General features: G+C 40.9%; 1 protein-coding gene and 1 pseudogene across 3 annotated transcripts; both read left to right on the forward strand.

The window, feature by feature from the left end:
• Positions 1–15414: 15414 nt before the first annotated feature.
• Positions 15415–18677, forward strand: LOC126949005 (FYVE, RhoGEF and PH domain-containing protein 5-like; annotated as a pseudogene).
• Positions 18678–34754: 16077 nt separating this feature from the next.
• On the forward strand, positions 34755–121683 carry LOC126949163 (putative protein TPRXL). Of its 3 annotated transcripts, XM_050781793.1 has the most exons (3): positions 42043–42244; positions 43556–43658; positions 119907–121683. In XM_050781793.1, the coding sequence occupies exon 3, from the start codon at positions 120065–120067 to the stop codon at positions 120665–120667; it is 603 nt and encodes a 200-aa protein (XP_050637750.1). In that variant the 5' UTR covers positions 42043–42244; positions 43556–43658; positions 119907–120064; the 3' UTR covers positions 120668–121683. The 3 variants fall into 3 exon arrangements, with proteins under 3 accessions (XP_050637751.1, XP_050637750.1, XP_050637749.1); XM_050781794.1 differs by lacking the exons at positions 42043–42244; positions 43556–43658 and adding an exon at positions 34755–34925; XM_050781792.1 differs by lacking the exon at positions 43556–43658.
• The last annotated feature ends 213 nt before the right edge of the window (positions 121684–121896 follow it).

A 121896-nucleotide genomic window follows, 5' to 3' on the forward strand; every position in this document is an offset into this window, starting at 1 on the left:
CTACTCAGCTGTAAAAAGGAATGAAGTAACGACATTCGCAGAAAACTGGATGGAGTTGGAGAACATTATTCTAAGCGAAGTAACTCAGGAATGGAAAACCAAATATATGTTCTCACCTATAAGTGGGGGCTAAGCTATGAGGATGTAAAGGAATAAGAATGATATAATGGACTTTGGAGACTGGGGGGAAGGGCGGAAGGTGGGTGAGGGATAAAAGACTACACATTGGGTACAATATACACTGCTAGGGTGGCAGGTGCACCAAAATCTCAGAAATCACCACTAAAGTAAGCAAAAAACCACCTGTTCCCCAAAAACTATTGAAATAAATAAATACAGAAAACTCTAGTTAGACTGATTAGGAAAAAAAAGGAAAAGCACAGATCACCAATCAGTAACGAGAGGAGACATCCTTTAATCATTAAGAGACGATTAAGGATATCCAACATGTATACCACATAATTAATTTGGAAAAAAATCTTTTTAATAAATAGTGCTGAAACAATAGTATATTCACATGCAACAGAATAAAGTTGAACTCTTTCATCATACCATAAGCAAAATGAATTCAAAATGGATCATTAATTGATACGTTAAAGCTAAAAGCACAAACCTTCTAGCAGAAACTATTGAAGTAAACCTCCACGGCTTTGGGCTAGAAAAAGCCTTCTTAGATACAATATAAAATGTATAAACAACAAAAGAAAAATAGATAAATTGAACTTCATAAAAATCAAAAGCTTTGCGCTTTAAAGAACATTATTTTTAAAAGTGAAAAGACAACCAAATATATAACTGAAAATATGTGCACACCATATATCTGATAAGGGACTTGTATCCAAGATATACAAAGAGCTCTTACAAGTCAATAATAAAAAGACAAATAACCTAGTTTTTAAAAATAGGCAAAGGATCTCATCTTAGTCTGTTTGGGATGCTATAGCAGAACGCAATAAACTGGGTGGCTTATAAACAGCAGAAATCTATTTCTTATAGTTCTGGAGACTGAAGTTCAAGATCAAGACACCAGTAGATTCAGGGACAGGTGAAGGTCTACTTCCTGGTCCCTTTCTTCTCACTGTATCTTCACATAGTGGAAGGGGTGAGGAAGCTGTCTAGGAACTCTTTACTAAGGACACTAATCCCATTCATGAGGGCTCCACTCTCACGACCTAATAACCTACTAAAGGTGCCACCTTCTAATATGATCACAGGAGTGGTTAGGATAACATATAAAATTTGGTGGGACACAAACATTCAGTCTATAATGTATCTGAGTAGACATTTCTCCAAAAAATGTATACAAATGGCCCCAAAAAAGATGCTTAGTATCATTAGCCATTAGAAAATTTCAAATCAAAGCCACGAGATACCACTTCATAACCACTAGGGTGACTATAATAAAAGTAAATGTAAGGCAACAAGTGTTGGCAAGGATATGAACAAATTGGAACTTTCATATATGAGGATGTACAATGCAACTGCTGTGAAAAGCATTCTTGAGGTTTCCCCAAAAGGTTAAACAAATGGTTACTATATGTCCCAACAATTTCACACCTAGCATATACTCATGAAAATTGAAAAGAGTTGTTCAAAAAAAAGTGCACATGAATGTTCACAGTGGCATTATTTATAGTAGTCAAAAAGTGAAACCAGGCTGGGCGCAGTGGCTCAAGCCTGTAATCCCAGTACTTTAGGAGGCCGAGACGGGTGGATCACGAGGTCAGGAGATCCAGACCATCCTGGCTAACCCGGTGAAACCCCGTCTCTACTAAAAAATACAAAAAACTAGCCGGGCATGGTGACGGGCGCCTGTAGTCCCTGCTACTTGGGAGGCTGAGGCAGGAGAATGGCGTGAACCTGGGAGGCGGAGCTTGCAGTGAGCTGAGATCCAGCCACTGCCCACAGAGCGAGACTCCGTCGCAAAAAAAAAAAAAAAAAAAAAGTGAAACCAACCCAAATAAGTAATAATTGATGAATAGAGAAATAAAATATGGCATATCTCTCTGAATCATTATTTTTCAGTAATAAAAATGAATAAAGTACATGCTACAACATAGACCTGCAAACATAACGTTATGAGAAAGAAGCCAGCCACAAAAGTCCATTTATTGTATAATTTCATTTATATGAAATGTCCAACATAGGAAAATATATAAACATGTGAAATAGATTAGTAGTTGGAGGCCTGGAGGGTTGAGGGGAAATGGGGAATGGTTGCTGAATGGTATGTGGTTTCTTTTTAAGGTTATCAAAGTGTTCTAAAATTGATTGTGGTGATGGTTGTGCAACTCTGTGAATATTTTAGGATATTGAACCCATCAATATATAAAAATATACATCACAGCCTCTTAAAATGGCATCAAAGAGACGTGTACTACTTAGGGGCACTTTAACAAAACGTAAGATATTTAGATTGAAAACTGCCAAATTTACTGATAGATATTTTATTTTCAACTTTTATTTTAGAATCAGAGGGTACATGTGCAAGTTTGCTACAAAGGTATATTGTGTGATACTGAGGCTTGGGGTATGACTGAACTGTAACCCAGGTAGAAGGCATAGTACCCAAAAGGCAGTTTTTCAGCCCTTGTCTTCTCCCTTACTCCCTCCTCTAGTGGCCCCAGTGTCTATTGTTTCCATCTTGATGTCCATATGTATTCAATGTTTAGCTCCCACCTATAAGTGAGAATATGTGGTATTTGGTTTTCTGTTTCTGCATTAGTTTGCTTAGAGTAATGGCCTCCAGTGGCACCCATGTTGATGCAAAGGATATGATTTCATTCTTGTTATGGCTGTGTAATATTCCATGGTGTATTTGTCCCATATTTTCTTTTTCCAGTCCACCACTGATGGTCACCTGGGTTGATTCCTTGTTTTTGTCAAATGGTAGTTCAACTCTTATTTCTTTGAGAAATCTCCAAATTGCTCATCACAGTGGCCAGACTTAAAATTACACTCCCACCAACAGGGTATAAATGTCCTTTTTTCTCTGCAGCCTTGCCAACATCTGTTATTATTATTTTTTTGCTTTTTAATAAAACCATTCTGGTGTGAGATGGTATCTCATTGTGGTTTTCATCTGTATTTCTCTGATTAGAGATTATGAGGATTTTTCATATGTTTGGGGGCCATTTCTATGTCTTCTTTTGAAAAGTGTCTGTTCATGTCCTTTGCCCAGTTTTTAATGGGGTTATTTGCTTTTTTGAGTGTTGATTTGTTAAAGTTCCTTATAGATTCTGTATATTAGGTTTTTTTCCAGATGCACAGTTTATGAATATTTTCTCCCATTCAGTATGTTGTCTGTTTATTCTGTTGATGGATCTTTCATTTTTCTGCAGAAGCTCTTTATTTTAATTAGGTTCCATTTGTCAATTTTTGTTTTTGTTGCAATTGCTTTTGAGGATTTAGCTATACATTGTTTGCTAAAGCTGATATCAACAAGGGTATTTAGGGTACTTCCTAGATTTTCTTCTAGGATTTTTATAGTTCGAGGTCATACATTTAAGTCTTTAATCCATCTTGAGTTGATTTTTCTATATAATAGGTAGGGGTCCAGTTTCATTCTTCTACATATGAATAGCCAGTTATTCCAGCACCATTTATTGAATAAGGAGTCCTTTTGCCATGGCTTATTTTTGTCGAATTTGTCAAAGATCAGATGGTTGTAGGTATGCAGCTTTATTTCTGGGTTCTGTATTCTGTTCCATTGGTCTATGTATCTGTTTTCTGTTTTATTATTATTTTTTTGAGATGGAGTCTTGCTCTGTTGCCCAGGCTGGAGTGCAGTGGTGCAATCTCGGCTCCCTGCAAGCTCCACCTCCCTGGTTCACGCCATTCTCCTGCCTCAGCCTCCCAAGTAGCTGGGACTGCAGTCACCCACCACCATGCCTGGCTAATTTTTTGTATTTTTTAGTAGAGACGGGGTTTCATCATGTTAGCCAGGATGATCTCGATCTCCTGACCTCATGATCCACCCACCTCGGCCTCCCAAAGTGCTGGGTTTACAGGTATGAGCCACCGCGCCCGACTGGTCTGTGTATCTGTTTTCATACTAGTCTGATGCTCTTTTGGTTACTGTAGCCTTATAGTATAGTTTGAAGTCGGGTAATGTGATGCCTCCAACTTTGTTCTTTTTGCTTAAGATTTCTTTGGCTATTCAGGCTATATTTTGGTTCCATATGAATTTTGAAATAGTTTTTTCTAGTTCTGTCAAGAATGACATTGGTAGTTTGATAGAAATACTGTTGAGTCTGTAGATTGCTTTGGACAGTATGCCCATTTTAATGATGTGGATTCTTCCAATCCATGCACATAGAATATTTTTCCATCTATTTATGTCATTTCTGATTTCTCTCAGCAGTATTTTATAGTTCTCCTTGTAGAGACCTTTCACCTCCTTGGTTAGCTGTGCTCCTAGGTATTTCTTTGTGGCTATTGAAAATAGGATTGTGTTCTTGATTTGGCTCACAGCTAGAATGTTACTGGTATATGGAAATGCTACTGATTTTTGTACACTGATTTTATATCCTGAAACTTTACTGAAATAGTTTATTGGTTCTAGAGGCCTTTTGGTGGTCTTTGGGGTTTTCTGGGTATACAATCATATCATCAGCAAAGAGAGATAGTTTGATGACTTCTGTTCCTGCTTGGATGCCTTTTATTTATTTCTCTTGCCTGATTGCTCTGACATAGTACTTCCAGAGCTATGGTTAAATAGAAGTGGAGAGAGTGGGTATCCTTGTTTTATTCCAGGTCTCAAGGAAAAAGTTTCCAGCTTCTGCCCATTCTGTATATTGGCTGTGGGTTTGTCATAGATGGCTCTTATTATTTTGAGGTGTTTTTCCATTGATGCTTAGTTTGTTGATGGTTTTTTTCATGAAGGGATGTTGGATTTTACCAAAAGCGTTTTCTCTGTCTATTGAGATGATCATATGATTTTTGTTTATAATTTTGTATATGTGGTGAATCACATTTATTGATTTGCTTATGTTGAACTGACCTTGCATCCCACGAATAAAAGCCTATTTCATCATGGTGAATCAACTTTGTGATGTGCTCTTGGATTCAGTTTGCTAATATTTTGTTGAAGATTTTTGCATCTGTGTTCATCAGGGATATTGGCCTGAAGTTTTCTTTTTTCTTTCTGTCTCTGCTAGATTTTGGTGTCAGGATGATGCTGGCTTTGTAGAATGAGTTAACAGGTCCCTTCTCTGTGATTTTTTGGAATAGTTTTAGTAAAATTGGTTCCAGTTCTTCTGAGTGATCTTTTTAAAGACCTAAATAAATAGTGAAGTATCCCATGTTCATATATAGAAAGGCATCACATTTCTGGAATTTCATTTCTCCCATATCAGTTTAAACATTCATTGCAAACCCAATCATAATCTCAGCAGCATTTTCTACAGAATTTGATAAGCTTAATATAACATGTATTGGAAATGCAAAGGATTTCATTATACAAACAATCTTGAAGAAGAATCAAGCTGGAGGACTTAAACCACCTTACTTCCAGTCTTGTTACACAGTGGCTGTAATTGCAACAGTGTGGTATTGTCAGGACAGACACATATATTAATGGAATCAAATAGATACCAAAGAAATATACCCCTGTGTGTACAGTCAGTTGACTTCTGACAAAGGTACAAACCAATCCCATGAAAAGGAAAGTTTTTCAACAAATGCTGTTGAAATAACAGGCTCCATATGAGAAAAATGAACCTTGACTAGCACCTCACAGTATACACAAAGTTTAACTCAAGACAGTTAATAAATTTAATGGCAGAAGCTAAGAATATAAAGATTTTAGCACACAATATAGGAGGATATCTTTACAATTTGCATAGGCAGAGATTTCTTCAGACAGTGGTCCCAACATTTTTTGGTACCAGGGGCCAGTTGTGTGGAACAGTTTTTCCAAGGACAGTGGTATGGGGGATGCAGGGATGGTTTTGGGATAATTCAAGCACATTACATTTATTGTGCACTTTATTTCCATTACTATTACTTACTATGATGGTTAATATTGAGTGTCAACTTGATTGGATTGAAGGATGCAAACTATTGTTTCTGGGTGTGTCTGTGAGGGTGTTGCCAAAGGAGATTAACATTTAAGTCAGCGGACTGGGAGAAGCAGACCCACCCTCAATCTGTGTGAGCACCATTAATCAGCTGCCAATGTGGCTAGGATAAAAGCAGGCAGAGGATCGTGGAGGGGCTAGACTGGTTAAGTCTTCTGGCCTTCATCTTTCTCCTGTACTGGATGATTTCTGCCCTCAAACATCAGACTCTAAGTTCTTCAGCTTTTGGACTCGTGGGCTTACACCAGTGTTTTGCCACAGGCTCTCAGGCCTTTAGCCACAGACTTTTGAGGTTTTGGGACTTGGACTGGCTTCCTGGCTCCTCAGCTTGCAGATAGCCTACTGTGGGACTTCACCTTGTGATCATGTCACTCAATTCTCCTAATAAACTCCCCTTCATATATTCCTCTATCCTATTAGTTCTGTCCTTTTAGAGAACTCTGATACACATGCTCACCATAATGTAGAATCATTGGGAACCCTGAGCTTGTTTTCCTGCAGTGGTCCCATCTAGGGGTGATGGGAGACAATGACAGATCATCAGGCATTAGATTCTCATAGAAGCACACAAGCTACATTCCTTTCATGTGCAATTCACAGTAGGGTTCGTGTCCCTATGAGAATCTAATGCCACCGCTGATCTGACAGGAGGCAGAGCTCAGCTTTACTGACTTGCCTGCCACTCACCTCTGGCTGTGTGGCCTGGTTCCTAACAGGCCACAAACCATGTCCCGGGGATTGAGAACCCCTGTCTTAAGACATAAAAGCAATAGCCATAACAGAAAAAAAAAAAAAAAAAAAGATAAATTAGGTTTCATAAAAACCACATTCATTCATCAAAAGTCACAAAAGTATTAATAAGAGGCATATGCTGAGAGAAAATATTCAGAGAGGATTTACCTGCTTTAGACTTGTATCTACATTGTAAAAAGAACCTCTTAAACTCAACTATAAAAAGATATACCCAGGCATGGTGGCTCACACCTGTAATCCCAGCACTTTGGGGGGCTGAAGCAGGTGGATCATTTAAGGTCAGGAGTTCGAGACCAGCCTGGCCAACGTGGCGAAACCCTGTCTGTACTAAAAATACAAAAATTAGCTGGGCATGGTGGCACCCACTTGTAATCCCGGCTACTTGGGAGGCCGAGGCAGGGGAATTGCCTGAACCTGGGAGGCAGAGGTTGCAGTGAGCAGAGATCGCACCACTGCACTCCAGCCTGGGTGACAGAGCAAGACTCTGTCTCACGTTAAAAAAAAGAAAAAAAAAAGAACCACGTGCCCTAAATTTAGACTGATGCTATTGATTTTCTGATGACAAATCTGTGAAAATATGTGACTGAACCAATTATGCAATGTTATGTACCTCACATTTATAAATAAGTAGATAGCTGTATTAATCATGTGAAATATTCCACAACTAGCTCTTAACAAATTTCTTAGTAGAATTTTAACACTGGGACCCCATGACTGGGAAATATCCTTGCTGACTTAAAGAAGACATGAAAGATTGAACTCCTATGGAGAACCACCTTTTATGGTAGAAGTGGAGAGATATCTTCTAATTATATCTGTAGAAAAATTACTCTAATCTTTATAAATAATGAATATATTTACCACTATTTTCATGTGCCTAAGAATGAAGAGAGAAGAAATTTTGGAATGTGGTCCTGCTAATAATTGATGACTCTACTCACTTACACTAGGTTTTTCTGGCATGAGTTTCAACTATATACATATCTTTAGGGATTCAGAGAAAAAGCTTTAAATTCCATCAATGTGCTAAGAACAGAGATTGTTGAAAGTCTACTATTTTAGCATTCATTGCTCTTTGGTCTTTTAGGCATGAACAAATCTGAAAAATTTTTAAAATAACTGCGTTATCTCAATCACATGTATGAGGAATTGTATAATAAAAATAGTAGTTGCAATTTCAGTGGAGATTATTATTTGTCAGGAACTATCTATATTTGATACGTTTACTTAATTTTTTTGCGTGCATACCATGATATGGTTTAGCTCTGTGTCCCCACCCAAATCTCACCTTGAATTTTAGTTGCCATAATCCCCATGTGTCATGGGAGTGACCTGGTGGGAGATAATTTAATCATGGGGGCAGTTACCTAATGCTGTTCTCAAGATAGTGAGCGAGTCGTCATGAGATCTGATGGTTTTATAAGGGGCTTTTAGCCCTTTTGCTCAGCACTTTGCTGCCATTATGTGAAGGACGTGTTTACTTCCTCTTCTACCATGATTGTAAGTTTCCTGAGGCTTCCCCAGCCCTGTGGAACTATGAGTCAATTAAACCTCTTTCCTTTTAAATTACCCAGTCTTGGGCAGTTCTTTATAGCAGTGTGAGAATGGACTAACACAGTAAATTGGTACCAGGTAGTGGGGTGCTGCTGTAAAGATACACAAAAATGTGGGAGCAACTTTGGAAATGGATAACAGGAAGAGGCTGGAACAGTTTGGAGGGCTCAGAAGAAGACAGGAAGATGTGGGAAAGTTTGGAACTTCCTAGAGACTTACTGAATGGCTTTGATCAAAATGTTGATAGTGACATAGACAATGAAGTCCAGGCTGAAGTGGTCTCAGATGGAGATGAGGAACTTGTTGGGAACTGGAGAAAAGGTGACTCTTGCTACATTTTAGCAAAGAGACTGGCAGCATTTTGCCCCTGTCCTGGAGATCTGTGGAAGTTTGAATGTGAGAGAGATGATTTAGGACATCTGGTGGAAGAATTTTCAAAGCAGTAAAGCGTTCAAGAGGTGACTTGGTGCTGTTAAAAGCATTCACTTTTATGTATTCACAAATATATGGTTTGGAATTGGAACTTATATTTAAAAGGGAAGCAGAGCATAAAAGTGTACATTTTGGACTGCGTTGTCACCTCCTCCTCAGGACTGGTGTGGAACAGTGATCCAGTCCGTCATTGAGTGCAGATGCTGGTGAACAATGGCTATGCCACCATCAGTCCCTCAGTGCTGCTAGTCAGTCCTGAAAAATGAATGATCAAAGTCTGAACATCCATGTGGGAGAAGGACAATAAATCCCTAATTATTCAGTAATGCATAATGTCTCATAATGAGCATATTATTTTTAAAATGATTAATCCCATCATAGGGGATATGCTTTCTAGGTTCATTTAATCATATGGGGTTATGCTTTTTCTGTTAAGCCTATTTACTTTGAAACATGTTACTAAGAAGTATACAATAGACAGTTTAACCCTATAACTACTGAGATAACACAAGGATCTAATTCAAATCAGACACATAAAACTGGAGCTTTGAATTGCAAACTTCAAACGACAAAACAGAGATGAGCGAGTGTCTGAAGGTGCACCTTGGAGCCATGAAGATGCAGGAAGCTGGGATAATGAAAGGGCACAGGGGAGCTGTGGGGTGGCTGTGGTTTCTGCCTCACATGTGGTCCACATGCTGATATTTATCAATGTGTGTGCTTTAAGTATGTATACTTTATTTTGTCACTTATAAACCAACAAAGCTGTTAATAAGATAGAAAGTCGGAACAGAAATACAACAAATAAAGAGATGCATTTAGTAATCAAAAAAATTCCCACAAGGAAACCCCAAACCAGAAGGATTCATCACTGATAAATTGTACCAAATGTTTAATGAAGAATTAACACCAATGCTTCACAGAGTCTCTACCCTCCTCTGCCCTCCGCAACAACAAATGACTACCTCTCCCCATGACTCAGATCTCTCCAGGGTTTGCAGGGCAAAGTCCCCCAGAAAAAAACACCTTTCAGAGTACCAAGTCCCTGTCACTCTGCACTAAATCCCACCAGCGCCCACGGCCAGACGGAAAACTTTCAAAATGTGTTAGAATATCAATAAAACATCAGAAAACAACAGATGCTGGGGAGGATGTGGAGAAATAGGAATGCTTTTACACTGTTAATGGCAGTTTAACCATTGTGGAAGACAGTGTGATAATTCCTCAAGGATCTAGAACCAGAAATACCATTTGACCCAGCAGTCCCATTACTGGGTATATACCCAAAGGATTATAAATCCTTCTACTATAAAGACAACACACACGTATGTTTATTGCGGCACTATTCACAATAGCACAGACTTGGAACCAACCCAAATGCTCATCAATGATAGAATGGATAAAGAAAATGTGGCACATATACACCATGGAATACTATGCAGCCATTAAAAAGGATGAGTTCGTGTCCTTTGCAGGGACATGGATAAAACTAGAAACCATCATTCTCAGCAAACTAACACAAGAACAGAAAACCAAACACTGCATGTTCTCACTGAAGTGGGAGTTGAACAATGAGAACACATGGACACAGGGAGAGGAACATCACACACCAGGGCCTGTTGGGGGGTGGGGGGCTAGGGGAGGGATAGCAGTAGGAGAAATACCTAATGTAGGTGACGGGTTGATGGGTGCAGCAAACCACCATGGCACATGTGCACCTGTGTAACAAACCTGCATGTTCTGCACATGTACCCCAGAACTTAAAGTATAATTTAAAAATAAATAAATAAATTTTTTAAAAAAAGAATCTGTCCCTCATCTGCTTTACCTCCTCTACAGCTCCATGTTGTTATGAGAATAAAATCCAAAATCCTTGTGCTGTCCACCCCTCTGAGTTCACCTCAAAGTTGCCCTTCGTCCAATGCGTATAACATCTCAACCTTGACTTTCCCTTGGAATGGTGGTGAGACTAGGGGATGTCCTTTGGGAGATGTGACTCTCCTTGTCGCCTGTACAGTGCCACGCCCAGGAGGGGTTAGTTAAGAGGCTCTCAGCCAGGCCTGCCCTCAGAAGGGTTAATGTGGCCTCTTCATCCCATGGTTGCCATGGGGACAGTTCTTGCTCTTCAGGAAACAGGGAGAGCAGTTCCCTATTTTGAAGAAAGCTTGAGGGCTGCTTTCCTCCAATCCACATGCCCAGAGAGGGGCAGGAAGCCTAGGGCCAGCTGCCCCTGCTGCTGGGTGTGTGACAGAGCTGTGCCCACATTCCGCCAGCCAGGAGGGGCTGTTTTGAAATGCAGCTTTGGGAAAAAGCCAAACAGGCCAAGACAAGGAAAAATTGGCTGCCTGAAAGAAGAGGATGTCCACTTCCTCCACAGACCTTGGAATCCCACCCAGTGATAAAAACTCTGAGCTGGCCCTGCCCAGCCTCCATATGTCATGAGATGTATGGAAAGGGTGGAGAACAGAGCAGGTGCTCCGCAGGCATCCGCTGTCAGCATTTATTACTGTCATTGCTATGACTGCCTGTTATTAGCACCACTACCTGCCTCCTCACCTGGCTGATGCACTGGATGTCCAGGTTCCTTTGATCCCAACTTCTGGGACCAAAGCTGGGCATGGGCACAGCTCTGTCACCCAGCAGGCTCTGAGGTGGACACCTGACTGATCCTTGGATGGTGATGGTCCCCTTGACCCTCACTTCCAACACTCCTGCTGGGTTTTCACTGCAAAGTTGCTGGCAGCTGCTGGCCTTCTGATCATCCAAAGTAGATAGAGGGCAGGATGGAAACAGCACAAAGAAAGGGGAAGAGAGGGAAAGCCTGCTCAGATGTCAACACTGCTGGCATCTGCCTTAGAGGTTCCTGTCCTTCACCTTCCAGGCTCCTCCAGAAAAGGGCAGAGAGGCTCTTGCTGCCAAAAGGCAAAGCCGCAGACTGCAAGCATTCACAGAGTAGTAAATGGGTGAATGAATGGGATGCGAGTCCTGACTGGGCTGTAAGGGCAAGTCACTTCCCCTCTCTGGGCCTCAGTTTTTTTTCCATCTGTGAAATGGGGATATAATAACTCCTTTATAGAATTCTTGGGATGAATACATATGTTAAAGGCTCAAGAAAGTAGCAATGGTGGTCATCACCCCCACACATCATGTCTTTTGTGAGTATTTACAGTTACTCCTCCTGAATTCAGTGAGTGGCTGTGGCTAAGTCCCATAAATAAAGCCACCAGTATTGGCAGTGGGTGTTTGTAAAGCCAACAGTGTCTCACATTTTCTCTTATTAGGAACAGCAAACAAAGGAATAAGCATTTCAACTTCACAGCCCATCACTCCACACTATTGTATGGCTTCAGCTACACAAGCTCAGACCTGTGATTTTCCCAACTGGCCTTGGTGCTATGATCTTTTTAAGTAGACTTTGCTTAGCCTGAAGCCCAAATTCAACAGTAGTGGAAAGGACTTAGCAAAGCCTTGTCCCTCTTGTCCTCCCTTCTCCTTTGCACAGGCTGATAGTGAAGAGTAACACTGGTGGTGAATTGAATTATCTGAGGCTCCCACCCTGGGGATTCTAGGGTATTTTGCTTTTATTGCTAATCTCAGAAACAAGCTCAAGTTTTAAAAACATACTTTCTTTTTCCATCAAACATTGAAGCAATTTATCCATTCATTCGTTTGTACCCACATTTAAACACAGATATACCTGCTCCACGACCTCCGTCCCCTCCCTTGACTCCATTACCTACACTACCTCCATCAACTCAATCCTTTCCACCACCTCCCTTGACTCCATCACCTATACTACCTCCATCAACTTAATCCACTCCATCACTTGTCCCACCTCCACTCGACTGCCTCTGTCACCTGCACCACCTCCCTCAACTCCATTACCTCCCTCAACTCCACCATCTCCACCACCTCCATCACTTCCCTTGGCTCCGTCATCTATACCACCTCCATCAACTCAATCCACTCCATCATCTGTTCCATGTTCACCATCTCCTTCACCTCTTCCAGTTCCACCATGTCCACGTCATCTGTCAATTCCACCACTTCCAATTCTTCCACCAAATATATTATGCCCTCCAGCTGCACCACAATTTCCACAACTACATCAATTATCCTTTCGACCATCACCACCACCACCACCTCGACCTCCTCTCCACCACCACTAGTATCTACTACCACCTCTGCCTCCTTCACTTCCAACATCACCTCCACCATCTCTGTTTCTGCTACTACCACCTTCACCACCTCTGCCACCTCCACCATCACCTCCATCTCCATCCCTGCCACACCTCCATGCATGGACCCATAAAATGTGTATCAAGAGCCTGTCTAAGTAACACCAGATTTTCTATTCGAGTCACAAGTATTTCTCCACAAAAGGCTGGAGAATTAAGAAATCTGTGGTGGCTTAGAAATGGAAAGGGCTTTAAAAGGATCAAATTCAGTTCCTAATTTTACAGCTGGAGAAATCAGATCTGCCTCCAGCACCACCTCTGGACACTCCTCCAGCAGGCCAGGCCTTGTCCCACCTCGGTGAAGTCTGCCCCAGCAATTCCTCCTACTGGGAAGGCCTCTCTTCTGGTGGAACCCTCCGCACTGGGGTCCTCCTCTGAGCTCCCACAGGCACCTGTGCGTTCCCATCCCAGCACGAGCCTCGGGTAGCAGAACTATCTGCCTGTGTCTGTGTGGACAAGCAGACTGGGAACTCCTGGGAGGTGGAGGCTTAGTCTGAGTCATCTATGTCGCCGAGCACCAGGCAGGTACCTGTGAGGGGCTGCGCGGTGTGTGCTGAGTGAATAAGGAAAGGCTCCTCATTAAAATGGTCTCCCTTACCAATGTCACCTCCTCAGGGAGGCTTTCCTTGACCACCCATTCTCTACTTCAGTGGTTCTCAAACCTGGAGGGTTTGATGAAACACGGGGTTTCTGATTAAGTGAGGCTGGGGAGGGCCCCAAGAATGCGTGGCGCCCTGAGAGCCATCGCTGAGCTCCATTGCCCCGGTTTCCCTCCCTCGCTTTGAAATGGTGTCTCCAGCGACTTCCTCCCGTCTAAGCTCCATGAGGGCAAGAATTTGGGGCTGTCTTGTTCCGTGCTCAGCGCAGAGGCTGGCGCGGCACTGAACGAATGTCCAGACTTAAAAATAAAGGGATAGATGGTCCGCTGGGCGAAGGAGCCAGGAACATCCCAGAAGTCCAACTCGGTGAGTTCTGGTCCCTCGAATCTCACGAGCCTCCAGCGGTGCCCATAGCCACCGCCCCTTTAAATGTGCTCAGGGACGCCCCGACCCTCGGTTCTTTGGATCCCTGACTCAGCAGGAAAACAAAAACAAAAACAAAATCCTTCCTTTTGGGGACGGAGGAAACGTCTAGGAGGGAACGGAGGTGCGGCTGCGGCGCAGGCAGAGGCGCAGGCGAAGGCGCGACGGCCAGAGTGCAGGGTGCTGGTGAGGAGCCCTGAACCCGGAGGGGACGCGAAGCCACGCGCTGCCCCGGCCGCCGCCCCCGCGACCTCCCGCGGCGCCGAGGCACGCGCGCCAGGGGCCCGGGCCAGGCGCTCGAAGTTGGAGCTCCCGGAGCGCCCGGGACGAGCTTCCTAGGATTCCCCGACCTTCCGGTGCTGCTCGGCCTCGGCCGAAGCATACATGGCTCCGGGGCCCCCTCGCCGAGAATCGGGGTCCACCCCTGCCAAATCGCCCCGCCTCAGGGACCCCCTCAACCTTGGCGAGGCCGTGCCCCGGCCGTGTGAGCTCGTATCCCACTCTCACGGCTGTCCGCAGAGTGAGGGTCCCCCGACAAGGGAGAAAGACATCCCTTTCTCAAAAGCGACTTGGTCAGGTCCCCAAACCCTTGGCCTCCACTCCCAGACGTCACAGACAGGCCTTGCTCCCTTCTCAGGGGCCCCACCTGACTGAGGCTTGGCTGGACACAGTCCTGAAGCATGCAGATTCCAGACATGACCCCCAGCAGAAATACACATCACTGTTTCAAACCTTTGGTGTGTCATTCGTGAAGGGATGAGACGGTGGCTATTCAGTCATAATATTCCAAGGGTCCCCGGATCTACCCTCCAGTTATTCTAACTTAACAGTGAGTTCTCAGCAGAGTCTGTCTTCTCTTGACCTTAGGAGACTTTGCCTTCTGCAGTGCTATGTGTGTAGCTAGTGGGTACCCAATGGAGTAGCTGTAGAAGGGGGCAATGTAAGCTCCATGAGGGCAGCAGGGAGGGTGATGGCAAGTTCAGCCTTTTCTTGTGGTCGCTGGCTCATAGAAAGTGTTTATCAGTAGCTGCTGGATGAATGAATGCACTGACCCGGACACTTCATTTGAGGAGCGCAGGATTTCATTTGGTTGATTTTCATTAGTTGGCTGTGTGTAGAACAAAGGTCTGTTCACCTTGTTTGCAGAATGAATCTTTAGTGGAAAATCAAGAGGTTTTAAAGATTCTGGTGGAGGGCATAAGCCTAACACGAAGCACGGGAGGTGGGCTTCACATGGGCGGATGGAACCATCTGCAATGTCCCCAGCAAGTGGTGTGTAGGAGACTCTGAATGGAAATAAAGTTAATCGTACTTTTTCTCCTTTTCTCTATTTTTGTCCTCTAGATTCGCCAAAACCACCTGTTGCTCCCAAGCCAAAGACTACCAGTCCACTGACGCCAGTGACTCTGCCCAAATTCCCTTCCTCACCCAGGCCCGATAGTCTTCACAGTCCAAACTCCATGTTCAGGGGTCCGAAGCCCCCCATTGCCCCCAAGCCCAGGCTGACTGCCCCAAACGAGTGGAGAGCCAGTGTGTAACTGAATGACAGCTTGAACAAATGCCGCAACGGGCGGCTGCTCTGTGTAGACAGGGGGCTTGATGAAGGGCCCCGGTCCATCCCGAAGTGCTCTGAGTCAGAGACTGACGAGGATTACATCGTAGTCCCCAGGGCTCTGCTGAGGGAGGATGAACCCAAGGATGGGGGCAGTGCAGGGAATGCAGCCCTGGTGTCTCCTGAGGCCTCTGGGGAAGAGGAAGAGGAGTGTGAGGAGGGAGGTGAGGCATGTGGCCTGGAGGGGACGGGAGCTGGTGAGGACTCAGCAGTGACTGCTGCCCTAGCTGCAGTATCACTGAGCAGGGAGGGTGAGGAAGGCACAGACTTCGCTCCTGAGGACCAAGGAGAGGGCTGTGGCCATAAGCTAGGGACACAGGAGCAGGTGTCCGGAAGTGAGGAGGAAGAGAAGCTGGTGCAGCCACACAGGGAGTGCAGCCTGGAGGACGGTGATTCTTGGGCTGGAGAGGCAGTCTTCCAGAGTGACCTCCTGCCTCACATCCATGGAGAGGAGCACGAGCCCCCCGAGACCCCCCAGGAGGCAGAGGAGGATGATGAGGAAGGCTGTGCCAGCACAGACCCAGCAGGGGCAGATGAGGGTTTGGGTCCTGACAGGCCCACGGAGGACATGGGACAGGATGCTGAGGAAGCCAGCAAGGAGCCTCCTGAGAAGGAGCTGGCCATGGGGGTCCAGGAGGCAGAGATGGCCACAGACTGCCCTGAGGTTCTTGAGGAGGGATGGGAAGAAGCCACAGGTGTCACAGCTGGGGAGCAGGTTTACTTCAGTGAACCACCTGACCACGAGGAGGAAACCAACTAAAAAGTGGCAGCTGCCACCCTGGAGGACCGTGCACAGGATGAGTCTGCCGAGGAGAGCTGCCAGATCATCCTTTTCCAGAACAACTGCATGGACAACTTTTTTCCCTCACAGGAAGCCCCTACGAGTTCTTCCCAACGGAGAGCACCTCTTTTTGTAGTGAGAGCTGTTCTCCTCTTTCTGAGTCAATGAAAGGCTTAGAATCAGAGCAGGCACCAAAGTTAGGGCTGTGTGCGGAGGAGGACCCTGTGGTCGGGGCTTTGTGTGGCCAGCATGGCTCCCTGCAAGATGGAGCGGCAGAGGATCCTACAGCCCCTGATGTGGTGGTCCTGCTGAAGGAGAAGGTGGGGGAGGAGTAGGGGGAGGGGGAGGAGGAGAAGGAGGAGGTCTTCGTGGATGACATGCTGGCCAACCCCTACGTGATGGGAGTGGGCCTGCCAGGAGGAGGAGGGGAGGAGGAGGAGGAGGCCATGGATGACACGCTGGCCAGCCTGTATGTGATGGGAGTGGGCCTGCCAGGAGGAGGAGGGGGAAGAGGAGGAGGAGGTCATTGATGACACACTGGCCAACCCCTATGTGATGGGAGGGGGCCTGCCAGTCTGGCAGCCCCTGGAGGAGGGCAGGCTGCATTGGACACCCTGGGTGGTTATGGCTCAAAAGAAGAAATGAACTGTGAAGCAGAAGGTAGCCTGGTCTCCGTGGACAGGAAGAACATTGGCACAAGGGCCTGGCCCCACTTTGGGAAGGGGGCCAGAAACTGCCCCCAAAGAAACCAGATCTGAGGTAGGTTCCTCAGCCCCTGGCATCAGAGGTGCTGCAGAGGAGGCAGGAAATAGCTTTTGTCACTGGAAGGGAAGCCCCTGGAAGCCAGCAGGGCCTTGCCATTGAAGCCCAGGGCCTTCACTTTATACTCTCGGTTGTTCTCCATGGAAGGCCAAGAGATTCCTGTTCCCGTCTCTGTGAACTGGGAGCCAGGAGGATCAGGGTTAGATGACCACAGGATAAAGAGGAAAGAGGAACTCTGTCCTGTCTGGGAGTTTCTCCCAGAGAAACCACCTTCTGTCCAGTGGCACCTCCACGCCTTCTTCCATGGTCGACAGCCCACCTCCTTTTGACCTGGCCTGCATCACCATTAAGCCCATCACAAAGAGTTCTCCCTTGCTCCTGATCAAGAGCGACTTCTCGGACAAGTGCAAGAAGAAGTCATCCTTTAAGCGGTTCCTGGCACTGATGTTTAAGAAGAAGATGGAGAGGCCAGGCGTGGTGGCTCACGCCTGTCATCCCAGCACTTTCGGAAGCTGAGGCGAGAAGATCACCTAATGTCAGGAGTTCAAGAGCAGTCTGGCCAACATAGTGAAACCCCATCTCTACTAAAAATACAAAAATTAGCCAGGCATGGTGGCACGCACCTGTAATTCCAGCTACTCGGGAGGCTGAAGCAGGAGAATCACTTGAACCTGGGAGGCAGAGGTTGCCGTGAGCCGAGATTGTGCCATTGCACTCTAGCCTGGGCAACAAGAGTGAGACTCCGTCTCAAAAAAAAAAAAAAAAAGAAAAAAGAAAAACAAAAGACAGAGAGTAAATTGCACGTGAAGGTGTCTTCCTCCAGGTCCTCTTCAGAATCCAGCTGCCGTGGGCCTTCCAGGATTCTGGAAGTTGACCAGAGAAACCCCAGTAACTCCCCTCAGCTTAAGTCTCGGACTGGGAAGCTCCGGGCTTCTGAATCCCCCTCCTCCCTCATCTTTTATAGAGATGGCAAGAGGAAAGGGTCCCCTTCAGCAGGACGGTGTCCAGAGTGAAGCCCTTCAAAGACCGCTCCCGGCCGCCCTTCCTGCCCTTGCCACTGGCCAAGCCACCATCTGTCTCCTTCCCCAGCACTGACACTTCAGACTATGAGAACATTCCAGCCATGAACTTGGACTACAAGAATATCCAGATTCTGCCCCGGAGGCCTGCAGGGCTGGCATGCTCAGGAAGCTGTTTGAAGATCAGAGCAGATCCCTGTCCACAGCATATGAAAACGATGGCTACATGGACATGAGCAGCTTCAGTGCCTTCGAGAGCAAACAGCAGAGCATGGGCCAGCACGCAGAAAGGTACCTGACATTCTATTTCCTTTCTTGTTTGGTAGCTGTAACTATTCAAAAGGCAGCATGGGTGTGGGGGACAGATGGACTTGCTTTCCAGCCTCAGGCTCTGTTCCCCACTAGCTGCATTGACCTGGGATGAGTGAGTGGCTTTACGTCTCTGAGCCCTAGTTACTTCATCCATGAAATAGGATTCATGCTACCTCACAGCAGATATTTAAGAATATCAGAGTAGATATTCTATATGAAAGCAGTGTATAAAATGCCAAATATGGTACACGTAAGAGCATTTTTTTTTTTTTTGAAACAGAGCCTCATTCTTGTCACCCAGGCTGGAGTGCAGTGACACCGTGTCGGCTCACTGCAAACTCCGTCTCCTGGGTTCAAGCAATTCTCCTGCCTCAGCCTCCTGAGTAGCTTGGATTACAGGTACTCATCACTATGCCCAACTAATTTTTATATTTTTAGTAGAGAAGGGGTTTCACCATGTTGGCCAGGCTGGTCTCGAACTCCTGACCTCAGGTGATCCACCCGCCTCCCAAAGAGAGCATTTTTATTTACATTATTTGGGGAACAGTTCTCATATCTCCTAGGTAGATGGCTTTGTGACTGCTCTGAGAGTGTCACCAAGAGAGAAAGTTTTAGAAACTTGCCAAACTAAATATCTTTCGCCATCAGGAAAATAGCCTAAATTGATATTGATACTTTTTATTGAGTAAATATATGCTGTACTCATTACGGAACTAGAAAAGAAATTTTATTTGAATTGCTTAAGGAGCTAATGGTGTGGCTCACCCCTGAAATCCCATCACTTTGGGAGGCCGAGGCAGGTGGATCATTTGAGTTCAGGAGTTTGAGACTAGCCTGGCCAACATGGTGAAACCCTGTCTCTACTAAAAATACAAAAATTAGCCAGGCATGGTGGCAGGCACCTGTAATCCCAGCTTCTCAGGAGGCTGAGGCACGAGAATCGCTTGAACCGGGAAGGCGGAGGTTGCAGTGAGCCAACATGGCACCACTGCACTCCAGCCTGGGTGACAGAGCGAGATGCAGTTTCAAAAAAAAACAAAGGAAAAAAAAGAGCTAATGGTGCTGTTACAGGAAATGGGTCCCAATCCAGACCCCGAGACAGTTCTTGGATCTTGTGCAAGAAAGGATTTAGGGTGAGTCTACAGTGCCAAGTAAAAGCAATTTTATTAAGAAAGTAAAGTAGTGAAAGCACAGCTACTCCACAGAAAGAGTAGGGCATTACTAAAAGAGGAGGAATGCATCCACCATAGGTACAATGCTTGTACCATGTATATATATGTGTATATATACATATATATGTCTATATATACATATATATGTGTATATATGTATATATGTATATATATGTGTGTATATACGTGTGTGTATATATATGATAAAAAAGATTCTCGGGAGATGTGCTCTGCTACAAGGGTTTGTGATAAAGGATTAATTTTCTTAATTAGTATATTTTGCAATAATTAATATTATTATTTTTAAAGCAAAATTAGGAATGCCTTTGTTCTCCAGATATCAGAATATCTGGACACTCCCAAGTCTGGGTCTGTTTAGTAAACATTATTAATTTGTTCCCTTAACTGTAAACATCTAGAGGCTAGGAATGTCTAACCTTTTGGGAACGCAGTCCAGCAAGTCTAAGCCTCATTTTCCTAGCCCTCACTCAAAATGGAGTTGCTGTGGTTTGAATGCCTCTGACATATCTCCCCCTTCCCTTTACAAAAGGACCCTTAATCCTGGGGTTTGCAGAGGGACGAAGATCTGTCTTCTGTAACTTTTTCAGGCTGAATAGGGGCGATGATATTCCTGCCTAAATTAGGGTCTCTTGCATTCAGGGTAGAGAGAAGCTCAGTTAGACAGCGTTGGTATGGTTAAGGTTGTTTATAACTCCCGAGTTCTCACAAAAGGTGATGTCTGGCAGATTAGTAAGTGTTTAATTTAAGAAAGCATTGAGTGAGCTTGTCTTGCATTTCTACACAAAGAGTGGAACCACAACAGCAAAGCAGAATAAGTAAAATTATTTCAAGTAAACTAAACAGGGTCAGGAATATCATCGCCCCTATTCAGCCTGGGTCCTGCCCCAAGAACTGGGCAGTTGTTGGAACCAAGCTGATAAAGGGTTGACTGATAGCACATTAATGGCACAGATATGAGTGTCTAAAGCTTCTATAATCTGGGTAATATTATGTGAATAGTCTGGAACATACACACAACATTCAGTTTTAATTAAAGCACAGTTCGCCCCTTGGGCTGCTGTTAAAATGTCCAAAGCCATATGGTTTTGTAAGACTACCTGCCTAATCGGAGAAGTTTCCTCAGGAGGGTAAGGGCCTAGGGTGTATTATTGAAAACTGCAGCCGTGTGCTTCACTAAGGCTTCACCTTGTAACTCGATACTGATTGTAGCTACCTGTGGGGAAAATACAGCCTTCAAATAGAACCGTTTTGTTGCCTATGGTGAGCTTTCACAATTTCCCAGTTAGATAGGATAGAGTCCAATTTGGTGAGGATAGATCTCTGGAGATAAGGATGATCCCATGTATACCTTTTAGTCCAGTTATAAGGTAAGTATGGCCAGCCATGAGTTCTGCAAGCCCATAACCATCCCAAGGAGAAGGGTAGGCACTTATTTTTGGGAAATTGTCTTGCCATCCCATCCACATTTGATCTGTTAAAAGAAGGATCTGATTACAGGTGACAGCCATCCCATATTATGGGTTCCAGTTAGGTGGTGACTGCTGTGCCTTTTAAAACATAGAGGTGCTTTGCCTGATGCCTGTACTTGAATAGCTGTCATTTGCCCAAGTTCATTATGTAGAGCATAACCTAAAGTTGGGGTGGAATTTAGCTGTTTTTTAATTAGATTAGAAGGATGCTGTTTTGTTTCTTCATAGGAGGGGAAGGGGCTAAGGCCTGTGTGGCTATGATACATGGTAAAAGAGGGGCTATGTTTATAATGTCCAATCATAATAAAATCCCCATAAACTTAAGTTGGCCAGTTGAATATGCCAGGGCCACCTGGAAATGGAGGAAAGGAGCAATTTCCCACATACCCAACAGTTTGATTTTGTAGAGAGGCTGAAGTCTGTGCCCACTCAGTAAATAAAATACTCTGTAAATAAAATACTCTCTGCGTGATTCCAACTTACACCCAGAAGTAGAATGCCAATCCATATCTTTATGTTACCCATCTCTTGTATTTTTTTTGAACAGGAGTTGGAGGTCACTGATTGGCTTACAGGAATAAACGTGATTAGTCTTCCGTGTTCCGTTGGCCTGTGGGACTTTTTACGAGAGACAGGTTTAATTTGAGGTAGGTGGCCCCAGCTGTTTATTTTCAGAAGTTTAACTGCAGTTGGGGTACTTAGGAGAACTTGATAAGGTCCCTTACATTTTGGGGAAAGTTGATCTGCTGGGGATCCTTTCTTTCATGTTTTGAATAGGACCTAATCTCCCAGCTGGTTGTAACAAAATTCTCTTCCTTAGTAGGGGAAGGGAGTCTTTGATTTCCATATTTAAGGAGTGCTTTTTGCACTTATCCTAACTTGATTACATAATTTTGTAGCCTGAAAGTATTTATGTTTATTAGGAGGTCTATAGTTAAGAAAGGCCTTTCCTACATTATTTTAAAAGGGCTGAGCTGCAGATTTCCCTTTGGGGTCACTTGAACTCTTAATAAGGCTACGGGTAATAAATACAGTCAGGTTTCTGATGTTTCTTGTCATAGTTTAGCAAGAGTTCTTTATATTTTTATCTTTCCATAAGTTATTGGGGCACAGGTGGTATTTGATTACCTAAGTTCTTCGGTGATGATTTGTGATATTTTGGTGCACCCATCACCCGAGCAGTATACACTGCACCATATTTGTAGTCTTTTATCCCCCGCCCCCTCCCACTCTTCCCCCCAAGTCTCCAAAGTCCATCATATCATTCTTTTTTTTTTTTTTTTTTTTTTTTTTTTTTTTTTTTGAGACGGAGTCTCACTCTGTCGCCCAGGCTGGAGTGCAGTGGCGCGATCTCGGCTCACTGCAAGCTCCGCCTCCCGGGTTCATGCCATTCTCCTGCCTCAGCCTCCCGAGTAGCTGGGACTACAGGCGCCCACAACCGCGCCCGGCTAATTTTTTGTATTTTTAGTAGAGACGGGGTTTCACCGTGGTCTCGATCTCCTGACCTTGTGATCCGCCCGCCTCGGCCTCCCAAAGTGCTGGGATTACAGGCGTGAGCCACCGCGCCCGGCCCATCATATCATTCTTATGCCTTTGCATCCTCATAGCTTAGCTCTCACATATCAGTGAGAATGTATGATGTTTGGTTTTCCATTCCTGAGTTACTTCACTTAGAATAATAGTCTCCAGCCTCATCCAGGTCATTGCAAATGCTGTCAATTCATTTCTTTTTATGGCTGCATAGTATTCCATCATATGTATATAAAAAATAAACAGTGATATATATATATCACAGTTTGGTAATATGGTATTATTTGGTATATATATAATATATAAACTGTGATATGTATAATAAACTGTCATATGTATATATCACAGTTTGGTAATATGGTGTTATTTGGTATTTATATTATATATAATAAACTGTGATATATATATCACAGTTTGGTATTATGGTATTATTTGGTATATATTTGGTGTATATATGTGTATATATACACACACATACATATACACACCAAATATATATATATCTCTCTCTCACAGTTTCTTTATCCACTCATTGATTGATGGGCATTTGGGTTGGTTCCACAATTTTGCAATGGTAAATTGTGCTGCTATAAACATGCGTGTGCAAGTATCTTTTTTGAATAACGACTTCTTTTCCTCTGGGTAGATACCTAGTAGTGGGATTGTTGGATCAAATGGTAGTTCTACTTAAGGAATCTCCACACTGTTTTCCATAATTACTGTACTAGTTTACATTCCCACCAGCAATGTAGAAGCGCTCCCTTTTCACTGCGTCCACACCAACATCTATTTTTTTTTTGCGGGGGGGGGGTGTTATGGCCATTCTTGCAGGAGTAAGGTGGTATCACATTGTGGTTTTGATTTGCATTTCCCTGATCATTAGTGATGTTGAACATTTCTTCATATGTTTGTTGGCCACTTGTATATCTTCTTTTGAGAACTGTCTATTCATATCCTTAGCCCACTTTTTGATGGGATTGTTTGGTTTTTCTTACTGATTTGTTGGAGTTCCTTGTAGATTCTGGATATTAGTTCTTTGTTGGATGTATAGATTGTGAAGATTTTCTCCCACACTGTGGGTTGTCTGTTTACTCTGCTGACTGTTCCTTTTGCCATGCAAAAGCTCTTTCGTTTAATTAGGTCCCAGCTATTTGTCTTTGTTTTTATTGCATTTGCTTTTGGGTTCTTGGTCATGAAATCCTTACCTAAGCCAATGTCTAGAAAGGTTTTTCCAATGTTATCTTCTAGAATTTTTACAGTTTCAAGTCTTAGGTTTAAGTCCTTAATTTATCTTGAGTTAATTTTTTGTATAAGGTGAGAGCCCAGCACCATTTGTGGAAAAGGGTGTGCTCTCCCCACTTTATGATTTTGTTTGCTTTGTTGAAGATCAGTTGGCTGTAAGTTTTGGGTTTATTTCTGGGTTCTCTATTCTGTTCCATTGATCTATGTGCCTGTTTTTGTACCAGTACCATGCCGTTTTGGTGACTATGACTTTGTAATATAGCTTGAAATCAGGTAATGTGATGCCCCCAGATTTTTTCTTTTTACTTAGTCTTGCTTTGGCTATGCAGGCTCTTTTTTGGTTCCATATGAACTTCAGAATTTTTTTTGTAACCCTGTGAAGAATGATGGTGGTATTTTGATGGGGATGGTGTTGAATCTGTAGATTGCTTTTGGCAGTATGGTCATTTTCACAATATTGATTCTACCCATCCATGAGCATGGGATATGTTTCCATTTGTTTGTGTCGTCTATGATTTCTTTCAGCAGTGTTTTGTAGTTTTCCTTATAGAGGTCTTTCGACTCCTTTGTTAGGTATATTCCAAAGTATTTTATTTATTTATCATTTTTGCAGCTACTGTAAAAGGGGTTGAGTTCTTGATTTGATTCTCCACTTGGTCGCTGTTGGTGTATAGAAGAGCTACTGATTTGTGTACATTAATCTTGTATCTGGAAACTTTGCAGGATTCTTTTATCAGCTCTAGGAGCTTTCTGGAGGAATCCTTAGGGTTTTTAAGGTAAAAAATCATATGATCCACAAACAGTGACAGTTTGACTTCCTTTTTGCCTATTTGAATGCCCTTTATTTCTTTCTCTTGTCTGATTGGTCTGGCTAGGACTTCCAGTACTGTAAAGAAGAGTGGTGAGAGTGGGCATCCTTCTCTTTTCCCATTCTCAGGGGGAATGCTTTCAACTTTTCTGTTTTCAGTATTATGTTGGCTGTGGGTTTGTCATAGATGGCTTTTATTACATTAAGGTATGTCCCTTGTATGCTGATTTTGCTGAGAGTTTTAATCATAAAGGGATGCTGGATTTTGTTGAATGGTTTTTCTGCATCGATTGAGATGATCATGTGATTTTTGTTTTTACTTCTGTTCATGTGGTGTATTACATTTATTGACTTGCATATGTTAAACCATCCTTGCATCCCTGATATGAAACCCACTTGATCATGGTAAATTATTTTTTTGATATGTTGTTGGATTCAGTTAGCTAGTATTTTGTTAAGGATTTTAGCATCGATGTTCATCAAGGATATTGGTCTGTAGTTTCCTTTCTTGGTTGTGTCCTTTCCTGGTTTTGGTATTAGGGTGATGCTGGCTTCATAGAATGAATTAGGGAGGGTTCCTTCTTTCTCTATCTTGTGGAATACTGTCAAAAAGATTGGTACCAATTCTTTGAATGTCTGGTAGAATTCTGCTGTGAATCCTTCTGGTCCTGGACCTTTTTTTTGTTGGTAATTTTAAAATTACCATTTCAATCTCGCTGCTTGTTATTGGTCTGTTCAGGGTATCTAATTCTTCCTGATTTAAGCTAGGAGTGTTGTATTTTTCCAGAAAGTCATCCATCTCTTCTAGGTTTTCTAGTTTATGTGTATTAAGGTGTTCATAGTAGCCTTGAATGATCTGTTGTATTTCAGTGGTGTCAGCTCTAATATCTCCTGTTTCATTTCTTAGTGAGGTTATTTGGATTTTCTCTCTTCTTTCCTTAATCTTACTAATGGTCTATCAATTTTATTTATCTTTTCAAAGAACCAGCTTTCTGTTTCATTTATCTTTTGTGCTTTTCTTTGTACTTTTTTGTTCCAATTTCATTTAGTTCTGCTCTGATCTTGGTTATTTCCTTTCTTTTGTTGGGTTTGGGTTTGGTTTGTTCTAGTTTCTCTATTTACTTGAGGTGTGACTTTAGATTGTCAGTGCTCTTTTAGACTTTTTCATGTAGACATTTAGGGCTATGAACTCTCCTCTTAGTACCACCTTAGCTGTATCCCAGAGGTTTTGATAGGTTGTGTCATTATTGTCATTCAGTTCGAAGAATTTTTTAATTTCCATCTTGATTTCATTTTTGGCCCAGTGCTCATTCAGGAGCAGGTTATTTAATATCCATATATTTGCATGGTTTTGAAGGTTCCTTTTGGAGTTGATTTCCAGGTTTATTCCACTGTAGTCTGAGAGAGTGCTTGATATAATTTCAAATTTCTTAAATTTATTTAGGCTCATTTTATGGCCTATAACGTGGTCCATCTTGGAGAAAGTTTCATGTGCTGTTGAATAGAATGTGTATTATGCTGTTGTTGGATGAAATGTTCTGTATGTTTGTTAAGTCCATTTGTTCTAAGGTATAGTTTAAATCCATTGTTTCTTTGTTAGATGACCTGTCTAGTGCTGTCAGTGGAGTATTAAAGTCCCCCACTATTATTGTGTTGCTGTCTATCTCATTTCTTAGGTCTATTAGTAATTGTTTTATAAATTTGGGAGCTCCAGTGTTAGGTGCATATATGGTTATGATTGTGATATTTTCCTGTTGGACAAGGCTTTTTACCATTATATAATGTCCCTCTTTGTCTCTCTTTTTTTTTTTTATTATACTTTAAGTTCTAGGGTACATGTGCACAACGTGCAGGTTTGTTACATATGTATACATGTGCCATGTTGGTATGCTGCACCCATTAACTCGTCATTTACATTAGGTATATCTCCTAATGCTATTCCTCCCTCCCCCCCAACAATAGGACCCGGTGTGTGATGTTCCCCTTACTGTGTCCAAGTGATGTCATTGTTCAGTTCCCACCTATGAGTGAGAACAGGCAGTATTTGGTTTTCTGTTCTTGCGATAGTTTGCTGAGAATGATGGTTTCCAGCTGCATCCATGTCCCTACAAAGGACACGAACTCATCCTTTTTTATGGCTGCATAGTATTCCATAATGTATATGTGCCACATTTTCTTAATCCAGTCTGTCACTGATGGACATTCGGGTTGATTCCAAGTGTTTGCTGTTGTGAATGGTGCTGCAATAAACATACGTGTGCATGTGTCTTTATAGCAACATGACTTATAATCCTTTGGGTATATCCCCAGCAATGGGATGGCTGGGTCAAATGGTATTTCTAGTTCTAGATCCTTGAGGATCGCCACACTGTTTTTCACAATGGTTGAACTAGTCTACAGTCCCACCAACAAGGTAAAAGTGTTCCTATTTCTCCACATCCTCTCCAGCACCTGTTGTTTCCTGATTTTTTAATGATTGCCATTCTAACTGGTATGAGATGGTATCTCATTGTGGTTTTGATTTGCATTTCTCTGATGGCGAGTGATGATGAGCATTTTTTCATGTGTCTGTTGGCTGTATGAATGTCTTCATTTGAGAAGTGTCTGTTCATATCCTTTGCCCACTTTTTGATGGGGTTGTCTGTTTTTTTCTTGCGAATTTGATTGAGTTCTTTATAGGTTCTGGATATTAGCCCTTCGTCAGATGAGTAGATTGCAAAAATTTTCTCCCATTCTGTAGGTTGCCTGTTCACTCTGATGGTAGTTTCTTTTGCTGTGCAGAAGCTCTTTAGTTTAATTAGATCCCATTTGTCAATTCTGGCTTTTGTTGCCATTGATTTTGGTGTTTTAGACATGAAGTCCTTGCCCATGCCTACGTCCTGAATGGTATTACCTAGGTTTTCTTCTAGAGTTTTTATGGTTTTAGGTCTAACATTTAAGTCTCTAATCCATCTTGAATTAATTTTCATATAAGGAGTAAGGAAAGGATCCAGTTTCAGCCTTCTACTTATGGCTAGCCAATTTTCCCAGCACCATTTATTAACTAGGGAATCCTTTCCCCATTTCTTGTTTTTGTCAGGTTTGTCAAAGATCAGATGGCTGTAGATGTGTGGTACTACTTCTGAGGGCTCTGTTCTGTTCCGTTGGTCTAGATCTCTGTTTTGGTACCAGTACCATGCTGTTTTGGTTACTGTAGCCTTGTAGTATAGTTTGAAGTCAGGTAGCATGATGCCTCCAGCTTTGTTCTTTTGGCTTAGGATTGTCTTGGCAATGTGGGGTCTTTTTTGGTTCCATATGAACTTTAAAGCAGTTTTTTCCAATTCTGTGAAGAAAGTCATTGGTAGCTTAATGGGGATGGCATTGAATCTATAAATTACCTTGTACAGTATGGCCATTTTCACAGTATTGATTCTTCCTATCCATGAGCATGGTATGTTCTTCCATTTGTTTGTGTCCTCTTTTATTTCACTGAGCATTGGTTTGTAGTTCTCCTTGAAGAGGTCCTTTACATCCCTTGTAAGTTGGATTCCTAGGTATTTTATTCTCTTTGAAGCTATTGTGAATGGGAGTTCATTCATGATTTGGCTCTCTGTCTGTTACTGGTGTATAAGAATGCTTGTGATTTTTGCACATTAATTTTGTATCCTGAGACTTCACAGAAGTTGCTTATCAGCTTAAGGAGATTTTGGGCTAAGATGATGGGGTTTTCTAAATATACAATCATATCACCTGCAAACAGGGACAATTTGACTTCTTTTCCTAACTGAATACCCTTGATTTCTTTCTCTTGCCTGATTGCCCTAGCCAGAACTTCCAACACTATGTTGAATAGGAGTGGTGAGAGAGGGCATCCCTGTCTTGTGCCAGTTTTCAAAGGGAATGTTTCCAGTTTTTGCCCATTCAGTATGATATTGGCTGTGGGTTTGTCACAAATAGCTCTTATTATTTTGAGATACATTCCATCAATACCGAATTTATTGAGAGTTTTTAGCATGAAGCGCTGTTGAATTTTGTCAAAGGCCTTTTCTGCATCTATTGAGATAATCATGTGGTTTTTTTCTTTGGTTCTGTTTATATGCTGGATTACGTTTATTGATTTGTAATGTTGAACCAGCCTTGCATCCCAGGGATTAAGCTCACTTGATCATGATGGATAAGCTTTTTGATGTGCTGCTGGATTCAGTGTGCCAGTATTTTATTGAGGATTTTTGCATCGATGTTAATCAGGGATATTGGTCTAAAATTCTCTTTTTTTGTTGTATCTCTGTCAGGCCTTGGTCAAGATGATGCTGGCCTCATAAAAGGGTGAGTTAGGGAGGATTCCCTCTTTTTCTATTGATTGGAATAGTTTCAGAAGGAATGGTACCAACTCCTCCTTGTACCTCTGGTAGAATTCGGCTGTGAATCTGTCTGGTCCTGGACTTTTTTTTTGGTTGGTAGACTATTAATTATTGCCTCAATTTCACAGCCTTCTATTGGTCTATTCAGGGATTCAACTTCTTCCTGGTTTAGTCTTGGGAGAGTGTAAGTGTCCAGGAAATTACCCATTTCCTCTAGGTTTTCTAGTTTATTTGCATAGAGGTGTTTGTAGTATTCTCTGATGGTAGTTTGTATTTTTGTGGGGTCGGTGGTGATATCCCTTTTATCAGTTTTTATTGCATCTATTTGATTCTTCTCTCTTTTCTGCTTTATTAGTCTTGCTAGTGGTCTATCAATTTTGTTGATCTTTCAAAAAACCAGCTCCTGGATTCATTGATTTTTTGGAGGGTTTTTTGTGTCTCTATCTCCTACAGTTCTGCTCTGATCTTAGTTATTTCTTGCCTTCTGCTAGCTTTTGAATGTGTTTGCTCTTGCTTCTCTAGTTCTTTTAATTGTGATGTTAGGGTGTCAATTTTAGATCTTTCCAGCTTTCTCTTGTGGGCATTTAGTGCTATAAATTTTCCTCTACACACTGCTTTAAATGTGTCCCAGAGATTGTGGTATGTTGTATCTTTGTTCTCATTGATTTCAAAGAACATCTTTATTTCTGCCTTCATTTTGTTATGTACCCAGTAGTCATACAGGAGCAAGTTGTTCAGTTTCCATGTAGTTGAGCGGTTTTGATTGAGTTTCTTAGTCCTGAGTTCTAGTTTGATTGCACTGTGGTCTGAGAGACAGTTTGTTGCAATTTCTGTTCTCTTACATTTGCTAAGGAGTGCTTTACTTCCAATTATGTGGTCGATTTTGGAATAAGTGCGATGTGGTGCTTAGAAGAATGTATATTCTGTTGATTTGGGGTGGAGAGTTCTGTAGATGTCTATTAGGTCCGCTTGGTGCAGAGTTGAAATCAATTCCTGGATATCCTTGTTAACTTTCTCTCTCGTTGATCTGTCTAATGTTGACAGTGGGTGTTAAAGTCTCCCATTATTATTGTATGGGAGTCTAAGTCTCTTTATAAGTCTCTAAGGACTTGCATTATGAATCTGGGTGCTCCCGTATTGGGTGCATATATATTTAGGATAGTTAGCTCTTCCTGATGAATTGATCCCTTTACCATTATGTAATGGCCTTCTTTGTCTCTTTTGATCTTTGATGGTTTAAAGTCTGTTTTATCAGAGACTAGGATTGCAACCCCTGCTTTTTTTTTGTTTTGTTTTGTTTTCCATTTGCTTGGTAGATCTTCCTTCATCCCTTTATTTTGAGCCTATGTGTGTCTCTGCAAGTGAGATGGGTCTCCTGAATACAGCAAACGGATGGGTCTTGACTCTATCCAATTTGCCAGTCTGTGTCTTTTAATTGGAGCATTTAGTCCATTTACATTTAAGGTTAATATTGTTATGTGTGAACTTGATCCTGTCATGATATTAGCTGGTTATTTTGCTCGTTAGTTGATGCAGTTTCTTCCTAGCATTGATGGTCTTTACATTTTGGCATGTTTTTGCAATGGCTAGTACCAGTTGTTCCTTTCCATGTTTAGTGCTTCCTTCAGGATCTCTTGTAGGGCAGGCCTGGTGGTGACAAAATCTCTAAGCATTTGCTTGTCTGTAAAGGATTTTATTTCTCCTTCATTTATGAAACTTAGTTTGGCTGGATATGAAATTCTGGGTTGAAAATTCTTTTCTTTAAGAATGTTGAATATTGGCCCCCACTCTCTTCTGGCTTGGAGAGTTTCTGCCGAGAGATCTGCTGTTAGTCTGATGGGCTTGCCTTTGTGGGTAACCTGACCTTTCTCTCTGGCTGCCCTTAACATTTTTTCCTTCATTTCAACTTTGGTGAATCTGACAATTATGTGCCTTGGAGTTGCTCTTCTCGAGGATTATCTTTGTGGCGTTCTCTATATTTCCTGAATTTGAATGTTGGCCTGCCTTACTAGGTTGGGGAAGTTCTCCTGGATGATATCCCGCAGAGTGTTTTCTAGCTTGGTTCCATTTTCCCCGTCACTTTCAGGCACACCAATCAGAGGTAGACTTGGTCTTTTCACATAATCCCATATTTCTTGGAGGCTTTGTTCATTTCTTTTTACTCTTTTTTTCTCTATGCTTCTCTTCTCACTTCATTTCATTCATTTGATCCTCAATCACTGATACTCTTTCTTCCAGTTGATTGAGTTGTTTACTGAAGCTTGTGCATTTGTCACATAGTTCTTGTGTTATGGTTTTCATCTCTATCAGTTCTTTTAAGGTCTTCTCTGCATTGATTATTCTAGTTATCAATTCATCCATTCCTTTTTCAAGATTTTTAGTTTCTTTGCGCTGGTTACATAGTTCCTCCTTTAGCTCTGAGAAGTTTGATCGACTGAAGCCTTCTTCCCTCAATTCATCAAAGTCATTCTCCATCCAGCTTTGTTACGTTGCTGGCGATGAGCTGCGTTCCTTTGGAGGGGGAGATGCACTCTGATTTTTTGAATTTCCAGCTTTTCTGCACTGCTTTTTCCCCATCTTTGTGGTTTTATCTGCCTTTGGTCTTTGATGATGGTGACATACTGATGGGGTTTTGGTGTGGGTGTCCTTTCTATTTGTTAGTTTTCCTTCTAACAGTCAGGACCCTCAGCTGTAGGTCTGTTGGAGTTTGCTTGAGGTCCATTCCAGACCATGTTTGCCTGGGTATCGGCAGCAGAGGCTGCAGAAGATAGAATATTGCTGAACAGCGAGCATTGCTGTCTGATCCTTGCTCTGGAAGCTTCGTCTCAGGGGTGTATCCCACTGTGTGAGGTGTGAGGTGTCAGTCTGCACCTAGTGGGGGATGTCTCCCAGTTAGGCTACTCAGGGGTCAGGGACCCACTTGAGCAGGCAGTCTGTCCATTCTCAGATCTCAGCCTCTGTGCTCGGAGATCCACTGCTCTCTTCAAAGCTGTGAGACAGGGACATTTACCTCTGCTGAGGTTTCTGCTGCTTTTTGTTTAGCTATGCCCTGTCCCCAGAGGAGGAGTCTACAGAGGCAGGCTGGCCTCCTTGAGCTGTGGTGGGCTCCACCAAGGTTGAACTTCCCGGCGGCTTTGTTTACCTCCTTAAGCCTCAGCAATGGCGGGCGCCCCTCCCCCAGCCTCACTGACCCCTTGCAATTAGATCTCAGACTGCTGTGCTAGCAATGAGGGAGGCTCCGTGGGCGTGGGACCCTCTGGGCCAGGTGTGGGATATAATCTCCTGGTGTGCCGTTTGCTAAGACCCTTGGTAAAGCGCAGTATTAGGGTGGGAGTTACCCGATTTTCCAGGTCTTTGTCTCTTTTAACTGCTGTTGCTTTAAAGTTTGTTTTGTTTGATATAAGAATAGCTATCCTGCTCGCTTTGGGTATCCATTTGCATTAAATGCCTTTTTCCACGCCTGTACTTTAAGTTTACGTGAGTCCTTGTGTGTTAGGTGAGTCTCCTGAAGGCAGTAGATGGTTGGTGAGTTCTTATCCATTCTGTGGTTCTGTATCTTTTGAGTGGAGCGTTTTGGCCATTTACATTTAATGTTAGTATTGAAATGTGATGTACCATTGCATTCATCTTGCTCTTTGTTACCTGTGTAATTTGTTTTTGTTGTTTTGTTTTTGTTTTTTTAACTTATATTTTTGTTTTATAGGTCCTGTGTGATTTATGCTTTAAAAAGGTTCTCTTTTGATGTGTTTTCAGGATTTGTTTCAAGTTTTAGAGTTCCTTTTAGCAGCTCTTGTAGTGGAGGTTTGGTAATGGCAAATTCTCTCAGCATTTGTTTGTCTGAAAGTGACTGTATCTTTCCTTCATATATGATGCTTAGTTTTGCTAGATACAAAATTCTTAGCTGGCAATTGTTTTGTTTGAGGTGACTGAAGATAGGGCCCCAATCCCTTCTAGCTTGTAGGCTTTCTGATGAGAAATCTTCTGTTAACCTGATAGGTTTTCCTTTATGGGCTACCTGGGTGCTTTTATCTCACATCTCTTAAGGTTCTCTCCTTCATCTTAACTTTGGGTAACCTGATGACAGTGTGCCTAGGTGAAGATCTTTTTGCTATGAATTTCCTGGGTTTTCTTTGTGCTTCTGGTATTTGCATGTCTAGGTCTCTAGCAAGGCTGGGGAAGTTTTCCTCGATTATTCCCCCAAATATGTTTTCCAAGCTTTTAGAATGGTCTTCTTCTTCTGGAACACCAATTATTCTTAGGTTTGGTCATTTAACATAATCCCAGACTTCTTGGAGGCTTTGTTCATATTTTCTTATTCTTTTTTCTTTGTCTTTGTTAGATTGGGTTAATTTGAACACCTTGTCTTCAAGCTCTGAATTTATTTCTTCTACTTGTTCAATTCTATGGCTGAGACTTTCCAGAGCATTTCACTTTTGTAAAAGTGTGTCCAAAATTTCCTTACTTTTTAATTTTTTTCTTCAAGCTATCTATTTCCTTGAATATTTTTCCCTTCACTTCTTGTATCATTTTTAGGATTTCCTCACATTGGGCTTCACCTTTCTCTGGTGTCTCCCTGATTAGATTAATAACTAACCTCCTGAATTCTTTTTCAGGTAAATCAGGGATTTCCTCTTGGTTTGGGTCCATTGCTGGTGAACTAGTGTGATTTTTGGGTGGTGTTGAAGAGCCTTATTTTGTCATATTACCAGGGTTGGTTTTCTGGTTCCTTCTTATTTGAGTAGGCTCTGTCAGAGGGAAGGTCTAGGGCTGAAGAGTGTTGTTCAGACTTTTTTTGTCCCATGGGGTGTTCCCTTGATGTAGGAGTCTCCCTCTTTTTCTGTGGATGTGGCTTCCTGTGAGCTGAACTGCAGTGATTGTTCTCTCTCTTCTGGGTCTAGCCACCCAGCAAGTCTACCTAGCTCTGGGCTGGTATTGGGGGTTGTCTACAAAGAGTCCTGTGATGTGAACCATCTATGGGGCTCTCAGCCATGGATACCAGTGCATGTTCTGGTGGAGGTTGCAGAGGATACAATGGACTCCATGAGGGTCCTCAGCTTTGGTGTTTTAATGCTCTATTTTTATGCTGGTTGGCCTCCTGCCAGGAGGTGCTGCTTTCCTTAAATGCCCTTTGTCTTCTGCTACCAGGGTGGATAGGAAAGGACCATCAGGTGGGGGTGGGGCTAGAGGTGTCTGAGGTCACATTCTCCTTGGGCAGGTCTTGCTGTGGCTGCTGTGGGGGATGGAAGTGAGATTCCCAGGTCACTGAAGTTGTGTACCTAGGAGGATTATGGCTGCCTCTGCTTAGTCATGCAGATTGTCAGAGAAGTGGGGGAAAGCCAGCAATGACAAGACTCGCACAGCTCCCAAGCAAACAGAAGGGCCAGTCTCACTCTCACTGTGTGTCCCCCAACGGCCCCGAGTCTGTTTCCAGGCAGAGGGCAAAACGGGCATGAAAACTGGCCAGAAGCTTTCCGCCTCCCAGCCGAGAGAGAAAGGGCTTTAGTTCTTCCCCCTGCCTGTGAAGTCTGCCAGGTTCGCGCCCTCCCCCAAGTTCTTGTCAGGAGGCTTCTTGCCCTGTTCAAATTGTTACAAAGCTCAGCTAGAGAATTCCTTCTCCCTGCGGAGTTTTAGCCCCTGCTCCTCTGGCCACCCTTCCGATGGATCCCTGTGGTGTCAGGCAGGAATGGGCTGTTTGGGGACCAGTGAGCTCCTAGGACCTTTCTGCTGCTTCCTCTACCCCTGTATTTTGCTCAGCTCTCTAACTTGACTCAGCTCCAGGTAAAGTCGGAAACTTCTCCCACAAACAGAACTTCAGCTTCTCCAGTGGGGGTGTGTGTTCGGGAGAGGGGCGTCTCCCTTTCCCACTTCTGCAGTTGGGGCACTCACAGGATTTGGGGTGTCTCCCAGGTCCTGCAGGAGCAGTGCTTCCTTCAGAGGGACTGTGGGTGCTCTCAGGATTGCTGGTTTGTTCTTGCAGTAGATCTGGAGCTAAAATTCACAATGCAAGCCTGTATGCTGCTCTGTCCAGAGCTGCAATTTAGTCCTCAAGAGTTCTTTTTAGAGTTTGATTAGCTCTTTCTACTTTCCCTGAAGACTGTGGCCTCCACTCCAAGTGAAGGTGGTATTGAATTTCTAAGGCTGAAAATATGTTTTGGGTAATTGTTGCTGTGAAAGATGGACCATTATCACTCTGTAAGCTCTTAGGCAGCCCAAGTCTAGGAATTATTTCCTTTAGCAGGAGTTTAGAAACCTCAATTGACCTTTCAGACTGGGTAGGAAAAGCCTCAATCCCACCGGTAAAAGTGTCAACAAATACTAATAAATATTTAAACCCTTTACATGGGGGCATTTGAGTATAATTTATTTGCCAGTCTTTACCAGGGTATGTTGCCCTACGCTGAACAGGCCTTACTAGAGGAGGAGATAAAGATTGGTTATTTGGGTTATTCTGGGCACAGAATTCACAGGCCTGAGTTACCTGCTTTACTATTTTAAGTAAGCCTTTTGTTATAAAAAGCTGAGACATGAATTGACACAGGGAATCTCTTCCCAAATGAGTAAAGTCATGCAAATGCTTAACTGTTTTCCACTGATTAGCACCTGATATTAACAGTTTGTTGTTATTGATAAGCCAGACAAAAGGATCTTGAAAATTAAACCCTGACCTTTAGCCCATTGTCATTCCTCTTTAGCGTATGAGTTCTGTCATTACCATGGCTGAGGGCACTAACATGCCGACAAGTTCAACTGGCTCCTTTAACACTACTGCCTTAGCAGCTGCGTCTGCAAAGGAGTTTCCCTTAGCCACACTAGAGTCTCCTTTTTGATGTCCTCTGCAATGGATTACAGCTACTTTCTTGGGCAGCAAAATAGCATTCAACAGATTCAGAATTTTTAAATGATGTTTTATAGGGGAACCCTTAGCAGTTAGGAGTCCCCGTTCCTTCCAGGTAGCAGCATGAACATGAAGTACCAGAAAGGTATACTTAGAATCAGTGTGTTAATTCTTAATTCCTTTCCCGATTGCAGGGCTCTAGTAATAGCTATTAATTCTGCATTTTGAGCTGAGGTAGAAGCTGGTAAGGCCCGGGATTCAATTACCTCATGTTGACTGACAACAGCATACCCAGCTTTCCTGTTTCCCTAGTGCACAAAGCTACTTCTATCTGTAAACCATTCTACCTCAGGATTATCTAGAGGCTCATCCTTTAAATCCAGATGGTGAAGTAAACTCTCTCCATAACTTGTATACAAGAATGATCTAGGGTAGGTGGATTCAAATAGGTAGGTGGATTCAAATAGGTAGGTGGATTCAAAGTTTGGCATACTTTAAGTATTATATTAGGAGTGCCTAGCAACGAAGCCTGATATTTTAATAAACGTCCCCCGTCATCTTCTGGTGTCCTTTAGCTTCTAGGACTCCTTGTACTTAGTGTGGGGTTAAAACATCCAGATGTTGTCCTAAAACCAGTTTATTGGCTTCATCTGCTAAAAGAGCAGTTGCTACCACTTCCCTGAGGCATCCAGGCCATCCCAAAGGGACATGGTTTAATTGCTTAGAAAAATATGCCACTGGTCAGGGAATATCTCCTAACTTCTGTACAAGGACACCTAGGGTGCTTCCTTGTTTTTTACGCACATAAAGGAAAAATGGCTTAACAAGATTAGGGATTCCTGGGCTGGAGCTGATCCCAGTTTCTCCTTGAGAGCATTAAAAGCCTGTTTACAGTTATTATCCTGTTCAAAAGGATTTACATCTGCTCCTTTTAGAGCCTCATATAAAGGTTTGGCTATATGCCCACATCCAGCCACCCATAAATGGCAGAATTCTGCCATCCCTAGGAAAGCCCACAGCTGCTTTTTAGTTTGGGGTTCTGGAATGTCCAAGGTAGCTTCCCTTCATTCTGACGCTATTGCCCAGGTGCCAGGGGTTAGGACATATCGTAAGTGTTTAACCTCTTGAGTTGAAATCTGGGCTTTATGTCTCTAAACCTTATACCCATTAGCTCCCAGAAAATTTAGCAACATGGTGGTATTTTCATTTGAGTTTCTTTTGGTTGGGCTAACAATCAGCAGATTATCTACATATTGAATAATACTGCCCTTATTTAATTGTAACATCTTTAATTCTCTAGCCAGTGCATTTCCAAATGGATGAGGATTGTCCCTAAAACCCTAAGGAAGAACTGTTCAAATTAATTGAAAAACTAAATGACTATCAGGATCAGTCCACTTAATGAATTGTGAATCAGGTGTACTGGAATGGGGAAAAAAAGGCATCCTTAAGATCTTGGCATTCCCAAGGACCTTGGCTAATGGCAGGTAGGGAGTGGGCACTATAGGATGTATGGGAATGACAGCCTCATTGACAATTTGAAGATCTTGAACAAATTTAGAGTCTCTATTTGGCTTTGACTTTATAACTGGTAAGACTGGCGTATTACAAGGAGACTTACAGGGCCTTAGCAACCCAAACTGCAAAAACTTAGCTATTAATGGTTGGACCTCTCTTTGTGCCTCTGGCTTTAAGGGGTATTGTCTCTTCCAGGGGTATGGGACACTAGGCTTAAGTTGGATGTAAACTGGGGAAACATATAATAGCGTCCCATACTGTAGGATCTACTTGGGAGATTACTCCAATAGGTAAAGTAGATACGTCCCCTATTGACTTTCCTCCCTTATCACAGGAAAGGAGGAGGAGGAGTTCCTTGTGTCTGCCTTGTGATTTCCGAAAGATACCACTGTCTGCAGCTGAGTCATCAAATCGCCTCCCAACGAAGGGGTGGGGCACTCAGGCATGATAAGAAAGGCATGTGAGAAAACCAAAGTCTCTGAAGAACAGCTTAAAGGATAGGTCAAATGGTGTCTATGGGCTTGTCCATCTACCCTGTGACCATACAGTTTTTGGGTGACAGAGGCCCATTATAATGGGCCAAAACAGAGTAAGCAGTCCAGAAGGAAGTTAATATTCTTACCTGCCACATCAAAGGTTACCGAGGCTTCTCCAGAGATTTGGCTAGTTGTCTGACAGGAACTGTGGCAGAAGGCCTTGGACCCCTGTCACTCTTGGGTTTGTCTGGCTATTTTGGCCATTATTGATTCAGGTGCCAATGGCTCCCTCTGGAGTGCTGGGCAATCCCTCTTCCAATGACCGCTTTTCTTACAGGGTGCACACTGATTTATGCACAAGGCACGGTGACTCAGACGTCCAGCTTTGGGCTTCCCACCTTTCAGCTTCCCTTGTTCAGGCCAAGAGTCAGGAGGGCAGCCCCATCAGCTCCAGCCCAGGAATCCCTAATCTGTAGCTGAAGGCTGCAGCCAAGAGCTGCACCTTGGGGGAGGTCCATTTTATTCTTTCTGCTTCCTCTGGTTTGTCCCTGTTATTAAAAACTAAAAATGCCAAATCCAAAAGCTGTTCCATAGGAGTTTGGGGACCCATAGCTGCTTTTTGTAGTTTCCTACAGATATCAGGGGCAGACTGGGTTATAAAATGTTCTCCCAAAAGGGTTTGTCCTTGCTTTGGAGCAGAATCAGTGTTAGTATATTTCCTGATTGCCTCAACTAAATGCTTTTGAAACAAAGCTGGATTCTCATCTTTACCCTGAGAAACTTCCTTAACCTTTGCATAGTTAACAGGCTTTTTCATATATTTCTTCATCCCTTCCAATAAACAAGTGACCATATGAGCTCTCTTCCCCAAGTCCTCACTGGCCCTTTGATACTTCCACTCTGGATCTTGATCTGGAACTGCTATACCTCCTGCCTGATATACATAATGGTTTGGGTTGTGAGCCAATTCCTTATCTGCCTGGGCCCTAGCTGTCCCCAAAACACGTTGTTTCTCTTCCACTGTACAACACAGAAACAACAAAACATGAAAATCCTGCCAAGTTAAACTATAGGTTGGAGTTAATTTCTCAAACTCATCTATGAATTTTCCTGGATCTTCAGAGAAAAGACCAAACTTCTCTTTATATAGAGCCACATCAGGCAGAAAAGGGGATATGTACTCTCACAGTGCCTTCTTCCCCATTCGCCACCTCGTTAAGTGGACAAAGGTTTCCTGTTGGAGGTTGATAGGAGGCTCCACTATGAGTGGTACTTGCTGGGCTAAGTTCCTCAGGGAGTGGTGGGTACAGAGTGGGACTAGACGGGTAAGAAGGATGGGATGAAGGGTTCTCAATACAGCTTTCAGGTGGACTAGAAGGAGAAATGACCAACGCATCTGAACCTTCAGAGCTGACAGAAGGAGGTTCTGCTCCACCCAAAAATGCCCACTGAATCAGGGGGGCTTGCATCAAAGGATCATCTAGTATGTCTAATTCTTTTTCTTCCTTTCCTCTCATCAAACATGATGCACATTATCCAAATAACAAATAAATGTATAACCGAGCTGTGACTCTTAGATAAACCACAACATGGACTCCAACACAAAAAAATATTGAATAAGGCAAGGAAATGAAGAGGATTTAGATGGAAATAAGCAGAGCAAGCAGATTCTGGGCAATAGCAGATGAGCAAAGCCAGTTTGCCCAAATCCAAGAAAGGAAATAAGTGTTTTGTTTTGTTTTTTTAGTGTGCAAAATGAAACAAAACAGCAAGGAGAAAAGTCCCCTGATTTCCATCCTAGTGCTTCTCAATCACATTTAGTTGGCATAGCAGCAACAAAACATAAACACATTTGCCAGGCATGGTTGCTCACATGTGTAATCCCAGCACTTTGGGAGGCCAAGTTGGGTGGATCACTCGAGGCCAGGTATTTGAGACCAGCCTGGCCAACATGGCAAAACCCTATCTCTACTAAAATACAAAACTTAGCTAGGTGTGGTAGTGGGTACCTGTAATCCCAGCTACTTGGGAGGCTGAGGTAGGAGAATTGCTTGAACCCGGGAGTTGGAGGTTGCAGTGAGCCATGCCACTGCACTCCAGCCTGGGCAACAAAGCAAGACTTCATCTCAAAAAAACAAAACAAAACAAAAAACATCTATCTAATCTTATTGCTCATAGCTATTAAATACCAAATCTCAATCAGCAATTTTTGTGCCCTTCTGTGGTCACGAGAAATATGTTATAGGAAAGGGGCCTCGATCCAGATCCCAAGAGAGGGTTCTTGGATCTCATGCAAGAAAGAATCCAAGGCAAGTCTGCAGTTTAAAGTAAAAGTAAGTTTATTAAGAAAGTAATGAAAGTACAGCTACTTCATGGATAGAGAAGGGCGTTCCTGAACATAAGAGGAGAAACGCGACCACCCTAGGTACAATGCATGCATATATATATATATATATATATATGATTAAAAAAAGATTTTCAGGAGATGTGCTCTGCTGCAAGGGTTTGTCATAAAGCATTAATTTTCTTAATTACTATATTTTGCAAGAATTAATATTATTATTTCTTTTTTGAGACAGTCTTGCACTGTCACCCAGGCTGGAGTGCAGTTGTGCCAACTTGGCTCACTGCAAGCTCCACCTCCTGGGTTCACGCCATTCTCCTGCCTCAGCCCCCCCAAGTAGCTGGGACTACAAGCTCCCGCCACCATGCCCAGCTAATTTTTTGTATTTTTAATAGAGATGGGGTTCCACCGTGTTAGCCAGGATGGTCTTGATGTCCTGACCTTGTGATCCCCCTGCCTCAGCCTCCCAAAGTGCTGGGATTACAGGTGTGAAGAATTAATACTATTTTTAAAGCAAAATAATTTTTAAAGCAAAATTAGGAATGCCTTTGTTCTCCAGACATCAGAATATCTGGAAACTCCCAAGTCTGGGTCTGTTTAGTAAACATTATTAATTTGTTCCCTTAACTATAAACATCTAGAGGCTAGGAATGTCTAACTTTTTGGGAATGCAGCACAGCAAGTTATCAGCCTCATTTTCCTAGCCCTCACTCGAAATGGAATCGCTCTGATTTGAGTGACTCTGACAGTGCCCTGAGCTAAATTTCTGATTGGAAGTCTTTAAGAGCTACATCCAAGCTGGTTTTTTAAATATTGATTCATGTTGGAAGTGAGAGCAAAACACTGAAGTGTTTTGAACAACAGTGGGGGTGTTCTGACCCCACCTTCCCAAGACTGACTGAATGCACCTCATTGATCATCCCTAGTGGATAATTGCCAAATCTTGCCATTCCTCATGGAATTGTGGTCGCAACTTAAAGGCAATGCAATTCACCCTCAACCATCTACACTGTTTGGGGTCACCTGATCTGAATTAACGAAAAAACAAATGGTTGTGATTTTAAAAGAAACCCTGTGATTCTTTTCCCTCATGTGCAGAAACTTAAACCAGTCCTACACAGCTGTTGTTGCTAGGAATTCCTAGGGGACCCGCAGTCTGGCCTAGATAAGGATGATTTGCAATTAGCATTAGCTGTTGTTGGAGTAGAGCTGCTAGAAGTGTTTGTATGGATAATTCTCTTGAGTATTTTGCATGGTTTCCCATCCTAGCTCCATCTTCTCCCTACCCCGGGTCTGGGTAAGGCTATTAATTTATTAGTTCTTTCTAGGATGAAAAGATTTGTTTGTCAGAGCAAAGGTAAACACCCGCACGGCCCGAGGGACCGAGTTTAATTTGGAGAATGTGGACTTGTGTGAGCTGCAAGAAGGGTAGAGAGGCAGAGCCGACAAGGTTATTGCATTAATAACTATCCGCAGGGGTGGACCAGACCTGGCCCCAGCTGAGTGCCTCCTAGCACTGAGGAAAGCAGAACCAAGCTTTGCAACAATAAACTCTCCGTGCTCGAAGAGACTGCCCACCTCTAACAGGTGCTTACCCAGTGTACTTGAAATCCTCCAGCCACAGGGAACCCATCACTCCCAGTGCTGCCTCATTGGGTGCTGGGTACTCTGATCATGAAGAAGAGTTTCTTTCTGACTGAGGCATATACTGTTCCTCTCTAAATCCCTCCCCAACTCATGGTTCTTCTCTCTCAAGCCAGGTGAGGGAGCTGATTTCATCTTTTGTATGACAGCCCTTCAAAAATTGAAATCTGCCTCTGTAGAATCACAGAATTTTATAGCTGGAGGAAACTTCAGACACAAGTCCTGTTACAGAAGAGGAAACTGGCACAGAGAGGAAATGGGGCTTGCATAAGATCTCTTGGTAAGTTACTGGAGAAATCAGTGTCCAAACCCAGACTTCTTGACTTCTGGATCAGGAATTTGTAGTGAATTATGTGAGGGGATACCAGGTCTGGATGTGCAGGCTGTGCATTGTACAATCACAAGAGCAACTCCTTCACCTTTTGGTCTATGTATGGTGCCACCTGGGGTGTGCAGTGCACAGGCTGCTTGGCTATATGTGAAGGACGTGTTGCCTTGGTCTGTACTTTTAAAAAAAATTTTTATATCAATAGCTTTTGAGGTACAAGTGGTTTTTTTTGTTGTTGTTGTTACATTGGTGAATTATATAGTGGTGAATTCTGAGATTTCAGTGTACCGGATACTCGGCTAGTGTACATTGTATCTAATGTGTAATTTTTTATTCCTAGCCTCTCTCCCCACCCTTCCTCCCTCCCTTCTTCCCTGCCTTCTGAGTCTCTGAAGTCCATTATATCATTCTGTGTGCCTTTATGAACTCATAGCTTATAAGTGAGAACACATGGTTTTTGGTTTTCCATTCCTGAGTTACATCACTTAGAATAATTGCCTCCACCTCCATCCAGGTTGCTGCAAAAGACATTATTTTATTCCTTTTAATGGCTGAGTAGTACCCCATGGTGTATATTTATCACATTTTCATTATTCACTCATTAGTTGATGGGCACTTAGGTTGGTTTCACATCTTTGCAATTGTGAATTGTGCTGCTGTAAACATATATGTGTGGCAAGTGTCTTTTTCATATAATGATCTTTTTTTCCTTTAGGTTAGATACCCAGTAGTGGGATTGCAGGATTGAATGGTAGACTTACTTTTAGTTCTTTAAGGAATATTCATACTATTTTCCATAGAGGTTGTACTAATTTACATTCCCATCAGCAGCGTATAAGCATTCTCTTTTCACCATACCCATGCCAACATCTATTGTTTTGAAACTTTTTAATAATGGCCATTCTAACAGGAGTAAGGTGGTATCTCATTGTGGTTTTAATTTGCATTTCCCTGATGATTAGTAATGTTGAGCATTTTTTTCATATGTGTGTTGGCCATTGTATATCTTCTTTTTAGAAATGTGTATTCATGTCCTTTGCCCACTTTTCGATGAGATTTTTTTCTTGTTTGAGTTCCTTGTAGATTCTGGATACTAGTTCTTTGTCAGATGCGTAGTTTGCAAATATTTTTACACATTCTGTGGGTTGTCTTTTTACTCTATTTCTTTTGTTGAGCAGAAGATTTTTAGTTTAATTAGGTCCCTTTTTTGTTTTTGTTGCATTTGCTTTTGGGGTCTTAGTCATGAATTCTTTCTTTGCCTAGGTTGATGTCTAGAAGAGTTTGGCAATGCTGTCTTCTAGAATTTTTATGATTTCAGATCTTATATTTACATCTTTCATCCATCTGGAGTTCATTTTTGTATAAGGTAAGAGATAGGGATCCATTTTCATTCTTCTATATGTGACTATCCAGTTTTCCCACCCCCATTTATTAAACAGGGTGTCATTTCCCAATTTAAAATGTTTTTATATGCTTTGTCAAAGATCAGTTGGCTGTACATGTTTGGGTTTATTTTTGGGTTCTCTATTCTGTTCCATTGGTCTATGTGCCTACTTTCTTTTTTTGTTTGTTTTGTTTTGTTTTGTTTTTTGAGGTGGAATTTCGCTCTTGTTGTCCAGGCTGGAGTGCAATGGCATGATCTCGGCTCACCACAACCTCTGCCTCCCAGGTTCAAGTGATTCTCCTGCCTCAGCCTCCAGAGTAGCTGGGATTACAGGCATGTGCCACTGTACCTGGCTAATTTTGTATTTTTAGTACAGACGGGGTTTCTCCATGTTGGTCAGGCTGGTCTCGAACACCTGACCTCAGGTGATCCACCCACCTCAGCCTCCCAAAGTGCTGGAATTACAAGCATGAGCCACCACACCCAGCCTATGTGCGTACTTTAATATGAGTACCATGCTGTTTGGGTAACTACAGTCTTGTAGTATAATTTGAAGTTCAGTAATGTGATGCCTCCAGATTTGTTCTTTTTGCTTAGGATTGCTTTGGGTATTTGGGATTTTTTTTTGGTTCCTTAAATTTTAGGATTTTTTTTTTTAATTCTGTGAAAAATGATGTTGATGTTTTGATGAGAATTGTATTGAATCTGTAGATTGCTTTGGGGAGGTATCATTTTCACAATATTGATTCTTCCAATCCATGAACATGGGATATGTTTCCATTTGTTTGTGTCATCTATGATGTCTTTCAGCAGTGTTTTGTAATCTGTAGAGATCTTTCACTTCCTTGGTTAAGTGTATTCCTAAATATTATAATTTTTTTGCAGCTGTTGTAAAAGGAATTGAGTTCTTGATTTGATTCTCAGTTTGGTGGTTGTTGGTGTATAGCAGTGTTACTAATTTGTGTACATTGATTTTGTAACCTGAGACTTCACTGAATTCCTTCATCAAATCTAAGAGTCTTTTGGAGGAGTCTTTAGGATTTTCTAGGTATACAGTTATATCATCTGCAAACACAGATATTTTGACTTTCTGTTTTCCAATTTGGATGCCCTTTATTTCTTTCTCTTGTCTGATTGTTCTGGCCAGGACTTCCAGAACTATGTTGGATAGGAGTGGTGAAAGTGGGAGTTCTTGTCTTGTTCCTGTTCTCAGGGATGCTTTCAACTTTTCCCCATTCAGTATGATGTTGGCTATGGGTCTGTCATAGATGGCATTTATTATTTTGAGGTAAGTCTCTTCTATGCTTAGTTTGTTGAGGGTTTTTATCATAAAGGGATGCTGGATTTTGTTGAATGCTTTTTCTGAATCTCTTGAGATGATCATATGGTTTTTGTTTTTAATTCTGTTTATGTGATATCACATTTATTGACATGTATATGTTGAACCATCCCTGCATCCCTGGGATGAAAATCACTTGATTATGATGTATTATCTTTTTAATGTGCTGTTTGATTCAGTTAGCTAGTATTTTGTTGAGGATTATTGCATCTATGTTCATCAGAGACATTGGTCTGTAGTTTTCTTTTTTTGTCATGTTCTTTCCTGGTTTTGCTGTCAGGGTAATACTGGCTTCTTAGAATGGTTTAGGGCAGATTCCTTCTTTCCCTTCTTTCTCATTTTTTTAGAATAGTTTCAGTAGGATTGGTACCAATCCTTCTGTGAGTGTCTGGTAGAATTCAGCTTTGAATCCATCATGTCCTGGGCTTTAGTTGTTGGCAATTTTTAAATTACTAATTCAGTCTCACTTTTTGTTATTGGTCTGTTCAGAGTTTCTGTTTCTTCCTGATTTAATCTAGGAGGGTCTTATGTTTCCAGGAATTTCCTCTAGGTTTTCTAGTTTGTGTGCATAAATGTGTTCATAGCAGTCTCAGATGATCTTTCGTATTTCTGTGGTATATCAGTTGAGTATCTCAAGTTTCATTTCTAATTGAGCTTATTAGTTTTACGGGGGCTGAGGTGTCAGGAAGAGACTCTATCGGATCCTTTGAAACACATTTCATTGATCCCCCACCACCTACACCTTCCCCTAAGTCTTCTTCCAAAATCTTTCACAACGAAACAGTTGTTCCACCTCCATCTAATGACAAGACCAAGGTAGCTATTGTAGAAGTTAAAGATCTAAAACAAACTTTGGCAATTGAGACAGGATATCAAGATACGAATGCCTGGTTGGAATGGATCAAATATTCCATCCACACTTTAAACAAAAGCAATTGTTATGCTTGTGCACACAGCAGGCCAGAGGACCAGGTTGTCCCATTTCCACTAGGATGGTCCTCCAGTCGACCAGGCATGGGCTGTATGGTAGCTCTTTTCCAGGATTCCACAGCCTGGGGTAACAAGTCATGCCAAGCTCTCTCTCTGCTATATCCTGAAGTTCGACACCCTGCGGGTCAGCTCCCGAGGGCCATCCAGCCTCCGTCTCCCGCATAGTCTAAGCTAATTCCAATTAGCTATTTTAAAGAGAGCAGGAGTATAAACCAGAGTGGCAGGGTGAGCAGTTTCAGCGGGAAAGATAGTTATGGAACAGGTGACTAAAAGTGACTCAGGTCAGAGCAGGTGACCAGGGGTGACTCAGGATGGAGCAGATGATCAGGGGAACAGATGTGAACTACTGATTAGAACTGGTGGAAAAGGTTGTTTACTGAAACTAGGGGCAAGGAGATGAGGAGAACAAGGAAGTTCAACTTTAAAATGGAGAACAAAGAACTGAACATACTGACATACTTATTATTTGAAGAGAAAGTTAGAACTCACTGTATTTAACAATTTTCCCCCTCTTGAATTTTACAGTTCTTTCTCTTCAAACTTCCTTAACATGTGTTGGCTTAGTTCTGCTTGATTCTCTAAATGAAGAAACTTCTCGGAATAAGGTGGAGGAGAGTTAAGGGAGGGTGTTTTGTTTTTTTCTTAGACAGAGTCTTGCTCTGTCACCCAGGCTGGAGTGCAGTGGCGTGATCTCTACTCACTGAAAGCTCCGCCTCCTGGGTTCACATCATACTCCTGCCTCAGCCTCCCAAGTAGCTGGAACTACAGGCAGCCGCCACCACATCCAGCTAATTTTTTGTATTTTTAGTAGAGACAGGGTTTCACCATGTTAGCCAGGATGGTCTCAATCTCCTGACCTGGTGATCCACCTGCCTCAGCCTCCCAAAGTGCTGGGATTACAGGTGTGAGCCACCATGCCCGGCCAAGGGAGGTTTTAGTAAGTGCTGTCTCTCTGAGTCTTTGCACCAGCCCATGGATGCATGGTATGACATAATACCTGACAAGAATGAGTACACCTACTATGGCTGTGAGAGAAGTAAGAGTTGAGGCTATGATTCCTTTCCATTTACCAAACCATTTTCCTAGCCACCATGTGAAGGGGTCATTTACTCCTGAGTTTTTGGCTAACTCATTGGACAGAGCAGTTAGACCTTGCAATGCCTTTGTTATACTTCCATCAGGGGCAGTATTGTTTGGGACGAAGGTGCAACACTGAGTTTTAATCATGACACAAACTCCTTCTCTTTCTGCTAATATCATGTCTAAGGCTGTTCTATTTTCCCAAGCTGTCTGGCTAGTAGCCACTAATTGCTCAGCTATTCCTTTAACAGCACCTCTAGTGTAGTTAATAAACCACTGTTGGTTGTAATAAATGTAATTTATCCAATCTATGTTTTTATTGTCACCTACCAAAATATTGACTCAAATCCTATTTGATCTCAAGATTTAACTTTATCTGGTACCCCTCGTGGGACTCCAATTGCATCTAAGTAAACATGAGAGTCAAAAGACCCATAAGGAGCTTCTCTTGTTTTACAGTGTTGCATTTTTCTTCTCTCTGGTTGATGAAATGCCAAGGTGAAAGGAATAGCCAATTGGACTACAGCACAAGTGCCACTCCAGTTACTTGGCAGAGTGTCCAGTAAAGGTGCACCACAATACCACCTTACATATGCTCGGGGATGAAAAAGGGCCGATTGATCGGTAAGCTCTTGAAAATTCTTAAGCTCACCTCATCCCTTCAGGTCTCCAAGGAACCCTAAGTTTCCCCCTTGTCATGAGAGACATGAAGTGAACTTAATGTCGGGAGACGGAGGTTGGATGGCCCTCGGGGGCTGACCCGCAGGGTGTCGAACTTCAGGATATAGCAGAGAGAGAGCTTGGCATGACTTGTTACCCCAGGCTGTGGAATCCTGGAAAAGAGCTACCATACAGCCCATGCCTGGTCGACTGGAGGACCATCCTAGTGGAAATGGGACAACCTGGTCCTCTGGCCTGCTGTGTGCACAAGCATAACAATTGCTTTTGTTTAAAGTGTGGATGGAATATTTGATCCATTCCAACCAGGCATTCGTATCTTGATATCCTGTCTCAATTGCCAAAGTTTGTTTTAGATCTTTAACTTCTACAATAGCTACCTTGGTCTTGTCATTAGATGGAGGTGGAACAACCATTTCGTTGTGAAAGATTTTGGAAGAAGACTTAGGGGAAGGTGTAGGTGGTGGGGGATCAATGAAACATGTTTCAAAGGATCCGATAGAGTCTCTTCCTGAAACCTCAGCCCCCATAAAACTGACTTAAAGAAGGGAACCAGCTTGGAGAAGGGGAAGAATTTTTAGGGTTTGGGATAATAACCTGTATTGGATTGCACTACAGTTAGGGGTTTAACTGACAGTTAGGGGAAGCTGTTGCTTTAGTAAAATGAATGTATGGTTTTAGGAAATTACAACTACTGGTTGGGGCAGCCCATCCTTGCTCTTTAGTGGTCTACAGAACGTTGGACCAACTATGGCATAAAAGCTCTGGATTGGGGGTGGGGGGCAAGACTCCCAGTTGACACTGGGGTCTTCATCGAAATCTTCCCAGACAAAATGATCCCAATTCACTAGTGTCCAGTCTGAGGAGAGCCTGGAAGGACAGACGTACTTTTCTGAAGTGGAGAGCTATCTTTGACTTGGCCAGTCTCCACACGGTATAACAAGGCAAGCATCAAATGTAATAGTTTGAGGCAAAATTTACTTGGTTACATTAATAGCTAGGTGGTCAGTAATAGAGTGAGGAAATAAGGAGTAATGGGATAGATGAAAGAGAGTTAAATTTTTCTTAGCTTTAGTTTGGTAGGGTTTTCCCCTGGGACTATGGCCCAGAAGCGGCAGCATTTTCTTGACTCAGGTGTGATGGGTCCATCCTCTCTCTGCTGTCCGGTCTACGGTTTCAGTACTTAGGAGCACTAGGCCAGATCCTTCCCAGGCCAGCTCCAGCTTCTCCTCTTTCCAGCTTTTGATGAGGACGTGATCCTCAGGTTGATGTTGATGCACTGGGAGCTCCGGGGGTGGTGCCTATGCTAAGAGAACTTTAGTTTTAAGAGAAGAGAAAGTAGAAGACAGGCCAAGTATATAATTTTTAAGAAATTGATCTTTTGTTTCAAAGGTAGGATTGTCAGCAGTGGAGTGTAAATAAGGCAATCCGTAGAGCATCTCATCAGGAGAAAGACCAATATCTTTCCACAGGGCAGTTCAGATTCTTAGCAGGGCTAATAGGAAGGCTCTTGGCCCATGGTAACTGAGTCTCCAGAACCAATTTTGTTAAGTGGTTCTTTAAAGTCTGATTTATTATTTCTACTCTCCCTGATGAAGGTAGATGCCAGGGAGTATGGTATTCCCACCTAATGTCTAATGTTTGGGATAGCTTTTTAATTATGTGTGCGGTGAAATGAGTTCCATTGCCTGAGTCAATATTTTCTATCAGTTCAAACCTGGGCACTATATTTTCAATTAGGGCTTTGACTACATTATTGGCTGTTGCATTTGAAAAGGGAATAGCTTTGACCCAGTGAGTGAGGTGATCTACTATCACTAGTAAGTATTTTAGACGACCTATTGGAGGCATTTCTGTGTAATCAACTTGGATACTTTGGAATGGCCTTAAGCCTGGACTCCTTCCCCCAAGGGGTAATCTTTTATAGTTTATTAGGTTTTGTGGGTTTTTTTTTTTTTTCTGTCATACTAAACAACTGTCTGTACATGTTTGGCCAGGATATAAATTCCTATGCACCCATAAACCCATAAACTCTGAGAACTGCATCACACATGCCCTGGGGCCCCCAATGGGTCCCTTGATGTGGTTGGGACAAGATTTTCCTCATAAGGGGTTTGGATAACATTTCTCTCTGGTCTGGCAATATCTATTTTCCTTCTGAATTCTCTTTAGCACCTATTTTTATTAGTTTTTAGACCAAAGAAAGCCAAACACCATTTTATATTTGACAATGCTTCCTATATGATTTTTATACCAAATAAGCTAAATTTCACCTTTATATCAGTGTGCTATTAATGTTAAACTCAATTTTAATAAAACCTGTAGACATATTTATCCAATTTTAATGTCTAACCATAAGGTAAGATTTTTATACACTCTTTTTAACCCTTTATAATTTGTTAAAGAACAGGTTAGTGCTTTAAGAAAAAAACATTGTGCTTTTATTTTAATGTTCAATTTACAGAAAAACTGGATGATACCCCTTTCACTTTAGGCAGTATGTTCACACAAAGAATTTCCTTTACAATTAACGTTTCAAAACTTGCATAAACCTTCAAAACATTTTTTTAACCTTTTAATGTAGGTAAAAATCCACATTCTTATGCCTCCTAATAATTTAAAGTATATTTTACTTTCCTTACACACCTTGCATGTAAACTGTTTCTTCAATAGTTTTACATTCAGGAGGCCTAATTTTAAATTATACGACATTTCTTGCATAGATTCCCTTTTAATACATTTTTCATGACTTTCACAGACAATCTTTGACATGCCTCAACTTTCTGACTTTTTGTAAACATCCCTTTCTTTAAACAACCCATTAATTTACTTTAGGACAAGAATTTACCGTATAAGACTCTTTTTACATCAATTCTCCTTTTTTTAATGTCAAAGATGATAATCGTTCTTTCCCAAAGCAAACTTCCTTCATGTCTGTGGACTAAACTGCCTAAGGCCACAAGATTAGAAGTGGGGATAATACATGTTATACTGTTAACTTTTACTTTTGTTGAAAACTTTGTAAGTTTGGGATTTTAATTATGTGCTAGGTGTAGAGCCTAGGACCTAGACAGAAGTGCAGATAAGTCGGGTTTATTCTGCATTTAACTCCGTGTGTCCTAGGTTTTACCTACCTGCAAAGCAGGCCAGTGGTACAGCTAAGAGATGGTCACCTGTTTGGCTATCTGGTCTGCTAGGTTATTTCCTCAACTTTCAAAAGGCTTTTCTGGTGTCCAGGGACATGGACAATAACTATTTCTTTTGGCGACTGAAGGTTATTTAATATTTGGGTGACTAATTCCTTGTGGACTACGTCTTGGCCTTTGCTATTAATAAGACCTTGTTCAGTCCAAATTTTTCCAAATGTATGAGCCACTCCACAGGTGTACTTAGAATCAGTATAGATGGTTCCTTCCTGGTTCTGTAAGTACTTTAAGGCTTGGCTGAGTGCAAACAGCTCACACGTTTGAGCAGACCAATTATTAGGCAATTTTCCTGACTCTATTTCTACAAGAGTTTCTCTATTAATTACTGAATACCCATGGTGTCATTTTCCCTAAATCACCCAGGAAGAGCCATCTATAAATAAGTGTCGTCCTGTCCTGAAGGGAGTTTCTCCTAGGTCTGGTCAGACTGCTGTATGGTAATCAATTAAATCTAAACATGTGTGATCTTTCTCTAGATTTGGATCCCCTGTTAGGAAACCTGCTGGGTTAAACGAATTATCAGTGGTTAATGTTAAATCATCTTTTTCTACCAGAATAGCCTCATACCTTAAGATTCTTGAGTCAGTAAGCTACCTTTTTGCTTTCTGACTTAGGATAGTCCTGACCTGGTGAGGTGCGCTCACAGTGATGTTTCCTCCAAAAGTTATTTTTCTACTTTCTTCTGTTAGCAAAGCAGTTGCTGCTACAGATTGAATGTATCTGGGCCATTTGCAGGTTACTGGGTTTAGGATTTTTGATAGGAAGGCTACGGGTTGCAAGTGGCCTCCATACTCTTGGGTAAGTACCTCTAAGGTTATGCCCTTGTTTACACTGACAAAAACATGGAATGGCTGCTTAAGGAAGGTAAAGCTGAGACAGGGGCAGTTACTAACAGATATTTTACCTTTCCACTTGTTGCATTTCTGGTAATTGCCAAATGAGGGGTTTGGCCCGTCTTGTGTGAGCTTTTTGTATAAGGGTATAAGAGTCTGTCCATAGATGACAGTATCTGACTAACCTTAAAATTTTCTAAGTTTTTGTTTAGTCTCTGGCAGAGGCAAGGATATGAGGCCTTTAATTCATTCAAGCTCAATTTTCTGTTTACCTTTGCTAATTAAATGACTTGTTCTAATATTTGACTAAATTTGGAGACTCCGTAAACCCCTGGGGGTAAGACTGTCCATTGGTATTGCTGTTTTCAACCAGAGTGAGGGTCTTCCCACTCAAAGATAAATAGGTCCCGGCTGCCCTCTACTAATGGACAAGCCCAGAGGCATCTTTTAAATCTATTACTGTAAACCACTGGTGACTGTATGAGATCCTACTGATAATAGTATAAGGATTGGGAACAACAGGCTGTGTAGTTTGGACTATTTGATTAATAGCTCTAAGGTCTTGCACTAACCCATCTGGCTTCTTCACAGGCAGTACTGGAGTGTTATAGGGAGACATACAGGGTTTAAGAAGCCCATCACAAAGAAGATCTTCAATTATAGGTTTTAAATTTACCCTGGCTTCTAAAAGAATAGGGTATTGCATTCGCTTTACTACTTCCCTAGGGGTTTTTAATTTAACATGAATCAGAGGAATCTAACTTTCCTCAATTCCAGTCTTTTGACCATATCTCCAGATGAATGTGTTCTTCATCTGTGGTGGTGAGCAAGATTAGGGAGGGGAGGGGAAGAATTTTCCATGATTGATTTGGAGGCCTAAGCCTAATTCTAGCATTAAATCTCTTCCTAATAGATTTGTCTCTGTGTCCAGAATTGACAGAAATTTGGTATTAGCTGATCGGTTTTTGGATTTTAGTCCTGTCTCCTCTAAGATTTTTGTTTTAAACGCTTCTCCTTTTACTCCTGAGATAAAAAATTATTGTGAACAAGTTACACTGGATGGAAGATAACAAACCGAGGAGTGAGCTGCTTCTGAGTTGATTAAAAAGGTAATAAGCTTAAGTTTAGATCCCACTTCTAAATTTATTAAGGGCTTTTGATGGGACTTAAGATAAAAAAAGATAGAGCCCCTGACTTCCATAGTCTTCTTCAAAAGCTTTAAGTGGGATGACTTTTTCTTTCTTTTCTTTCAGGACATTGTCTTTTAAAGTGACCTAATTTTCTGCATCTGAAACATTCGTTCTGTCTCTTTTTTTTTCTACCTTTGAGTCTTCTGGCTTTACTATTTCGTACCCTTTATATTGCCTGGAGAGTGGGGGTTTAGGTTCTTTATAGGTTCTGGCCCCCGGGTACTTTATTATATGGTGGAGAGCACAATTTTTGCTTTCTGCTTTTGTTTTTCCTTCATCTCTTTTTACATATACTTTTTGGGCTTCTCTTAGAAGCTCTTCTATAGGTCTATCTTTCCAGTTCTCTATCTCTTGTAATTTCTTGTTAATATCTGGCCAACTATTAGTTACAAAATAAAGCTTTAACATCCCTTATTTGAGGGGAGTCTTCTAATTCTAGACCTACATATTTCCTCATTTGCTCTTGAGTCTTCCTAGGAATTTTATAGGTCTTTCATCTTTTCCTTGTTGTATATTGAAAGCTTTTGTAATGCTTTGGATGTGGGCTACAGACTCTCGAATTCTTTCAATTATCATTTCTCTAAGGTTTTTTTCTTCTTCTAATATTTTAACATTAGGCCTAGGGGACTATTAGGGGGAATATTATTGTTGTTAACTTTATCCTTTTTATCTCTTACCTTACTCGGGCTATTTCCCATATTCGGTCCTGGTTAGGCTCAATCTCTCGTGTTACAGATGTCTTACCTATCCTTCTCTGGGGGCTTGCTAGGGCTATTAGACTCAATCTCTCATATTAGAGCTGTCTCGCCTATCCTTTAGCCCCACCTGCTGGAGGCTCCTTGCATTCACACACACTTTCATCCCCCAGAATATCCTGACCACCAAGGAAATACTTTGCTGCCCCTGTGATGTTTCTTACCTTGGTCTGTGCACAGAATTACCTGGTCGCCATGGTATGTGAGGATCCTTTCCCCCAGGTTGCCAGCCAGTTTCTTTCTGCATTGCTGAGTCCGGGTTTATTCATCACACCAGGTGGGTCTCAATTCCTTACCCCCGAGGCCGCTGCAATGAGGCAGCGGGCCATGTCTCCTCATGGGAGAGGTCTAGACCCTCCCCAGAGGAGAATGGGAATCCCAGATGGGCCCCCAAATTTGCTAGAAATAAATTTTTGGTGCCGCAAAAGAAATAGCACTCAAACACGAATTTTCTCAGCAAGGCAATTTTACTTCTATAGAAGGGTGCATCTCTTAGATGGAGCAATTGCGAGAGCACACCTGAACAAGGGAGGGGGAAGGGTTCTTATGTCTGATACAGGTAACCCCTACTGCTGTGTCTGTCGTTCCCCTATTGGCCAGGGTTGGACCACACAGACTAAGCTAATTCTGACTGGCTATTTTAAAGAGAGCAGGGGTATGAACCAGAATGGTGGGGTGAGCAGTTTTGGTGGGAAGGACAGTTATGGAACAGGTGACTAAAGGTGACTCAGAGCAGGTGACCAGGAGTGACTCAGCATGGAGCAGGTGACCAGGGGAACAGATGTGAACTACTGATTAGAACTGGTGAAAAATGTTGTTTACTGAAACTAGGGTCAAGGAGACGAGAATGAGGAAGTTCAACTTTAAAATGGAGAACAAAGAACTGAACATACAGAACTCACTGTATTTAACACTATCTTGGAGAATGTTTCACCTGCTGATGAGAAGAATGTATATTCTACAGTTCTTTGGTAGAATGTTCTATAAATATCTAAGTCCATTTATTCTAGTGCATCATTTAAGTCCATTGTTTCTTTGTTGACTTTCTGTCTCTGATTTGTCTAGTGCTATCAATGGTGCATTGAAGCCTTCCACTATTATTGTGTTGCTGTCTATCTCATTTTTTAGGTCTAGTAGTAATTGTCTTACGAATCTGGGAGTTCCAGTGTTAGGTGCATATAAATTTAGGACTGTAATATCTTCTTCTTGGAGTGATCTTTTTATCATATAATGACTTTCTTTGTCTTTTTTTTTTTTTTTATTTTTTTACTGTTGTTGCTTTGAAGTCTGTTGTCTGATATAAGAATAGCTATGCCTGCTTGCTTTTGGTTTTTATTTGTGTGGAGTATCTTTTTGCTCCCTTTACCTTGAGTTTACATGAATCCTTCTGTGTGAGGTTAGTCTCTGGAAGACAGTAGATATTTGGTTTGTAATTTTAAAAAATCCATTCTGTATCTTTTAAGTGGAGCATTTAGGCCATTTACATTCAACATTAATATTGAGATGTGAGATACTGTTCATTATGTTAATTATTATCTAGATTTTTTTTCATTGTGTTATTGTTTTTAGGCCCTGTGAGTTTTATGCTTTCAGAAAGTTCTATTCTGGTGCATTTTGAGCTTTTGTTTCAAGGTTTAGAACTCTTTTTAGAGTTTTTTATAGTGCTAGTTTGGTAGTGACGAATTCCCTCAGCATTTGTCTGAAAATGACTTGTTTTCTCTTTCATTTATAAAACTTAGTTTTGCTGGATTCAAAATTCTTAGCTGACAGTTATCCTGTTTAAGGAGGTTGAAGATCAGACCCTAATCCCTTCTGGCTTGTAAGGTTTCTGCTGTCAAGTCTGTTCTTAGTCTGACGGATTTTCCTTTATAGGTTACCTGATGCTTTTATCTGACTGCTCTTATAATTCTTTCCTTCATTTTGGCTTTAAATAGCTTGATTACTATATTCCTTGGTGAAGATCTTTTTGCAGAGAATTTCTGAGGAGTTCTTTATCTAAATCTAAATCTCTAGCCAGGCCAGGGAAGTTTTCCTTAATTGTTCCCTCAAGTAAGTTTTCCAGACTTTTTGTTTTCTCCTCTCCCTCAGTAACACTAATTATTCTTAGGTTTGGCTTTTTTTTTTTTTTTTTTTTTTTTTTTACATGATCCCATATTTCTTGAAGACTTTGTTTATTTCGTTTGATTCTTTTTTCTTTATTTTTATCTGATTGGGTTAATTCAAAAGTATATCTTCACACACTGAAATTCTTTCGTCCACTTTTTACAGTCTATTGTTAAAACTTCCCATGACATTTTGTAATTCCCTGAATGTGTCTTTCATTTCCAGAAGTTGTGATTGCTTTTCCTTTATAATATCTATTTCTCTAGAAAATTTTTCATTCGTATCTTGAACTGCTTTTAGAATTTCTTTGACAGTTTCCACTTTTCTCTGGTACCTCCTTGAATAGCTTAATAATCAACTTTCTGGCCTGGCGTGGTGGCTCACACCTGTAATCCCAGCACTTTGGGAGGCCGAGGCAGGCAGATCACGAGGTCAGGAGATCAAGACCATCCTGGCTAACATGGTGAAACCCTGTCTCTACTAAAAATACAAAAAATACAAAAAATTGGGTGTGGTGGCGGGCGCCTGTAGTCACAGCTACTCAGGAGGCTGAGGCAGGAGAATGGCGTGAACCTAGGAGGCAGAGCTTGCAGTGAGCCGAGATTGCACCACTGCACTCCAGCCTGGGCAACAGAGTGAGACTGTCTCAAAAAAAAAAAAAAAAAAAAAAAAAAAAAAAAAAAAGAAAGAAAGAAAAAGAAAAAAAAATCAACCTTGGAATTCTTTATCTGGTATTTCAAAGATTTCATCTTGGTTTGGATCCATTGCTGGAAAGCTAGTGTGATCTTTTGGGGGTGTTATAGAACCCTGTTTTGTCATATTACCAGAGTTACTTTTCTAGTTCCTTTTCATTGGGGTAGCCTATTTCTTCCAATTATTCTTGAATTTATGTTTGATTTGACTGTTTTTTAAATTTTTCCCCTTAAGGATGTGACTTTAATGCCTATAGTTAATTATAGCCTAATTTGGTTATTGGTGCTTTCAGGGGTGAAGACTCTGTAAGAGTGCCTTGGTTATAGAGATTCTTTGCATGATGACTTTCTCATATGCTAGTTGTAGTAGCAGTGTGCTCCATGTGTGAGCAAGTTCATTGTCTTCTATGGAGTTGGAATGGTAGAGGTCTCTTGACGTTTATCTCATTCCCCTCTGGCATGTACTTTTTAATTTATTTTCCTCCATTATTGTATTTACTGGTTTGATGGTCAGGCTTCAGGCCAGTAGGGGAAGTATCCCTGGGTAAGAACCCACTGTGGCTAAAGCAGGTGGGTAAGTGCAATACCCAATGATGGGCAGAAGTCCCAGCCTTGACAGAGGTGGCTGGAGGAGCTGTCAGTGAGTTGCACTGAGGTCTTATTGGGGGAAGGGTTGGAGCCACCTCAGTTATCCTGCCAGGTCAGCAGGCAAATGATCCACCTTTCACACACACTCCTGTCCCAGTGCTCCACATGATCAGGCTACAGAGTTTAGCTAAACTACTCTACGCAGGATTCAAAAAATATTTGTTTAAAATTAATGTTTTTGGATTAGTTCCTTGGAAATTACACTTAGGAAGTTTCAGATTACATTACTCACTCAGAGGAGACATTAGAAAAATGCCAAAGTGGGCATATCCACAGTTAACAGGATTTCAAACCTCAGAATAAAATGTGTAGAAGGTGATTATGCTTCCCAGCACAGGGCAGGTTCTGGGAGTGCTCCCAGGTTGCACACTCAAATACAAAATGTTAAGAGGTAGTGTCCAGGCAGATTCTTTTGTACCACAGGACTCACATGTTTTAAAATGTTCGTCATTCTTGGTGGTCAAAGGTCATACCAGGAAGAGTTCAGATAACTTTACTCAGAATCCTAGCCTGACTGAATCAGGGTGGTAGTGTTGACTGCTACCTTAAAGGACATTCAAGGATTTATATAATAGGAAATGTTGCCATCTTCCTTACCTCCCCCAGATCAGATCCACTTGCACAGATAACTTAAGCAGAGACATATTCCAAATATTTAATATACCACACTTACAAATTAGAAGTACAGAAACTTGCTCTATGCATAGAAGTGTAAGTAAAATTATATTATCCACTGTGGGGGTCTGTTCTTTCTGAGGGAGTTTCTGGGTAAGTATATGGAGCAATACAAATGTGCTGTGATAACAGAAAAAGAACATTTTCTGCTCCTGTTTTCTTACACTGAAATGACACATTAAAACCATAATAAATGGCAGAAAGAGTGGCTCAGATTCTACCAGAAAAAACCTAATTAAAGACTTTTCACGAGTTAACAATTCTCATAGGTTTCCATCAACATTGTTGGGCATTATTCCGCATTCTGGATTATGTTGTGCATCACTTTTATGCAACTCCTAGATTCCTTTCTAAATAATATGGAATTAAACATATCTGCTTAATGCTATGTGATAAAACTGCTCATTTACCATTCCAGTATATTTTCTGAGGATGCTCCAGATACCGGAGTATCTGGAAAACAAGGGAGAGGGCAAACTTGTTCTGAAAGAAAAAAAGTTCATTTTAATGCCATTGACATTGGGAAGGACAAACTGTCGTTTGTCTATTAACATGAGAGCTGCAGGCACACAGGTATTGAGACACTTTTAAAATGTTCCTCGTCATAGACAGGGCTTTAGACAGAGCCAGTCTGGGATTGCACCTGTTCACTGCTACTTTGGCCCCTGAAAAGTTTTGTAGCAAATCATCTGGCCCTGTCTTTTCAGCACTGTTCTGATCTGAAGTCAGTTCTCTCAGTCCTTTGGGTCCAGCTGTCGGACCACCTCACAGGCCTACTCTCCTTTCATGTCCTGGCACCTCTGACCCTGTCGTTAGATTCAAGGCACACCTACCATGTTCTAATACTTAAATTGTTGTATAGCTACTAAGTAATGTAAACTAAATGCCATCACAGAGCCTAGCTACAGATTTTTAAGAAATGAAATGGGAAAATGGAAACAAACTGTAAAAGCCAAAGTAAAACCCAGGCCCTGCATGGTACACTAGTACTTCCTCAAGGGCACTGAATTGAACAAAATTTGGTAACTCTGGGTACACTGGAAAACCCTTTACAAATTAGCCTAGACAGAAAAAACATCGAGGCCTCTGCAGGTGTTTGGATATAGCCAGAGGAATAGTGTCCGCTGGGGGTGGAAGGTCTGTGGCTTGAATAAGCAGCACATCAAAGCCAGGTCTGGTAGGCAGGGAGCTGGCGCCATATCTACAGATCAGAATGGCAGCATCACTGGGCATGGGGTTATGTAAGAGGTGCCCAGACCAACCTTCTAGAAAAGTTGTTAAAGTTTTCCAGTGGCCTTCTGAAATGTATCTGTATTCTGAAATATATCTGTGTAGCTAAAATATTAAAGAAAATATTTTTAAAAATTGTCTTCTAAAGAACCTCTAAATTTAATTAATTAATTAAATTAATTTGAACTGTAGAAGTTAACAAAATTTTACATTTTAAAATCAATAATATCATTTTTTAAATCCTCCATGGTAGAATTCTTTTGGTTACGTTTTCTTTTTATTTTGTAGGAACTCACACTGCCCATTTGGCAGATCTGCCATCCAGCCAATCTGTTGGATAAGCAGCTACAGATTAATCAGATTCCCCACTGTCTAAGACTATCAATCTTGGATAGTCTTAGATACCAAACGATGGATACCAGGGATAAGAATCCCTGCCATTACCTACCATTTACTTGTATAATATAGTTTTTGAGATGTATATGAACTAAATTTGCCATCTACTATCTTGGAAACATCTATCAGAAATGTAGCGTATCTAGAGAGATGTAAGCCTGAAAGCAACTTTGTGAAGATTGAATGAGGGCTGCCATTCCCCTAACAAATGCTTACATTAAATGTGTGTGTGTGTGTGTGTGTGTGTGTGTGTGTACACTACCATTCCAATTAAAGGCAAAAGTAACAAATATCTTGAAGGTATTTATTGGAGGCAGAAGATGAGAGACACCAGAGCTTTGTAATTGTTCTCAGCTTAGACATTGTCAGATGACTGCCAGCTAAAAGTCCCACTAATTTTTAGGTACAAAACTTTTTGTGGTTTTGTTAGAAAGTAATCATTTGGTGGCATTACTACAGCCAAAAATAAGAACAGATGAGAGCAACAATCAGAATTTTCAGGCTGAAAGCACAGATCAGTGATTCTTTTTCAGTGGAGTTTTTCTGAGGGTTATTAGCCTGAACTCTATGCTTCTTTTTTCCTTTCATACTGAGAGAAAACTTTTTCTTATTCTAGGGACTGGCAGTGATATGTCCTTATGTCCTGGTTACATTTTCTTTTTTTCCTTTTTTTTTTTTTTTTTTTTTTGAGACGGAGTTTCACTCTTGTTGCCCAGGCCAGAGTGCAGTGGCGTGACCTCGGCTCACCGCAACCTCCGCCTCCCAGGTTCAAGCAATTCTCCTGCCTCAGCCTTTCCGAGTAACTGGAATTACAGGCGTGTGCCACCACGCCCGGCTAATTTTGTATTTTTAGTAGAGATGGGGTTTCTCCATGTTGGTCAGGCTGGTCTCAAACTCCCGACCTCAGGTGATCCGCCCACCTCAGCCTCCCAAAGTGCTGGGATTACAGGCATAAGCCACCGCGCCCAGCCTGGTTACATTTTCAACCATACAGATGACATTATGACTATCTAGACAATACCACAATAACTGTTTTTTTAAAAATGGAAAGTCTCTTCACAGTTGTTTTGTCTGTGGGATGCAGTGGCTCTGCTTATCATCTCGCCATTATTTTTCCCTGCTACACAGCATTGTAGACAGACACCAAAGAACCAAATTAATTTATGAAGTGTGACTAACAGATGCTGTGCTTGAATCCCCCTCATTCTGAGAAGTGGAGCAAGGTCAGGAGATCACTATCCGCCAAATCATTAAATGTTATTTGGATGGAAGAAATGATATGCTATATGGGAGCTGAGCCTTCCAAATTCTCATAACTGCACAATTATACAGGTCCCCCTTATCCACCGGCTGGACGCTGAGCCTGCTTCCTGCTTCTGCTCCATGGATTGCTAGGTTAAACTCACAACACTGTTTGCTCTAGAGACCCTCTGTAAAAAAGAAAAAGATGATAAAACAAAGGTAGGCAAAATTAAGCTTCCCCTGGAACTGGCTGCCAGTTGTTTCATGCTTTCCAGGTTTGCTTCAGTTTTCATGAGACACACATGAGCTCTTCTGGGTCTCGTGTATGGGCATGTATATTTTTACTAAAATATCCTTATACTTTGTAGGAGGTTGGGGGGAGCCATTTTTTTCATGGAAGATATAAAAGAACCATGGGATGGGAACCAGAAGTACAGCACACACTCTTGCTACTGCCCAGCTGCATAACCTGGGGCAAATCTTCCAAGTCGAATCTACACAGCTACACAGTTCACCTGATTTTGGCAGCTAGCTTCTCAGTAAGAAAAATAATGCCCAGGACAATTAAAGCCGCTTGGAAATGAAGCTTCAGTTTCTTACTTATATGTCAGTTTTAAAGAATTTTTAAAAATTGTTTTTCTTTTTTTTTGGGTGTGTGTGTGTGTGTGTGTGTGTGTGTGTGTGTGTGTGTGAAAGACAGAGTTTTGCTCTTTGGCCCAGGCTGGAGTGAAGTGGTGCGATCTCAGCTCACTGCAACCTCCGCCTCCCTGGTTCAAGTGATTCTCCTGCCTCAGCCTCCCAAGTAGCTGGGATTACAGCCACCTGCCACCACACCCAGCTAATTTTTTTGTATTTTTAGTAGAGACGGGGTTTCACCATATTGGTCAGGCTGGTCTTGAACTCCTGACCTCAGTTGATCCACCTGACTTGGCTTCCCAAAGTGCTGGGATTACAAGTGTGAACCACCATGCCCGGCCCCTTGTTATTTTTATAAAGTACAAACACACTAAGATAAAAACATTTATTGTCAGTGGTGATATCATCTGCCCACTAAATTATCATCTCACTTTGTAGGAGCTCTTTGTATATTTTAGATATTTTATTCACTACCTACGTTACAGATAACTTTTTGCAACTCTAGCATTGGTCTTATGATTTTGTTTATACTACATCTTTCTGTTTATAGTGTAATTTACAGTATGATTCGCCAAATCAAATTTATTTACCTGGGAAGACATATATTTTATTATAATCTATATATGCCTATGTATAGATTTTTTGGTATTTACCCTGCATGTTGTTTTTTAAAATTCTTGGGTCTGTGGTTTGGTTTCAGACATCAATTTTGGGAAATTCTCAGTCATTATTGCTTCAAATGTTTCTTTGATCCTTTCTGTTATTCTTCTCTTTCTGGTTTTCTCATTAAGTGTATGTTACACCTTTTATAGTTGTCTCACCATTCTTGGATATTCTGGGGGTTTTTAATCTTTTTAGTTGTTGTTATTGTTTTTTGTTTGTTTGTTTTGAGATAGAGTTATGCTCTGTCACCCAGGCTGGAGTGCGGTGGCGTAATCTTGGCTCACTACAACCTCCCTGTCCCAGGTTCAAGCAATTCTCCTGCCTCAGCCTCCAAAGTATCTGGGATTACAGGCATGCGCCACCATGCCTGCCTAATTTTTTGCATTTTTAGTAGAGATGAGATTTTGCCATGTTGCCCAGGCTGGACTCAAACTCCTGACCTCAAGTAACCCGCCCACCTTGGCTTCCCAAAGTGCTGGGATTACAGGCATGAGCCACCACGCCCAGCCAAATTCTTTTTTGGTAGAGATGAGGGTCTCACTCTATTGCCCAGGCTGGTATTGAACTCTTGGTCTCAAGTGATCCTCCCACTTTGGCCTCCCAAAGTGCAGGAATTACAAGTGTGAGCCACCATTCCTGGCCCATCATTGGTTTTTACTTTAGAAGTATCTACTGACATAAACTGAGACTCACTAATTCTTTCCTTTGTCGTGTCCATTCTACTAAGTATCAAAGATATTCTTCATCTCTTTTAAAAATTTTGTATTTTTAAATATTGTGGGTACATAGTATATATTTATAGGTACATGAGATGTTTTTATGCAGATACACATGCATAATAATCACATCATGGAAAATGGGGTACCTGTCCCCTCAAGCATTTATCCTCTGTGTTATAAGCAATCCAATCATACTCTTTTAGTTATTTTTATTTTGTTTTACATTGATTGAGATGGAGTTTTGCTCTTGTTGCCCAGGCTGGAGTGTAGTGGCACTATCTTGGCTCACTACAACCTCCACCACTTAAGTTCAAATGATTCTCCTGCCTCAGCCTCTTGAATAGCTGGGGTTACAGGCATGTGCCCACCGCACCCGGCTAATTTTGTATTTTTAGTGGAAACGGGGTTACTCCATGTTGGTCAGGCTGGTCTCGAACTCCCAACCTCAGGTGATCCGCCTACCTCTGCCTCCCAAAGTGTTGGGATTACAACATGAGCCACTGCGCCTGGCTTTATTTTTGAGATAGAGTCTCACTTTGTTGCTCAGGCTAGAGTGCAGTGGTGCGGTCTTGGCTTACTGCAGCCTCCGCCTCCCAGCTTCAAGCAATTCTCCTGCTTCAGCCTCCTGAGTAGTTGGGATTACAAGTGCCTGCCACCACACCTGGCTAATTTTTGTATTTTTGTAGAGACAGGGTTTCACCATGTTGGCCAGGCTGATCTTGAACTCCTGACCTCAAGTGATCTGTCTGCCTCGGCCTCCCAAAGTGCTGAGATTACAAGTGTGAGCCCCCCTGCCTGGCCTCTTTTATTTATTTTTAAATGTACAATTAAATTATTACTAACAGTAGTCACCCTGTTATGCGATCAAATATTGAGCCTTATTCACTCTTTCTGTTAATAACTTATTTGTACCAATTAACCATCCACATCTTCTCATGCACCCATTATCCTTCTCAGCCTCTGGTAACTATCCTTCTAAGAACTCTCTGTCTCCATGAGTTCAATTGTTTTGATTTTTAGATCCCATAAATAGGTGAGAACATGTGATGTTCATCTTTCTGTGACTAGCTTATTTCACTTAACATAGTGACCTGACAGGATATCATCCTTGTTTATGGCTGAATAGTACTCAATTGTGTATAAGTACTACAGTTTACTTTATCCATTGATCTGTTGATGGACATTTAGGTTGCTTCCAAATTTTGTCTACTGTAAACAGTGCTGCAACAAACATGGAAGTGCAGATATCCCTTCAGTATACTGGTTTCCTTTCTTTTGAGTGTATACTCAGCAGTGGGATTGCTGGATCATTTGGTAGCTCTATTTTTAGTTTTTTGAGGAACTTCCAAACTGTTCTCCATAGTGGTTCCAATAATTTACATTCTCATCAACAGTGTACAAGGGTTCCCTTTACTTCACATCCTTGCCAGCATTTGTTATTGCCAGTCTTTTGCATATAAGCCATATAAGATGATATACCAGTGTAGTTTTGATTTGCATTTCTTTGCTGATCACTGATGTCAAGCATTTTTTTGTATGCAAGTTTGCCATCTGTATTTCTTCTTTTGAGAAATGCCTATTCAAATCTCTTCTCTGTTTTTAAATCAGATTATTTGATTTTTTTCTATATAGAGTTGTTTGAGCTTCTTACATATTCTGGTTATTAATTCCTTGTCAAATGGATAGTTTACAAGTATTTTATCCCATTCCATGAGTTGTCTCTTTGTTGATTGTTTCCTTTGCTGTGCTGAAGCCTTTTTTTACCTGATGTGATCTCATTTGTCCATTTTTACTTTGGTTGCCTGTGCTTGTGGGGTACTACTCAAGAAATTTTTGCCCAGACCAATGTCCTGGAGAGTCTCTGCAATTCTTTTTTTGCCGTAGTTTTCTAGTTTGAGGTCTTAGATTTAAGTCTTTAATCCATTTTGATTAGATTTTTGTGAGAGATAGTGGTGTAGTTTCATTCATCTGCATATGGATATCCAGTTTTTCCAGCACCGTTTATAGAAGGGACTCTTTTCTCCAATGTTTGTTCTTGGCACCTTTATCAAAAATGAATTTACTGTAGGCATATGAATTTGTTTAACAGTTCTCTAATCTGTTCTAATGGTCTATGTGTCTGTTTCTAGGTCAGTACCTTGCTGTTTTATTTACCATAGCTCTGTAGTATAACTTGAAGTCAGATGATGTGATTCCTGCAGTTTTGTTCTTTTTGCTCAGGATAGCTTTGGCTATTCTGGGTCTTTTGTGGTTCCAAATAAATTTTAGGATTGTTTATTCTATTACTGTGAATAATACAATTGACATTGCAATGGGAATTGCATTGAACCTGTGGATTGCTTTGGGTAGTATGGACATTTTAACCATATTAATTCTTCCATCTGTGAATATGGAATATCATTCCATATTTTTGTGGGTCCTCTCCAATTTCTATCATTAGCATTTTATAGTTTTCATTATAGAGAACTTTTATTTTCTTTAAGTTTAATTCCTAGGTATTTAATTGTATTTGTGGCCATTGTAAGTGGAGTTACTTTTTAATTTCTTTTTCAGATTGTTTACTGTTGGCATATAAAAATGCTACTGACTTCTGTATGTTGATTTTATATCCTGCAAGTTTATTGAATTTGAGTTCTAATAGATTTTTTTATGGAGTTGTTTAGGTTTTTCCAAATATAAGATTATATCATCTGCAAACATAGATAATTTGACTTCTTCCTTTTTGTATGCCTTTTAATTCTTTCTCTTGTCTGATTGTTCTAGCTAGGATTTCCAGTACTATATGTTGAATAACAGTGGTGACAGTGGGCATCTTTGTTGTGTTCCAGACCTTAGAGGAAAGGCTTTTGGTTTTTCCCCATTCACTATGATACATCAGTCTGTCATATATGACTTTTATTATGTTGAGGTATGTTCCCTCTATATCTAGTTTTTTTAGGGTTTTTATCAGGAAGGGATGTTTAATTTTATCAAGTGCTTTTTCAGCATCAATTGAAATGATCATATGGTTTTTGTCCTTCATTCTGTTGATATAATAGATCACACTGATTGATTTGCATATCTTGAACCATCCTTTGTTCCCAGGGATAAATCCCACTTGGTTATGATGAATAATATTTTATTCTATTTTTTATTTTATTTTATTTTTTTTTTTTTTGAGGCAGAGTCTCACTCTGTCGCCCAGGCTGGAATGCAGTGGTATGATCTTGGTTCACTGCAACCTCTGCCTCCTGAATTTGAGTGATTCTCATGCCTCAGTCTCCCAAGTAGCTGGGGTTACAGGTGCATGCCACCATGCCCGGTTAATTTTTGTATTTTTAGGAGAGACGGGGTTTTGACATGTTGGCCAGACTGGTCTCAAACTCCTGGCCTCAAGTAGTCTGCCCGCCTTAGCCTCCCAAAGTGCTGGGATTACAGGCATGAGCCACCACGCCCAGCCTATGAAGAATATTTTAAATGTGTTGTTGAATTTGGTTTACAAGTATTTTGTTGAGAATTTTTGCATCGATATTCATCAGAAATATTGGCCTGTAGTTTTCTTTTTTGATGTGTCTTTATCTGGTTTTGGTTTCAGAATAATACTGGCCTCATAGAATGAGTTTGGAAGTATTCCTTCTTCTCTGTTTTTTCTGAATAGTTTGAGTAGGATTGGTGTTGTTCTTTAAATGTTTGGTAGAATTCATCAGTGAAGCCATCAGGTCCTGAGCTTCTCATTGCTGGGAGACATTTTATTACAGCTTTGGTCTTTTTACTTGTTATTGATGTGTTCAGGTTTTGGATTTCCTTATAGTTGAATCTTGGTAGGTTATGTGTGTTTAGGAATTTGTCCACTTCTTCTAAATTTTCCAGTTTATTGGCATATAGTTGCTTGTGGTGGCCACTAATGATTCTTGGACTTTCTGCAATATTGGTTCTCGTATCTCATTTTTCATCTCTGATTTTATTTATCTGGGCCATCTCTTTTTTTTTTTTTTTCTTAGTTTAACTAAAGGTTTTTCAATTTTGTTTAACTTTTTTAAAAAAACAGCTTTTTGTTTCATTGATCTTTTGTATATTCTTCATTTCAAAATCATTTATTTCTGCTCTGATCTTTATTTGTTTTATTCTACTAATTTTGGGTTTATTTTGCTCTTGCCTTTCTAGTTCTTTTCTTTATTTATATACTTTACATTCTTGGGTACATGTGCAGAACATGCAGGTTTATTACATAGGTATACATGTGCCATGGTGGTTTGCTGCACCCCTAAACCCGTCATCTACATTAGGCGTTACTCCTAATGTTATCCCTTCCCCCGCCCCCCATCCCCTGACGGGCCCTGGTGTGTGATATTCCCCTTCCTGTGTCCATGTGTTCTTATTGTTCAACTCCCACTATGAGTGAAAACATGCAGTGTTTGGTTTTCTCTTCTTCTGTTAGTTTGCTGAGAATGACGGTTTCCGGCTTCATCAATGTGCCTGCAAAGGACATGAACTCACCCTTTTTTATGCTGCATAGTATTCCATGGTATATATGTGCCACATTTTCTTTATCCAGTCTATCTTTGATGGGCATTTGGATTGGTTACAAGTCTTTGCTATTGTGAACAGTGCTGCAATAAACCTATGTGTGCATGTGTCTTTATGGTAGCATGATTTATAATCCTTTGGGTATATATTCAGTAATGGGATTGCTGGGTCAAATGGTATTTCTGGTTCTAGATCCTTGAGGAATCGCCACACTGTCTTCCACAATGGTTGAACTAATTTACACTTCCACCAACAGTGTAAAAACTGTTCCTATTTCTCCACATCCTCTCCAGCATCTGTTGTTTCCTGATTTTTTAGTGATCACCATTCTAACTGGTGTGAGATGGTCTCTCATTGTGGCTTTGATTTGAATTTCTCTAATGACCAGTGAAGATGGGCTTTTTAAAATATATTTACTGGCTGTATAAAGTCATCTTTTGAGAAGTGTCTGTTCATATCCTTCACCCATTTTTTGATGGGGTTGCTTGTTTTTTTTCCTTGTAAATTTGTTTAAGTTTTTTTTTAGATTCTGGATATTAGCCCTTTGTCAGATAGACTGCAAAAATTTTCTGCCATTCTGTAGGTTGCCCATTCACTCTGATGATAGTTTGTTTTGCTGTGCAGAAGCTCTTTAGTTTAATTAGATCCTATTTGTCAATTTTGGCTTTTGTTGCCCTTGCCTTTGATGTTTTAGTCATGAAGTCTTTGCCCATGCCTATGTCGTGAATGGTACTGCTTAGGGTTTCTTCTAGAATTGTTATGGTTTTAGGTCTTATATTTAAGTCTTTAATCCATCTTGAGTTAATTTTTGTATAAGGTGTTAAGGAAGGGGTCCAGTTTCAGTTTTCTGCTTATGCCTAGCCAGTTTTCCCAACACCATTCATTAAATAGGGAATCCTTCACCGGTTGCTTGTTTTTGTCAGGTTTGTCAAAGATCAGATGGTTATAGATGTGTGGTGTTATTTCTGAGGCCTCTGTTTTGTTCCATTGGTCTATCTATATATCTGTTTTGGTACCAGTACCATTGCTGTTTTGGTTACTGTAGCCTTGTAGTATACTTTGAAGTCAGGTAGTGTGGTGCCTCCAGCTTTGTTCTTTTTGCTTAGGATTGTCTTTGCTATGGGGGCTCTTTTTTTGGTTCCATATGAAATTTAAAGTGACTTTTTCTAATTCTGTGAAGAAAATCAATGGTAGCTTGGTGGGGATAGCAATGTATCTATAAATTACTTTGGGCGGTATGGCCATTTTAACAATGTTGATTCTTTCTGTGTGCATGGAATGTTTTTCCATTTGTTTGTGTTGTCTCTGATTTCCTTGAGCAGTGGTTTGTAGTTCTCCTTGAAGAGGTCCTTCACATCCCTTGTAAGTTGTATTCCTAGGTATTTGATTCTCTTTTTAGCAGTTGTGAATGGGAGTTCACTCATGATTTGGCTATTATTCATGTATAGGAATGCTTGTGATTTTTGCACATTGATTTTGTATCCTGAGACTTTGTTGAAGTTGCTTATCAGCTTAAGGAGATTTTGGGCTGAGACGATGGGGTTTTCTAAATATACAATCATGTCATCTGCAAACAGAGACAATTTGACTTCCTCTCTTCCTATTTGAATATGGTTTATTGCTTTCTCTTGCCTGACTGCCCTGGCCAGAACTTCCAATACTATGTTGAATAGGAGTGGTGACAGAGGGCATCCTTGCCATGTGCTGATTTTCAAAGGGAATGGTTTCAGTTTTTGCCCATTATGATATTGGCTGTGGGTTTGTCATAAATAGCTCTTATTATTTTGAGATACATTCTATCAATACCTAGTTTACTGAGAGTTTTAAACATGAAGGGGTGTTTAATTTTGTTGAAGGCCTTTTCTGCATCTATTGAGATAATCATGTGGTTTTTGTTGTTGGTTCTGTTTATGTGGTTCTGTTTATGGTTTATGTTTATTGATTTGTGTATGTTGAACCAGTCTTGCATCCCAGGGATGAAGCCAATTTGATTGTGGTGGATAAGCTTTTTGATGTGCTGCTGGATTCAGTTTGCCAGTATTTTATTGAGGTTTTTGCATCGATGTTCATCAGGGATATTGGCCTGAAATTTTCTTTTTTTCTGGTGTCTCTCCCAGGTTTTGGTATCAGGATGATGCTGGCCTCAAAATGAGTTAGGGAGGATTCCCTCTTTTTCTATTGCTTGGAATAGTTTCAGAAGGAATGGTACCAGCTCCTCTTTGTACCTCTGGTAGAATTCGGCTGTGAATCCATCTAGTCCTGGACTTTTTTTGGTTGGTTGGTAGGCTATTAATTACTGCTTCAATTTCAGAACTTGTTATTGGTCTATTCAGGGATTTGACTTCTTCCTGGTTTAGACTTGGTAGGGTATATGTGTCCAGGAATTTATCCATTTCTTCTAGATTTTCTAGTTTATTTGTGTAGAGGTGTTTATAGTATTCTCTGATGGTAGTTTGTATTTCTGTGGGATCAGTGGTGATACCCCTTTATCATTTTTTATTGCATCTATTTGATTCTTCTCTCTTATTAGTCTGGCTAACGGTCTATTTATTTTGTTGATCTTTTAAGAAAAACCAGCTCCTGGATTCATTGATTTTTTTTAAAGGGTTTTTTATGTCTCTATCTCCTTCAGTTCTGCTCTGATCTTAGTTATTTCATGTCTTCTGCTAGCTTTTGATTTGTTTGCTCTTGCTTCTCTGGTTCTCTTAATTGTGATGTTAGGGTGTTGATTTTAGATCTTTCCTGCTTTCTCTACATTTAGTGCTATGAATTTCCCTCTACCCACTGCTTTAGCTGTGTCCCAGAGATTCTGGTATGTTGTATCTTTGTTCTCATTGGCTTCAAAAGACTTATTTATTTCTACCTTAAGTTTCATTATTTACCCAGTAGTCATTCAGGAGCAGGTTGTTCAGTTTCTATGTAGTTGTGCAGTTTTGAGTAAGTTTCTTAATCTTGAGTTTTAATTTGATTGCACTTGGTCTGAGAGACTGTTCGTTATGATTTCCATTTTTTGCATTTGCTGAGGAGTGTTTTACTTCCAATTATGTGGTCAATTTTAAAATAGGTGCAATGTGGTGCTGAGAAGAATGTATATTCTGTTGATTTGTAGGGGAGAATTCTGTAGCTGTCTATTAGGTCTGCTTGGTCCAGAACTGAGTTCAAGTCCTGAATATCCTTGTTAATTTTCTGTCTCATTGATCTATCTAATATTGACAGTGGGGTGTTAAAGTCTCCCACTATTATTGTGTGGGAATCTAAGTCTCTTTGTAGGTCTCTAAGAACTTGCTTTATAAATCTGGATGTTCCTGTATTGGGTGCATATATGTTTAGGATGGTTAGCTCTTCTTGTTGCATTGATCCCTTTACCATTATGTAATGTCCTTCTTTGTCTCTTTTGACCTTTGTTGGTTTCAAGTCTGTTTTATCAGAGACTAGGATTATAATCCCTGCTTTTTTTTTTTTTTTTTTTTTTTTTTTTGCTTTCTATTTGCTTAGTAAATATTCCTCCATCCCTTTATTTTGAGCCTATGTGTGTCATTGCACATGAGATGGGTCCCCTGAATGCAGCACACCGATAGGTCTTGACTCTTTATCCAATTTGCCAGTCTGTGTCTTTTAATTGGGAGCATTTATAAGGTTAATATTGTTACGTGTTAATTTGATCCTGCCCTTATGATGCTTGCTGGTTATTTTGCTTGTTACTTGATGCAGTTTCTTCATAGTGTTGATGGTCTTTACAGTTTGGTATGTTTTTGCAGTGGTTGTTATCGGTTTTTCCTTTCCATGTTTAGTGCTTCCTTTAAGAGCTTTTGTAAGGCAGATCTTGTAACAAAATCTCCTAGCATTTGGTTGTCTGTAATGGAGTTTATTTCTCCTTTGCTTATGTAGCTTAGTTTGGCTGGATATGAAATTCTGGGTTGAAAATTCTTTAAGAATGTTGAAGATAGGCCCTCACTCTTTCTGGCTTGTAGGGTTTCTGCAGACAGATCCACTGTTAGTCTGATGGGTTTCCCTTTGTGGGTAACCCAACCTTTCTCTCTGGCTGCCCTTAACATTTTTTCCTTCATTTCAATCTTGGTGAATCTGACTATTATGTGTCTTGGGGTTGCTCTTCTCGAGGAGTATCTTTGTGGTGGCCTCTGTATTTCCTGAACTTGAATGTTGGCCTGTCTTGCTAGGTTGGGGAAGTTCTCCTGGATAATATCCTGAAGATTGTTTTCTAACTTGCTTCCATTCTCCTCGTCACTTTCAGGTACGGCAATCAAATGTAGATTTGATCTTTTCACATAGTCCCATATTTCTTGGAGGGTTTGTTCATTCCTTTTCATTCTTTGTTCTCTAATCTTGTCTTCTCACTTTATTTCATTAAGTTGATCTTCAGTCTCTGATATCCTTTCTTCTGCTTGATCGATTCAGCTATTGATACTTGTGTGTGCTTCACCAAGTTCTCGTGCTGTGTTTTTCAGCTCCATCAGGTCATTTATGTTCTTCTCTAAACTGATTATTCTAGTTAGCAATTTGACTAATCTTTTTTCAAGGTTCTTAGCTTCCTTGCATTGGGTTAGAACATGTTCCTTTAGCTTGGAGGAGTTTGTTATTGCCCACCTTTTGAAGCCTACTTTTGTCAATTAGTCAAACTCATTCTCCACCTAGTTTTGTTCACTTGATGGTGAGGAGTTGTGATCCTTTGGAGGAAAAGAGGCGTTCCGGTTTTCGGAATTTTCAGCCTTTTTGTGCTGGTTTCTCCCCATTTTCGTGTATTTATCTAACTTTGGTTTTTGATGTTGGTGGCCTTTGGATGGGGTTTCTGTGTCTGGATGTCCTTTTTGTTGATGTTGATGCTATTTCTTTCTGTTTGTTAGTTTTCCTTCTAACAATCAGGCCCCTCTGCCCCAGGTCTGGTGGAGTTTTCTGGAGGTCCACTCCAGATCCTGTTTGCCTAGGTATCATCAGCAGAGGCTGCAGAACAGCAAAGATTGCTGCCTATTCCTTCCTCTGGAAGCTTCATCCCAGAGGGGCACCCGCCAGATGCCAGCTGGAGCTCTCTTGTATGTGGTGTCTGTCAGCTGCAACTGGGAGGTGGCTCCCATTCAGGTGGCACGGGGGTCAGGGAGGCACTTGAGGAGGTAGTCTGACCCTTAGCAGAGCTCCAACACTGTGCTGGGAGAGCTGCCATTCTCTTCAGAGCCATCAGGCAGGGACGTTTAAGTCTGCTGAAGCTGTGCCCACAGCCACCCCTTCCCCCAGGTACTCTCTCCCAGGGAGATGGGAGTTTTTTCTATAAGCCCCTGACTGGAGCTACTGCCTTTCTTTCAGTGATGCTCTGCCCAGAGAGGAGGAATCTAGAGAGGCAGTGTGGCTATAGTGGCTTTGCTGAGCTGCAGTGGGCTCTGCCCAGTTCAAACTTCCTGGTGACTTTGTTTACACTGTGAGGGGAAAACCACCTACTCAAGTCTCAGTAATAGTGGATATCCCTCCTTCCACCAAGCTCAAACATCCCAGGTCGACTTCAGACTGCTGTGCTGGCAGTGAGACTTTCAAGTCAGTGGATCTTAGCTTGCTGGGCTCCCCGGGGGTGGGATCCACTGAGCTAGACCACTTGGCTCCCTGGCTTCAGCCCCCTTTTCAGGGGAGTGAACGGTTCTGTCTTGCTGGCATTCCAGGTGCCACTGGGGTATGAAAAAAACAAAAAACCAAAAAAACTCCTGCATATAGCTCAGTGTCTACCCAAAGTGCCACCCAGTTTTGTGCTTGAAACCCAGGGCCCTGGTGGCGTAGGCACTGGAGGATATCTCCTTGTGTGCAGGTTGCGAAGACCATGAGAAAAGTGTAGTACCTGGCCTGAAGTACACTGTTCCTCATGGCACAGTCCCTTCCGGCTTCCCTTGGGTAGGGGAGGGAGTTCCCCAACCCCTTGTGCTTCCTGGGTGGGACCACGCACCACCCTGCTTTAGCTTGTCCTTCATGGCCTGCACCCACTGTCTAACCAGTCCCAATTGGATGAACCAGGTACCTCAGCTGGAAATGCAGAAATCACCCTCCTTCTGCATTGATCTCCCTGGGAGCTGCAGACTCAAGTTGTTCCTATTCGGTCATCTTGCCAGCTATCTTTTTTTTTTTTTTTTTTTCTCTTGAGACAGCGTTTCAGAGTTTCACCCTTGTTGCCCAGGTTGGAGTGCAATGGTGTGATCTTGACTCACTGCAACCTCCACCTCCCGGATTCAGGAGAGTCTTCTGCCTCAGCCTCCCAAGTAGCTGAGATTACAGGCATGCACCACCATGCTCAGCTAATTTTGTATTTCTAGTAGAGATGTGCTTTCTCCATGTTGGTCAGGCTGCTCTTGAACTCTCGACCTCAGGTGATCCGCCCACCTCAGCCTCCCAAAGAGCTGAGATTACGGGCATGAACCACCACACCCAGCCACCTTTCTAATTCTTTAAGATGCATCATCAGGTGTTTCATTTGAACTTTTTCTTGTTTTTTGGTATAGGCACTTATAGCTATAAACTTCTCTCTTAGTACTGCTTTTGCTGTTTCCAATCGGTTTTGGTATGCTTTGTTTCCATTATCATTTGTTTTAATAAATTTTGCAATTTCCTTCTTAACTTCTTCATTGACCCACTGGTCATTCAGAAGGATATTGCTTAATTTCCATGTATTTGTATAGTTTCCAAAATTCCTCTTGTTAATGATTTCTAGTTTTATTCTATTGTGGCCACAGAAGACGCTTGATATGATTTCAGTTTTTTGCAATGTTTTAAGAGTTGTTTGTGAGCTAACATATTGTCTCTCAGAATGAGCCATGTACTGAGGAAAAGAAGCAGTATTCTGTAGCCATTAGATGAAATGTTCTGTAAATATCTATTAAGTCCATTTGTTCTATATGTAGATTAAGTCCAGTGTTTCTTTATTGTCTGGATGATCTGTCCAGTGCTGAAAGTGGGGTGGTGAAGTCTTCAACTGCTATTATTTTGTGTTGGGGTCTGTCTTTCTCTTTAGCTGTGATAATATTTGCTTTTATATCTGTGTTCTCCATGGTATTCTCCAATTTCTGATACAATGTTTCTTATCTCTAGCATTTCCTTCTTAGAATTTCCATTTATCTTCTTATATTGCCCATATATTCTTGCTTTTTCTATTAGAACCCTTAGAATATTATAATTATTTTAAATTCACTGTCTGATAATTCCAATATTCCTACTGTATCTGAGACTGATTCTTGCTTGCTCTGTCCCTTCAAACTGTGTTTTATGCCTTGTGTTGTTGCATTGTTTTGTTTTTGAAAGCAAGGCATGATGCATATAACAAGCTTCAGTAAATAGGCCTTTGATAACATGGTGGTAAGCCTGAGCCCATGGGCTGTGACCTTCACATGTGCTTCTCAGTCCCCCCTTTAGGTGGGACAGAAAGGCTGCGGGTGACTGGAGTTGAGTATTTCCCTTCCCGAGGTTGGTTATGCTCTCACAACTCTGGCATGTTAAAATAGTTTCTCTGATAAAATAGTTTCTCTTGAGGGCAGCCTTTGTTAAGATAATAAAATGTGCTAGTCATGTTTTACAATGGCTGCTTTTTCCCTCCCCTGCCAGAACCACAAGGGGATTTTTCTATATATTCACCCTGAGACCTGGTGGAGCTCCTGGAGGTAAAAGTCTCAGAATTGTAGGGGTCCCCCTGAGATTGAGCCCTGTTGGAATTTTTAGCTCTTGGACTTATTTACACTGAGCTGCCAGCAATTTATCAATTATCACTTAGGTATTCCTACTCCAGTACTGGTTCTCACATGTGTTTCTTCTCATGGGTTTTTGCACCCCTCAGTTGTGATTCTCTATATTCTCCTTTCTGTCTTTTCAGTTTTTGAGGTAGTGGTTTGCCCTTTGACCACAGTTCCCTGATGGGTCTAAGAAGAGTTGTTTATTTTCAGTTCATTTACCTTTTTACTTGTGAGAACAGAGTGACAACTTCTAAGTTCTTTACATGCCAGAAGTCAGAAGTCTTAAATTTAAATATCTCAAAGTATACTAAGAAAAAAACATACTTTAAATAAAATATCAACTTTATAACTTATGAATAAATATAGCAAGAACATAAATCATTTCATTCATAGAAACTATATATATATAGAGAGAGAAACACATTCTCACTCTGTTACCCAAGCTGGAGTGCATTGACATGATCTCAGCTTACTGCACCTATTTTCTCACATGTCATATTGATACTGCAATCAAATTAACAAATACATTTCATATCAAACTTCCTAATACCTCTTCTCTTGGCATAAGGGGTCCCCAACTGCCTCATATATATTCAAAAAATACCCCTAGGACAAATCTCAATTCCTAGTGCAGCTCCTGTGTTGTATTGTATTTCATGAGTCATTGTCTCTGTTTCCTGTGCTACCTTTAGTAGCGAGACTCCTTTATTTGACTTACTAAGGATAACAGTCATGTCTCCCTAGCAACTTTTTAAAATTTGAGATATAATTCACATTCCATAAGATTCACCTCTTAAAGTATACTTTTCAGTGGTATTTAGTATATTCACAGGCTACCATCACTCACCATGTGTTTCTAGAACATTTCATCATCCCAAAAAGAAATCTTGCTGCTCACTATTATTCAGTTCAAAGAATTTTTAAATTTCCATCTTGATTTCATTGTTGACCCAATGATCATTCAAGAGCAGGTTATTGAATTTCCATGTATTTGTATGGTTTTGAAGGTTCCTTTTGGAATTGATTTCCAATTATATTCTGTGGTCTGAGAGAGTACTTGATATAATTTCAATTTCCTTAAATCTATTAAGACTTGTTTTGTTTTGTGGCCTATCATATGGCCTATCTCGGAGAAAGTTCCATGCACTGATGAATACAGTGTATATTCTGCAGTTTTGGGGTAGAGTGTTCTGTAAATATCTGTTAAGTCCATTTGTTCTAAAGTATAGTTTAAATCCATTGTTTCTTTGTTGACTTTCTGTCTTGATGACCTGTCTAGTGCTGTCAGTGGAGTATTGAAGTCCCTAGTATTATTGTGTTACTTTCTATCGCATTTCTTAAGTCTGTTAGTAATTGCTTTATAAATTTGGGAGCTCAGTGTTAGGTGCATATATATTTAGAATTGTGATATTTTCCTGTTGGACAAGGCCTCTTATTATATAATGTCCCTCTTTGTCTTTAATTGCTTTTGTTTTAAGCTTGTTTTCTGATAGCTACTCCTGCTCGCTGTTCATTTGCATGGAATGTCTTTTCCTACCCCTTTACCTTAAGTTTATGTGAGTCCTTATGTGTTCGGTGAGTCTCTTGAAGGCAACAGATAGTTGGTGAATTTTTATCCATTCTGCAATTCTGTATCTTATAAGTGGAGCATTTAGGCCATTTACATTCAATGTTAGTATTGAGATGTGAGCTACTGTTCCATTCATCATGCTATTCATTGCCTGTATAACTTGGTTTTTTAAATTGTATTTTTGTTTTATAGATCCTGTGAGATTTAAGCTTTAAAGAGATTCTGTTTTGATTTGTTTCCAGGACTTGTTTCAAGATTGAGAGGTTTTTGTTTTTGTTTTTTTTTCTTTTTTTCTTTCTTTTTTTTTTTTTTTTTTTTTTTTTTTTTTTTTTTTTTTTTTTTTAGCAGTTCTTGTAGCGCTGGCTTTGTACTGGTGAATTCTCTCAGCATTCGTTTGTCTGAAGAAGCCTGTATCTTTCTTTCACTCATAAAGTTTAGTTTCACTGGATACAAAAGTCCTGGCTGTGAATTGTTTTGTTTGAGGAGGCCGAAGATAGAGCCTGAATTCCATCTATGGATTCTAGGGTTTCTGCTGAGAAATCTGCTGTTAACCTGATAGGTTTTCCTTTATAGATTACCTGGTGTTTTTGCCTCACAGCTCTTAAGATTATTTTCTTCGTCTTGACTTTAGATAACCTGACGACAACATGCTTAGGCGATGATCTTTTTGTGATGAATTGCCCAGGTGTTCTTTGAGTTTCTTGTATTTGGATGTCTAGGTCTCTAGCAAGGCCAGGGAAGTTTTCCTTGATTATTCCCCCAAGTATGTTTTCCAAAAATTTAGATTTCTCTTCCTAGGAATGCCAATTAAATTTCTTAGGTTTGGTCATTTAACATAATTCCAAACTTCTTGGAGGCTTTGTTCATTTTTTTGTATTATTTTTTCCTTTGTCTTTGTTGGATTGGGTTAATTTGAAAACCTTGTCTTTGAGCTCTGAAGTTCTTTCTTCTGCTTGCTTGATTCTATTGCTGACACTTTCGAGAACATTTTGCATTTCTCTACGTGCATCCTGTATTTCCTGAAGTTGTGATTGTTTTTTATTTATGCTATCCATTTCACTGAAGATTTCTTCCCTCATATCTTGTATCACTTTTTTTACTTCCTTAAATTGGACTCCACCTTTCTCTGGTGCCTCCTTGATTACCTTAATAATCCATCTTCTGAATTCTTTTTCAGGTAAATCAGGGATTTCTTCTTGGTTTGGATCCATTCCTGGTGAGCTAGTGTGATTTTGGGTGGATGTTAAAGAACCTTGTTTTGTCATATTACCAGAATTTTTTTTTCTCATTCCTTCTCGTTTGGGTAGGCTATGTCAGAGGGAAGATCTGGGGCTCAAGGCTGCTATTCAGATTCTTTTGTCCCACAGGGAGTTCCTTGATGTAGCACTGTCCCCCTTTTCCTAGGGGTGTGGCTTTCTGAGAGCCTAACTGTAGTGATTGCTATTTCTTTTCTGGACTTAGCTACCCAGCAGGGCTTCCAGGCTCCGGGCTGGTGCTGGGGGTTGTCTACAGTGTCCTGTGATGTGAACCATCTTCAGGTCTCTCAGTCGTGGATACAGCACCTGCTGTGGTGGAGGTGGCAGGGAAGTGGAACGGACTCTGTGAGGGTCCTTGGTTTTGGTTGTTTAATGCACTATTTTGTGCTGATTGGCTGCCTGCCAGGAGGTGGCACTTTCAGGAGAGCATCAGCTGTAGTGGTACCTGGAAGGTTAGGTGATGGGTGGGGCCCTAGAGTTCCCAAGATAATATGCCCTTTGTCTTCAGCTACCAGGCTGGGTAGGGAAGGACCATGAGGTGGTGGCAGAGTTAGGCATGTCTGAGCTCAAACTCTCCTTGGGTGTGGCTTGCTGTGGTTGCTGTAGGGGATGGAGGTTCTCAGATCAATGGAGCTATGTTCCCAGGAGGAATATGGTTGCCTCTACTGTGTCATGCAGGTTGTCAGGGAAGTTGGGGAAAGCCAGCAGTTAAGGCCTCACCCAGTTCCCGCACAACCCAAAAGGCTAGTCTCAGTCCCACTGTGCCCTCTCCAATAGCAATGAGTTTGTTTCCATGCTATGTGTGAACAGGACTGAGATCTTGCCCCAGGCTACCAGCCTCCCAGCTGAGAAAGCAAGCAGGGTTTTCATGCCGCCCTGCCTGTCGAGTCTGCACACGGGTTTCACACCCTCCCCTGTGTTCTGGCCAGGAGACTTTGCGTTCAGTTGGAATTGTTACAGAGTTCAGCTGGAGGTTTCCTTCTCCCTGTGGCCTTTTCCCAGTTCCTCTGGCAGCCCTCCTCAAGGACCCCAATGAGATAAGTCAGAAGTGGCTTTCCTAGGGACCCAGAGAACCCACAGGGCTTTCCCCACTGCTTCCTGTATTTTGCTTGGCTCTCTAAATTGAATCAGTTGCAGGTAAGGTCAAATCCTTCTCCTGTGATCTGTATCTTCGGGTTCCCCAGTTAAGGTGTGTGTTTGGGGTGGATGATGCCCCTTTCCTACTTTCACAATTTGGGCACTCACAGTATTTGGCTGTCTCCTGGGCCCTGCAGAAGCAATCTGCTTCCTTCAGCAGGTCTGTGGATTCTCTCGGCTTTCCTGGTACGTTCCTGCAGAAGCGCTGGAGCAAAGGTCATGATGCGAGTTTCCACATGCTGCTCTGTCCGAGTGGAAGCTGCAATTCAGTCCTGACTCCTATCTGCCATTTTTACTTCTACTTAGTACTTTCTAAACATATAGCTGAATACTAGTTTCAGATATGTAAAAGTGTATTATTATATTGTGTTTTCTTAATTTTATGATTAAACTTTTGCATTATCTATTTTGTAAGAGAGATTTGATTTTTAAAAATCAACTTGTTTTTTAATTTCCATTGTATTTTTAGTTTTCCTTATAGTTTGTCTTAATGCTTTGTCATAACACTTTTGTTATGATATCGAATAGTTTGATATTAGTGTTCTAGAATTAGGGGTTTGATTGTATTCCTTGAAATTTGGCTTGGATTTATTTGTTTCATTTGAGAGTTTGGGAGCCTAAAGGTTTTATTAACGTTCATTATGATGTGTCTTGATGATCTGATTATGATTAATCTTATGTCATTTAATAAACTGTGTGTGAGGCCTACTCTGTCTGAGGCCTTGTCCTCTGCCTGACAGAAGCCCGTGGGTCAAGGCTCACCTCTGGAGGCCACTGCTGGCATGAGTCCCAGCCCCTCCACTCTGGTCGAGTGACCTTGGACAAGACTCTGCAATTCTTTAAACCTTGCTTCCATCCTCAGTGAGATGGGGACCCCAGTGGTACCCTGGTAGAGTTTGGCTGTTAGGATTCAGGGAGGTAATCCAGGAGGTACATACAGTGCAAAGCTCAGAGTGAGTGCCCAGTTGTTGGCTGTAATGGCAATGGCACTGTTGTGACTGCTCTTAGTCTCCTACTATTAATGTGTGGGAGTTTAAGTCTCTTTGTCTCTAAGAACTTGCTTTATTAACCTTCCTGCTTCTGTGTTGAGTGTGTGAACCTGAAAAACATTAACTGAGACAGGTCTCAGTTAATTTAGAAAGTTTGTTTTGCCAAGGTTGAGGACACACTCCTGTGACACAACCTCAAGAGGTCCTGATGACATGTGCCCAAGCTAGTAGGAGAAGAGCTTGGTTTTATATATTTTAGGGAGACATGAGACATCAATCAATATGTGTAAGATGAACACTGCTTCAGTCCTGAAAGGTGGGACAACTTGAGGTGAAGGTGGGGATGACTCAAAGTGGGGAGGGGGCTTCCAGGTCATAGGTAGATAAGAGGCAAATGATTGCATTCTTTGAGTTTCTGATTAGCCTCTCCAAATAAGGCAATCAGATATGCATTTATCTCAGTGAGCAGAGGGGTGACTTTGAATAGAATAGGAGGCAGTTTTGCCCTAAGCAGTTCCCAGTTTGACTTTTCCCTTTAGCTTAGTAATTTTGGAGCCCCAAGATTTATTTTCCTTTCACATTTCCTCCCTTTTCTTTTTAAAAATCTTTTGGAGAAAGCATTTTAGAAGAAAACAGGTCTCTGGTCTCAGGTTTCATCTGATCTCTCATGGCTAGGCTGGTTTATTCCTAGATGGGTAGGTCCTGAGTTATTAGGAAAGCTCATTTTTGCAGGTTGTGAAGTCTCATGTCCTGTGTAGAAAAAATAGGGGGAGGAAGGGAGAAAAACAGCAACAAACAGAAGAAAAATCCTGGAAAATTGATATAGGCCACATTACTCTGAAGTCCATATATCAGTAGCCAGGTATGAAAGTGGCTTATGTATGTAAATAGATTGCTGTTATTTTCTTCTGAACTTTAAGTTGTCTAGCTTCAGTTTGTAGGGCTTTACAAAAGAAGAGCTTAGTTTTCAGTGATTTCAAATTAGGAAAAATGGGGGAAAAGGAAGGGAAAAAATAAAAACATTATTTTGAAGACTTATAGCTGAGACAAATTAGAATTTGCTTCAAACTGTAGAAAATAATAAAAATTGAGAAACATTAGGCAAGACTAGGATCTAACAACAGGTATGCTATATTTTTTAAGCAATTTTTCTCTCTCCAGTTTCCTATTTTTACTAAGACAAATCATGGTAGGACTTAGTTTTACTTTATTATACTTGCCCTGATAATTTTTATACAGTGCAGCAAGAATAGTTTTTCTATATAGGCTTTTAAATTGGCTTTGATGGAACTTTGTTCCGTAGAAGGAATCCCAGATAATATTTTTTTTATAGCTGATCCCAGCCATGATTTGTATCATCAAATACCTATGAGTTGAGTGATCCTCTTCTCTTAAGGTCCCAAGATAAACTTGGGGCTACTGGGTCTGTTAGAAGGTGACATTCTTTACTTACCACAGGTCAGGAACCCTGCACAGGGACTGTATAGAAAAGATATGAGGCCAGTTTCCTAAGGGGGCTTTTATTGGCTCCATAAGTCAAGTTTGATTCCTTAAAGGAAAGCACACCATTCCAGTCAAAGCCTTGGTAAAATAACCAGTTTCTCCAATTGTGTCCTGTTACAAATGAAAACAGATTCTTATTGCACTTATGCAAGTAACTGTATTGCCATAAGCGAAGAGTACCCATGATAGTTTCCAAATTCTGAAGAAATCAGGTAGGGATAAGCAAATATGCTCCAAATTATGTTCATAGGAGTATACTAAATTGCTAAAAGCTATCAATAGCTTAGAAGAAAAGTATCCTTTACCCTGAAAAAAGGATCATCAACATTTTAAGCAAAAAGTCAAAAAGGTTACTTCAGTCTTCTATTAGTTCAGTCCATGTAGTTAATTCCTGTTCTGCTTGATATTCATAAACATTTCCATTCTCCATGAGTCCTAAAAGTTTTTCTTGTATTCCAATGTCACAATCTCCAAAGTTATTAGATACTTGTATTCAAGAGAACCTGTTAGAGTTTCATAGCTAATTATAAAATCACCTTCCAAAGAGGGCCAAAACAAGTCAACAATTGTCTGTCAAAGACAAAAAGTTTTAGGGCAGCCACAGTCAAGAATACAATTGACAAGAAAATTTGTTACCTCTTTGGCACACAATAATTTAACATAATGACTATAATTATTAAGGATAATGTACATTAAGTCATATCAGAATTATAGGCGTTTTCCATAATTTTGGAACACATACCAATAACATATTTATACAAACACAGCCCAAAGAAGACCAAACACCATTTTATATTTGACAATGCTTTCTGTAAAATTTTTATACCAAATAAGTCAAACTATGTCTTTTTTGGACTTTAGGGAACCTAGTATCCCAAAAGATTAATTAGGTCAGAAAAAGACATAATTTATAATTTGACTTTGGAAAGTTTGTCAGATATCAAAGATTTAAAACACTTGATACCACAGGTTATTGTAAAATAAGTCATTCATTTGACCAATGCGATAATGCAAGGATTTCAAAAAAAGATGAAAACCTTTATTCTTTGAGAGAGGAGACTTAATTTTTCAAACAATAAGCCCTGATAAAAACAGCATGAAGTCAATTAAATATGTTTTTAAAAATGTTTAGACAGTCTATAACATTTTAATCTTGACCTTAAGATAACTGCCATGAGCCTTTGATAAACTTTATAACCTTTTCTAAGGAGTCAGTTAATGCTTCAAGAAAACCTTGTTAATCTGACATGGAGACCTATATGCTGGTCTTGCATCAGTGTGCCTTTGGCATCAATGATTAATTTATAGAGAAACTGAATTTATTTTATCTGTCAAAATCAGCCCTTACAATCTCACATGCCCACCTCTTCTGTGATAGTCCCTGGGCCTCGAGGAGTGAAATAGCTTTAATTTCTGACCCTGTGTCTCAGGAATGCAGTTTATTTGATCAGCATCTTTTACCAGTAGATGAGGCTTTAATTGCTGTTAATGTTTGAGATTAAGCAGGACTTGGCATTCTTTTTAGACCCAGGAGCCAAAGTCCTGTAACTCAATGTCACAGGTACTTTAAAAGCACATACAGGAAGATATGCAGATGTTATAACCTTAATTTAAAAAAAAAATTTAATCTCAATTTTTTTTCCTAAGCAAACCAAAACTCAATAATAATGGCATAGGAATTGTTTCAATAAACTGTAAAATCTGTTAGACCAGTTACCAAAAGGCAAAAGAAAAGACCTTCTGCAGTGCACAGAATATTACATTGGAAGAAAACAGTTCCTTTAGGCCTTTAAGAAAGCATTATTAGCATCAGGCCACAACAAATAGAACTCAAGGAAAAATAAACTTATATGGGCTGAAGGAGAGCATTACTATTTTGCATCCTTTAAAAGAGGAGAGAGAACTGAAAATGTTGAGATGCAATAAAAGTTAAATTTTGGGTTAAAAAATTAAAATATAATTTATTAAGAGCAAATTAATTCCTTAAGAAAATTTTATTGTTCCAACCAACTATTTAGTGTATAAATGTTGTCGTTGTTGTTTTTACATCAAACCCACTGTCTAGAAAGACCATTATAATTTCCCTTTAATTAATAGTCAACTTGATCATATAAAAGTTTTTGTTTTATAAATCCTCTTATTTAACTTACATGGACCGTTCATGACATGTTTGGGCTTTCTGGTTTGTCCTGAACATCAGTCTTTCTTAAACAACCAGTTATTTTATTCTAGGACTAAATCTACCATACAAGATTCTTTCTCATATAAAATTACTTCTCTTTAAGCTTTCTTACAAAAAAAAAACTTCTATTTTATAACTTTCTTTACATCTCTTATTTTCTGGTTCCTTTTACCTTGTTTTATACAAAATCTTTAAAAAGGTCTTGAATTGGATAAAAATTGTTCACCTTTTTAAAAATGACACACTTTTTTTAAGGAAGAATGTGTTCCTACAAATATATTTTTATTGAAAAATACCCAAATAATGAAATATCTATTTAATTTAATATAAATTTAGATTCTAAATTATGATGAGTTTGACTACATGTATTTATCCCATTACATTTACCTAATTATTTTAATTGTTTAGCTAGATTATTTATGAAAACTGCAATAGTCATCATTTAAAATTATGGAACTACTGTTGTAAAATTATAACTGAGGCAGTGAAAATCTGACCTAACTGACTCCATCTTCTAACCTGCAGTCTGTCTTTATTCATTCCAGGGTGTAGGCCAGACTAGCTTTGGGAGGAACTCGGTTTATAGTTCAGCTTTGAAACAAAGATGGTAATAGTCCTTTCCCAAAACAAACCTTACACCCTGTAGACTAGAACACCTACAGCCACAAGATTAGAAGTTATGATAATCTTACTAAATTCAAGATGTAGCTATTTTTATCAAACCAATATCAATGTCTTATGTATTAAAAATTACGTAAGCCAAGATTATTCTGCCTTGGGCTGGGTTTATGGTTTTATAACACCTATGCCAAATATTGGCACCTTACAGTATTTGACAGGGATAAGTATGAAATTGCTTGATAAATAAATGCAAACAAAAATGTATGCTGGCAATTCTTGACATTTCTAATTTTACTTTACTAATAACTTTAAATCTGGCTTATTTATTACAGATTTTACTTAAGTTACACAAACTGGAAAAAGCATTTGACTAGTCTTCTCTTTTCCTGATAAAATATTTGATTCAAGCATTTTTATTTTCTTAAGCCAACTAATTAGAGCTCTTTTATATATTTTCAATAGTGAAACATGGTATACACAACCCATAAGTACATAGACATATTAGGCATGCCAATAGAACTACATCTTATAAAGACCCTTTTTTTTCCCATCCTAGACTTTCAAATTTTTGATGACTTGTTTCACAATCCTAGGCAGTTGTCAGCTAAATGGCCTTAAATTTGCATATTAAAGGAAACAACTCAGGTGAAAATCAAATAGCAAAATTTGCATTATAAGGTAGGAGAGAAAAAGTCTGGTATGCTAGAGGGAAATTAAAATGTATTTAATTGCCAATTAAACATAAAATTATAGAAATTATAAAGGCCTTTTAAATACACACACACACACACATACATACACACACACACACACACACACATACCCCCCCAAGGTCCTATAGCTTTTATTTCAGAACCTTAGCCATGAGATAAATACAAATTCACCAGCTTGCAAAAAGAACTTGTTGGATTCAAACAGTGGTTTTTATCTTAATAGAAAAATAACAGCAGATTTAAAGCAGGCAGAAAAGAAAGAGAAAAAGAGAACTTAAGAACTTTATAGTTTGTGGTTTGACCTTAGGGCTCTTTTTCCTTAATATAAATGTGTGCAAAGACCATATTACTTCCATTTTACGTAAACTCTAGCAAGTAGAATGTGCCATAAAGCCTACAGAGTCCTTGAGAGGGTGTCATTCTTCTTATTCTTAGATTCTTTGTTTTCCACATTTTTTTTTCTTAAAAGGAGGTACTGAGCTTTGGCCTAGTGTTTTTGTGTGGTGGGTCAGTGTGTTCTGCTTGTGGGCAGGACGCCACAGTGTGTTGCCAATGAGTCATTTCCGCCATCTCATGTGTCTCACTTTCTCTCTTCAGAGGTCTGTGACCTCTGAGAGGGCTCAAAACACTGGTGATCAGCCCTTATATGCATTTCTTGGATGAGATCTTTTTAAAAAATCAATTTTTGTTGGGAATTTCCCTGTGGGGCCACTGCACATTGTGGCGGGTCAGCACCCCCTTAGACACTCTCATGAGACCCCAGTCACCTAGGGGTGCTTTTTGGCTGGAAGGAGCAAAATGCCCTTTCTCTTCAGAGCTGAGAAAACTCAGTCTCTCATTTACCTATGAAAATAACAGTTCAGTTGCTCAAACAAATCTGCACAGACAAGCCAAATCAAGATTAATTTTGGGAGAAAAAGCAATAGAGAATAGACCCCTTAGAATGCATCTCTGAACTACAATTTGGATCCTTAAACAACTTTGTAGGAGAGAAAAAAAGAACAACAGCCAAGACCACTTGCTGTAAACTGTGTTCAGCCACCCCTACTTTGTAGCTCTCATCTGCCATTACACACACCATGGTCAAATCCTCTCACAGTACAAGGTAATCTCTGCTACTGACAAAGCCAAAGAGGTCAGGTTATGCAATACAGAAAAACAGAGCTTTAGACCTAAGAAGAATCTGCCCATGACTCTTGAAACTCTATAAAGAAAAAAGAAAAAAGAACACCCCAAAAGGGATGAATGGTGCCTTTGTTCTGGATTATTTAAAGGCATTCAAGTCATTAGAAGCCTTCTCTAGACTTTTGGGTACTGCAGATGGTAAAGGTGGAAGGAGGTATAGGATGGAAGAAAAGTAAACAAACATTTTTTAAAGACAGAAAACAAACACAGAAACAAAGCATATTTTTTTGTTCTTTTTTCCCCCTCTTTTGCTGCTTTGAAGAATTTTAACCAAATTAGAGAGGCTTTGTTATCCATAATTTGGAATTATAGATATATAGTTGCTCAAATCTGATGGGAGAAAGATTGGAACAAACAAAAACAACAACAACAAAAAAACACCAACAATGATTCCTGAGTGCTCTAATGGTAACGAGAAATTAAGACCAGTTGGTTGTTACTTTAGCCAAGACAAAAACCCTAATTCAGCTACTGACCTAAGGGTGGGTCTCAGGCTGAAGATGGCTTTCTACCATCCTAGAAGCAGGAAAATAAAAACCTAGAACACATTTTCCCTGCTTGGAGTGAGCTCAAACTCCATAAAGGAGTTACCTACCTTCCCTCATCATGAAAACAGAAAATCTTGCTTTACCTGTTGGAAGCAAGTAGAACTCCAAAAAAGAAAAAAAAGGGCGGGGGGAGTCTTACAGCAAAATAAACTTTAGGTCTTGACCAAATTTTGGGAGATCAGGGATTCTGTGGAGGGGGTGCTCCCAGTCCTAAGCAAATTGTCCTATCGGTTTGAGCCATAAAGTTGGCTCATGCTGGTACCAGGCACCAATAGGAGATTTGTCAAAGGCAGAGGTACCTCCACTGAGAATTTCTTTGTGATTGCCAAAATGTGAACCTCAAAAATCTGAGACATGTCTCAGTTAATTTAGACAGTTTATTTTGCCAAGGTTGGGGTGCATGCCCATGGCACAGCCTCAGGAGGTTCTGATGACATGTGCCCATGGTGGTAGGGGCACAGCTTGGTTTTATACATTTTGGTTAGACATGAGACATCAATCAAGATGTGTAAGATGTACATTGATTTAGTCCTGAAAGGTGGGACAACTTGAGGCAAAGGCAGGACAACCTGAGGCAGGAAGGGGCCTTCCTGGTCATAGGTAGATAAGAGACAAATTGTTGCATTCTTCAAGTTTCTGAATAGGCTCCCCAAATGCAACAATCAGAGATGCATTTATCTCAGTGAACAGAGGGGTGACTTTGAATTGAATGGGGGGCAGTTTTGCCCTAAGCAGTTCCCAGTTTGACATTTCCCTTTAGCTTAGTGATTTTGGGGTCCCAAGATTTATTTTCCTTTCTGAGGTACATATATATTTAGGACAGTTAGGTCTTGCTGAATTATTATGTAATGACCTTGTCTTTTTTTTTTTTTTTTCTTTTAAATCTTTGTTGGTTTAAAGTCTGTTTTGTCTGAAATTAGGGTTGCAAACCCTGCTTTCTTTTCTATTTCTATTTGCTTGGTAGACTTTCCCCTAATTTTTTATTTTGAGCCTATGGGTATCATTGTGTGTGAGATGGGTCTCTTAAAGACAGCATACCATTGGGTCTTGCTTCTTTATCCAGTTTGTCAGTCTGTGCCTGTTACATGGGGCATTTAGCTCATTTACATTTAAGGTTAGTATTGATATGTGTGGACTTGACCCTGTCATTGTGTTGCTAGCTGGTTATTATACTGGCTTGTTTGTGTGGTTGCTTTATTGTGTCATGGGTCTGTGTATTTAAGTGTGTTTTTGTATTAGCTGGTAACAGTCCTTCCTTTATATATTTAGTGCTCCTTTCAAGATCTCTTGTAAGGCAGGCTGGGTAGTAATGAACTCCCTCAGCATTTGCTTATCTGAAAAGGATCTTATTTCTTCTTTGCTGAGGAAGCTCAGTTTGGCTGGATATGAAATTCTTGGTTGAAGATGTTTTTTTTATTTAAGAATGTTGAATATAGGCCCCCAATCTCTTCTGGTTTTTAGGGTTTCAGCTGAGAGGTCCACTGTTAGCCTAATGGAGTTCCCTTTCCAGATGACCTACCCTGTCTCTCTAGCTGCCTTTAACATTCTTTCTTTTTTACCTTGGAAAATATGATGATTATGTGTCTTGGGGGTGATCATCTTGTGTAAAAGTCTTACAGGGGTTCTCTGTGTTTCCTGAATTTGACTGTTGGCCTCTCTAGCAAGGTTAGGAAGCTTTCATGGACAATATTCTGAAATATGTTTTCTAAGGTTTGTTTTCTTTTTTACAGATCTGGTCTCTTTAAATAATTCCATATTTCTCAGAGATTTTGTTCATTCCCTTTTTAAAAAAATTTTGTCTATCTTATTTCAGACAGCCAGTCTTTGAGTTTTGGGATTCTTTCCTCAGCTTGGTCTATTCTGCCGTTAACACTTGTGATTGCATTGTGGAATTCTTGCAGTGTGTTTTTCAGCTCTATCAGATCAGTTAAGTTCTTTTTTCTACTGGTTATTTTATCTGTCAACTCCTGTATCCTTTTGTTGTGATTCTTAGTTTCTTTGGATTTGGTTTGCTATTCTCCCGCATCTCAATCTTCATTCCTATCCATATTCTGAATTCTATTTCTGTCATTTCGGCCAGCTTAGCCTAATTAAGAACTCTTGCTGAAGAACTTGGGCAGTTGTTTGGAGAACAAAATACACTCTGGCCGTTGGAGTTGCCAGGGTTCTTGAATTGGTTCTTTCCCATCCTTGCATGTGGGTGCTCCTTTGAGTGCAGTGTTGATTGAGTACACTCAAGAAACTTCTATTCTGGATGTTTTTGCAGAGCTGAGGTATTGTACAGGATCTTTATTTGTAGGTGACTTTTTGTCTTTTGTTTCATAGTGTGGTACGTCAGTGAGGTATTTTGGTGTCAAAGCTTTGGGGTGTAATCCAGTAGGTTTAGGCTTCTGCTCAATCATATGCCTCCCCTATATTTCCTCACAGTTACAGCCATGCTCTTGTATCTCAATGCTCTGAAAGTATGAGCTCCTCTCCCACTTGAGTGCTGGCTATAGATTGTGGCTTTGCACTCCCAGGCTGCCCCCTACAGCTCTGGGGTGATCTCAGGGTTTATGTTTCTTCCCCAACTTGGAGGCAGCAGAGCAAGGGACCTTAGTAGTAGTTGTGGCCAAGGGTCTTTTGCTTGACTCCTGGATCCCCACCCCAGAGAGATGCAGGTTAGAAATCAGCCCAGGATCAGGGGTCTATGTTGTGGGCCTAAGCTGGGGGTTTTCCCTGTCTGATAATGAGCTGTAGGGGGAGACCTGTGGGAAATGGACCAGTCTCCTCTCCTTGGGTCAACTGCAGCTTGTTGGAGGTGTGGATAAGGCACTTTGGGTCTTTGTTCCTTCTTTGGTCCAAGGGTAGTGGGGTAATACTGCAGAAGTAGTGGCAGAAAGGCTTTTGGTTGTCCCTGGTGGCTCCACCTCCAAGAAATGTGGAGTCACTGTTACTGAGAGTATTCAGCCAGTGGGATGGTGCAGCTGCACTGCTGGCATGTGCTTAGGATGCTGCTTATTGGAGAGCATGGGGTTAAAGGCTCACTAGGAGGAGAGACTGGTCTCTTCTCTCTATGGTGACTATGGTGTGCTGTAAGCTCAGGTGTAGCCCTGAGGCTCTTTATTTCTTCCCCATACCAAGTGGCAGTGGCAGAGAGGCTGTTGGATGCCTGTGGGAACATTTCCCAGGGAAACTCTGGACCATTACCTCGTAATGCCAGCTTTTACAGCTGTAAATTGTTGAATTGATCCTTTTGTCATAATATAATGATTTCGTCTCTAGAGGCAATTTGGTGTACAGTCTATTTTGTCTGACATAAGACTAGCCACTCCTTTCTTTTTGTTACCATTTGCATCACTGTCAGCCTATGTGTTTTTGAATCTAAAGTGAGTTTCTTGACTGGGCATGGTGGCTCATGCCTGTAATCCCAGAATTTTGGGAGGCCAAGGCAGGAGGATCACTTGAGCCCAGGAATTCAAGGCTATAGTGAGCCATGATCATGTAACTGCACTTTAGCCTGGGCAACAAAGTGAGACCATCTGTAAATAAATAAATAAATAAATAAATAAATAAAGTCTCTTGTAGACAATGTATAGTTGGATCATGCTTTTTAAAAAATCTATTAAGCCACTCTGTATCTTTTTATTGGGGAGCTTAGTCCATTAACATTTAATGTAATTACTGGTGAAGAATGATTTACTGTTACCTTTGGTAACCACAAAGAAAATACTTACAAAAGTTACACAGGAAGAAAAGAGAAGGAATAAAAATGTATTGATATGTTGCAGGAATGAAAGGACCTGAGAGACCAAATGGGTGTTATAGGAGGGTTTTTATTAAGGTGTTCACTGGCTCAGTGGATCCAAGTTTTTTCGCATCTGAAAACCTGAGCCTAGAACAAAGACGGGGCTTGATTTTTATAAGCAAGCTTACAGAAGCAGAACAAAGAGAGTTAATTAAACAGTGACAGGTCTCGTAATCTCTAGCATAGCTTGTGACATTGCAGCTGCATCAAAGGAGAAACAGGAACTTACAGAACCTGCAAAATATTTACGGGGAAGGGGTAAAAGGCTAAAAGAGGCATTTTGTTTTTCTTATCCTTATGTTGGGGAATGCTGGGCGAGTCTCCAGAGCACATTCCTTTTGGGCCTTGGCTTCTTAGATAGTGTTATCAGGACCTTTCCTGGGCCTGGGCTGTGTCTGTTACTGCTTTTTGGGATGAGACAGCCCAATACAGGAAAACTTGTTTTTCTCTTTAAGTTTAATTTGATTTTCCTTTCTTTAATTTCCTGTCTCAAATATAAAAAGGAGAAAAAACACTAGGGAAGAGAGCAAGAGAGAAAAAGAGGGTCAAAAGAACTACAAGACAAATAGAAAACAGTTAACAAAATGGCAATAGTAAATACTAGATTCAAGGACACACATAGGCTGGCAGTGAAGGGTTGAAAACAGATATCCCATGTAAATAGCACTCAAAAGAAAGCAGTAGTGGCTATTCTTATATAGCACAAATTAGAATTTAAAAAAACTGTCCCTGGAGACAAAGTCATTACATAATGTTAAAAAGGTGAATTCAACAGGAAGATACAGCAATTGTAAATATATATGCACCTAATATTAGACTACCTAAGTATATAGAACAAATATCAAAATATCTGAAAGGAGAAATGGACAGCAATAGTGTAATGGTAGAATAATTCAGTACCCTACTTTCAATAAAAAACAGAAAATCCAGGTAAAAAATCAATAACAAAATAGTGGACTTGAACTAAATTGATCTAATAGGTATATACAGAATTTTTCAATTAACAGAAGAAAAATATGTAATCTTCTCAAGTGCACACAGAACATTCTCCAGGATAGATCACATCACACATCTCCAGGATAGGCCACAAAACAGGACTTAATACATTTAAGAAGATTGAAATCATATTTAGGAAGAATGGAATCAAATAATATGTCAAACACTTCCAATGGCTTTATTGTTTTCATTATTGTATCTTTATCTTCATTTCTGTTTGGTTCTTTGTTATATTTTCTATTTGTTGATATTCTTATTGTTGGAAAGAGGTGTTGGGTGCCACAAAGAAGAACCAGCACTTAGACCAAAAATTCCTCAGCAAGGCAACTTTACTTCTGCAGAAGGGTGCTACTTGCATCTGAAGCAATTGCAAGAGCACACCAAGGTGGGTAGGTCAGGGGTTTTTATCCCTAACACAGCTCATGTTGCTGTGTCCTATCCCCAACACAGCTCATGTTGCTGTGTCCTTTCCCCAGTAACTACAGTTATACCACACAATCTAAAGTAACCCAGTTGGCTATTGTTTGAAATCGAATAGAGCCAATTAGGCAGGAAGGGAGACACTGTTCCTATTACCAATTAGGTGGGAAGGGTTGTTTACCAAACCAGAAAGAACAAGGAAGTTTGAAGAGGAACTTATTGTTTCTGACAGTTTTCCCCCTCTTGTCTTTATAGTTTTTCCGCTTCAAATTTTTCTAACATAATTTGACTTTGTTGTTCCTCTTGGTGATCTAGAAGCAGGAGTTTATCTGAATAGGGTGGAGGAGAATTGAGGGAGGTTTTAGTTAAGAGCTGTTTCTATAATAAGCCGTTGCACCAACCCACGAATAGAAGGTATAATACAGCAACCTACAAGAATGAGTACACCTGTAATAACTGTTAAAGAAGTAAATGTTGAGGTCATGAGTCAATTCCATTTTCCAAAGCATTTTTCCATGAGACTTGAAAAGGGACCATTTATTCTGGAATTTGCAGCTAATTCATTTATAAGGCCCTGTAATGCTTTTGTAATTGTTCCATTAGAGGCTGTGTTAATAGGGATAAAAGTGCAACATTGGACTCCAATCATGACACAGACTCCACCTTTTTCAACCAATATCATGTCAAGGGCTACCCTGTTTCCCTAAGCCATTTGGCTGGTAGGGTCTAATTTCTCAGCTATTCCTTTAATGGCATCTCTTGTGTAACTGACAAACCACTGTTAATTATAGTAAATGTAATTTATCCAGTCTACATTTTTGTTTGTAGTTGACCACCAGAATAATACAGATTCAAATCCTGTGGTCATTTGATTTCGGGCTTTAAATTCATTGGGCACCCGTCAGGGAACTCTGATAGCATCTATAAAAACATGAGGGTCAAAAGACCCATGAGGAACACTTCTTTTTCTGCAATTGTCCTTTTTGTTTGGTTGATGAAATGCCAGGGTGAAAGGGATGGCCAATTTGATTACAGCACAAGTGCTGCTCCAGTTACTTGGCAGAGTACCCAATAGTGGTCCACCGCAATACCACCATACGTCTGCTCAGGGATGAACAAGGGCAGACTGATTGGTTAGCTCTTGAAAAGGCTTAGGTGTGCTGCACCCTGTTAAGCTTCCAAGGAATGCCAAGTTTTCCCCCTGCCATGAGAGACAGGAGGTGAAATTGACATTTGTAGTTGGAGGCCGAATGGCCCTCAGGGGTTGACCTGCAGGGCTTTTAACTTCTGGGAATAGCAGCGAGAGGGTTAGACGTGCCTTATTGCCCCCAATCTGTGGGGTTTTGGAAGAAGGCTACCGTATAGTCCATGCCCTGTTGGTCAGAGGAAAGGAGACAATTTGGGTTTCTGGTCTGCCTGTTGCACAAGTGTAACAATTGCTTTTGTTTAGTGTGCGGACAGAATATTTAAGCCATTCCAGCGAGGTATTTGCATCTTGGTACCCTGTTTCAATGGCTAAAGTTTGCTTTAAATTTTTGATTTATATTACGGTTACTTTGGTTTTGTTGTTGGGTATGAGGTGGGAAATGGTTTGAATCTGTGGGATTGAGAAGGGGGTGGGAGACGAAGGAGAAGGAATAAAGCGTAATTTAAAGAAGCCTATAGGATCCCCTCCAGCGACATCTGCTCCTAAGCCGTAAAATCACTCTAAAGCAGGTATGGGAATGGCGAAGGTAAGGGTATTAATAGAGATAAGTACTGGGTTGCAGTGGTTAGATTGGCAATTATAGGGGGTAGTCCCTTTGGTGAAGTGTAGGTATGGTTTTAGGGCAGTGCAACCCTGTCAGGAGGTTCAACCCTGATTTTTAGTAGTCCATAGAACATCTGACCACTGAGAACATAACTCCCAATTACCCGACTCTTCCTCTGAAGATTCCCACCACACACAAGACAGAATTAGTATTAATGTCTTCCTTGGAGGGACAGAAGTATTTTTCTGCAGAGGATAGCTGTCTTTGACTTTGGAGATGTCCACAAGGTAAGACTAGACAAGCATCAAATGTAACTATCTGGGGAAAGGGTGATTGAGTTACATTGATAATAAGATATCCTTGAGTAGCTAAGGAGAGAAGAAAAAGATAGATTAAACCCGCTTGAATGTTAATTTTGAAGCTGTTGTTCCTGGAGTGACAGTCAATGATTCTGGAGATAGTGACACTTTTTTGACTCTGGTATAATAGGTCCACCACTTTTCAGTGGTCTGGACTGCCGTCTCAGTCATTAGGAGTACCAAATAAGGTCCTTCCCAGGTGGGTTCGAGCTTTCCCTCTTTCCAGCTTTTGATAAATATGTGATCTCTGGGTTGGTGTTGGTGAACTGAGAATTTGAGGGGTGGAGTTTGTGCTAGGAGGCCTTCAGTCCTGAGGGAGGGTAGGGTGGAAGACAGACAAAATATATAGCTTTTAAGAAACTGATCTTTTGTTTCAAATGTGGGAAGGTCAGTTGTGGAATTTAGGGAAGGCAGCCCATAGAGCATTTCATAAGGGGACAGGCCAAGGTCTTTTCGAGGGGCAGTTCAGATTCTTAGTAAGGCAATGGGAAGGCATTTTGTCCATGGTAACCAGGTTTCCAAGATTAATTTGGTGAGGCGTTTTTTTTTTTTTCCTTTTTCTTTTTCTTTTTCTTTTTTTTTTTTTTTTTTAAGACGGAGTCTCACTCTGTCTCCCAGGCTGGAGTGCAGTGGCACGATCTTCGCTCACTGCAAGCACCGCTGCCTCCCAGGTTCACGTCATTCTCCTGCCTCAGCCTCTCGAGAAGCTGGGACTACAGGCGCCCGCCACCACGCCCGGCTAATTTTTTTTTTATATTTTTAGTAGAGATGGGGTTTCACCGTGTTTGCCAGGATGGTCTCGATCTCCTGACCTCGTGATCCGCCCGCCTCGGCCTCCCAAAGTGCTGGGATTACAGGCGTGAGCCACCGCGCCCGGCCTTTTTTTTTTTTCCTTTTTAGACTCTGGTTCATTATTTCTACCCTTCCTGATGAAGGTGGATGCCAGAGAGTATTGTATTCCCACTTTATTTCTAGTGCTTGGGTTAGCCTTTTAATTATGAGTGTAGTAAAGTGGTCCCGTTGTCTGAATCAGTATTCTCTATTATTCCAAACCTGGGTATGATATGTTTCAACAGAGCTTTAACTACATTACTGGCTGTTGCGCTTGGGAAGGGGATGGCTTCTACCCAGTGGGTAAGAGAGTCTACTATTACTAATGAATATTTGGGGTGACCTATTGGGAACATTTCAGTGTAGTCCACTTGGATACTTTGGAGTGGCCTTAGCCCTGGATTTCTTCCTCCAAAAGGTTGCTTCTTTAAGGTTTGCTTATTAGTTTCTCTGCACACTATGCAACTATCTGTAATTTGCTTAGCAAGGGTCTGGATCCCCATACACCCATAAACCCTAAGGACTGTGTCACACATAGCATGGGGACCCCAGTGGGTTCCTTGATGAAGTTGTGACAACATTTCCCTCATGAGAGGTTTAGACAACATTTCCCTTCCATCTGGTAATACCCACTTTCCCTCTGGGCTTTCCTCAGCTCCTAATTTTTTTAGTTTTTCTTGGTCTGCAGGGGAAAAGGTGGGGATTGCAGCTGGAGGGGGAAGACAGGGGGTTAGATAGAAAATGGGTGCCTTCTGGGAAGAAGCAGCTTGCTTAGCTATTTGATCTGCAAGGTTATTCCCCCGGCTTCCTGGGACATGAACAACAGCTATTTCTTCTGGCAGCTGTAGATTATCTAATACTTGTATTATTAACTCTTTGTGGACCAGGTTTTGGCCCTTACCGTTAATGACACCCCGTTCAGTTCAGATTTTTCCAAAGGTATGGACTACTCCAAAGGCATATTTGGAGTCAGCGTAGATCCTTCTTGGTTTTGTAGACATTTTAAAGCCTGATTTAGTACAAATAGCTCGCATGTTTGAGCAGACCAGTCATTTGGCAATCTTCCTGATTCTATTTCTGCGAGAGTTTCCCCATCAGCTACTGAGTATCCATTATGCCTCTTTCCTTCAACTACTCAAGAAGTACCATCTATGAAAAGATGCCTCCTTGTTTGGAAAGGGGTTTCACTTAGGTCTAACCTAATTTTTGTTTGGTAACTGATTGGATCTAAACATTTGTGTTCCAGGTTCTCTGGGTTTCGATTCTCTGTTAGGAAGGCGGTGGGGTTAAGTGAATTGTCAGTAAAGTTAAATAATCCTTCCCTGATAAGATAGCCTCATACTGTAAAATTCTTGAGTCAGTAAGCCATCTTCCTGCCTTTTGGTTAAGAATAGTTCCGACTTGGTGAGGAGTAGTCACGATGAGGTTTCCCCCAAAGGTTACTTTTTTCTGCTTTCCTCTGTTAGCAAGGCAGTTGGTGCTGTGGATTGGACACATTTGGGCCATTCATTACTGGGTCAATAATTTTTGACAGAAAAGCTATGGGCTGCCGGTGGCCCTCGTGTTTTTGAGTGAGTACCCCTAAGGCTACTCCTTTGTTTACATTGACAAAAAAATGAAATGGCTGTTCTAGGGAGGGTAAAGCTAGAACCAGGGCAGTTACTAATAAATGTTTTAATTTTTCTACTTGTTGTATTTCTGATAGGGTCCATAGAAGGAAGTCTGGCTCTTCTTGGGTGAGTTTTTGGTGTTATAAAGGTTTTGTTTCTAAAGCATATGACTCAATCCATAGGCAACAGTATCCAACCACTCCCTCAAATTTTCTAAGTTCTTGTTTCATTTCTGGTAGAGGTAGGGATATGATACCCTCAATCTGTTCAAACCCTATTTTCCATTTCCCTTTGCTAATTAAGTGCCCTAGGTACTTTACTTCAGGTTCTACAAACTGGAGTTTACTCTTCAAGACTTGTAACCCTTGTTCTCTTAGATGATTTAGGAAGCTGATTGAAAATGTTGTACTTAATCTTTGTTCTCTCCTGAAATAAACGAGTCATCCATGTTTTGGAGTAGGCAAATGGATGAGGGCAGGGAAAAGTTTTTTATCACTTGCTCTAGGAGTTGACCAAATAAGTTTGGTGATTCTGTAAATCCTTGGGGGCAAAACTGTCCATCGGTATTGCTGTTTTTGACTGGAGTAGGGGTCTTCCCATTCAAAGGCAAACGTGTCCCAGCTGTCCTCTGCTAACAGACGAGCCCAAAAGGCATCTTTTAAATCTATTACTGTGAATCATTGGTGGTTATGTGGACTTCTACCAATAATAGTGTAACAATTAAGAACAACAGGGTGGGTGTTTCAAACTATTTGATTAATAGCCTGGAGGTCTTGCACTAACCAGTATGACCCATCTGGCTTCTATACAGGCAGTATTGGAGTGTTATAAGGGGACATACAGGGTTCAAGGAGTTTGTCATGGAAAAGGCTTTCAATTACAGGTTTTAAACCTATCCTGGCTTTTAAAGGAATAAGGTATTGTTTTCTTTGTACTACTTCTCTGGGAGTTTTTAATTTGACATGCACTGGAGGAACCCGTAGCTTTCCTTAATTTCCTTCTTTTGACCATATGTCAGGATGAATATGTTCTTCATCTGTGGTGGTAAGTTTACAGATGTGAGAAATTTTCCTTGATTAATATAGAGGCCTAAGCCTAATTTTAGCATTAAATCTCTCCCTAATAAATTTGTTCCTGCCTCTGGAATGAACAGAAATTTAATACTAGCTGAGTGGTTCTTATATTTGACCTCTGTTTCCTTTAAGATTTTTGCTTTAAATTTTTCTCCTTTTACTCCTGAGATAAGAAGTTCTTGTGAACAAATTACACCAGATGGAGGATAACAAACAGAGGAACAGAGGAGTCAACTGCCTGTTAGTCGATTTAAAAAGTAATAAGCTTGGGTTTGGGTCCCACCTCTATATTTGTCAAGGGCTCTGGGTAGGACTTGAAATAAGCGACAGAGCCGCTGACTCTCTAGTCTTCCTTGAAAGCCATAAGTGGGGTGACTTTATTTTCCTTTTCCCATTCAGGGCATTCTCTTTTGAAGTGTCCTGTTCTTCCACATTTGGAACATTTATTTTGCCCTCTTTTCTCTCAGTAATTTTGAGTTCCCTAGCTTTGCTCTTTTGTACCCTTTATATGACCTGGCGAGTGGAGGCTTAAGTTCTTTACAGGTTTTGGCCCCTTAGGTGCTTTGTTGTAGGGTGGACAGCAGAAATTTTGCCTTTTGTTTCTGCTTTTTTTTTTTTTTTTTTTTTAATCCCTTCGTACATATGCTTTTTGAGCCTCCCTTAAAAACTCCTCTATAAGTCGATCTTTCCAGTTCTCTAATTTTTGTAGTATTTTTGTAATGTCCAGCCAACTATTGGTGACCAAATGGAACTTTAACATCCCTTATCCACAGGAGTCTTCTAATTCTAGGCCAGCATATTTCCTCATTTGCTCCTTAAGCCTCTCTAAGAATTCCATAGGTCCTTCATCTTTTCCCTGTTGTATATTAAAGGCTTTGGTAATATTTTGAGTTTGAGGAACTGATTCCCAAATCCCTCTAATTACCGTATCTCTGAGATCTCTGATATTTCCTTGATGGGCTATATTGTTACTATCCCACTGAGGATCTTCGGCAGGGAACTTTTGCTCAGCTGCTGGGATGCTTTGACCAGGGGAGGGGCGGGGTGCTCACGTTCCCAAACCATCATACTGGCCCTGCAGATCATGCTTCTTTCCTCCCCACCAAAAAAAAGGTGCTTAGGATGGACATTAACTTAACCCAAGTATACAACTGGGGTCCTAGGAATTGATCAATTTGATCTGCCACTCCATAGGGATCATCTAAGAGTGGGTTGAGCTCTCTTTTTAGGTTTTGGACTTCTGGTTAAGGGGGTGTTTACAAAGTCAATACCCCCTCCTCCTAGAGACACTTCCCTTAAGGAAAAGAGGGTTGGAGGAGATTCTCTGGAGGTAGTGAGGAAGGGGAAGTTTTGGATATCTTTTTTACATTGCTCTATCTCACGATGAAGTCTTCCTGGGGGAGGGCATTCAGGCTGGGGACTGCCCCAAAAGTCAGGATTATAAGGTGGGGGAGGAAACAACATGAGAAGGAGAAGGGCTTGGGGCAGTTGCATTTGCTTGACGGGGAGGGAAGTTAGATGTTTTTGGCAGGCAAGGTGGTCTAAAGTGTCCATGTGTTGGTGGACTTTTTTGGGGTTAGGGATCTCAATTTCCTGAGGGGAAGTAGTTTCTGGCTTGTCTCCTGTAGCTTTTAGGGGATAGGGGAGGACAAGCCCTTGCCACCAACACAGGGCATAGTCTTTTTCCTCCTGGGAGACAGGACTTTTGTTATTGACATATTCTATTAAAAGTTGACAAACCCAATCTTCATTGGACCCAACTTTGGCCAAAAAACTGAGGGTTTGAGGATAGGTTCTTGGGTCCAAATAAAACAATATTTTATTATTTGTCGCTTTTTCTTGTGCTTGGTCATTTCATTATCCCTCCAGTAGTTTAACATGAGACCTCAGGGGCATTAGAGGAAACTTTATTGTCTGTCTTGTCCTTTTTATTTTCTATCTTTCTGGTGGTATTTCCTATCCTGGAAGTTTTAGGTGTTTCCTGAGTTTCCCTGAGTCAGCAGAGCTCAGCCTCTCCTAATACAGATTTCTTGCACCCTTTCTCTAGAGGCTCAAGCCCCCATACTGGAGGTTTATTGCACTCCTTTGCTTTCACTTCATCCTTCTCTGGCCACTTCCCTCATGGAATTTAGGTCCCTCTTAGCAATGCCAGGTCAGTATAAATCCCATGACAGGAAGGCTGTCTTAAGCTGTATGAGGTGACCATGGAACCATGGATCCAGACTCCACACTCACTTCACACTTAATTGTGCATCTCATTTACACACTTTCACCTCCAGGATGTCCCGACCACCAAGGAAATACTTCACTGCCCCCACAGATTTTCTTACCTTGGTCTGTGCACTGTTACCTGGTTGCCACGGTATTTATTTGTAGACTTCTTTTTTTCCCATGTTGCTGAGAGTCCAGGTTTATTCATCATGCCAGGTGGGTTTCAATCCCTTACTCCTGAGGCAACTGCAACAAGGCAGCAGGATGTGTCTCCTCATGAGAGATGATCGGAGGAGACCCTTCCCTGGAGGAGAATGGGATCCCGGACAAGCCCCCAAATTGTTGGAAACAGGTATTTGGTGCCACAAATAAGAGCCAGCACTTAGACCAAAAATTCTTCAGCAAGGCAATTTTACTTCTGCAGAAGGGTGCTGCTTGCATCTGATGCAATTGCAAGAGCACACTGAGGAGGGTGGGGCAGGGGTTTTTATCCCTAATGCAGCTCCTGTTTCTGTGTCCTTTCCCCAGTAACTGGAGTCGCACTGCACAATCTAAACTAACCCGACTGGCTATTGTTTGAAATTGAATACAGACAATTAAGTGGGAAGGGAGAGGCTGTTCCTGTTACCAATTAGGTGGGAAGGGTTGTTTACAAAACCAGAAAGAACAAGGAAGTTTGATGAGAAACTTATTTCTGGCATCATTTTGTTCATATATCCTTCTTCTGATTTCTCTTAGTTTTGTTTATCTTCTCCCTTAGCTATTAGTACACCTTTAAGACAGGTGTTTTAAAGTCCTTATCTAGTAAGCCTGATTCTGGACTTTCTCAAGGATGGGTTCTTTAGCTTTTTTGTTTCTTCTTTGAAGGGGCTGTGTTATGCTGTATTTTTTGTGTGGCTTTTTAAATTAAAAATTAAGCTTTTGATTATTATGATGTGGTATCTATGTGAAGTCTGATTCTTCTACTTCCCCAGGGTTTTTTTCCTCCCTTTACAATTGTTGAATGCTGTAGTAGTCCTTTACTTTTGAGACTTTTCCTGACTACGTTTACAAAGATGATTCCTTGTCACATATTATCTGTAATGTCTGTTCCTATAGTTGATATGCATCTAGTGGTTTGACAGAGATTTTATTGAATGCTAGGAACTCTCCCAGTCTTTGCAGATTGTCTCTGTGCTGGGACAATCCTTCAGCATTTAGCTAGCCTTGCCCTGAGCCTGGGGTGAAAGCTTACGGTCTTCACAAGTCTTTTTTGAGCATGCATCTTGCCTGGGCATGCCTATGGCTTTCTAAATTCCCTTATATACTTGACTGCTTTTGAACATTCTAATTTCCCAGTGAATCACATAACAGCTGCTCCATGCTTTTGTGTGGTATATTTTGTGTCTCCATTTGTAACCTTTTGCCTCAGGCTTCTATAAGTCTGTAGTTAACTAGCCACTTTTAATGAGCATTCACTGTATTTCCTGCCTAAGTTCCAAGTTGGGCAAACCAGATAGGAACACCTTGCATAAATGCTTCAAGTATCTAACAGACAGCTTACAGTAGATATACACAGTGGTTTGCAAATAAGATCTACTCTGCTTCTTCTGGTTCAAGGAGAATAATTATCTGGATTGTTGCCACTTCAAGACCAAGACTGCTGCCATGCTAGAAAATGGATGGGGTAAGGTGAGAAAAAATGCCACAAAACTTTCTTACCATTTTCAAAATGGTTTTGTTTTTTATTGGGTATTCACCTCATTGCTGTAATCAGGTGTAGACTGTTTTCTAGAGCTCAGACAGAGTTGTTTCAGATAGTTTCTGCTTAATTTTTTCATTGCTTCCCTGGGGAATAATAGCTTGGAAATTCCTAATCCTACATTTTTCTGACATCCATTTTGATGGCATTTAATTACGTGGTACCAAATCACCAGTTGATGAAAAGCTGAACTTCGCTGGCTGCTGTGTCTGCTAGATGGGGCCTCTCTACCCCTGTGGGAAGACAAAACTTTGCTGCTGGGCATGTGTGGTTATGACCCCACAAGTCCTTCCACCTGCTGCTCAGCCTGTCTGATTGGCAGCCACAGATCAAGTGCCTTTTATTCCTGATCAGGGGCAGTGAGAGCAGACCTGGGCAGTGGATCCCACATGCCTTGGCCTGGGCCTGGGTCAGCTCACACTAATAGACAAGTGATGGCAGATGGCACTTTTTATTGAGCCAAGAGTCTCCATGGTCTGTATTTAGCCTAGCTAACTCCTTAATAATGTATTTTTCTGGGCATTTCACTTCTATTTAAACTTGTTTGAATAGACAGAAATTTTCATCTCTTTTCTCATTCCCTTCCTAATGAATTTGGTAAAATTGGGCTGTGTGCAGTGGCTCATGCTGTAATCTCAGCACTTTGGGAGGCTGAGCCAGGAGGATGGCTTGAGCTCAGGAGTTTGAGACCAGTCTGGGTAATATAGTGAGACTCCATCTCTACAGAAACTCAAAAAATTAGGTTGGCATAGTGTTGTGTTCCTGTGATCTCAGCTACTCAGGAGGCTGAGGCAAGAGGATCACTTGAGCCTGGGAAGGCAGAGTTTGGAGTAAGCCAAGATCATGCCACTGCACTCCAGCCTGCGCAACAGAGTGGACTCTGTCTCAAAAAGAAAAAAAAATGAATTTAGTAAAATATAGAAGGTTGAGAGTTGTTCAAGATCAAATTGTCTAACATTTTTGCTTTCATGGAATGATCACATTTGAAGCCTGGGTGTCCCTGTACTACCAGGGAACCCTTTGGTTACACTGCAGTGATCCATGGTGGTGTATTTCTCTTTTGTTGCCCTGGAGGGCTCAAGGATTAGATTTCTCAGTGCTTCAGTCATAGAATCCAAAAGGTTTTCAGCTCCTTGAGATGTGTGCTCCATCTTCTGCAGGGTCTAGGCCATTGACCTGCAGGTCTGCACATTTATATCACATTTAGGGACACTGTAGGAATTCTTAGAAAACGGAAAGAAATCATTTCCAACTGGATTTGCTCTCTTCACTCATGGCCATAAGAAATATTTTAATATCTTGTTTAAACTGAGAGAGAGCTGGAAACGTGAAAATGGGAGAATGGAAATCACAACATGCATGACCAATACTACCTGGAAAGCACATGCTCCAAGTGGAGAACAGACCTAAGGTTGCAGGTGCCTGTCGCACATTGCAGGGAGAGGATACGCAGAGCCACTGTGAGCTCAGGGGAGGCACTAGGAAACTTCTCGCCCCAGAGTAGAGACATTACAAAGTATGCAGTGGGCTTGGACTAATTTGATCTTGGTATCGGAAGGAAAGAACTTGGTCTTGTCTACATGATTGTGACCCTTCTGATTCTTCACACAGATGTGACAAGGGAAGTTGGAGAAAATTTTGAGCACAGCTCTCCCCAGATTACTATTATCCAGGAGAGAATAGAGTAAAATTAAGAGGCAGGTAAAATGTTCCACTGGTGACTCTATGATTCCATGCTCCCCAGTTGAATTTTGCCACCTTTCTGTAGACACTACAATTGCAGGCCTACAGAGCAATGAGCAAAGGATATCTTTCCGTAAAACCGTGCAGGTTCTTCACAGGTGAACTGAATCCCCTACTCATCCCTCTGCATAAACGCCTCTTTATTCTGCAGGTGTAGAATTAGTGGGTGAGCTGGGCCCTAGGCAGGCTGTGGATTGAGACCTGTCAGTTCTAATAGTAAGGCTTTGGTGACCTCAGATTAGCTAACCGGCTCTAACCATCACCCACGGCTCAGAGGATTGTTTTCTTGGCAGTGCAAGGGGATCTTTTTCTGTTTGATATGTTTAATCCTTTAGTGACTCATAAAATTAGTGGATGCTTTCCTTGAGAGATACTCATTTTTTGGTTTGCATTCACTTCTCAGACTAAATGACTTTTATTTACTTGCTTTATTAGTTCTCAAGGTCCATATTCTTATGTTATCTAGTTATTTTAGATCCAGACATTACTAATTTCATATTCCTATTGGTCAAGGAAGGGATAGGTTTTAACTGCAGAATTTTACTAAATATACTTGCTTTTACTTCTCTCATCTTTATCAATCAATTCAAAGTATTATCTAAGAAGTCTTCTATAGTTTGAGTAATTTTTAAAAATTATATACATAGAAATAAAATAATTTTAAATCATTTAGAAGGAAATTAGATTCTTTATTCAAAATACTGGCTTATCAAGAGAGTATAACCTTACATTCCCACAAAATATCTAACAATAATTTCTCATGAAGATACATCTTACCCCAGTTTTAATTTCACAAATTAATTAATTAATTGATTTCGGACAGGGTCTCATTTGTTGCCCAGGCTGGAGTGCAGTGGTACCATCACAGTTTACTGCAGCCTCAACCTCCTGGGCTCAAGCGATCCTCCCACCTCAGCCTCCTGAGTAGCTGGTACCACAGTCATGCTCCACCACACCTGGCTAGTTTTTTGTTTTGTTAGTAGACATGGGGTTTTGCCATGTTGTTTGGGCTGATCTGGAACTTCTGGGCTCAAGCAATCCCAGAGAGCTGGCATTACAGGCATGAGCCACCGTGCTGGGCCTGACTTCTCAAATTTAAATTAATGGTGTCAGCACATAAGCATGTACCCTAGTGGCTAGAATATTTCAAATTAGAGACAGTGACTATGAGGTTGCAGTTGCTTTAAAAAATAAAGAAAACAAAATGATTATGGTAGTGATAACCCCTTTTGTGGCTCCCAAAGGTGTAATCTCTCAAATTTATTGAGGAGAAAATTGATGATAGTCATGACAATGATGATGAAGTTGACAATGATGATAATGCAAAGCCAAAGTATGCTCTTTCACATAGCTCAGGTACCTCACTAGGTGCTGGATGTAAATCACAGTATTTGCACATCATCTCTACCCTGAGAGATATGCACGATTACACTGGTGCTGCAGATGTGACGATAGACATGCCCTCACTCCCTTCCTTCGCCCTGTAACCTGCCCACCCCCAAGGGCATAAGTGCCAAACTTGTGAGGTTGCTTCCTTTTCCACTGCTCTCCTGACCACTGGCTCAGGTGCATCGACCTTAGCATTCTTCACTAGTTTGTGGCCCATTTGATTATTCCATGTATCACAGACTGTCCATGATTTGGTAACTACAGGTTGGAAAATGTTTAAAGTGATTGCTTCCTTAATCAAGGTAGTAAAGGGAATCTTACCTATGTTACCTTTCTCCAGAAGGAAATTCAGGCTTCACTGTCTGCTTTGAGAGATTTTTATGGTGACTTTTCAAAGATATGTTCAGATTGTTCTTTGACATTTCTTGCTCTGTGTTTTCTTAATCTACGCACTTAGCTTTTCTCGTGTCTTCTGCAATGTGGCCTTTCCAAATGTGACCTATCTCAGAATTTTCTTCCATGTTATTTTTCCTGTGATTTATGTCATTATCTTCTAAATCTCAAGTCTCTCTGAGAATAGCTTGCCTTTTCCCATGTGTAAAATGCAATTTTCGGGGCTTGGCTCATTGGGCAAGCCAGGTCTCAGCATCTGACGCTCCTAAGAACCATATTTGAAGAAAGTCTCCTAGCTATCCTGCTGATGGAAAGGGTTTCTTTTCTGTCCCCTTATCTCCTAAACCATGCTGTGCAAGTCAGGTGGTGAGCATGGTGTGGCACAGTGGGAGGATTCATACTGGGAGGATTTCTTTTAGCTCGTTTTTATGCAATATTCACATGCTTCAGGATTTTTTTTAATATACTTTAAGTTCTAGGGTACATGTGCACAACATGCAGGTTTGTTACATATGTATACATGTGCCATGTTGGTGTGCTGCACCCATCAACTCGTCAGCACCCATCAACTCATCATTTACATCAGGTATAACTCCCAGTGCCATCCCCCCGCTCCCCGCTCCCCACAATAGGCTCCGGTGTGTGATGTTCCCCTTCCCATGTCCAAGTGATCTCATTGTTCAGTTCCCACCTATGAGTGAGAACAGGCAGTGTTTGGTTTTCTGTTCTTGCGATAGTTTGCTGAGAATGATGGTTTCCAGCTGCATCCATGTCCCTACAAAGGACACGAACTCATCCTTTTTTATGGCTGCATAGTATTCCATGGTGTATATGTGCCACATTTTCTTAATCCAGGCTGTCACTGATGGACATTTGGGTTGATTCCAAGTCTTTGCTATTGTGAATGGTGCTGCAATAAACATACGTGTGCATGTGTCTTTATAGCAGCATGACTTATAATCCTTTGGGTATATCCCCAGTAATGGGATGGCTGGGTCACATGGTATTTCTAGTTCTAGATCCTTGAGGAATCACCACACTGTCTTCCACAATGGTTGAACTAGTTTACAATCCCACCAACAGTGTAATAGTGTTCCTATTTCTCCACATCCTCTCCAGCACCTGTTGTTTCCTGACTTTTTAATGATTGCCATTCGAACTGGTGTGAGATGGTATCTCATTGTGATTTTGATTTGCATTTCTCTGATGGCCAGTGATGACGAGCATTTTTTCATGTGTCTGTTGGCTCTATGAATGTCTTCTTTTGAGAAATGTCTGTTCATATACTTTGCCCACTTTTTGATGGGGTTGTTTGATTTTTCTTGTGAATTTGTTTGAGTTCTTTGCAGGTTCTGGGTATTAGCCCTTTGTCAGATGAGTAGATTGCAAAAATTTTCTCCCATTCTGTAGGTTGCCTGTTCACTCTGATGGTAGTTTCTTTTGCTGTGCAGAAGCTCTTTAGTTTAATTAGATCCCATTTGTCAATTCTGGCTTTTGTTGCCATTGATTTTGGTGTTTTAGACATGAAGTCCTTGCCCATGCCTACGTCCTGAATGGTATTACCTAGGTTTTCTTCTAGAGTTTTTATGGTTTTAGGTCTAACATTTAAGTCTCTAATCCATCTTGAATTAATTTTCATATAAAGAGTAAGGAAAGGATCCAGTTTCAGCTTTCTACTTATGGCTAGCCAATTTTCCCAGCACCATTTATTAACTAGGGAATCCTTTCCCCATTTCTTGTTTTTGTCAGGTTTGTCAAAGATCAGATGGCTGTAGATGGGTGGTATTATTTCTGAGGGCTCTGTTCTGTTCCGTTGGTCTAGATCTCTGTTTTGGTACCAGTACCATGCTGTTTTGGTTACTGTAGCCTTGTAGTATAGTTTGAAGTCAGGTAGCGTGATGCCTCCAGCTTTGTTCTTTTGACTTAGGATTGTCTTGGCAATGTGGGGTCTTTTTTGGTTCCATATGAACTTTAAAGCAGTTTTTTCCAATTCTGTGAAGAAAGTCATTGGTAGCTTGATAGGGATGGCATTGAATCTATAAATTACCTTGGGCAGTATGGCCATTTTCACAATATTGATTCTTCCTATCCATGAGCATGGTATGTTCTTCCATTTGTTTGTGTCCTCTTTTATTTCACTGAGCATTGGTTTGTAGTTCTCCTTGAAGAGGTCCTTTACATCCCTTGTAAGTTGGATTCCTAGGTATTTTATTCTCTTTGAAGCTATTGTGAATGGGAGTTCATTCATGATTTGGCTCTCTGTTTGTCTGTACTGGTATATAAGAATGCTTGTGATTTTTGCACATTAATTTTGTATCCTGAGACTTTGCTGAAGTTGCTTACTAGCTTAAGGAGATTTTGGGCTGAGATGATGGGGTTTTCTAAATATACAATCGTGTCATCTGCAAACAGGGACAATTTGACTTCTTCTTTTCCTAACTGAATACCCTTGATTTCTTTCTCTTGCCTGATTGCCCTAGCCAGAACTTCCAACACTATGTTGAATAGGAGTGGTGAGAGAGGGCATCCCTGTCTTGTGCCAGTTTTCAAAGGGAATGCTTCCAGTTTTTGCCCATTCAGTATGATATTGCCTGTGGATTTGTCATAAATAGCTCTTATTATTTTGAGATACATTCCATCAATACCGAATTTATTGAGAGTTTTTAGCATGAAGGGCTGTTGAATTTTGTCAAAGGCCTTTTCTGCATCTATTGAGATAATCATGTGGTTTTTTTCTTTGGTTCTGTTTATATGCTGGATTACATTTATTGATTTGCATATGTTGAAGCAGCCTTGCATCCAGGGATGAAGCCCACTTGATCATGGTGGATAAGCTTTTTGATGTGCTGCTGGATTCGGTTTGCCAGTATTTTATTGAGGATTTTTGCATCAATGTTCATCAGGGATATTGGTCTAAAATTCTCTTTTTTTGTTGTGTCTCTGCCAGGCTTTGGTATCAGGATGATGTTGGCCTCGTGAAATGAGTTAGGGAGGATTCCCTCTTTTTCTATTGATTGGAATAGTTTCAGAAGGAATGGTACCAGCTCCTCCTTGTACCGCTGGTAGAATTCGGCTGTGAATCCGTCTGGTCCTGGACTTTTTTTGGTTGTTAGGCTATTAATTATTGCCTCAATTTCAGAGCCTGTTATTGGTTTATTCAGGGATTCAACTTCTTCCTGGTTTAGTCTTGGGAGAGTGTAAGTGTCCAGGAAATTATCCATTTCTTCTAGGTTTTCTAGTTTATTTGCATGGAGGTGTTTATAGTATTCTCTGATGGTAGTTTGTATTTCTGTGGGGTCGGTGGTGATATCCCCTTTATCATTTTTTATTGCATCTATTTGATTCTTCTCTCTTTTCTTCTTTTAGTCTTGCTAGCGGTCTATCAGTTTTGTTGATTCTTTCAAAAAACCAGCTCCTGGATTCATTGATTTTTTGGAGGGTTTTTTGTGTCTCTATCTCCTTCAGTTCCGCTCTGATCTTAGTTATTTCTTGCCTTCTGCTAGTTTTGAATGCGTTTGCTCTTGCTTCTCTAGTTCTTTTAATTGTGATGTTAGGGTGTCAATTTTAGATCTTTCCTGCTTTCTCTTGTGGGCATTTAGTGCTATAAATTTCCCTCTACACACTGCTTTAAATGTGTCCCAGAGATTCTAGTATGTTGTATCTTTATTCTCATTGGTTTCAAAGAACATCTTTATTTCTGCCTTCATTTCATTATGTACCCAGTAGTCCTTCAGGAGCAGGTTGTTCAGTTTCCATGTAGTTGAGCGGTTTTGATTGAGTTTCTTAGTCCTGAGTTCTAGTTTGATTGCACTGTGGTCTGAGAGACAGTTTGTTATAATTTCTGTTCTTTTACATTTGCTGAGGAGTGCTTTACTTCCAACTATGTGGTCAATTTTGGAATAAGTGCGATGTGGTGCTTAGAAGAATGTATATTCTGTTGATTTGGGGTGGAGAGTTCTGTAGATGTCTATGAGGTCCGCTTGGTGCAGAGTTGAAATCAATTCCTGGATATCCTTGTTAACTTTCTGTCTCGTTGATCTGTCTAATGTTGACAGTGGGGTGTTAAAGTCTCCCATTATTATTGTATGGGAGTCTAAGTCTCTTTGTAAGTCTCTAAGGACTTGCTTTATGAATCTGGGTGCTCCTGTATTGGGTGCATATATATTTAGGATAGTTAGCTCTTCCTGTTGAATTGATCCCTTTACCATTATGTAATGGCCTTCTTTGTCTCTTTTGATCTTTGATGGTTTAAAGTCTGTTTTATCAGAGACTAAGATTGCAACCCCTGCTTTTTTTTTGTTCTCCATTTGCTTGGTAGATCTTCCTCCATCCCTTTATTTTGAGCCTATGTATGTCTCTGCATGTGAGATGGGTCTGCTTCAGGATGTTTTCTAATAAAAATGATCTGTTAGCACAGAAGTAGCTATGTACCTTTTCTTATAATACATGCAAGTAGAAAGCATATAGAGATGGGATGTGCACTTCACAGATTCAGTTGTGTATGATTCACACGACGTGGAGACAGCTGGATGATTAGAGCTTAGTTTTCTGTTGTCCTGGTATTCCATGGGCACCACTCCATAAGTGGATGATCATGAATGTATCCCATGTGTCACTTTCCAATACTCTAGAAAAAGTTTTCCAACTCTACCTGGGGAAATTCTCTTATATAGAAATATAATTTCCCATCAGTTTTAAAGGAATGATCCACATAAAACATGATTTCTTAAATGTTACTGCAATTCAAGGCACCTGAAGAATTCTGCCTTTTCTGTACACATTTATATTGGCAGGACTGTACACATTTATATTGGCAGGACACACACTGAGTTCTGTGTCCTCAGTTTACAAATGATTAAAACTAATACTTAGCTGGTTTTACAATGGTATGTATTTTATTTTTAAAACTGAAATAAACTGGATTGAAGTAAAGCTTGTGTTTCCCAGAAATTATATGATAGAAGGGAATTTCATAATTATTTTGTTTTATATTTTTGCAACATCTTTTAAATGTTATATATTTAATATTTTTCTTTTTAAAGCATTTCCAGTATCAAGATATCTGTATATATCTTATTACTTACATGAAATAGAACTACAGAAATAGGTATACTCCATTTATAAGCACACAGAAGACAAGAAACCATTTAGTGCTGTGTGCTTAATAATTGGTTGGACCTATGAAGCTTGGGGACTACTGGGACGTTAGATTAATATTTTCTGGTTTTTCTCCTGGGCACATCAAGGGAGCAAATCCAAATTTTCTTAATGTGTGAATGGAGAGAACTTTTTTACTAAATTGATTAATAATTCAGAAAAGATTAACCTTTGCTAATGCTACTCTATGGAATTTATATTTTAGATAATGAAACTTTGTCATAGGTTTCAGACCAATTACCTAACTAGGCTCAGAATACATAAATTTTCATGGCTTCTTAGCATTTCTGCCCTTCCTTAGTTAGCTATAAAACCACACTGCTCTAAATAGTTGTGAAAATAATTTAGCCTTACACACTTGATTTTCGGATGATAAAATTGTAGGAATATGTTACTGGTCCCATTTTGCGTGTTATGTACCCCATATCTATACACCTTGGATTAAAACTGATTGAAAGTAAATACCTGCATACCATAGGGAAATACTCCATGAATAGGTCTCTACTAAATTCTCTAGTGTAATTGTTACAATTAGGACCCCTACTTTGGAAAAATATCATTGCTTACTCAAGGAAGACATGAAAGCCTGGATTTCTATGGGGAATCATCTCTCAGGGTGAGGGCGGATACCTGTTTTCCCATTAAAATACTAAAAAAGAGTGACCCCAAATCTATTTGAATTGTGCTTATATTTTCCACCTTGATTTTACACGCCTAACATTGGAAAGAAACATTTTGGAATGTGGTCCAGCTAATAATTGATTACTCACTTAGGCTAGGGTTTTGTGGCATGATAATAAAACATATGTAAAATGAATTTTAGAGGATTCAGAGAACTAAAATTTCATCAGAGACCTACAACCAGCGTTGTTAAATAGAGTCTGCTATTTTTTTTTTTTTTTTTTTTTTTTTTTTGAGATGGAGTCTTGCTCAGTCACCCAGGCTGGAGTGTGGTGGCGCGATCTCGGCTCACTGCAAGCTCCACCTCCCGGGTTCTTGCCATTCTCCTGCCTCAGCCTCCCAAGTAGCTGGGAGTACAGGTGCCCGCCACTACGCCCGGCTAGTTTTTTGTATTTTTATTAGAGACGGGGTTTCACCGTGTTAGCCACGATGGTCTCGATCTCCTGACCTCGTGATCTGCCCGTCTCGGCCTCCCAAAGTGCTGGGATTACAGGTGTGAGCCACCACGCCCGGCGAGTCTGCTATTTCAATGGTAACTTTTCCTCTCTCATTTAGACAGGGATCCTTGAAGAAATCTTTCAGAGACTTGCGTTAGCTTCCCAAGCCGGGTATATGAGGAACCACATAATAAAAAGAATAGCTAGCATTTCTATTAAGATCATTATGTGTCAGAAAAATTTCCATGTTGGAGAAAATTCCATGTGCTGATGCATAGAATGTATATTCGGTGGTTCAATAAAATATTCTGTATATATCTGTTAAGTTCACGTGTTCTAAGATATGGTTTAAATCCATTGTTTCTTTGTTGACTTTCCGTGTTGATGACCTGTCTAGTGCTATCAGTGGAGTACTGAAGTCCTCACTATTATTGTGTTGCTGTCTATCTCATTTCTTAGGTCTATTAGTAATTATTTTATGAATTTGGGAGCTCTAGTGTTAGGTGCATATATGTTTAGGATTGCGATATTTTCCTGTTGGACAAGGCCTCTTATTATATAATGTTCCTCTTTGTATCTTTTAACTGCTATTGTTTTAAAGTTTGTTTTGTCTGATACAAGAATAGCTATTCTGGCTCACTTTTGGTGTCAGTTTGCATGAAATGCCTTTTTCCATCCCTTTACTTTATGTGAATCCTTATGTGTTAGGTGATTCTCCTGAAGGCAGCAGATAATTGATTGGTGAGTTCTTATCCATTCTGCAGTTCTGTATCTTTTAAGTGGAGCATTTAGCCCATTTACATTCAATATTAGTATTGAGATGTGAGGTGCCATTTCATTCATTGTGCTATTTGTTGCCTGTGTACCTTAATTTTTTTGTTTGATGTTTTTGCTTTTTAAATTGTATTTTCCTTTTATAGGTGCTATGTTATTTATGGTTAAAGAGGTTCTGTTTTGATATGTTTCCAGGATTTGTTTCAAGATTTAGAGCTCCTTTTAGTAGCTCTTATAGTAGTGGTTTGGTAGTGGCAAATTCTCTCAGCATTTGTTTGTCTGAAAAAGACTGTATCTTTCCTTCATATATGGTGCTTAGTTTTGCAGGATATAAAATTCTTGGCTGATAATTGTTTTGTTTGAGGAAGCTGAAGATAGGGCCCCAGTCCCTTCTAGCTTGTAGAAGGGTTTCTGCTGATAAATCTGTTGTTAATATGGTAAGTTTTCCTTTGTAGGTTACCTGGTGCTTTTGTCTCACAGTTCTTAAGATTCTTTCCTTCATCTTAACTTTAGATAACCTGATGACAGTGTGCCCAGGCAATGATCTTTTTGCAGTGAATTTCCCAGGTGTTCTTTGTGCTTCTTGTATTTGGATGTCTAGGTCTCTAGCAAGGCTGGGGAAGATTTCCTCCGTTATTCCCCCAAATATTTTTCCCAACTTTTAAATTTCTCTTCTTCCTCAGGAACACTGATTATTCTTAGGTTTGGTCATTTAACATAATCCCAAACTTCTTGGAGACTATGTTCATATTTTCTTATTCTTTTTTGTTTGTCTTTGTTGGATTGGGTTAATTCGAAGACCTTGTCTTTGAGCTCTGAATTTCTTTCTTCTACTTGTTCAATTCTATTGCTGAGACTTTCCAGAGCATTTTGCATTTCTATAATTGTTTCAATGTTTCCTGGTCCAATGTTTCCTGAACTTTTGATTACTTTTTCTTTATGCTATCTATTTCCTTGAATATTTGTACCCCCCTCCTCTACTTCTTGTATCATATTTTTTTTTTATTTCCTTGCATTGGGCTTCACTTTTCTCTGGTGCCTCCCTGATTAGCTTAATAACTAACCTCCTGATTCTTTTTCAGGTAAATCAGGGATTTCTTCTTGGTTTGGATCCATTGCTGGTGAGCAGGTGTGATTTTTTTGGGGGGGGTGTTAAAGAGCTTTGTTTTGTCATATTGCTAGAGTTCATTTTCTTGTTCCTTCTCATCTGGGTAGGCTCTGTCAGAGGGAAGGTCTAGGGCTGAAGGCTGTTTTTCAGATTCTTCTGTCCCATGGGGTGTTCTCTTGATGTAGTACTCTTCCCCCTTTTCCTAGGGATGTGGCTTCCTGAGAGCCAAGCTCTTCTGGGTCTAGCCATCCAGCAAGTCTACCAGGCTCCAGTCTGGTACTGGGGGTTGTCCACACAGAGTCCTGTGATGTGAACCGTCTATGGGTCTCTCAGCCATGGATACCAGCACCTGTTCTGGTGGAGGTGGCAGGGGGTGAAATGGACTCTGTGAGAGTTCTTCACTTTGGTGGTTTAATGTTCTATTTTTGTGCCAGTTGGCCTCCTGCCAGGAGGTGGTGCTTTCCAGAGAGCATCAGCTATGGTAGTATGGAGAAAACCGTCAGTGGGTGGGGCTCTAGACCTCTCATGAGAATATACCCTTTGTCTTCAGCTACCAGGGTGGTTAGGGAAGGCCCATCAGGTGGGGGCAGGGCTAGGCGTGTCTGAGCTCAGACTCTCCTTGGGTGGATCTTGCTGTGGCTGCTGTGGGGGATGGGAGTGAGGTTCTCAGGTCACTGGAGTTGTGTACCTAGGAGAATTATGGCAGCCTCTGCTGAGTCATACAGGTTGTCAGGGAAGTGGGGGGAAAACCAGCAGTCACAGGCCTCACACAACTCCCACACAATCTTGAAGGGCCAGTCTCACTCCCACTGTGCCCCCTCCTAACAGCAACGAGTCTGTTTCCAGGCAGTGGCTGAGCAGGGCTTGAGCACTTGCCTCAGGCTACCCACCTCCCAGCTGGGAAAGAAAAGGGCTTTGGTTTTTCTCCCCACCTTTAGAGTCTGCCTGCTGGGTTCACACTGTCCCCTGAGTTCTGGCCAGGAGGCTTCTTGCCCAGTTCAACTTGTTACAAAGTTCAGTTGGAGATTTTCTTCTCCCTGTGGCATTTTCCACACACCTCTGGCCGCCCCGCTGAAGGATCTCTGTGGTGCCAGGCAGGAATGCCCTGCTTGGGGACCCAGCAAGCTCCCAGAGCCTTTCTTGCTGCTTCCTCTACCCCTGTATTTCACTCAGTTCTCTAAATTGACTCAGCTCCAGGTAAGGTGGGAAGCTTCTCCCACAAACTAGACCTTCAGTTTCCTCAGTGGGGGTGTGTGTTCGGGAGCGGAGGATCTCCCTTTCCCACTTCTTCAGTTTAGGCACTCATAATGTTTGGAGTGTCTCCTGGGTCCTGCAGGAGCAATCCACTTCCTCCAGAGGGTCTGTGGGTCCTCTCGGGATTCCTGGTTTGTTTTTGCAGTTGTTCTGGAGCTAAAATTCACAATGTGAGCCTCTGCACGCTGCTCTGTCCAAGTCAGAGCTGCAATCTAGTCCTGCCTGACATCTACCATGAAGATCCGCTCAGATTTTCTGTTTCTGTTTTAAAAAAAAGGTCATTGGGGCCAGGCTCAGTGACTCACACCTGTCATCCCAGCACTTTGGGAGGCTGAGGTGGTTGGATCACGAGGTCAGGAGTTTGAGACCAGCCCGGCCAACATGGTGAAACCCCCTCTCTACTAAAGATGCAAAAAATTAGCTGGGCGTGGTGGTGCACACCTGTAATCCCAGCTACTTGGGAGGCTGGGGCAGGAGAATCGCTTGAACCCAGGAGCTGGAGGTTGCAGTGAGCCGAGATCGTGCCACTGTACTCCAGCCTGGGCAACAGAGTGAGATACCATCTCAAAAAATAAATGAATGAATGAATGAATGAATGAATCCATCCACCTATTTTTTTTAAAAAAGAAAAAAATAAAAATATATTAAAAAGGTCATTGGGATTTGATAGGGATTGTATCAAATCTGTAAATCACTTTAAGTAGTGTTCTGCTCCTAACAATATTAAGTCTTTCCATTTACGATCACGGGATGTTTTCTCGTTTATTTATGTCTTTACTTTCAGCAGTGTTTTGTGTAGAAAGTCTTTTGTGCACAAGTCTTTTGCCTTTGTGGTTAAGTTTATTCCTAAACATTTCATTCTTTTTGATGCAATTGTAAAGATAATTGTTTTTGTTTCCTTTTGGGATTGTTCATTGTTGTCTTTGCCCGTTTTTTACTTTTTTAATTTAATTTAATTTTTTGAGACAGAGTCTCACTCTGTCACCCAGGCAGCAGTGCAATGGCACTATCTCAGCTCACTGCAACCTCTGCCTCCTGAGTTCAAATGATTCTCATGCCTCAGCCTCCCAAGTAGCTGGGATTACAGGCATATAACACTATTCCCAGCTAATTTTGTACTCTTAGTAAAGACAGGGTTTCACCATGTTGGTCAGTCTGATCTTGAACTCCGACCTCAAGTGATCCACTCTCCTCGGCCTCCCAAAGTGCCGGGATTACAGGCATGAGCCATCGTGCCCAGCCATCTTTGCACGTTTCTGATTGGGTTGTCTTTTTATTGTTGAGTTGTAAAAGTGCTTTATATATTCTGGGTACAAGTCAAGAGATGTGATATAAAGATTCTTACATGGTATTTTTTCCTGTTGTGGAGATGGTAGTAATTAATAATTTGCAAAAAGGCTTAAATGCAATTAAGTCTTAATAATAGCTAAAATTAATTTATCTGTGTTTTAGAAGTTGGGAATACTTCTCTTAGAATATAATGCTCATACTACTGTTGTTAATGGGAGTAGACAGCAAAAGAAATTGCTCACAATGAAGAAATCATGCTTTAAGATAAATATGGATCTTAACATAAATAGCATTTACTTTCACTATAACCAACATTCAGAATATGACTAAAAATGGCATCTGAGATACCAAAATAGAGGACAGCCAGCGAATGCACTAATGATAATGTCATTTGGAAGTCACTGATTAGTGATATAGCTATCTGTATGACAGTTTTTTTACTTAAAACTTTTGAGCTCTTAATTTATACAAGATTATGGCAAGTTTTAAAAATCTATTTTTCAGGCTGGGCACAGTGGCTCATGCCTGTGATCACAGCAGTTTGGGAGGCTGAGGTGGGAGATCACTTGAGGTCAGGAGTTCAAGACCAACCTGGTCAACATGGTGAAACCCTGTCTCTACCAAAAATACAAAAATTAGCCGGGCATGGTGGCAGCTGTCTGTAATTCCAGTCACTCAGGAGGCTGAGGCAGGAGAATTGCTTAAACCTGGGAGGTGGAGGTTGCAGTAAGCTGAGCTCGTGCCACTGCACTCCAGCCTGTGCAAGAGTGAGACTGTCTCAAAAAAATAAAAAATTATTTTTCAGGCTGGGCATGGTGGCTCCCATCTGTAACCCCAGTACTTTAGGAGGCCAAGAAGGGAGGATTGTTTGAGGCCAGGTGTTTGAGACTAGCCTGGACAACATGGCAAAACACTCATCTCTACAAAAAAAATTTTTTTAATTTTTTTAAATTAGCTGTGTGTGGTGATGTGTCTGTAGTCCCAGCTACTCAGGAGACTGAGGCAGGAGGATCATTTGAGCCTAGAAGTTTGAGACTGCAGTGAGCCATAATCGCGCTACTGTACTCCAGCCCAGGCAACAGAGCAAGACCCTGTCTCAAAAAAAAAAAAAAAAGAAAAAAAAGAAAAAAAAAGGTTTTCCAAATACTCAACAAAATTAAAAGTAGAAAATTAGAGACATGAAGGAAAATGGCTGATAGGCTGATGAAGCATGATAAGGAATATGGAAGGGCAGGACAGAGAAACTATAAGAGGGGCAGCTATGGGAGTTATTTGGCGTTGGGTAGGACAGCCCTGGCTGGCTCCGTTTTCTCGAGGACTTCACTGTAGTATAGCAGGAAGCAGTAATTTCTTGATGGATCAGCTTCATTGTTATGGATGTGAAAGACTAAATTGGATTTAGGAAGACATGAGTCTGCAATAACTCAAATTTCTCTAACGTTGTTTAAAAGAAAAATGTTTGGATGCTTACATTTAGAAACTCTCATGCAATAGAATCTTTCTTTGAATGACCAGGGCTTTGCTATAATTATTTTTCAGTAGTATTCCTAATGTTGAAAAGAAAAGGTTTTTTATTTCTATACTGTGAGTAAAGATATTGAATTAAAGTTGCAATTTCATACATATCCTTTGTTTCTTTCCTTTGAAATTCAGAGAAAGGCAATATAATTTTGTATTTAAAGGATTTTGATTTCTTGATTTTAATTTTTAGTATTTTTATCTAAAGAAAAACCAAGATCCTGCTCTTTATTACTTTCCAATTCCCTTGAGAACTAAAATATTCTCACTTATTCTGTAGTTACAAAAACAACGTCTACTTGTCAGGCATCTTTAGATCAGTGTCTCAACTTGCTTCTACATTTAAAATGAACCCTCCTTATCAGTAAACAAGCAAATCAACATATAATGTCTTCTATTAGACACTGTTTTATGGAATGTGGGGACATGTAGAACATATTAGCTGTGGTTCCTGCCTTTTAATGATTTGTGAGAGAGGATGAGGTACTGTCTTTGATCATGTCCCATCATTTTAATTGCAACACGATGAGAACTCAGAACTGAGGTTTTCTTGACAGACTGGAATGTAAGGTTAACCTGACAAGTTGACATTTAATAAGGGCAATCATCAAGACATGCTCTAAGGCACTTTCAAAATCCAAACTGTACAAGGACGAAGATCTAGTTGACTTTAGAAGTAATATGATTTGTCAGTTGATGTGGTCCTAGCCTGGGAAATAGAAATAGAGACTTAATTGAGTGATTCTGCTCTAATGAGATCACCTTATCCACATATAATATCATTTCTGGATAGTGTTAAATCTGTTATTGGCAGACTACAGGAAGTGCATTGAACTCACCAAGACCATAGGTATACCAGAAACCATGTCACAGGATAATGTACAAAGAGACAGGAAATGTTTGACCCCAAAAACAAAGAAATAGCTAGGCACAATGAAATCATACTCAAGTACCTAAGGAGCTGTTATTTGGGAAGAGGGATGATTTTATTTGCGGCAGAACCAGGCCACTTGATGGCCCAGGTGATGGTGTAGCAGGGCGTTTGTCTTTGGGTCCAGTGTATTGTAATAATGGCTTGGGTTGCCTTGAAAGATGCAGTAAGTTTCTTAAGATTGGAGGTATTTGGGGAAAGTATAGACTGTTACTTGTAAGATATTTTCTTCTTCTATATCTCATTTGTCTTTTTATTTTGAAAAATTTCTAACCTATGGGAAAGTTTCAAGAATAATACACACTTGTATGTCCTTCACTTACATTTGTCAAATATTGACATTTTGCCACATCTGGTTTAGACTTTTACATATTATTTGATGTTATTTATTTACTTTTAATTTTTTGTTGAGCTATTTGAGAATAATTTGCAGATATAGTGATGCTTTACCCCTAAATACTTCAGATCTAGCTGGGTGTGGTGACTCACGCCTGTAATCTCAGCACTTTGGGAGGCCGAAGCAGGTGGATCACTTGAGGTCAGGAGTTCGAGACCAGCCTGGCCAACATGGCAAAACCTCATCTCTGCTAAAAATACAAAAATTAGCCAAGCCAGGCATGGTGGCATGTGCCTGTAGTCCCAACTACTCGGGAGGCTAAGGCATGAGAATAGCTTGAACCCAGGAGTTGGAGGTGCAGTGAGCTGAGATCATACCACTGCACTCCAGCCTGGGTAATAGAGTGAAACTGACTCAAGAAAAAGAAAAAAAGAAAAGTTTTAGATCTTTTAAGAACAAAACAAGGATTATTTTCTTACATAATCACAATAATCAATTTCAGGAAATTAACATTAATATTATATAATATACATTTTGTATACAAATTTAGCCAGTTGTCCAAATAATGTTCCTTGTAAATTTTTCCTTCCATCTAGGATCTAATTCAGAATCCCACATTGTATTTAATCATCTCTTTAGTCTCTTTTTATCTGAAACAATTCTTCAGCCTTTGTTTTTGTTTTTCTTGATACTGCCATTTATTTTAATTTTAATTGTAATTAATTTATTTATTTTAGAGACAGAGTCTTGCCCTGTTGCCCAGGCTGGAGTACAGCGGTACAGTGGTGTGATCATAGCTCACTGTAGCTTCGACCACCTGGGCTCAAGCAGTCCTTCTGCCTCTGCCTCCCAAGTAGCTGGGACTACAAATATGTGGCACCACACCTCGCTTATTTTATTTTATGTTATGTTATGTTAGGTTGTTTTATGTCATGTTATTTTATGTTATTTTATTTATTTTATTTTATGAGACAGAGTTTCACTATATTCCCCAGACTAGTCTTGAACTCCTGGCCTCAAGTGATTCGCACACCTTGGCCTCCCAAAGTGTTGAGATTACCGGCATGAACCACCACCACACCCAGACAATACTGACATTTTTTAAGAGGAAAGCAATTGTGGAATTGTTTGTAGAATGTCCCTTGATTTTGTTTTTTCTCTCTTCATATGATTAGGTTCAGGATATGTATGTCTGGCAGGAATATTATGTAGGTGAAGTCGTATCCCATACTAGTGTAACACATTAGGGAGCACGTAATGTCTGTTTTATTGGTGATGTGAGCTCTGATCACTTTGTGGTGTACTGTAAGGCATCTTTTCCCTTTGTAATGAATAAATGTGTGGGAAGAAAAGTTGAGATAATGTCAATATCCTGTTTACCAATAAACTTCTAGTCAGTAGTTTCAGCATTCATTGATAATATTTGTTCTAATTATGTTCAGGAACAGAGCAGGACCCAGGATGCAAGACCCTAGGCATCCCCGAGGCCTTCCACCGTCCCCAGGCCTTCCAAAGAGACAGCGGCAAGACCGCACAGTCTACAACTGGAAACAGCAGGAAGTGCTAGAAAATCACTTTAAGAAGGAGCCGTACCCAGGCTATGACACACGACAAAAGTTGGCGGAGATGCTTAACCTCGGGGAGTACCAAGTGCAGGTGTGGTTCAAGAATCGCCGGGCCAAACGCTCTCGGGAGCGGTTGTTCCAGCAGCAGCTCCAGCAGTTCCAGCAGCGTCCTCAGCAGCAGCAGCCTGAGCAGCAGGTCCAGCCCCAGCAGCCCCAGCAGCCCCAGCAGCCCCAGCAGCCCCAGCAGTCCCAGCAGCAGGTCCAACCCCAGCAGCCCCAGCAGCCGCAGCAGCAGGCCCAACCCCAGCAGCAGGCCCAGCCCCAGCAACCCCAGCAGCGCCAGCAGCAGCAGCCCCAACAGGAGCAGCAGCCCCAGGAGCTCCAGCTCCAGCTCCAGCAGCCCCAGCAGCAGCGGTCCCGGCAGCAGGTCCAGCCCCAGCAACCCCAGCAGCTCCAGCAGCAGCAGCCCCAGCAGCAGCGGCCCGGGCAGCAGGGGCAGCCCCAGGCAGGCCACAGCCGGCAGAGCTCGCACTGTGCCCCCTTTCCCTGAAGCCACGGCCTCTGCCCCCAGTCAGCCTGGCCCCTTGGGAATTCTCCCAGTGGTGGAACTCATGATCTTCAGCCTCCACCAGGCCTGAAGTATCTTTGGGTGCAGAGCCCAGGAGGGCGTTTGGCTGCCCTGGGTCTAGCCCCTGGCCCAATCCCAGCCCCATTCCAGGCCCACTCAAAAGCCAAGGCCCAATCCCAGGTCCAGGCTCCATCCTAGCCCCTGGCCCGATTCCAAGTCAGGCTTACTCCCAGGCCCAGCCCCAGCTCCAGCTCCAACTTCAATTTTAGGCCCAGGCCCAGGCCCAGGCCCAGGCCCAGGCTTAGTCCTAGCCCAATCCCAAGTCCTGGCCCAATCTCAAACTTACGATCACTCCCAGACTCAGCCCTAGTCTCCTTGTTACCTCAGAGCCCTTATGGCTCCAATTTCTTGCCAGACACAGTCATTCCCTGACTTCGCAGAGCTCCTCCCACCCCTGGACCAGTTCGAGGGATCCTTGGTCTCCACCACCACATCTCAGTACCAAGATGGAAATGGCTCTACGGACAAAAAGACTCGGGCCCCAGGTGATTAATGAATTTATAGGCGGCCTGTGTCTGCAAAGTCCTGTGGATCCCAGTGGATCTGGAGTGGCTGGTTGGTCTACACCACTGGTGAATGCACCACCATTTACTCACCCTGCCACTGGTGGGCATTTGCTGTCTTCACTGTATTACCATCATGACTGGCTCTGCTATGAATGCACCTGTCTCTCGTTTGAGTTCAGCCTGAGCATTTCGCAGCTGGGATTGGAGTTGCTGCTCATGGAGGTGTTTGGCATTAGTGGATGCTGCTTAAGAGCTTTTTACAAAGCTCTTTCCAGAGCTTCTCCCAGCACTTCTGATAGTCAGCATTCTTCCTGACACAGGATTGTGAGACTTTTTAATGTTTGTGGATCCAATGGCTTATGGCTTCCCTGATAACTGAGAGGTTGATAAGTTCTCAGATGTTAATTGAACCTTAGAAATCTTCATAATGTGTCCATTTGTTTACCCATTTTTCTTCATTTATTTGAATGCATTTTTATATTCTCTTGATAATTAAAGTGCTACAAACACCCTCCAAAAATACTTGCCCTAATCATTTATTACTATGTTGATTGCAAAGTAATGATTTTCTATCACTAATGAACTATGCCTTCCAGCTTCTCTCTTGCATTTCAAGGGTACTCCTATTCAGCCTACTCTGTGCATGTATGTAAGCATGTCAGGGCCGAGGTAGACTTTATGACCTCTGAGATCCTTACTAACTTGATTCTGATTGAAGAGAAAGATAATTAGT

The sequence above is a fragment of the Macaca thibetana genome, chromosome 2 (genome assembly GCF_024542745.1).
Source record: "Macaca thibetana thibetana isolate TM-01 chromosome 2, ASM2454274v1, whole genome shotgun sequence".
NCBI classification, from domain to species: domain Eukaryota; kingdom Metazoa; phylum Chordata; class Mammalia; order Primates; family Cercopithecidae; genus Macaca; species Macaca thibetana.

Bases quoted from the DNA above. Each gene is read 5' to 3' on its own strand.
- LOC126949163 (XM_050781794.1), top strand. From the start codon at position 120,065: ATGACACACGACAAAAGTTGGCGGAGATGCTTAACCTCGGGGAGTACC.